The sequence below is a fragment of the Anomaloglossus baeobatrachus genome, chromosome 11, assembly GCF_048569485.1.
Source record: "Anomaloglossus baeobatrachus isolate aAnoBae1 chromosome 11, aAnoBae1.hap1, whole genome shotgun sequence".
Lineage (NCBI taxonomy): Eukaryota > Metazoa > Chordata > Amphibia > Anura > Aromobatidae > Anomaloglossus > Anomaloglossus baeobatrachus.
This window is the reverse complement of record NC_134363.1, coordinates 68,023,708-68,167,886: the sequence shown is the minus strand read 5'-3', so window position 1 is coordinate 68,167,886 and position 144,179 is coordinate 68,023,708.

Below are 144,179 nucleotides of genomic sequence, written 5' to 3'. Positions count from 1 at the left end.
TGAGAATATTACTGAATATAGAGCCATTTATTCCACTGCACTTTACAGGCATCATCATTGGGGCTCACAATCTAGATTCCCTATGATTATGTCTCCAGAAAACCCATGCAAATTCCTTTCAGACGTCCTTGGGGGGAACCCAGGACCCTGTGCTCTATACGGCCCATGTACAGGCCTAACACATAGGTATACTAGCCGCACCACGTTTGTTGTATGTATAGGTAAAGTATATATGGCACTGAGTTGTTGCCGTACTACAATATTCCAATTTGTATTTAAGAATAGCAGTAAAAAGAATATAGGGAATACAAATTAAATTAATCCTTTATTATAAAACTACTATATTGAAAAATCATTTGCTTCAAAGAAGCACATGAATAGACTGAAGCAGGTGACAGAGCATTCAGCTCATCTGTAAAATTTAAAATAGATAAAACACTCTTACATTCAGAAATCAATCTGCTGGAAAAAGGAAATGTATGTGATATACAGTATGTGCCGAGGCTCTTCTAGCAATATATCTTAGGGCAGGTGGCTTAGACCTCATAAGCATATATGAAAAAAGCTCACAAAGGGGCAACATTACCCCTGAAAGTTCCATTTCTGTGCCAAGTCCACAGGTAGGTTCCCAGATTTAGGTGGAGGTCAAACGATTTCACTATATACTGAATAATCAGAATGCTAAAATTGCCATTTTTTGGTTGCTACATTTGCCCCCCAAAAGTGTAATATTCAAAAAGTGATAACAATAATATATATATATATATATATTATATATATATATATATATATATATATGTAGATCCCAGGGTTGCCCAGGTTAGTAACTGTCTCTCTGTTTCGCTTGCAGTCTCTGTCTGTCTCTCTCTACATTTGTGTCTCTCTCTCTATCTCTTTCTCTGTCTGTCTCTTTCCCTGTCTGTCTCTTTCTCTATTTCTTTCCCTGTCTGTCTCTTTTTCTGTCTGTCTGTCTCTTTCCCTGTCTCTCTGTCTCTTTCCTTGTCTGTGTCTGTCTCTTTCCTTGGCTGCCTTGTGACACACAAACATTTTCATTCACTGTATTGGAGTGCCTGGTTCATATTACACAAGTATGGCGTTGGACCCTACCAGAGCACCCATCTCTCAACAACAGAAGTGCCGTGTCATTTCAAACATTCCATTTAAGGGCGTGGCTGCACATTCTTCTGAAGTTCTGGCTGCACTGTGGCTCCCAGCTCAATTGACTTTAATGGAGACAGGATTTTGGTGAATAACTGTAAAGCACAGGGTTAAAATGTCCCCTCAAAACATAGTCTATGATGTTCTCTGAGTCAAATGCAGTGTCTGTGCAAACTTTCATGATTGTACATGCGACGGTGCGAATTCCTTTAGCGGACATATATACATACATACATAAATACATACATAGACTCAGCTTTTTATATTTTATATATATATACACACACACAATATAATTAAAAATATCAGCTCATTGTGCAGAATACAAGCACATGTTGATGGAAAAATATAAATATTCTAGTTCTTAGAAAATGGCGATACAAGCAAAACTTTTAATTTTTCAATTTTCAGAGTTAAAAATAGTAAAATAATTAAAAAACTGGACAAGTCTGGTATCGCTGTGATTGTACCAACCTGGAGAGTCACATTACCAGTTTATTTTTACCACACAATGAATGCTGCAAACACATGTAAGACCTGTTAACATTTACATATATAGGTTAGAAGACTGTTTGTGGACTTTTCCTTGTGCTATGCTGCCACCTGCTGTCAAAACAGAGAACAGCGGGCACAAAGCCCCTGCTGCTCCGACTGACTTGGTACAGTCCTGGAGCAGGATGTGACAAAAGGAAGAGGAGGAGCGTGTCTACGTGGTGGCTGTTTGCAGAAAGGAGGGTGCTCGGCTGTGCTGTAAAATAGAAGGCCGCAGTCTGCCCTGCTTAACGAGGTCCAAGTACCTGAGAGTGTTGCGTGGCGTCTCCCCAAGACACAGATCCAAAGAGGCTGGATGTGGAGCGAGGAGCCAGGCAGCACGGGCAAGTTACAGATCCGGGACAAAGACTGAACTTTAGAGGGACTGCCAGCGGAATACGGGCCCCAACGGTGACGAGGTATCCCATGCTAAAACCGGCAGTTAAGTGTGCACACTACTTTTAGTTAGGGACAGATAGGAAAAAACTCTGCACTGTGTTATACGAGTAAAGTAACAAGGACTCTGCGTTTTTGCTTAATAAGGATTTTTGTGTTTTGCTTTTGGAGGACAATCTGAGGCTTCGCACCTTTGACAAACTAGTCAAAGTAGTTGTATGTATATTACATTATATTTACTGCTGTGCACCTTCCCACTTCTCTCCCCCTCCTTTCCTGCACTTTTCCCCCACTTGTGTTGTGCAATACGTTATTAAATTTGCATTGGTTAATCCCCGTGGTTCCGTGCAGTCCTTGCGTATCCCGTCACCTGCTGGTTATTACATACATAACCCATAACACTATGGTAATTTATTTATTTATTTATTTGCAATTTCCTTGCAGGAGGATTTTTTTTCTGTTTATAATACATTTTATGATAAATGAATGGTGTCTTTCAAAATTACAACTTGCCTTGCAAAAACAAACCCTCATATGGCTATGTTGTTAGAAAATAAACAAAGAAAGGGAGGTAAAAATAAAAGCACAAAATCTTAGGGGGAGAGAGATAAATAAATAGAAAAACAAAAAAATGAAGCAGCACAAGCAAAAGTCTAAGTATAGGTGCCAGACCGTTGATTGCAACCCACCAGCCTGTGGTGTATGAAAAAGTGAGGTGGGCTGCACTCAATAGCAAATCCCATGAAAATAAATGGGCCACAATGCAAAATTTGAATCCAAGTCTCCAGCAGCATGTTGGTCAGGTGTATGGGCAACTGTAATAATGTGTTCTGCACTGATCCCTAGCCTGTAATAATATTCCCATCTTGGACTCTTCTTGCAATAATGTCCCCCGTCCTAGTCCATTCCTGTTCTAATGTCCTCTTCCCTGGGCCCTATCCTGTAATAATGTCTCCCATCATGGTCCCTTCCTGTAATAATGTGCCCCATCCTGGGCCTCTTGTAATAATATCCCCTTCCCTGGGCTCTATCCTGTAATAATGTCCCCCATCCTGGCCCCTTCCTGTAATAATGTCCTCTGTTTTGCAACTGACTCGCCCACCCCAGGGCTATGGGACACCCGGTGCCGGGCCGGACTAGTCCGGTGGTAGTCAGTGGCGGCTGGGCCTGGCTCCGTGGCCCTGGTGGGTGTCAGTAGAATATGTGGCTTGATGAATAAAGTTTGTGTTCGTGACGCCACCTGTGGTCTGCGGCTATTAAGCCGCCGCTGCTGTGGGAGGCCTCCGGGGTGATGTTATAGAAGCAATGGTGGTACTGCTCCCCACAGGTGGAGCGGAGCCCCGGGGACACTGTTAGTGCTCGTGAAAGTCTATGGGGTTGTGTGGCTAACACGGTGCAGGGCCGACAGGCAATGAAAGAACCAGGCACAAACAACAGTCTCTTTACCTTTTCCTCTTTTACTTTGAAAACAGTCCAGTCCTGGGAGACCGTTACAGGTGGTGATGAGGATCCGGTCGGCCTGGAAGTACTTGGGGTGATCTTTCTGGCCAGCTGAGTATGAGGCCTACTCCTGTACTTTTCTTTGTTATGATAGGACCCTGCTTCTCTGAATCCAGCAATGGCCCTCTTTGCTGCTGGGACTGATGGTACGTCCCTTCCCCTCTGTAGCAGGCTGTGCAGGCCCTCTCTCTGGTGCTTCTCTGCTGGAGTCCACACCGGCCCTTGATGCTGCAGCTGTACCTTTGGGATGTTTTTGGGCCAGGTGCTTGCAGCTCTCCTGCCCTTCGGATTCGGCTACCAGGGAATATGTTTAAGCCCTGGTGGCCACAGACTCCGATGTCCGAGTCTCTCTGCTGCCTCTCAGCTACTCCTGCTTCTCTGGGCCAAGCTACTCTAGCTCTAGGCCCCAGATCCACAGGACAGCTCACTCTGCGTCTGTTCACTTCTACTGCTCTCTACAGACTGAACACTACTTCCTCCCTCAGATCAGACTTAAGGGATGCTCCCTGGAATCCCAGGTTCAGAGCTCCCCCCTGAGGGAGAACTGCGTTGGATGTTAAACTTGCTGGCCAATGGACCTCCCAATTACCTCCAGGCTCAGCATTAACCCTTTGGGAGGGCAATGCTGTTGTGGCGACCAGGCCCTGGGGCGCCACACAACAATCTACAAAATTTACTATTGTAATTTTGATTATTTGTGCAAAAACATGAACAGTGACAAAAAATGGAATATGGTTAACCTAAAATTATGAGATAATTATGATTTCTACCTAAACATCACAAAAAAAGGATTATAAATGTCTTAAATAGGCGTGAAAGAAATACATTTATATTGCAACCATTTTTAACTTGCATAAAAAGTCGCATTTACACAAAATTTTACAAGCATGAAACATTTGATAAATTGTTCACCACCAGCTCTTTTTTTTTTAAACCTTGGGAAAGCATTTACCATGCTAAAAGATTAACCATAGTTTTATTTATTTTTCAGAAAGCAAAAGTACAGAAAATAAGAAACTTTATAGTATATGCTATCAGAGAAATCTTCTCCTCCTGGACTGATGATTCATATTCAGTGAATACAGATTTTCGCATTACTGAGATAACATATGACAGTTAGCGCTCATAAAGTTCTATGGAGAACTGTAAGGGGTACTTTGTATGTTGCGACATCGCTACTGCGATATCGTCGGGGTCAAATCGAAAGTGACGCACAGCCGGCGCCGGTAACGACGTCGCAATGTGTAAAGCCTAGGAGAGAAGATGAACGAGCGTGAAACAGTCAAAAATCGCTGATCTGTGTCACGGCGTTCATTTTCATAATGTCGGTGCGTCCGCATGTACGATGTTGTTTGTCGTTCCTGCAGCTCCACACATCGCTGTGTGTGAAGCCTCAGGACCGACAAACATCTCCTTACCTGCGCCCGCCGTCCACCGGCAATTCCGAAGGGAGAAGGTGGGTGGGATGTTTACATCCCGCTCATCTCCGCCCCTCCACTTCTATTGGCCGCCTGCCGTGTGACGTCGCTGTGATGCCGCACGTCTGTCATGCTGTGTTCGGCTTTGCACTTGCTGGGTGTCATGGTGTCATCGGACTCTGTTCACACTACAGACTCTGTCAAGCAGCCTGAGGCCTCTTAGTTGTTAAGCCTGATTCAGGCGTTGGCTGTCTTTAGTTTCACTGCTATTCAGTCCAGCAGGAGTTAATTCCTGCTGACTTGTGAACTGCTGCTAGTGTGGCGCCCCTGACCCGGTCAGGCACCACTGAGTACTGCACCCATACAGCGACAGTACTTCCAGGTAATCCTAAAGGCCAGCATGAGGTGTGTACGCACAAACACATAGCAACCAGGTCTCCCACACCATTAGATGGGACCCTTTGGCAATCCCTGGAGGGGTCTGGCCTTCAATTCTTGTCAAGGGGTATAGTGGAGGGGCTGGGAGCTAAAGTGCAGAGGTTGAAAGGAAAGGAGTGGAGCGAGCCAGTCTGGTAGTGGAGCGCGGCAGTTGCTAAGGGATACGCGCTCAGCCACTAGTCAGACACTGTGCGGTGTAGTGACAGTTGGCGGGGGAGAACGGTCACGTGGTCAGTCAGTCAGAAAGACAGAGAGAGTCAGTTGAGTACGGGGATTGCCGGTGACTAGGCATGTATTTGGAACAGGTCCCTAGAGCAGACCCCGTTTTAACGATCTGCTAAACCTGCCGGTGAGGGAAACTACAAGTACCTCACCAACTACACAGAGTCCGAGCCTCAGCAGCAACGCAAAGGACCCATAAGGGGACAGAGCTTGAAGCCGTCTCACCTGGTCCACGCTGCTGGCAAATGGTCCAAAAAGGGAGAAAAGGCAGTAGCAACTCCCTGGATAGACCCCCATGTACTTCAGGTCAGGGGGTTATCCGAAAACAGAAGTGCTAGGAAGGCAAGCTAAGTGTCACACTCAGACTGGATTGAAGGATGCCTGGTTTCACCTGGTTTATTGAAGCATCGCCTGGGTCAGCTCACAGAAACATCTAGAAGTGAGTAAAAAGCAGTTGAAAGACTCCCTGGACTGAGACTGAATTATTCTGAGACCCGCTACCTTACACACCCGAGCCCCTGGGGCCAGCCTCACTCATGGAAGGCCACACCATCCAACTGCAGACCCCATCAGCCTCAAATGCTCGTTAAATTTGCAGTGGCGGTCACCCATATCCCTGACGGCAAGCCGTGAATGGCGTCCCGACACATATTTACAAAACCAACATGCCTGTTTGCCATATACAGAAGAAGACTCTGTGGCATCCCTGAAGAGGCTCAGCATACTGTTTTCCCTCACTGTAGATCTCACATTTTATGACGGACCACAGGTTGTCTATGGGGTTCAGATCAGGTGAACAAGGAGGCCAGGTCATTATTTTTTCATCTTTTAGACCTTTACTGGCTAGCCATGCTGTGGAGTAGTTGGATGCATGTTATGGAGCATTGTCCTGCATGAAAATCATGTTTTTCCTGAACGATACCGACTTCTTCCTGTACCACTGCTTGAAGAAGCTGTCTTCCAGAAACTGGCAGTAGGTCTGGGAGTTGAGCTTCACTCCATCCTCAACCCGAAAAGGTCCCACAAGTTCATCTTTGATGATACCAGCCCATACCAGTACCCCACCTCCACCTTGCTGGCATCTGAGTCGGAGTGGAGCTCTCTGTCCTTTACTGATCCAGCCTCTGGCCCATCCATCTGGCCCATCAAGAGACAATCTCATTTCATAAGTCCATAAAACCTTTGAAAAATCAGTCTTAAGATATTTCTTGGCCCAGTCTTGACGTTTTATCTTATGTTTCTTCTTCAAAGGTGGTTGTTTTTCAATCTTCCTTACCTTGGCCATGTCCCTGAGTATGGCACACCTTGTGCTTTTTGATACTCCAGTAACGTTGCAGCTCTGAAATATGGCCAAACTGGTGGCAAATGGCATCTTGGCAGCTTCACGCTTGATTTTCCTCAATTCATGGGCAGTTATTTTGCGCCTTTTTTGCCCAACACGCTTCTTGCGACCCTGTTGGCTATTTGCCATGAAACGCTTGATTGTTTGGTGATCACGCTTCAAAAGTTTGGCAATTTCAAGACTGTTGCATCCCTCTGCAAGACATCTCACAATTTTGGACTTTTCAGAGCCCGTCAAATCTCTTTTCTGACCCATTTTGCGAAAGGAAAGGAAGTTGCCTAATAAGTATGCACCCTTTATATAGGGTGTTGATGTCATTATGTACCGCCCCGGGGCTCGGCCGGCTGCTGAGCCGCTCGTATCCAGGCTACCTGTGACTACCTGGCTAGTCCAGGGCGTCACATTCCACCTTGGTTTAATGCAGACTATCCGCGGGCTGCCCGTCCACCACCGGTTTATTTTGTTGCTTTAAACTGAAAAAGATAAAACATATTTACATTTATAATACTTTTTGTACATTAAAGCATATTTTTGGATCTTCCCTTGTGGGAGGCACATTCTTTAACTGTTGCAAATATATATATATAAAAAAAAACCATTTTTATTATTAACGTTAACGGGACCGGGTCCTTCCGCTTGCCCACCCAAGCAACCTAAACCTTGATGCTGCCCCTAAGAAACGGACAGCACCCCTCTTCCCCAGTCCAGGAACGAGCCAAGGTTTTGCTTTACGGGACGGGACTGGTACGGAGTTCCACACCTGGCTATCTCTCAGGGGCCCCACGTCCAGGGTACCCCTGGACCCGGAGGATCGCCACTGGTTGCAGTGGTGGCCGGTCCTCGGCCATCATTTTCCCGCATGCCCATCCTCCAACCTGCCTCTCCGGAGACTGTGAAACGGGGCAGGCCGGTCCAGAATTATTTACAAGCCCAAAAGTTTTTGGGTGGCTTGCAAGTTCTCAGCCATGTTCGTGGTTTTAAAGCGGGGAAATCAAGAAAGTCCCAACGGGGACGGGCAGTATGGTCCCAACGAGGACTTTTCAACTTGGTAGCCGGGATCCGCTACCCTCTACTTATCATCTTCTTCCGTTCTGGGGCGAGGGGTTTCATCCTCTGAGGCAGACTCTACCTCGCCCTCGAACAGTTCCAGCACACAACAGGCGCGGCGGGAAAGGGCCATCCGGTACCCGTTCCTGCCACACCGCGGGATGTACGTGGCCTCCATGTCGACAACACCGGGGGCCTCATCTTCCGAGACCGGCTCCGTGTCGGCCTCTCAGCCACTACCATCTGACTCCACGCGGCTGGCGGCAGGATCTCGTGGACCGGATTCTATCTCCGTCTTGGACGAGCGGGTGGCCGGGGCCAACACCCTTTCTGTGGCAGGCGGGTTGCCGCCGGCTGTCGCATGGGGGGTTGCCACCAGCGCCTCCAAGTCTGCTGCTCCTTCAGCCCACGCGGGAACTGCAACTTCCTGCTGACCGGCGGTCTCTCCCGTAGCTGAGTCCTCATGGGGCAGTGCTGCGGACTCTACTACTGGTACTGGTGGCAGCGGGCTCAGCAGGGAAGCAGTGGCAGCCGGCACGGGCGACGGGGGAGGCCATATAGGGGCCGGGGGTAGGCCGGGTCCCCCAGCCGCAGCGGCCGGTCCTTCAGAGACACAGGGGCGTGGGTCACCTACCAGCTCCTCTAAGATGGTCTCCACTTCGTGCGTCCGTGCGACCGGAGCCAGCTCCTCCATTTCAGTTGTCCATTATTCCATCAGGAGACACACTTGGGCTCGGTTGCGGCAGCACAGCAGTGTCATCTGAGCCTCTGGGAATTATGGCTTGTCGGACGGGGCGGACATGGTGCACTGTCGGGGTCCAGTAACCAGACGGGTGGCAGAGTCCTGGAGTCTCTACCCTTTATCCACTTGATCACATGGAACAGGGTCTTCACTCGCCCCCCTTGGTCTTTTCGGGGCACTCCGCTTTCTTTCTGCACCGCTCTGTTCTCTGGGGGCAGGGCCTCACTCTCCTGCTCTTTTCTTGGAGAAGACGGCTGTGGCAGGAAACTTCGCGCCCAAAGATGGCGGATTCTGCAATTTTTCAACAGGACACCACTGACTGTAACTTCAAGGCGCACTTCCACTGGTAAGTGGATGGGTTCAATCCTGTGCGGGGACGCCAGAAGAGGTCGATGTGTACCGCCCCGGGGCTCGGCCGGCTGCCGAGACGCTCGGATCCGGGCTCGTCGGTGGGTGGCTTGAGCTCCTCCCGGACCCAGGGGGTCACGTCGCTCTGAAGGGATGCTGGCGCTACGTGAGGGGTGGTGTTCGGTGGGAGGTCCACGGCCGAGGCCGCGGTTGTTTTTGGGGGATAAGTTCGTGACGCCACCCATGGGTTGTGGTGAATGGATGGACACCACCGCTGCCGTTGACTGGGCTCCCGGAGATGGTGTTGCGCAGCTTGGTGTTGATCCCTTCCGTGGGTAGGGGGTGATGGTCCCGGGGGCCCGAGGGAGGTGCTAAGGTGGGGAATGGATGCGTGCTGGCGTGTCGGTGCGGCGCGGCGCAGTGCGTGGCCCGAGGGCACTGTTGTACTCATTATTATAGACACACTGGAGTCTCTGGTAAACCAAACAAGATGGTGGACTTTTCCCGCAGCCGGCTGCGCTTTTCCTATTTTTCAGGTTGGTGGTTTCCGCCTTTCTCCTGAACTTCGCTTTTAGTAGAATGGTGACTCATATGCCTGAGCAACGGTAGTCCGCTCCCCAGCTTTATGTGTGCCGGTAGAGCCCTTTTGCCTGCAGACGCTGGCCCGTGGGATCTCAATGCCTGGGCGGTGGCCTTCCATCCCTAAGGTTGGGCTGTTGTCTTCAGTCGGGTCTTGGGTGGAAAAGGACCCAAAGTCCAGACCCCAATCAGTGAATTTGACTCGGTCCAGTGGCTTCTGGGCATCGCACTGGGCCTGAGCACCCCTCCTGGTGCTCCGGTCTCCAATCGGCTCCCCGGTTCGGCACCGGCTGGCTACCACCTGGTCCTGGTCCCCCACGGCTCCACCGGCCGCAATCCGAGCTCACGCAGGCGGCCACCACCGTCTGCCTTCTTGCCACAGGGTCCGGGCTCTGACCCAGATCCCTGACAGACGTCTCCTCTTTGCTACCACTCTCCTCCACTCCTGTCACTGAACTCTCTGTTTTTCCCGCCTCAGGCTCTCCGAACTCCTTGGTGGGCATGGCCAACCGCCTGGCTCCACTCCCCAGGTGTGGACGTCAGAACCTGAGAGGGGTGACTCAGGGTTTTAAGGTTGGCTGCTGGTACCTTTTTAGGGGAAGGTGTTTGTGCAAGGGCCTACCTGTGACTACCTGGCTAGTCCAGGGCATCACAGTTACACCAAACCCCTCCTCATTACAGAGATTCACATCACCTGATTTACTTAATTGGTAGTTTGCTCTCAAGCCTATACAGCTTGGAGTAGGACAACATGTATAAAAAGTATCATGTGATCAAAATACTCATTTGCATAATGAGTCTGCACACAGTGTGATCTACTTGTACACCTTTGAAATTAAAAGTGTGAAAAGACATTTTATTAAAAAACGCTATGGGGCAGATTTATTAAAACAGTTTGATTTTATACTATGTAAACTGAAGGCACATGTATACTTGCTGACCGAACACAACAACCCGATCAGCAGTAATTTAACCCTTTCACGACCGGCCGATTTTTCGCTTTCCGTTTTTTTTTTTCGCCATTCTTTTTCTGAGAGACGTAACTTTTTTATTTTTCAGTCAATATGGTCATGTGAGGGCTCATTTTTTGCGGAACGAGCTGTACTTTTAAATGAAACCATCAGTTTTACCATATTATGTACTAGAAAATGGCAAAAAAATTCCAAATGCTGAAAAATTGCAAAAAAAGTGCGATAGCACTATGGTTTTTGAGATATTTTATTCACTGTGTTCACTATATGGTAAAACTGATGTGTGGGTGTGATGCCTCAGGTCAGTGCGAGTTCGTAGACACCAAACATGTATAGGTTTACTTTTATATAAGGGGTTAAAAAAAAATCGGAAGTTTGTCCGAAAAAAGTGGCGCACATTTTACGCCATATTCCGTGACCCGTAGCGTTCTCATTTTTCGGGATCTTAGGCTCAATGACGGCTTATTTTTTCCGTCTCGAGCTGACGTTTTTAACGGTACCATTTTTGCGCAGATGCTACGTTTTGATCGCCTCTTATTGCATTTTGCGCAAAAGTTGTGGCGACAAAAAAACGTCGTTTTGGCGTTTGGATTTTTTTTGCCGCTACGCCGTTTACTGATCAGATTAATTGATTTTATATTTTGATAGATCGGGCGTTTCTGAACGCGGCGATACCAAATGTGTGTATATTTTTTATTTTTTTAACCCTTTAATTTTTAATGGGGCGAATGGGGGGTGATTTGAACTTTTAGGTTTTTTTGTTTTTTTTTAATTTTTTAAAACTTATTTTTTTACTTTTTTTTTTTATTTTACTAGTCCCCCTAGGGGGCTATTGCGATCAGCATTCCGATCGCTCTGCAGTATCTGCTGATCACAGCTGGAAGGCTGTAAACAGCAGATACGCTGTCTTTCTCTTTTGCTGTGCTCCGGGCACAGCGAAAGTGAAACCAATTCATGTGTAGTACAGGAGTCATCACATGACCCTGTACTACCATGGCAACTATCGGGAGTCACGTGATCGCGTCACGTGACTTCCGGTTTCGGCGGTAAGTAAAACTTTACCGCGATTGCGCTTATAATGGCGCTGTCATGTATTGACAGCGCCATTATAAGGGGTTAATCGGCACGAGCAGATAACGATTCTGCTCGTGCCTAGCAGGCACACATCTCAGCTGTGAAAATCAGCTGAGATGTGTGCCGATCGCGGCATGCTGCCGCCGGAGGACCGCGGGCAGTAAGATTATGTCATTTAGGACGTAATTTTACGGCCCGCGGTCGTTAAGGGGTTAAGGGTCCGTTTGGACTAATTGACCAGAATCCTTGATGAAGTAGTTCTTACTCCAATTAAAAGTTTCTGAGATTCATTCTATGGCGCCAGTGAGAATGAAAGAAATACACAGGCATATGATTTCCAAAGCTCTCCAAATGATTTTAATGAGAATCAGATGTTTTATAGGCCTCAGAAATATAGGAGTACCATGCATAACTTTAGATAATAGCAAATAGTAGGATACATAACCATCTTAGCTACATCCCCTAAACAAGTCTTTGCTCCCAAAGTGAAATCTCATTTGGTATGAACTTTTTTGCAGGTCTGAAGACATTAACTGTTTCCTTACTTTAACAGTTCTGGAGAATATTTTGGGGGCATAGAATACACTGCTAATCAATTTTGCTGACTACAACATAACGTGCTTGTCACGCTAGGTACAGGGAAGTACCAAGTGCATGGCGAAAAGAAAGGGAGAGTGAAGATGGTGACCCTTGACCAAACCTACTGCTGGTCCCTGGGGTCCCTAACCACCCTAGATAGGTTCCGCACCTATGCGCCGAGCTGGATACCTGACCCTATGTATCCCTAATGCTGGGCCCTAAATAGGGAATGGATAAGATGAGCTCTTCGTCAACCCCACCAAACAACTATAGAAGATACAAGGGGGACACACAGGGGGAAAGGCAGAACTACTTATCATTAGATGACTCAGGAAGGAGTTTAGCAATGTTACCACAGAGGAGTACAAACCTCTGGCTTGCAGGAATTAAAAATATCACCAGCATAAGTCCAAGGAAGGAAGGAAGGGGTATTTAAACACCAAGGGAATACTGATGATCAACAGCTGGGTGGAAGGCGAGCTCCTGCTGGGTCCAAAAGGGGAAGAGACTAATCCAGCAGGCCTATACCAATGAATACTGACAGCAGGAACAATGGAAAGTCAGGGAGCATTCTGCGCAGCCAAACGCTGTGACCTTCTATGGCCAGAAACCACATGACTTTATGTATCACGTAACACACCCGTGACAGTGCTCTTCATGAATTTTGCTGTGCTGAATCCAAAAATCACATCAACTTCCTCCAGTCACATCCATTTTTTTTTTAGCAAAACTCTGTTTGCTAAGGAACTTTTACAGTAACGTACCTTTATATATAATTATAATCAGGGCCAGCCTTCAACTGAATAATGACCTGTGCAAAGTTGCCCTTTGGTGCCATCACTCCATTTTTTTTTCCAAAGAATACATGCTTGGGCAGGAAAATAGCTTTTACATCCTAATAATATTGATTTATGCTTTCTTCCTTTTATGATTTTTTTCCCCCCATAAAATAGCATTTACTAAAAGAGCACAGTGATTTTATTTTGCGGTAATTTGTATGCAGAGAGTGTATTGTGATATTTACCATTCTCTCTCTGTCTTCTACCATTTCCAGCCCTGTCCTGGTCTGCTCCGGTGTCACGTGACGCCATTTGTGACCTGCTGGATCACATGGCGTCTTCCTTGTGGAGCGAGCGGAGGTCACTTTCTCTATATAAGGGTTTGCTCACACTAGTGTATAAATGGGACGAGTGCAATCAGATTAAAAATCGCATTGCACTCAGATGTATGTAATTCAATGAGGAGTGCTGATGTGCGATTTTATTTTCCATGAAGATAAAAATCACAGCATGCCGAGTATAGTCACGTAAATCGGACAAGCCTGTCCTTTTCAAGTCTATGGGTGCGAGGAAAAAAACACGGACAGCACACTGAGAATACAAGTGGCATCCGTTTTTATGCATGCATTACCATCCTTTAGCATACAGCACCATAAATGGTCCTGTGAAAAAAAAAGCATTGCATAGGCATGTCAATTGGACGGCTTACACATGTTATACGGATGCTAGTCAAGAAAAAAAATTGTGCACTCGCATGACATAGGGAAAATCAAACAGATTTCACTCATCAGCTTTTCTGGAAGAAAATTGGGCAGATTTTTTATACACCAGTGTAAGAGAACCCTAAGGCTGCTGGTTTATAGCATCTGATGTGAGAGCATCGGATGCAATATGCTAAGGACACTCAGCTCAAACTGTTGCGTGCGTGATCTGAGCGTTGTTCACTGTGATCAGATTATCTCGCATATGAGAATCGGAGCACAAGTGCAGAGAAGATGGAGAGATTAATTTCTATATCTTCTCCATTGCCTGTCTCTGCATATATCGCACTGCACTCGGATGGTTCACTTGCACCCATAGACTTGTATGAGAGTGTGGCGCCCCAAGACCTGGTCGCCACAACAGCATTGCCCCTCCAAAGGGTTAATGCTGAGCCTGGAGGTAATTGGGGGAATCATTGGCCAGTAAGTTCAACATCCAACGCAGTTTCTCCGTCAGGCCAGCAGGGGGAGCTCTGAACCTGGAGTTCCAGGGAGCATTCCTCAAGTCTGACCTGAGGGAGGAGTTAGTGTTCAGTCTGTGTAGAGAGAGCAGAAAGTGCAGATGCAGAGTTAGTGCTGTCTTGTGGACTGGGGCCTGGAGCTAGAATAGCTTGGCCCAGTGAAGCAGGATTTGCAGAGAGGCACAGAAGAGACTTAGACATCGGAGTCTGTGGTTGCCAGGGTGTAAAATCCTTCCCTGGTAGCCGAATCCGGAGGGCAGGAGAGCTGCAAGCCCCCTGGCCCATAAGCAATCTGAAGGTACAGCTGCATCCCAAGGGCCCGGTGTGGACTCTAGCAGAGAAGCACCCGAGAGGGCCTGCGCAGCCTACCACACAGAAAACGGGACGAACCACCGGTCCCAGCAGCAAGAGGGCCATTGCTAAATTCAGAGTGCAGGGTCCTGTAGAAGAAAAGAAAGAGCAGGGAGTAGGCCTCATACTCAACTGGCCAAAGAGATCACCCCCAGGCACTTCCAGGCCGGCCGGATCATCTTTACCACCTGTGACGGTCTCCCAGGACTAAACTGTTGCCAAGTAAAAGAGGAGAAGGTAAAGAGACTACTGTTTGTGTCTGTTTTTTTCACTGCCCTGTCAGCCCTGCACCCTGCACACATCACCATAGAGTTCCATCACACCATAGACTCTTACGAGCACCAACTGTTGCCCTGGGGCACCGCTCCACCTGTGGGGAGCAGGACCATCCAAGCTGCCATTTCACCAGCCCCGGAGTCCTCATACAGCAGCGGCGGCTTAATAGCCGCACACCACAGGTGGCGTCACGGATATAAACTTTAAATCACCCCCAATACTGAAGCCATATTAATTGAACCCACCAGGGTACGGAGTCAGGCCCCACCACCACTGACGTCTCCCGGACTAGTCCGGCCTGGCACCGGGTGTCCCATAGCCCTGGGGTGGGCGAGTCAAGTGCGTGTGATCCGATATATGCTGACAATCTAAATTATTTTCCACAGCTCCGTCTGTTTAGAGCTGTGGAAAAACTCACAGATCTGACCTGCAACATTGTCTAACCTTGGTGCAATGTGAGATTTGCTTACATTGCACTCGTCCGATTTAAACGCTAATGTGAGTGTACCTGTAAGAGGGTGTAAGGCTCGGCCACGCAAGACGTGCAAATCCGATATGTGTAAAATGTAGTTATGTGTTATATACAGTTTAAGTTAATATAATGGTGTAATGTGTTCATGTGGCCAGTAGATGGCCATAATGTGTAAAACTGCTTCCCTGGTACTCTCGGGGATAGGTAGAGCTAATGTGGGGAGGAGTTTAGTTAGTAAAAAGCACGGGAAGACAGGACGTGACAGGAGAGTCCCTATGGGAGAGGAACAAGCCACATCTGTGAGTGGTGTGAGGAAAGAAAGACCCCAATAACTAATTTGGTTGACCCTTAGGGTCAAATCCCGGTGCTGGACACATTGGGCCCTAGTGTGGAGAGGGCTGTTTTAACTACGTTCAAAAGTGTGGGTGAAGTCCGTGCGGCTTGGATGGTGGCCAGTCCTTGGCGTATACCCAACTAACCTCCTCAGTTGACGGAAACCGATCATCAATAGCTTCCAGCTAAAAGCCTGTGGGTGGGACGAGGGGTGTCCGGAAGGACATTTTGATTCTGCTGTGGAAATGAAGCTGAGTGAGGGGATGAGGGGTTCAGGAGCTCTACCAGAAGCCCCAGTGCCAGGGAAGCGGTTGCCCGGCAAAATATAAATACATTCTGCTGCTAATGGTAACGCCGTTGGGAAACAAGTGTGTGCCCGCCTGGGGCGTGATGAAAGAATGTACTGGAAGATTGCAAGTGTCAAGGTTTGTTTAAGATATGCACACCAGTGACTATGGAAGGGGAATATGTGGCGCCCCTGACCTGGTCAGGCACCACTGAGTACTGCACCCATGCTGGGGACAGTACAATACAGGTAATCCAGAAGGCTGACCGAGGTGTGACTACACAGGCGCATAGTGATCAGGCCTCACACATGTACCTTTGAGAGGACCCCTGGGGATCCCAGGAGGGGGAAAAGCCTTCACCTCCACTGGAATAGTGGAGGGGGCCAAAAGCCTCCATCTCCTCTCAAGGGGTGTGGTAAGAGAGTCTGGTTGCTAGGTGGCGTAGGCAAGAACAGGAGAGGAGGAGCAGTGAGCCAGTTCAGTGCAGAGTCCAGGGAGCTCGAGAGAGGAGCAGATCCCGTGGGCTGCTGTAGTCTGACAGCGTCCGCGCAGTGGCTACCGACGGGGGAGAACGGTCAACTAGGAGTGCTACCCGAAACCCATCTCAGCTAGAGAGAGAGCACGGAGTGGGAAGTAAGGAGACTGCTAGGGAGTACCAGGCCCAAACGGGCGGCAGATCCCGAAGCGGAGATAGATCCAGCTTTCTTTTGCTAAACCTGCCGGTGTGGGGCTCTCAAAGCCCACGCCACAACACCACAAAAGCCGCAGCCACGTAGCCACAGATAGGGCCCATAGGTCACAGGAGGCAAGTAGCTGGAGTGGCCTGGTCCAGGCGACAAGCAAACGGCAAACGAAGGGGAGAGAGGCTGCAGCATCTTCCCTGGGTGACCCCCATAGGGACTAAAAGTCGGGGTTACCCCAAACCAAAAAGGGCTAAGGAAGGCGAGTTGGTAGTCACCATCAGAAGTCAGCCTGAAGGATACCTGGTTCCAGTCTGGTTAATCCCAGCTACGCCCGGGTTACTCACCCTATCAACTGTGAGTAAAAACCCTGAAAGACACTCTGCCTGTGTTGAGTCATTCTGCGCCTTGTAGTTCTACACATCTACGCAGGGCCCTGGGGCTTGCCTCACTCTCAGGAGGCTACTACAACTGGCTGCACCCACCATCAGCCCCAGGCATCCCTTAACCTGCAGTGGCGGTCCCCACTGACCGCAAATCTGAGAGTGGCGTCACGACAAACTACAAAGAAGGTTTCCTACCTGTGACCAGACAGATCCATCTACGTGGAGTCCCTGAAGGTAATGCACCGACACAGCGTTTGCGGGGCTCCACATCTGGCGTCACGAACAGGATAAGGACTAGACCTGTTCAGACAGGTGACTATGTGCCTGGGCGGTCCGCTTGAAAAATTGGAAGCGCCGCCATATTGCCACCATGAAAAGCGCGCTGAAAAACAACAGCAGCCCGCGCTGGAAGAAGTTACCGCCCACGAAGAGGTGTGGCTACCCAGAGATCCCCTGCAGAGTTCTGACCTCGCTTGTAAAGAGAGCGGAAGCGTCCAGAGACGTCGGGACAGAAAGGGAGCCGGAAGCCTGCTGCTGGGAGAGGAGCTGCTGAAAGAGGCAGAGCGGAAACTGAACAGCTTGCTACTAGAGGCAACGACGAGTCCACTGCTGGGAAATCGTGCAGAAGAGGGCGCAGAAGAAATGGCGTCTGACCGCAGAAACCCAGAACCGGGCTCCGCTGCCTGGTGGTATCGGGAGCTGGCCCAGTTCTGCGACCGACTGGAGACCCGGGTCGTGGAGCAGATCAGAGAAGAACGCATGGAACTTCTGGAGATGGCTGCCGCGGTTCAGGCCTATGAAGGGAGAGCCGCGCGCCGAGCGCCAGACCGAGTGGCAACGACTCAGACCCCGATGCTGCCACCGATGGGTGAGTCCAGTATTACCCCTGCCGGCCCGGATGCCCCGACCCCTGCTGCCACGCCCGCGGTCCCTGAAGAGGCGCCCGGCGCGGCGACGCTGAGCCAGGCCGCAGCCACGCCAGGTGCGGCCCGCCAAGCCCAGGCCGCCGCAGCGATGCCCTGCTCGGCCCACCAAGACCCGGTCCCTGCAGCGATGCCCTGCTCGGCCCACCAAGACCTGGTCCCTGCAGCGATGCCCTGCCCGGCCCGCAAAGAACCGGCTGCCACCGCGACCCTCATCCGCGCCGCAGGCGTAACGCTGACCCAGGCCGCCGCCCTGCTAGGCCCGGCCCGCCAAGACCCCACCGCCGCAGCAACGCTCGTCCGTGCCGCAAGTGAGGTGCTGAACCAGGCCGCAGCCACGCCAGGCGCGGCCCGCCAAGCCCAGACTGCTGCAGCGACGGCCAGCTCAGCCTGCACAGAGCCCACTGCAACAGCGACGCCGACCCAGGCCGCCGCCATGCAGGGCGCGGCCCGCCAAGACCAGGCCGCCGCCATGCCAGGCGCGGCCCGCCAAGATAAGATTGCATCATCATTAACCCCGGCCTGCAAGGCCAGAGCAGACACCGCTCCCCAGTCCAAAGAGGTCCCTGCTGGAAAGCCCACGCTGGGGGAGGACCCCGCATACTGGCAGCTGAAGGCTGACATGGAGGCCAAGTTTCCACAATGGTTGGTGGACCAGTATATACTCCCTCCGCACACCCCCAAGAGGATTCCGGCAACCCCTGCAGCAATCACGCCAAAGAGTCCCCCGCCTGGGCCTGCTGAAGGAAGTCCATCCCCAGCACCGCCACCAAAGGAGTGCCAAGAAGAACTAAGGGGGAGAGGAGGCCAGGAAGTTGAGGAGTTGACTCAGGAGCCACCAGCTGTGGATCCATGCCCAGAGCCGGAGATGTTGCCATATTCCCGCTGGGATGAAGAAGACCTGATACCGTCTGCTGAAGAAGATCTGCCCAAAAGCCTCACCTGGGGGCCTGCAGGCATTGAAGTAACAGCCCAGCAGAATCAAGCCCGCAAGACACGGCGCCGTAGCAGAACCCAGTTGTCTCCTGCACCGCCATCCCCAGAGCAGAAAGATGAAATAACGGCCAGAGACTTGAAGGAGAAACGGTTCCTGAGAAGAGCCAAAGCACAGGTCAGAGGACCCCTTTGTAGAGGAATTGTGGAAGACTTTAGCCTGAAGTCAGGATACGGGTTCATCGTTGCACCTGGTATCAAAGAAGGCATTTTTGTCAATAGGAGAGACGTCAGAGCTAATTTGCCCAGAGGACATCCTGGAAGGAACCTGCGTACAGGAGACTCCGTACAGTTTACCATGCATCAAGGAGAAAGAGGGTGGTATGCGCTAGACGTAACACCATGTCCTACAGAAAAAGAAACAGATACAGAGAAAGAAACAGATACAGAAGATACAGAGGAAAGAAAAGAAAAGGAACCCATTGATGACCAAGATGGAGAAACCAACAGGTGCCGCAGCCCTACAGGCCCAAGCCCTGGTGAGGAGGAATCTGCCTAAAGTAAGAAGTACAGCAGTTGAAAAGTTAAAGTTTTGACCAGTTTGAAGTTTGCAACGTTTACAAGTTTAAGAGATGTGCCCACATAAACTATTGTGAGAAACCCATAAACCTTAAGGCTATGAACTGGCTATAGCCACAAACTCTCGCAGTGTAAATAGTTACACCAGAGGCACCACCACCAGAGCCAGCCTGTTTAGGGGCTTGGCTCGTCTGCAACCAGGGAGCACGTCCGTATATAGGGCCTTGGCTCACCTGCAACCAGAGAGCATGCCTGTTTATGGGGCCTGGCTCTCCACCACAAAGAGGGTACCTGGTCAGCACCAACTGTGGAGGCCGCCTCTACATCCTGCCAGAAGAGGCTGAAGGCGCGGCTCTACCAGGCCAGGTATGCCCTGAAGACCACTAGACCACAAAAGCCGCCTCTACATCCTGCCAGAAGTGGCTGAAGGCGCGGCCGACGGGAGAGGAAGATTGGAGGAAAGGTCTGGGGAAGTGGATGGCCCAGACCTGGTTACCAAAAGAAACCGGTGACCTGCCTCCTGAAAGGGTTTGGGTGGGTTAACGGACTTGTGGGTGGAGGGTGGTGATGTATGGTACCTGGTGGGTTTAAAAATGTTTTACCATGTTTTAATGTTTTATGCATTTTAAAATGTTGTCTTGCAGCCCGAGGACGTGCTGGTGATAACTAAGGGGGAATGTGGCGCCCCTGACCTGGTCAGGCACCACTGAGTACTGCACCCATGCTGGGGACAGTACAATACAGGTAATCCAGAAGGCTGACCGAGGTGTGACTACACAGGCGCATAGTGATCAGGCCTCACACATGTACCTTTGAGAGGACCCCTGGGGATCCCAGGAGGGGGAAAAGCCTTCACCTCCACTGGAATAGTGGAGGGGGCCAAAAGCCTCCATCTCCTCTCAAGGGGTGTGGTAAGAGAGTCTGGTTGCTAGGTGGCGTAGGCAAGAACAGGAGAGGAGGAGCAGTGAGCCAGTTCAGTGCAGAGTCCAGGGAGCTCGAGAGAGGAGCAGATCCCGTGGGCTGCTGTAGTCTGACAGCGTCCGCGCAGTGGCTACCGACGGGGGAGAACGGTCAACTAGGAGTGCTACCCGAAACCCATCTCAGCTAGAGAGAGAGCACGGAGTGGGAAGTAAGGAGACTGCTAGGGAGTACCAGGCCCAAACGGGCGGCAGATCCCGAAGCGGAGATAGATCCAGCTTTCTTTTGCTAAACCTGCCGGTGTGGGGCTCTCAAAGCCCACGCCACAACACCACAAAAGCCGCAGCCACGTAGCCACAGATAGGGCCCATAGGTCACAGGAGGCAAGTAGCTGGAGTGGCCTGGTCCAGGCGACAAGCAAACGGCAAACGAAGGGGAGAGAGGCTGCAGCATCTTCCCTGGGTGACCCCCATAGGGACTAAAAGTCGGGGTTACCCCAAACCAAAAAGGGCTAAGGAAGGCGAGTTGGTAGTCACCATCAGAAGTCAGCCTGAAGGATACCTGGTTCCAGTCTGGTTAATCCCAGCTACGCCCGGGTTACTCACCCTATCAACTGTGAGTAAAAACCCTGAAAGACACTCTGCCTGTGTTGAGTCATTCTGCGCCTTGTAGTTCTACACATCTACGCAGGGCCCTGGGGCTTGCCTCACTCTCAGGAGGCTACTACAACTGGCTGCACCCACCATCAGCCCCAGGCATCCCTTAACCTGCAGTGGCGGTCCCCACTGACCGCAAATCTGAGAGTGGCGTCACGACAAACTACAAAGAAGGTTTCCTACCTGTGACCAGACAGATCCATCTACGTGGAGTCCCTGAAGGTAATGCACCGACACAGCGTTTGCGGGGCTCCACATCTACATGGAATAGCAGAAACTGCTGTGTGAATACTGACATGAAAAATTCAATAGCTATTTGTAAGAATTAAATGTGAAAAATGGAACCTGCATTACTGCCATGAATATATGAATAAAGAGAAATTTAGCTACTGAATTGATCAATGCAGAAGAGCCCCAACACTACGCCAAAGTATTTCTCTACGTTGGGGTCCCTAGCTTGTGTGTGTCCTCTCATGCAGTTAAAAAACTTACCGTGTATGGGACGCTGAGACCCAGGCTATATATGCGTATAATGTGGATTGGCAATAGGTGTGGTTGGGGAGGGTTCCCAAACGAAAAAATACTAACAATAAGGATCTCCCCATAGTGATGTTTTTTAGGTTTTTTGCACCCAGTTCAGACATAGAATGGAGTTCCAATGTCTGAACTGGGTGCAAAAAACCTAAAAAACATCACTATGGGGAGATCCTTATTGTTAGTATTTTTTCGTTTGGGAACCCTCCCCAACCACACCTATTGCCAATCCACATTATACGCATATATAGCCTGGGTCTCAGCGTCCCATACACGGTAAGTTTTTTAACTGCATGAGAGGACACACACAAGCTAGGGACCCCAACGTAGAGAAATACTTTGGCGTAGTGTTGGGGCTCTTCTGCATTGATCAATTCAGTAGCTAAATTTCTCTTTATTCATATATTCATGGCAGTAATGCAGGTTCCATTTTTCACATTTCATTCTTACAAATAGCTATTGAATTTTTCATGTCAGTATTCACACAGCAGTTTCTGCTATTCCATGTATTCCCCTTCCATAGTCACTGGTGTGCATACCTTATCTCCCCATAGTGATGTTTTTTAGGTTTTTTGCACCCAGTTCAGACATAGAATGGAGTTCCAAACGTTATTCCTTAAGGTTTGTTTAAGAGACCTGTGACCGTGTCAGTCTTGGTGTTGTATGAAGAGAAAGTATGCATATTGCTGTGTTGCACTAAAGAGGTGATTGAGGTGCAGAATAATACCACAGGACCGCACTGCGGCTGAAAAGCAGTCTCTGCTTCGATTACTATGGCACCCAACCATCCCTTTAACATACCCATAAGGCTGCTTTACACGCTGCGATATCGTGACCGATACCGCTAGCGTGGGTACCCGCCCCCATCGGTTGTGCAACATTGGCAAATCGCTGCCCGTGGCGCACAACATCGTCCAGACCCGTCACACTACTTACCTGCCCTGCAACGTCGCTGTGACCGGCGAAACGCCTCCTTTCTAAGGGGGTGGTTCGTTCAGCGTCACAGCGACATCACAGCTGCATCACTGAACCGCCGCCCAATAGAAGCAGAGGAACGGAGATGAGCGGGACGAACATCCCGCCCACCTTCTTCCTTCCACATTGCGGGCGGGAGGCAGGTAAGGAGAGGTTCCTCGTTCCTGCGGTGTCATACGTACCAATGTGTGCTGCTACAGGAACGAGGAACAACTTCGTTACTGCTGCAGCAACGATATTTGAGAATGGACCCCCATGTCACCGATGAGCGATTTTGCACGTTTTTGCAATGATGCAAAATCGCTCATAGGTGTCACACACAACGAGATTGCTACAGCGACCGGATGTGCGTCACAAAATCCGTTACCCCAACGAGATCGCTGTAGCGATGTCGTAGCGTGTAAAGCCCGCTTTAGTCTATAAGATTCAGAACAAGGCTGGAGGGTCTATGATCGACTTCACATGTCCGTATTACCAGTACATGTAGTGTCCTTTTTCACATACACTGGAGACATGTTCACGTCCATAGTCATTAAAATAGGTGTCTTCACACCTCCATATATTCACATAGACCGTATGTCCATGTGATTCACACAGATACATTTCCATGTGTCCATACCTCTGGTGTCAGCTGCCGAAAACCCCTGGCACTGCCCCTGGTGGAAACCTACCTGCGCAAGTCTATCCCCGCCACCTGTGGCTTAGTGAAGTCTCAATAGCCGTGCAGTTATACTCCTTCAAGTCAGAGATCGGTGCATTGGTCCAGTGGCTCAACTCCTAGCTCACACCCAAGAGTGTTACATACAGTATTGTTTGAAATCACCTCAGGGATTGGGAGCATCTTTTCATTTATGGAGCACAGATTTTCCTAAAATAGTTTGCAGACACCATTTGCAGAGCCCCTAAATGGAAAAACAGCAGAAACCCACTTAAGTGACCACATTTTGGAAAGTTCATCCCTCTGGGAATTTAACTCTAGCTGTAGTGACAAATTAGTCTTTGGAAAACACCCATGGTGTCAAATGCAATGAATGTTGCATGGTAGCGCTCTTAGATTGTGACCAGCTGGTGCTTCTGGCAGGGCTGTGGAGTCAGAGTCGGAGTCGTGGAGTCGGAGTCGGAGCTCATTTTGGTGGAGTCGGAGTCGGTATAAAATGCACTCCGACTCCTAAAATATATAATAAATTGGGGACAGTAGTGCAATGCAGAATGTGCTGAATATTTTTTCATAGGAATTTGGGAAAGTTATGAAATGTCCTATAAATGTCTGTTCTATTCCTGATCTAAGGCTACATTCACACACAGCGTTTTTGCTGCGTTTTTTGAGGATACATTTTCCAGCTGCAAAAGCAGATCAGCTTTTCAAAAAAACACATCACCTGAAAGGTTTTTGAGCTCATAAATAATGCTTTCAATAGCAAAAGCAGATTAGAAAACCGCCACAAACTGACATGCTCATTCTGTGTGAGGATCCTCACAAAACGCTGTGCCTGAATGTCCTATCTTTTCACCCATTGCCTTTGCTGGGATCCCAGAGTCACTGCATTTCACTGCATTATTTTGCCATCAATGTTCGATATGTTTGTAACAAAAAAGAAATTGTTAGCAAGTCCCTGGCAGTAAAAGATAGTAAAGCTCATCACAGCAGCCAGTTTCTCCAGGCCTTAATGGAAAAAGTTCTGCAAGATTACGAACTCAAAAAAGAACAGGTTCTTGCTATTGTAACGGACAATGCTTCAAACTTGATAAGTACAATTAGACTGATGAATGAGAGTAATGAACAACAGCTAGAAGACAATTTAGGATTTAGTATGTGTGAGATGGAGCCACAGTGCTGCTCATGTAACTGAGGAACAAACAGATATTACAACAGAAGAACAGCAAAATGATACTTTAGGATTAGATGATCTTGTTGAGGCTGCTTCAAAACATATTCATCACATGCGCTGTGTTGTGCACACGCTGCAGCTAGCAATAAGAGATAGTCTGCAAGAGGGACCCCGGTTTCACACATCTGACTTTTCGCCGGTTTGGCGGATGTGGCGCACTCCAGTACAATGTATACAGTACAGTGGCAGCGCGACAAACGCCGGTCACATGCTGTCATGTGACCGGAGCATGTGACCCGGAAGTTGCGGCGGTGCCACTGTTCTGTATCATACTGTACTGGCGTGCGCCACATCCGCCAAACCGGTGAAAAGCTGGATGTGTGAAACTGGGCAGACATGCTGGAAATCTAACTGGAAAAGTGAGGAAGTTGGTTATTGCCAGCAGAACCCCTAAAATTGATTCCATCCTGAAGAGAGGTGCTGGGAAAGGGGCAATTGTTGATCAAGCCACTCGGTGAGGCAGCACTTATTTAATGACTTAGCGATTGCTTGAACTAAAATCGTTTCTTATAGATATGGTGAACCCTCAAGTAACATTAAATGAAAGTCAATTGCTTAATCACCCATTTACCGTGACTAAAAAATTACAAGCTGAGGATTTAACTCCTGGCATTTTCATAAGGGAGTGGAAGAACTTGCTATTTTGCCTGTCCCAAAGAGGAGGTTTAATCGCAGATGGCATTTCTGCTTCAATTAAATGGAGAGAGACACAGCTATAGGAAAATTAAATTTTTCTGGCAGCTGTTTATGTGGACCCAAGTCATCGTATACTGCTTGATGATCAACAGCTTACTAAAGGAAAAGAAGCTTTGAGTGAGGTAGCAGTTAGGATGAGCAGCTACAGGACTGCCAGGCGCACGAGGACTTGGGGCCTGACAGTGCTACAGCTGCCATATCTTCATCCTCATCAGATGAGGAGTTTAAATTTGACAAGTATTTGGATGACATGGAGCATGCAAAGCATTGCCGCAAGGAAAAAGATTTCACTCCATCTCCTATAGCAGCAGATTGACCAGATTTCAGTAAAAATGTTTCACTTGCTCTCAAAGAAATAGAAAAATTCAACCGTTCATCAAAACTGACTGTGCATGAGGCAATTCCTTTATACCCGGAAATTGTTAGAGATGTTGCCCATGTGGTTACGGCTTTGCCTCCAACCCAAGTTGTCGAGAGGTTGTTCTCTAGCCTTAAAATTATTAGGTCAGATTTGAGGTAATCTATGAAGGAGGATGTGATGGAGGCAATTCTATTTCTTACAACAATTCATAGACTGCACAAATGTTATTTAGTATGTTTTTGTTGAAAACTGTATATATATATATATATATATATATATATATATATATATATATATATATATATATATATATAACACTATGTAATACACTATGTAAGTGGCAAAAACAGTTTTCAACAAAAACATACTAAATAATAACATTTAGTATAATGCTTATATTTAAGTGAAAAATGTATTGTAGTACAATGTGAACATCAGACATTTAATAATTTTTATGATACAATAATCAAGATATTTAGATAGAACATTAAATATATTTATTGGAATACAACTTTAGAACACAAAAAGTAATAAATTGTAAATATGTAATACAATATGTAATTTTATATATATATATATATATATATATATATATATGTATATATATATATATATAAATATATATATATATATATACATACATACACACACACAAGATATATATGTAATCTACTGTATATTACATAGTGTATAACATATTTACAATTTATTACAGTTTTTTGTGTTCTAAAGTTGTATTTCAATAAATATATTTTATGTTCTATCCAAATATCTTGATTATTGTATCATAAAAAATATTAAATGTCTGATGTTCACATACACATGTTCATGTACTACAATACATTTTTCACCTAACTTTAAGCAATATATGTAGGAGTTGGAGTCGTGGAGTCGGAGTCGGTGCAAGGAAAATTGAGGAGTCGGAGTCGAAGGTTTGGCTTACCGACTCCACAACCCTGCCTTCTGGAGACACATCCTATAAATTAAGCGGAAATCCTCGCTACAAAAATGCCAAATATATGGAAGTAAAGTATGGTTTAGGCACACTGTGGGGCTCAGAAGGGAGGGGGTATTTGCATGTGGAAGCACAGATTTTGCTGGTTTTCTTTTAGAAGGTGTCATACTATTTTTTTTAGAGCCTTTGTGCTACCAGTAACGTGGAAACCCCCTATATTTCCGTTAACAGATGACGGACCTGAGTGGGGACTTGTGTTTTTGTGAGTAGAGTTGAATGCTATATGGTGGCAATTATTGGTACAGAACATTTTGGATCAGTTCACATTTATTCTGTCCTCTAAACTGAGCACATACATCAGGGATTCCATCTACATGTCCGAAATACGTGATTCAGATGAAGCCCCCGACGGATCCATTTACTAATAAGGCAGCAGAGTTATTTTGGACTCTGCTTACCCTTAGTTCAGCGGTGTCTATCTTTTCAAAGATGAACAAAAATTGTTGTTGACCGCACATTTTTGCACGTTTAAAAAGACATGTAAAAAGATGGACACTGTCGGACCACAAGCCAGAAGGAAGGTCAAAGCGACTCCCTCTGCATATAACAGTGAACTTTCCATTGGGAATTTTGTCTGAATCATGTTTTTCACACGTAATCCCTGGTGTAAGTGCTCAGCATAGAGTGCAGGATAAATTTAAGCAGCACCATACTGTGATCTTTGGGAGGCAGAATGAACAAATGAAGAGCAGTCAACAGTCAAAGAATTGGCTTCATTACTATTTTTTACACCATTCACTTTGTGGTATAAGTGATTAGGCAACTTTATACCTATGGCCAGTACGATTACAGCCATACCAGATTTATATAGTTTTTATTTAGGTTTGGCTACTATCACATTTGAAATGCTTTTTTGAAAAATAAAGGTTTTTTGCATCACCAAATTTAGAAGGCTATAGTTTTTTCTGCTAACAGAGTCATGTAATTACTGTTTATTCTCGTGGGATGAGTTGGAGTTTTTATTGGTTCCATTTTGGCCCAGAATTTGTTTGATCTCATTCTATTCCACTTTTTGTGAGGCAGAATCAAGAAGAAACAGCAATTCAGGAATTGTTTTTTTTACCCCATTCTTCATGTCGGAAAAGTGATAAAACAGATTCATTGTTTGGGTCACTACGATTACAGCAATACCATGTTTGTGGACAATGAAGAAGAGGAGTACCGCTGGCCCACCCTTGTCCAGTCAGCCGCTGAAGAGAGTCAGCGACAGGCTCGACTGGCAGAGGTGGAAAGGAGAAACTTGGCGAACAAGGAGCGCCTCCAACGGGTCCATCAACCCGTGTGGAGCTCCACAAAGGTACTGTGACCAAGTTTGACCTGAATAAGGGGTGGGGGTTGATCGCATCCTGGGATTGGGTAGGGAAGTGTTTGTGTTCCGGCAGGATGTGGAAGCCCAGCAAAAAGGAGAGCGAGGCTGATATGCCCTGGATGTGGGTCTGTCTCGCCCGGAAGCAGCAGCTGCAGCATCAGCACCCACCCCAGTTGCAAATCCAAAGCCAGTACCTGTTGTTCCCCAAGAGCCCTGCAAAAAGGGGTATAGCCACAAGTCTCCCCGAACCCCTAGGGAGAATTGCCTGAGTTTTCCTGTTGATATTATGGACAACCGAGCCCTTGGACATTGTGTGATCGGAACTGTACCTGTAAATAATTGCACCTGTTGTGCTCCCATTCAGAATTATTGCCACCTTTTTGGGCCTTCAGGACATCTACTCAAGTGGTGCACCAACCGGTGGCACACTGGACTCCAATGTCATCCGTAAATGACCGGTTTTCTTTAATGAAGGTGTGATAATGCTCTGTTGAAAGATGTAAATAATGGTGAACCCGTGTACAGACTCTAAATAGCGTGTAATTATGCTCTGCAAACAACTGTAAATAATGCCATGTTGATATCATGTACAGAATGTTTATACCGTGTGTGAATGTGACAATGATGCTAGCCAAAAATAACGTACGGAGTTAACTGTTAGAAATATTTAATGTGCTGTGCCTCTCATAAAGGGAAGAAATAATGTTTGGTTTAATGCATAACAAAATGTGGTAATCACTGTAAAATGTTGCAGTCCCAGAGTTCTGCCTTTTGCTAATGGGGAATGTGGTGCCCCTGAGGCTTTAGGCGCCACAGGGTACTGCACCTCGATTAGGGTGTAGTACTTATCCCGGTCCAGGGAAGGTCGGTACCGGTGTCTCCAACATACACACACAGTTACAGTGTGTTGCCCTCCCCAATGGGGACTGGGCCAGGGTCGGATCACAGTAGGGGGTCATTACAGAGGTTGGGTTTACAGGACGCCACCGCACCAGGGGCTCGCCGGATCCACTGGAGCTGGGATCCAGGGTCAGGGAGAAGCAATCACCAGGGGGAGTCAGGAGCACGCAGCGGGAAGAGCAGGTTGACCTAGTGAGAGTAGTGAACCAGCCGGTGGCAGCGGCTGGGGGCAACAGCTTGGAACGCACAACACAACTACAACAGGGAGAACAGCTTCAGACACAGAGCAGAGCGGACATGCTGCATGCAGCTCTGTGGGCCAAGGCATTCAGCATAGTCGCTGGGGAGAAGCAGGCGGCTGCTTCCACAGGACTGGCGCTGTCGGGGTACAGAACCCTGGGGCAGGTATACTTCATCTTGTCTACCAACTCTGCAAGGGTCGCGGGAATGGCTAGAAAAGTCACCGGACCTTTCCCACCGAGTCTGCAGCTAAATAGCATATAGGATCCGGGGCTGAGGTCTTCGGCCAGCCCCACATCGGAACCGCGCTATCAGCATACAGAATGGGACACTTTACTGACACCGGGATTCCCAAGTGCTTCATGCCACGGGGATCCGATACTTAGCGCAACAAAGAAGGAAGGGCTCACAAGCATACACACACACCGGAGCTGACCTTTCATGGATTCGGAATCAGCTGGAGCCCATCGTGATGGAGAACGCTACTCTGGGGCAGTGCCTGAACTACCTGTGAGTAACCTGGAACCACAGCCCCTGTCTCTGCCTCTCCGTTACCAGCGCTGGCGCCCAGTGCTGTGGTGCCATCGGGGACCCTCTGTCCATCCTAAAGGCTGCTTTACACGCAGCCACCCCCGTCGTTTGTGCGTCACGGGCAAATCGCTGCCCGTGGCGGACAAAATCGCTAGTACCCGTCACACATACCTTCTTAACGACGTCGCTGTGGCCGATGAACAGCCTCTTTCTAAGGGGGCGGTTTATGCGGCGTCACAGCGATGTCACACGGCAGGCGTCCAATAGAAGTGGAGGGGTGGAGAGCAGCCGCATGAAAGTCACGCCCACCTCGTTGCCGGAGGACGCTGGTACGGTGTTGTTCGGCGTTCCTGGGATGTCACACGTAGCGATGTGTGCTGCCTCAGGAACGACGAACAACATTTGGGAAATGGATGACGTGTTAACAATCAACGATTTGGTGAGTATTTTGCATCGTTAGCGGTATGTGTCACACACAACGACGTCGCTAACGAGGCCGGATGTGCATCACGAATTCCGTGACCCCAAGGACATCTCGTTAGCGATGTTGTTGCGTGTAAAACCCCCTTCAGTCATCCTCCCTGGGGTAACCCTGCTCCACCTGTGGGGAGCGACACCATCCCGGCTGCGACCTTCACCACCAGCCCCAGAGAGCAGCAACTGCAGCGGCGGCCCATCCCTGGCCACATACCACAGGTGGCGTCACAATCTCTAAAAAAAGACTTTCCTAAACCGTCACTACTATCCCCCCACCCTGTGTCCTTCATCCCGTCCACAGCCGTCCTTCCCTTCCTGTACGTCTCAGAGTCATGAAACCGAGCAAAGCCAGCCTGTGACTACGCAGAGGATCTGCACCCCCGGCCCAGCAACGTATCAGGTGAAAACCCCCTCGACCTCGGGGTGTTACATCGGCACACTCACCAGCTGCTCTATTGTGTTTCCTGTCCACGCTGAGCTTCTTGTCCCAGGGGCCTGTGCATGCCGCATAGGTCTCTCGGGAGCTCAATTAGGGAGTGCATGTGCTCTCTCACCTCTACTTGAAGGGGTAACACGCCTAATTTGGAAGTACTTCGGCTTATGGTACTGAGTAGTGTGCCGCCCCCGTGGAAGCAGCTGGGCTGCTCGGATCCAGATCCGCGGTGGCTCGAGGGGTCTCCGGACCCGGGGGTCGTGCGGCCACTCGAGGGAAGGGGGTATTTAGAGGGGATTTTTATAGTTCGTGATGCCACCCGTGGTCTGTGGTAATATGGGAGTACCACCGCTGCCGCTGGGAGTACCCGGGGATGATGGAAGGGGGCAGCCAGGTATTGGAACCCTCCACGGGTAGGGGAGAATGCCCCGGGACTCGGGTTTTGGAGTTTGGGGAGTGCCGTGGGGAGTGAAGGGGGTCACTTTCGTACTCACTCAGTCCATAAAGCTGACACCGACAACTGGATAAACCAAAGTTCTGTACACCACTGCCGCTGAGGGGAGCTAGTTTGGGTCCCGCTCCCACTGGTGTTGCCTGGTGATCTGTAACCTTCCTCCTGGCACCTAGTTTACTTCTCTGTTGGTCCCGATAGCTTGAAACTAGTCGGGTCCCGCTCCCCAGTATGGCTAACTGTGGGAGCTTCCTCTCAGGGTTCACACTTCGGATTTTCTGGACCATTTTGTAGAAAGTCATATCCCCCTCGTTGCGCTAGTACCCCAATTCTGGAGAGGGTGGAGAGCGGATCTTGAAGGCTCCGTTCTCGTCGGGGTAATTATCATGTTGCCTGAAGCTACTCCCTTACCTAGGGTCAATGTACCCCTTCGTGCCTTGGTCTCAGCCCGGTGATAGTACAAGGCCGCCGGCTATCCTCCTCGACAGTACCGTGCCCCTTGTCACGATCCCCTGCGACCGGGGGTCCACTCATACTAGGCCCAGACCACCGTCTGCTGCCTAGTTACTTCCAAGGAGCCCGGCTCCTGAGCTGCTCTCTCTGAGACCTACCACTGTTCTCTCCTCGGGAGCGCCTTCTCCCCAGCTCCTCTCTAATCGGGAGCTACTTCTGTTCTCCTCTGACACTCCTGACCTCCCCTTAACCAACCCCCCCAGGTGGGCGACCCTATTCCACTCAGGCAGTCCACTGGTGTGTCTGTGGTGCTAGGACATTAGAGAGTGCAGGGCAGATTGCACAATACCCTGTGACGACCTGATAGTCCAGGGCGTCACAAGTGGTCAAGGCATTCTCCCCCTTAGGAAGGTCCTCCAGCAACATGTCTTGTCAGTTAGTCTGTACATTAGCTAGTTGTCAGGTTCCTTGAACTTGTACTAGTACTGTATTCCTGAATCTGAGTTCCAGAGTCTATTCCAGTGCTATATTCCTGTACCCACGTTTCTGAGTCCGTTCCTATCCTGCATACTCGTACCTGTCTACCAGTCTATTAGTACCTGCCATCCAGTGTCTACCAGTTGTCCTGCCTGAACCCTAGTCCGTAAGTGCATTCCTAACCCCTGGGGTCAGCTTCCACATAACCGGGGACATCCCTGGAGTGGTAACTGGCGGCTACCTACCAGCACAAGCCTAGCCTCGCCATCAGAGGCTCTAGTGAAAACAAGGTAGTCGCTTAATCATGCCCTTCCAGGTTAAGACCAGACCCGGATCCAACAGCGTGATAATTAGCTTATTCTCAAGATGTGGGTCATGACCCTGAATGCTATTCAACTAAAACTCCAAAGCAGCATGTCTGCTGTCTTGGGGTAATGTTTGACACAGAACTTTCTTTTATTCCCTATATCCAATCACTCACTCATGTCACCTGCATCTTACAAACATCTCTAGAATCTTACCTTTTTTCACTACACCACAGCCACTACATTGATACCTCCACTTCTTGCCAGTCATTGCATTGGTTACCCATATGCTACAGAATAATATATAAATGTAAGTCTCACACCCTCAAAGCTATTCACACTTCTGTACCACCATATATCTGCTCCCTCATGTCTGTCAATCACCCTAATCATGCTCTCTTCTGTAACTGATGTAAGACTAATATCCTCTATAATCTCTAATTTCCCAATTATGTCTCCAAGATTTATCTTGCGCTGCACCAGTTTTCTGGAAAGTACTACCACAGATGATCCAATTAATACTGAACCGTACTTCACTAATCTAACTCTTCGTTTCCATTTCTAAAGTTTCCTCAGAATCTGGTCCCTCCTATTCATCTGTCTCCACATCCTTCATGCACCCAATATCATTTGGTAACTGCACATTCACAGATACAGACTGATGATTGGATACTGCAGCTTATTGAAAACCCCTATTTATTATTCCTGGACAACCAAGGCCTGTTGTGTCTCCCCCCTGGAGACTCTATATTCTTCCCTATTTATTATAATCATGCCTGCACCATAACTACTGAGCACTTTTTAACTATTGTGTCCCCCCTGTTTTCTTATAGATTGGAATCTTGCGAGCAGGGTCCTTACTCTTCCTATAACTGTTGTATGTGTTACTTTTCATTGTCTTTATTTTCTGTGTTTATCCCCGCTTAATTGTAAAGTGCTGCAGAATCTGTTGGTACTATATAACTAAAATTATTATATCATTAACCTTAAACTGCTGCTTAATTGTGTTCTAAAGCTGACTGGCTGCCTCACTGAAAACCCGACTACTGGAAGAAATTAACTTTATTCTTCTCTAAAGCACCCGGCTTTCAGTCAAAAAAGTGTGCTGTCGCATCTTCAGTCGACACTCAGTGCATAGCGAGAGGTGGCTGAAAGCACGCCCTGACATATTGACTGACAGCTTTCTCTGCATTGATACATACATGTTAGACACTGCTAACTGCATACCGAGCGTTGACTTAAGCCGCATGACTCTATAATTGAAAGTCAGAGGCTGCAGGGAGGAATAGATTAATTTCCTCCTGGAAGTTAGGCTTTCAGAATGTTAGGCAGCTATAGAATCTGTCACGCTCCCCGGGTCCCCTGCTCTGTTCCCCGGCTCACCTGCCACGCTCCCCGGCTTCCCTGCGTCGCTCCCCGGTTCTTCTGTCCGGTCTCCGCCGCTCCCCGGTCTCCAGCCTCCATTGCTTGCGGTTCCCAGGCGTCCTGGTCCCCGCTCCCGGCGCCCGTCGGCTTCTCAGCCCCAGCCCGGCTCTGCTGCTTCCTCCTCACCGCTCCCTGCCCTGGCTTCTGGCACCCGGGCCTCGCGCATGCGCATTAGGGCGCGCGCGCGGTCATTGACCCTTTCTTAAAGGGCCAGCACCCACTAACAGGAAATTGGGCACACAGATACAGGGTATAAAGGGGTTAAGTGTCCAAGTGGGCGGGGCCTGTTCTTCGTGTTTCCCAAGCTAGGAGTCAGGTCTCCTTGTGTTCCTGTGAGATACTCACCTCTCTCTCTTCTAGAGCCGATCCTGCTTCGCCATCCGGTCCTGCCGAATCCCGAACCTCGAACGCTGCCTATCTGCCATCCTGACAGTCCGTTCCATCTCTGATCCCTGCGGTGACCCGTCTGCTCGCCCCATCGGTTCCGGACTCCGCCTGACAACATCTTGGCCTCCGAACCTGAGCTCCGTCACCCGGACTACCATCAGTGACTCCGTGGTCCCAGGGACTTCTGCATTCTCCTCTTGTACACGGACTGTTCTGCTACCTGTAGTGCTCCAGCTACCGGACCCCTTACCATCATCAAGGAGTTCGGCCCAGTGGATCCACCTCCTGGGTCTGCCCGTCCACCTGGCCCTAACAGTAAGAACAGGCCATGGATCCCGCTGAAGCACTAGCAGCCCTGCAGGAGGAACTCACACGCCAGCGTGAGACTCAGACCCGCATGCTGCAATCCATGTCTTCTGTGGACGCCCGCCTGAACACGCTACAAGCGTCGGTTACATCTTCAGCATCTCGGGCTTCCACTAGACAATCCACGGCTCCAGCCCCCGTGGCAGCCTCTTCGGATGCTTCCAGACTTCGTTTGGCCTCACCACCCCGGTACGCCGGAGATCCCAAGACCTGCAGGGGATTCATAAACCAATGCTCCCTCCATTTCACGCAGCTGCCGCATTTGTTTGCCTCCGACCAAGCCAAGGTCGTGTTCATCATGTCCCATCTAGAGCGTGAGGCACTGGCGTGGATGAACCCCTTGTGGGAAAAGGAGGATCCTGTGACCACGAACATCCAGGAGTTCCTGCAGGCATTTCGTGGCACCTTTGACAAGCCCGGACGCGCCTCCGCGTCTGCCTCATCTCTTCTCCGGTTACGTCAGGGGACTCTGACGGTGGGTCAATACGCCATACGTTTTCGCACCTTGGCTTCGGAACTCGGGTGGAACAACGAGGCTCTAACCGCCGCCTTCTGGGAAGGACTCTCGGGTCGAATTAAAGATGAGCTGGCTGGTCGTGACGTACCGTCCACCCTGGATGCCCTGATTACCCTAGTGACTCGAGTGGACATTCGCTTTCAGGAGCGATCCAAAGAGGTGTCCCGTGAGAGACGTCCGGTACGGCATTCCTCTCCTCCGCAGAAGCCCGCCGTACTTCAGTCAACGGCATCTGGTGTCTCCGTCCACGAGCCCATGCAGATCGACCGTGTGCGGCAGTCTGAACAACGCCGAGCAGAGCGGCTCGCCAAGGGCCTCTGCTTCTACTGCGGAGAGGGCACACACCTGCTACGCTCCTGTCCAGAAAGGCCGGGAAACTCCAAAGCCTAGGGTTGGTAGGAGAGGCCACCCTAGGTGCTGGGACTCTCTCAGACCCGGTTACCTGGACTGTGCAAGTGACAACTGGAGAGACGCGGTTCACGGCTGAGGCGTACCTCGATTCTGGGGCAGCAGGCAATTTCATCCAGCAGGCCACGGTGGAGAAGTACCAGGTGCCTGTTACTCCACTCGACAAACCCCTCGTGATTGCCTCTGTGGATGGGAGACCCCTCTCTGACACCATCTCGTGGATCACCAGGCCGGTCGAACTGCGTATCGGTGCCCTGCACACCGAGAACATCGCTCTCTACGTCCTTCCACACATGTCCCATCAAATCCTGCTGGGACTTCCCTGGTTACGGACACACGAACCATCAGTCAGCTGGGGTACTGGTGAAATCACCCGATGGGGCTCCTCTTGCCACGAGAAGTGTCTGAAGACCATACAACCCATCCGACGACCTCCGGTTCCAGAGTCCCTACCGGGACTGCCCTCGGCCTATTGGTCCTTCGCGGATGTCTTCGACAAAAAGGAATCAGAGGTACTTCCGCCACATCGTCCTTACGATTGTGCCATCGACCTGCTCCCGGGAACTACACCACCTCGAGGACGGATATATCCGCTGTCTCCAGCCGAAACAAGGGCCATGTCTACTTACATCACAGAGAGCCTGGCAAGGGGATTCATTCGGAGATCCTCCTCTCCTGCTGGAGCAGGCTTCTTCTTCGTTAAGAAGAAAGAAGGTGACCTACGTCCATGCATAGACTACCGGGGATTAAACCAAATCACCGTGAAAAACAAGTACCCTCTGCCGCTCATCCCCGAATTGTTTGATCGGCTTAGAGGAGCTCGTGTGTTCACCAAGTTGGATCTTCGGGGTGCCTACAACCTGGTCCGCATCCGCTCGGGGGACGAATGGAAGACCGCGTTCAATACTCGCGATGGGCACTATGAATACTGTGTGATGCCCTTCGGCCTGTGTAACGCACCAGCAGTCTTTCAGGAATTGGTGAACAACGTGTTCCGGGACCTTCTTTACATCTGTGTGGTGGTGTATCTCGATGACATCCTGGTCTTTTCTCCGGACCTCCAGACCCACAGAGAGAACGTGCAGCTGGTACTGCGACGACTGAGGGAGAATCGTCTGTACGCCAAGTACGAGAAGTGTGTCTTCGAGCAGTCTTCTCTTCCCTTCCTGGGTTACGTCATCTCCGATACCGGACTGCAGATGGATCCGAAGAAGGTCTCTTCCATTCTCAACTGGCCCCCTCCTTCTGGACTGAAGGCAATCCAACGCTTTCTGGGATTCGCCAACTATTACCGCCAGTTCATCCCTCACTTCTCTGCTCTGACTGCTCCTCTCTCCGCCTTGACCAAGAAGGGGGCTAATCCAAAGGACTGGTCACCTGCGGCCGACGCCGCATTCGGCTCTCTGAAGCGGGCATTTGCCTCCTCTCCTGTGCTCCACCGTCCGGAGTTAAACCGACAGTTCACCTTGGAGGTGGATGCCTCCTCCTCGGGAGCTGGAGCAGTGCTCATGCAGAAGTCCTCCTCCGGGAAGATGGTGACTTGCGGTTTCTTCTCCAAGAGCTTCTCAGCGCCTGAACGCAACTACACCATCGGTGACCGAGAACTATTGGCAGTCAAACTGGCTCTGGAGGAATGGCGCTACCTTCTGGAGGGAGCAGTGTACCCCGTTATTATTTACACGGACCACAAGAACCTGGAATACCTGCGGTCTGCTCAGCGACTGAACCCACGGCAAGCCAGGTGGTCCTTGTTCTTTGCCAGATTTGATTTCCAGCTCCATTTCCGACCCGCGGACAAGAATGTACACGCAGATGCCTTGTCCAGGTCTTTCATGCCCATGGAGCAGGAGGAGGAGACATCCCAGCCCATCATCTGCCCTAGTAAGATCATTCCGGTGACTCCTGTCACTCTGGCCCAAATACCACCCGGGAAGACCTATGTCTCTGAGACTGACAGGCAAAAAGTGTTACACTGGGGCCATGCCTCGAAAATAGCCGGTCATGCTGGTCAGAAGAGAACATGGAGTACGATTGTACGTCATTACTGGTGGCCATCCCTTCGCACGGACGTCGCTTCTTTTGTCTCAGCCTGCTCCTCTTGTGCCAGGAATAAGACGCCCAAACATCTGCCATATGGCCGTCTTCTGCCTCTGCCTATACCCTCAGTACCGTGGCAACACATTGCGATGGACTTTATTACGGACTTGCCATTGTCCTCCGGACACACAGTTATATGGGTCGTGGTGGATCGGTTCTCTAAAATGGCTCATTTCGTCCCTATGGCTGGACTGCCCTCTGCCCAGGAACTCGCTGACGCCTATGTACTACACATCTTCCGCTTGCATGGCTTTCCATCACACATTGTGTCCGACAGAGGAACTCAGTTCACCTCCCGCTTCTGGAGGGCTCTCTGCAAACATATGGGAGTGACTCTGGACTTTTCTTCAGCCTACCATCCTCAGTCGAACGGCCAAGTGGAACGGGTCAATCAGATCTTGACCTCCTTCTTACGTCACTACGTCAACGCCCATCATGACGACTGGTCCACGCTTCTTCCTTGGGCTGAATTCTCCCATAACCACCACGTCAGTGAGTCCTCCTCCAGCTCTCCCTTCCATGTCGTTTACGGACTTCAGCCTTCCGTCCCATTACCTGTATCCTCTTCCTCGGATGTCCCTGCTGCTGATGCTGTAGCCCGTGACTTTGCAACCATTTGGGACTCTGTTAAGGCGTCCCTTGGACGTGCTTCCCTGTGGATGAAAAGACACGCAGACAAGAGGCGTCTGGACCCTCCGTGTTTCTCTCCAGGAGATCTCGTCTGGCTTGCTTCCAAGTACGTCCGATTGAAGCTACCATCCTACAAGCTGGGACCTCGCTACATCGGGCCGTTTAAAGTCCTCGGCAAGATCAATGAGGTCTCCTACAAGCTGCAGCTCCCGGCCACGATGAAGATACCCAACTCCTTCCACGTCTCCCTGCTCAAGCCGGTTGTCCTTGGTCCCTTCTCCGCTGCTGCCAGTTCGGCTCCCCCTCCTATTGCCGATGACGACATCTATGCGGTAAGGGATATCGTGGCCATGAAAACTGTACGGGGCCGACAGTTCTTCCTGGTGGACTGGGCAGGGTATGGTCCTGAGGATAGGTCCTGGGAACCCCGGGAGAATGTGGGTACTCCTTTGATCCGTGCCTTCCTGTCCCGGTTGCGGGGAGGGGGGCGTGGGGGGGGGAACTGTCACGCTCCCCGGGTCCCCTGCTCACCTGCCACGCTCCCCGGCTTCCCTGCGTCGCTCCCCGGTTCTTCTGTCCGGTCTCTGCCGCTCCCCGGTCTCCAGCCTCCATTGCTTGCGGTTCCCAGGCGTCCTTGTCCCCGCTCCCGGCGCCCGTCGGCTTCTCAGCCCCAGCCCGGCTCTGCTGCTTCCTCCTCACCGCTCCCTGCCCTGGCTTCTGGCACCCGGGCCTCGCGCATGCGCATTAGGGCGCGCGCGCGGTCATTGACCCTTTCTTAAAGGGCCAGCACCCACTAACAGGAAATTGGGCACACAGATACAGGGTATAAAGGGGTTAAGTGTCCAAGTGGGCGGGGCCAGTTCTTCGTGTTTCCCAAGCTAGGAGTCAGGTCTCCTTGTGTTCACCTCTCTCTCTTCTAGAGCCGATCCTGCTTCGCCATCCGGTCCTGCCGAATCCCGAACCTCGAACGCTGCCTATCTGCCATCCTGACAGTCCGTTCCATCTCTGATCCCTGCGGTGACCCGTCTGCTCGCCCCATCGGTTCCGGACTCCGCCTGACAACATCTTGGCCTCCGAACCTGAGCTCCGTCACCCGGACTACCATCAGTGACTCCGTGGTCCCAGGGACTTCTGCATTCTCCTCTTGTACACGGACTGTTCTGCTACCTGTAGTGCTCCAGCTACCGGACCCCTTACCATCATCAAGGAGTTCGGCCCAGTGGATCCACCTCCTGGGTCTGCCCGTCCACCTGGCCCTAACAGAATCCTATTAACCTACAGATTAATCCAATATCTCCAGTGTTGAAGCTGTTTTATAGCAAGGAATAGGCTAAAATTCCTTCAAGCCGAAGTACAGGACTATTCAAGAATTAACAGAAACATTTAGATGCAGTTATTGATGCATAAGAAAGTCCCACAAGATAATGAAAGCAAAAATTAACATACTTTTTCTACTCAGAGACATGTAAAATTAAAACATTTTTCTCCCAAAAATTATAACCAAATAATCTTGGGTTTGACGAAGAGCTCATGCCATCCGTTCTCTATTTAGGGCCGAGCACTGGGGATCCCTAGGGTCAGGTATCCGGCTAGGTGCATAGGTGGGATACCTAGGGTCAGGTATCCAGCTCGTCGCATAGGTGCAGTACCTATCTAGGGTGGCGAGGGACCCCAGGGACCAGCAGTAGGCTTGGTCAGGGGACACCATCTTCCCTTTCCCTAGACACTGGGTATCCCTTCCCAACATAAGTGTTGAAGCTGTTTTATAGCAAGGAATAGGCTAAAATTCCTCCAAGCCGAAGTACAGGACTAATCAACAATTACCGGAAACATTTAGATGCAGTTATTGATGCATAAGAAAGTCACACCAGATACAGAAAGCTCAAGTTCACATACTATTGCCTCTCACAGACATGTAACATTGGAACATTTTTCTCCCCAAAAATTATATAATTAAATAATCTAGATTTATTTGTTTGATTTGATTCTCTTTATCTACTTTCAGGTCTTTTTAGACCAAATATACAAAGAAAAATAAAAGTAAAATATGTAAAATTCTGAAGGATTCACAAAATTTCAAGCACCACTGTATATTTGAAGCGCTAAGGATTATGGAGTGTTAACCCACAAGGAGCGTGGCATCCGCATAATAATCCAATCAGCATCCAACAGCGCACCAAGAGGTAAACAGTAAGAAGCTTTCCTCGGGATTATCCAACTCAGGACGAGCCATCTTCCTAAAATCCAGAGATCAGTGGATGATCGGACTTGTAAAACTGTATAAACTTCACAACCAATGTTTATTTATTTCTCCACATCAAATCTACTCAGTGTATTTTGGCAGAGAGTAAATCTCCTTCCAAAACGGGTTGTGTCAAAAAAAGAAGCTGTGAGGATTTTAAATTTCAGATGTTGTCTCTGCCTTGTTCCTATTTGTATACTGTATATATACTGGGCCAGAGGAGCAGCATTTGCCTTATATCAATTATATAGCTAGAGCTGAAAGCTAAGACAACATTTTTATTGTTCCTCAGTATTTTAATTTGCTTGATATCATGGAAAGACAAACTGAATTAGTGTAAAATACATGTGCAAAAAAAAAATATTTGTGATCCCTTCTCTCTGCTTATATTTTTATTATTTTCTACATTCCATGGGCGGCACAGTGGCTCAGTGGTTAGCACGGCAGTCTTGCAGTGTGGTGTCCTGGGTTCAAGTCCCACCAAGGACACCATCTGCAAGGAGTTTGTATGTTCTCCCCGTGTTTGCGTGGGTTTCCTCCCACACTCCAAAGACATACAGATAGGGAATTTAGATTGTGAGCCCCAATGGGGACAGTGTTGCTAATGTATGTAAAGCGCTGTGGAATTAATAGTGCTATATAAATGAATAAAATTATTATTACTATTATTATTCTATTTTACAAGGAAACAATTATGATCTGTGACATTTTCTTCAATAGAGATACTATAGGAAGTCCTTTGTAGGCTTAAATTTACCGTAAAGTTTAGATACTGTGTTTCCCCGAAAATAAGACCTATCCCAAAAATAAGCCCTAGTTGTGGTTCAATAATGAAGTGCTCATGCAGCTAAAAAAGTTAAAGAATACAGCAGGACAGTTCGTTATAGAAAGCAGCCACCCCCAAAAAAGAGAAGAAAGAAGAGAGAAGACTCTGCGGTCATACTCACCAGATGCCAAACAGGAGGACCTGTAGTAGAACGCAACAAGGACCTGCGGTGGAACGTACACCCAGACACAACAGAACGCACACCAACACACATCAGATCACACACCCACACACAATAGGTTGTACACCCACACACGAGATCGCACACCCACACACATCAGATCACACACCCACACACATCAGTTCGGACACCCACACACATCAGATCACATACACAGACATCAGAACCCACACACTCCCACATCAGATCACACACCCCCACACATAAGATCACACACACACACACACACACACACACACACACACATCAGATCACACACATCAGATCACACACACACACACACATCAGATCACACACACTCCCACATCAGATGACACACCCACACACATCATATCACATACCCACACACTTCAGATCACACACCCACATACATCAGATCGCATACCCACACACATCAGATCACATACCGACACACATCAGTTCGCACACCCCCACCCATCAGATCACACACATCAGATCACACACATACATCAAATCGCACACACAATCACACATCAGATCTGGAATGCATGGAGGACCCAGCAATAGAACACATCAATGCGTTCCACCGCAGGTCTTCTATTCGTTCCACATCGCAGGACCTCGCACTCCACTGCACTGTGTCCCAGTATTCTCTGACAGCTGGAAGCAATTGGTATCGCCGGATGTGTGTGTGCAATTGTGTGTGTGATCTTGTGTGTGTGTGCATGAGTGTATGTGCGTGATCTGATGTATTTGAGTGTAAGCCAGAAGTAGTAGAGCGCCCGCCAAAGATTGCAGGAGGACCTGGGAGCAATACAGATGCTAGATCTGGTAAGTATGATTCTCCTGGGGGATCTGCATATTTTTGGGGGTAAACTTTGCCCCAACCGTGTTTCCCCGAGAATATGCCTCTCATGGGGTCCTTCTCCAGTATCACACAATCAACAGAGGAAGAGATGGGCGAACAATCCAAAGACCATTTATTTCAAGCAAATCAGAAAGTCCATGAAATAATCCACAGAGGGTAAAATCATCCAGAAATATGGATATAGTCCAGTAAGCGATAAATGTCCAGGTCTCTCTGGGGAGCCTCAGCTTCTCCCCCAGAGGATGAATCTTCCTGCTTCTTTCTTGTAGTTTCGGGACAGTCTGAAATAATCCCACAGGTAAACAGAGAGGTTGGGTTGATTCTTGGCCTCCCCTCCCCTAAACTTAGGGATAAAAGCCATGCAGGGAGTGATTAACCTGCAAACAGGACAATGCACACACAAGGCAAGCATATGGTAACTGACTGAGCTAATTAACCTGCAGATAAGACAAGGAATACACAGAAGGAATGGAGCAAGGCTCTTAAAATACGAACCTACACAAAATAATACACAACCCACAATATCACACCATCACAAAACCCTACTCTGAAAACAAGCACTAGCGCATTTTTTGGGGCAAAAAATATATATAAGATAGTGTTTTATTTTCGGGGAAACATGGTAGTTGCACTATAGCATATTAGCAGAAAAAAAGACATGGACTGCACATTCAAAATGTATACATTGCTAAGCAAAAATGGACAAAACTGAACACAATGTTTTTAGCTAAAAGGGTTATGGAAGATTATTATTATTATTATTATTATTATTATATTATACTACAGGCCTAAGAACTAACAGGCAGGTAGTTGCTAACTATCTACCTATTCTGCCCGGCACCTATCTATGCCGGCACAAAGTGATCACAGACCGCTCTTGCCAGTGATGCAGTAGCCTATGCTGATGTCATGTCGACAGCGGCTTCTTATCCATTTTGCATGGTGGATGGGGTGTAACTGCTGATATCATGCTGATTGACAGCTGTCTCCTTGCTGCCTAACTGTGGGGAGCTGGCTTTCAATCAGCATGATGTCAGCAGTCATGCCCCGTCAACAGCGCAGTTCAGAAAAGAAAGAGCTGCTTTGTTGCATGTAGCAGCTGAATCGTTAACAGGAGCGGTCAGCAACTAGTACCAAGTAGAACAAGCAAATAGTTTGCAACTACTTGCTTGTTACTTTTTAGGCTCATAGTAAAGAAAGCAAAAAAATAGTCCTGGATAACCCCTTTAACATTTTGATTAGACAGTATAAATCCTACGGCTACAATACGGTGAACCTCTTATTGGGTCCTCTTAAAGACAAAACCCCCATGGCTCCAGGTCACACTTCCCCACAGGCGCAGCATTTTAATATAGCTCTACCACCATGCTCATGCATAAAAAATCCAGAACCGGTCATTCAAAGTACTTCTTATATGCCTCTCCCAACTTCTATAAGACTATAAATGGTACTTTGCACACTACAACATCGCAAGCCGATTGCAGCGATGTCGAGCGCGATAGTCCCCGCCCCCGTCGCAGATGCGATATCTTGTGATAGCTGCCGTAGCGAACATTATTGCTACGGCAGCTTCACATGAACTTACCTGCCCTGTGACATTGCTCTGGCCTGTGATCCGCCTCCTTCCTAAGGGGGCGGGTCGTGCGGCGTCACAGCGATGTCACACGGCAGGCGGCCAATAGAAGCAGAGGGGCGGAGATGAGCGGGACGTAAACATCCCGCCCACCTCCTTCATTCCTCATTGCAGCCGGGACGCAGGTAAGGAGTTGTTCCTCGTTCCTGCGGCTTCATACACAGCGATATGTGCTGCCACAGGAATGAGGAACAACATCGTACCTGTCGCTGCAGCGACATTATGGAAATGACTGACACTACACCGATCATACAATTTCGACACTTTTGCGCTCGTTAATCGTAGTAAAAACAATTCACATACTCCAATGTCGACAACGACGCCGGATGTGCGTCACTTTCGATTTGACCCCACCGGCATCGCAGCTGCGATGTCGTAGTGTGCAAAATACCCCTAAGAGTTTATTAAAAGAGGTGGATAAATTCTGAAATGCATTGCTTTTACACCTTTAATAAAGAAAATATTCCCAATTATTATATCTGACATCATCTTGATTAGCTTAGGTATCAACCATCATTTCTCATTTTATTCTCTACTAGAAAAGTCTACGGAATTTCTGACAGGCAATCGGTGGGTAAAGTTCTGGCAGCCATCCAACCACTTGACAGGTCCTCCTGGATGTTATCCTTCTAGCATAAACACATACCATTGGGGTTTTTGTATTCCCATTTTACTACTGATTTCCACTCAGAGGTAGCCTATGAAGCAGGCTCTGTCTTTTTTTTCATTCTACATATTCAGTGGGTGAATAAGTATTGAACACATTGTCAATTTTCTAGGTAAATATATTTCTAAGGCTATGTGCGCACTGGGAAATGGAATTTTCTTGAGAAAATTCCGCATGCTCTCAAAGATTACCGCACCCGCGGTAAAAAACCGCGGGAAACCGCACCCGAAAACCGCATGCGGTTTGCTGCGGTTTTACCGCGGTATTATTCGCGGTATTGCCGCGGTTTTGCCGCGTGCGGGTTGGGATGTGCTTTATTGCATTCAATGCAATAAAGCACATTGAAAAAAAAAAAAAAAGTCATTTAATTCTGAGATAGTAGATAGATAGACAGAAGAATAGATAGATAGATAGATAGATAGATAGACAGACAGATAGAGGGATAGATAGAGGACAGATCACTGCATTTCCCACGGTCGGCAGTGAGTTCACATTACCGGCCGTGGGAAATGACCGGTAATTACCTCTGCTGTCTGCTGCATTCATTCAGCGCTGTGTCTGTGACACATCGCGGCTGGATTTCAGCAGCGCAGGACCCTGTGGATTATGCCGGAGCTGTGTGGATTACGCCGGAGCTTTGGTGCGGGAGGGGTTAATAAAAGGGTTAACGAGGCTTGTTGGTTTTATTTAAAATAAAGGATTTTTCGGTGTCTGTGTTTTTTTCACTTTACTTATGGGTTGATCATGTCAGCTGTCACATAGACGCTGCCCTGATCAAGCCTGGAGTTAATGGCGGTGGTCCCCCATCATTAACCCCTTATTACCCTGACCGCCACTGCTACACGGCGGCAGGAAGAGCCGAGGACACTCCCGGTGCTGCCGCATAATGCATGCGTCAGTCCCGGGGCAGCTGCGGCTGATATTCTCGGCTGCAGGAGGGGGAGTGAGGCGGGGGACATTAACCCTGCCCCTCTCCCTCCCCAGCCGGAGAATACCGGGCCGCCGCTGTGTGCTTACCTCGGCTGGAAGGTAAATATACAGCGGAGCCCACGTTCTTTGTTTTCTATATTTCCGTTTTCTTTCTATGTGTGTTCTATGTGTCTGTGTCTATGTGATCTATGTCTGTGATGTGTGTGTGTTTACTCTGCACGACTTCCTCTTCCTGTAATGACATCACTTCCCTGCAAAACCGCAAGCAAGTGATGTACATTACCGGAGGTAAACCGCGAAATACCGCAGGGAATAACGCAGGAAAACGCAGTGAACCGCACAGAATTTGCTGCCTGCGTTATTCCCTGCGGGATTTCATGATTAACATTGGAGTCAATGGAGTGAAATCCCGCAGCGATGTGCGGAAAAGAAGTGACATGCAATTGTTTTTGCTGCGGGAATCCTGCAGCAAAATATGCAGCTGTCAAATTCCGCCTAGTGCGCACAGGATTTTTTTTCTCCATAGGATTTGCTGGTGATTCACTGCAGAGATGTTATGAACATTTTCTGCAGCGAAACATGCAGCAAATCCGCGAAAAATCCGCGTCAAAATCCGGTAAGTGCGCACATGGCCTAAAGGTGCTATTTGACAGAAATTTCTCACCAGATGTCAGCAACAACCCATCCAATCCACAGAGGCAATTAAATCAAACCATAAATGTCCAAAAATGTAGTGATGTGTAAAATTGGGAAATGACACAGGGAAAATGTATTGAACACGTTTACTTTGTACAAAAGTCTTTGTTGTTGATGAAGCTTCAAGATGCCTCTTGTATGGAGAAACTAGCCACATTTATTACTCAGGTGGGATTTTGGTCCATTCTTCCACACAAACACTCTTCAAATCATGTTGTGTGGGCTCTTTCTAAGTTCCGTAAATGTAGAGTGTATTAGTTATTGCTTTCTTTTAAATAAGTGTACCTGCTGATTCCAGGTCTTTTTGTAGCTCTCCACAGGTGATCCTTGGCTCTTGGACAACTCTTCTGATAATTCTTTTCACTCCTTCGTCTGCAATCTTTCTGGTAGCAGTTGTTTGTGGCCGGTTTGTGGTGAAATGCTGCTCTTTCCACTTGAGATGTTTCTTGTGTGGCACTTGGTTATTAGACACCTTTTTATAGGCCATTAGTTGAATCAGCTGATGTTATTTTTCACTGAGCGGCAGGATTGTTTTCCAATTATTGATAGATTTCAGCTGCTGTCATGACTTTCCATGGATTTTTGCATTTCTCTTTCTTCATGTGTCCAATGCTTTTTTTCTGTGTCATTTCTCATTATTACAGATAACTTAGTTTACGGACATCTATGGTTTGATTTCTTTGCCTGCGTGGATTGGATGGGTTGTTACCAACATCTGGTGAGAAATTCATGTCAATAGCACCTTAGAAAATTGTTGACGTGTTTAATACTTATTTCACTAGCAGGATACATCCCAGAAAAAGGACTGATATTTTTTTCAAGTGTTGTCCTAGTCACATCTATTTTCTTCCCATCCATTTTTTTTTTACTGAAGCAGGTATAGATTGCCTGAGCTATTTTTTTTTTCATTGACTCTTTGCAATAGACCAATTAAAAACAGATGAAACTTGTATGGAACTTTGAAGTACACAGTATGTACAGTATGTACATTTCATCTGTTTTATACAGATCCCCATAGACTTTAATGGTTGAGTCTGATCTGCAAAACCGATGAGAATAAGATACGCTCTGAGTCTCACGGACCGGAGTCACTGACCCGTTTTTAAAGCTGATTTGTGTTTGAATCAATGAAACTCTTCGGGTCATTGTGCTGTGGAAGACAAAAATGTACATCACTGGGTGAATGTATCCTAATGGTGATATTGGACCAGGAGCCAATGGCACCTCCAAGAGCAATTACACCAGGCAGTAAAGCAGAGATCACAAGCTTATGATAGTCCACAGTGGGAAACAACTGTTACAACTTATCAATTATTTGTATATTTTATGGAAAAATACAGTAAACTTTATTAGAGATAGGCTTAGTGTTAAGTTTATAAAAGAACGCACGTGGTAAAAAATGAAAAATAATGTTTTAGTTACACTACTGCACCTATCCCGGCTGGCTCTTGTACAGATTAAAGGTCTCAACTGCGCAGTTGATAAAAGGTTCCTTCGCAGACTGAGACAACCATAACTGGGTGACTCAGATGACCACTTGGACCAATAGCTCTCTAAGCGGTCATTAAGAGTTCCATGCACCTCCTTAAGAAACCAGGGGAAGGTGAAGAGTAAAAGAAAGCAAACCGAAAACACCAATAAGTAAGAAGAACCACCAAACCAGCAGGCTGTAAGGTTTCAAGCAGGGTCCACTTTAAAAATATCACCAGCTGGGAATGCAAGCCTAGGGAGGCTTTAAATAGTTACACCCACCGGGTGATAGGGCAAACCAAATAACGTAATAGAAAACACTTGGCAGAAAGGCAATGAAAACAAAATGTGTAAAAACAGAGACAAATTTTTCAGAACCCAGACAGTAACCAAACCTGAGTGTAGTCCAGTGGAGAGGGAAACAAACCACAGCACAGAAGGCTGCAGCATCAAATCTAAGGCATGGCACTTCTGATCATCGCTAACAATGTTGTAGAATGTCCATAAGTAGTATATACTGTATGTGGCATTTTGTTTTAAAGGGAACCTGTCAATATGATTTTATACCCCAAACTAATCACATGTATATAAAGTTGCTTTAATGCTGAGTAAAGTCTTGCCTTGCTGGTAAAAAAATGTTTTTCTGTTATAGAGAAATCTATACTTGAATTTGTATGTTAATGATTTGTAGGTGCAGTGGGCGGGGCCTGCACTTCCCGCTCTCCAACCTATTCCCCGCCCACTGATACCTCCTGTGTCTGACTTACAGGTCACTGAAACATGAGCAACATAGAGACAGGAGGCCGTCAGTTGGCGGGGAATATAGAACCCATCTCGAGTGATACACAATATAAATAATTATAGATAAATACTAGGGAATCACAAAGGAATAAAGGACCAAAAAGGGTAAGTAGTAAAAGACACCAAATATTTATTAATTCAAGAGGTGAACAAAGTGCACAGTGGTGGCAAAATAGAAAAACAACAACTATCTTGCCCAGAAACGCACAATAACTATATAGACCTGAAGATGGCAGTGCAGTCTTCTGTATAAAGCACCAAGCAATCAATATAGTAAAGGCTGAAGGAGAGGGGGTGATGTATAAATCACACAGCAAAAGCTTAAAACACCCCAAAGTGCTTCCTCAATAAACAACCTGCCTTAACTACAATAGACAATACCGACATTGTTACACAGCAGGGAAGAGTCAGGCTACCAGGTGCAGGGCAGGACAACCTTCACGTACGTTTCACTAGGATGTGGCTTTGTCAGGAGGTGGGGAATAGGCAGAGGAGCAGGAGAAACATAAGTGCAGGGCCTGCCCACTGCACTTGCAACAAAATTCGTATACAATTTCAGCTATGGATTTCTCTAAAAAAGCAAAATGGATTTTTACAAGAAAGGTGAGGATTTACTCAGCATTAAAGCAACTTTACCTACGTGTCATTAGTTGGGGATGTAAAATCCGGATGACAGGTTCTCTTTAAATATAGAAGGTTTTGAGTTATGTCTATGCAGACTATAATACATTGATGTCTATATGCTCTGGTAAATGGGGCCGAATAACTACAGTATACAAACATATCTTGTTAACGGCCCTAACACAATCTCTATCTCCATAGAAGCTCAGTATAATTATATACTTTGTTATCAGCAGAAAGTTTTATATGAAAAGAATGAGCGGTCTGGCAGCCGTCAGGACATGTTCCTTTATTCCCACACTATGCAATATCTTTTTCATAAACATTTTGAATAAAGGCGAGTGAAATATAATGAAATCCTCGGACACATTGTAAGCTGTCGGCATTATCCAATAACTGTATAAACAAGCACAGACTTGTCTGATCATACACATCTCCCGTAAAAAAAAGTACAGAAACAAACTAATAACTTTCCAACTCTGGCGAAACTGACATCAAGGTTTCCATTTTGACAAGATCCATAATGGATGTAAATGTAATGGATCTGATGATGTTCAATATTTAGTATCAGATCCTGAGAGATCCGTTTGACTGATCTGTTACACTCATTATTTTGTTTACTGCATAGAATAGTGCAACATTCGGCTTTATTTTGTATGTCAAAAAGTGACAAGAACCAGGCTAAAGAGATATTTTGGAGAAACCCGAATGAAGAGATTTTTTTGTAGATGCGAACAGTGGTTGCTTTTTTCTCTATTGACTAATACAGTGTATCCCCGAAAATAAGAGAGGGTCTTATATTATTTTTGCTCCAAAAGATATTTTCAGGGGATGTCTTAAATTTTTATATTTTTAGTCTTGGACAAAAAAAAATTAATCAACATTTATTCAAATCTAATCATGTCATCATATTGTGGAACATCAACATTTATGTTACTCCTATTACTGGTTCAGATGCACATTTTCTTATCTGATCTGCTATTCTCATGGTGCAGAACCCATCCTATAGTAGTGGGTACATACCAAATTTACAAAGGTTTAAATTACCTGCTTACATTTTTTATTCTCTATGTACTGTTAAGTTTACCCCCCAAAAAAGCAGACACCCCCTAAAAGAATCACACTAACCAGACCACAAACAATTAGAGTTGGCAAGTAAATGGACTCTCACATACAAATCTGCATCACTGTCAGGTCCCTCTGCGTTTTACAGCGATCGGCTCCCCCTGGTGACTAGAAGCAGTATCACTCATGCAGCAGGATACTGGTATCTGATCTGTTTGTGAGAGCTGCAGTGAATGCAGCTGGAATGGCAAGGGACCTGACAGTGACACAAATCTCTGTGTGAGAGTCCGTCCACCATCAGCAATTGCAAATTGTAATTGTTTGAGGTCTGGTGAGAGCAATTTTTTCAGGGGGGTTGGTTTCTTTTGCCAGCGTCTGCTTTCTTTGATGAGGAATACTGCAGTATTCTTTAACTTTTTTAGCTGCTTGGACACTTCCCTATGAAACTGCAACTAGGACTTAAATTTTAAGCATACTTTAAGAAGCCCTCAAAATCCTACTAGGGCTTATTTTTGGGGTAGGTCTTATTTTTGGGGAAACAGGGTACTAGTGGTTCAGTCAATAGCACTCTTGCTATGTGAGTCCCACTGGAGATGAATGAAGGAAATAAAAGGTGAACTATAAATGTATTCACACCTTCCTATAATAAAAATATTCAACATATTGAATATTTATTTTAAAGATGGCATCCAGTTTATGATCCAAATTGCCATGAAGTGGAGGAGGTAGGTAGGAAAAACTGTAATCTCTCTGTAACTGTTAGGCTATGTGCAGATGGAGTTTTGGAAACAAATCCACTCCAGAAAATGCCACAAAAATCACCTAAAAGTTCTTGAAAGTCTTTTGAGTGTTATTCCACTTTGCTGTTCATATGTAGAGGTTTTGTTTTGCATTTTTTTGCTGCTTCAGGTTTTGAAAAACACCTAGTGGAATAAAGAAAACGCTTCTAATTCTTTAAACGGAACCGGTCATGTCACCAAATGCTATTAACCTGCAGATATGGGATTAAGCTTCAGCCTAATAACATTCTAAAGCTGCCCGAATGCGGCTTTGAAAGCCCGGCTACTGTTAGGAAATTAACATACGCAAAATGGAGAATAGACCGCTAACAGTCAACATCTTATCTTCTGTAGAAACAAAGGATAGGGCATGTTGAAAAGCATTATGGCCAATTCTTTTTTCTGTGTATGGGGGTGTCCATGTACAGTTAGGTCCAGAAATATTTGGACAGTGACACAATTTTCGCGAGTTGGGCTCTGCATGCCATCACATTGGATTTGAAATGAAACCTCTACAACAGAATTCAAGTGCAGATTGGAACGTTTAATTTAAAGGTTTGAACAAAAATATCTGATAGAAATTGTAGGAATTGTACACATTTCTTTACAAACACTCCACATTTTAGGAGGTCAAAAGTAATTGGACAAATAAACCAAACCCAAACAAAATATTTTTATTTTCAATATTTTGTTGCGAATCCTTTGGAGGCAATCACTGCCTTAAGTCTGGAACCCATGGACATCACCAAACGCTGGGTTTCCTCCTTCTTAATGCTTTGCCAGGCCTTTATAGCCGCAGCCTTCAGGTCTTGCTTGTTTGTGGGTCTTTCCGTCTTAAGTCTGGATTTGAGCAAGTGAAATGCATGCTCAATTGGGTTAAGATCTGGTGATTGACTTGGCCATTGCAGAATGTTCCACTTTTTTGCACTCATGAACTCCTGGGTAGCTTTGGCTGTATGCTTGGGGTCATTGTCCATCTGTACTATGAAGCGCCGTCCGATCAACTTTGCGGCATTTGGCTGAATCTGGGCTGAAAGTATATTCCGGTACACTTCAGAATTCATCTGGCTACTCTTGTCTGCTGTTATGTCATCAATAAACACAAGTGACTCAGTGCCATTGAAAGCCATGCATGCCCATGCCATCATGTTGCCTCCACCATGTTTTACAGAGGATGTTGTGTGCCTTGGATCATGTGCCGTTCCCTTTCTTCTCCAAACTTTTTTCTTCCCATCATTCTGGTACAGGTTGATCTTTGTCTCATCTGTCCATAGAATACTTTTCCAGAACTGAGCTGGCTTCATGAGGTGTTTTTCAGCAAATTTAACTCTGGCCTGTCTATTTTTGGAATTGATGAATGGTTTGCATCTAGATGTGAACCCTTTGTATTTACTTTCATGGAGTCTTCTCTTTACTGTTGACTTAGAGACAGATACACCTACTTCACTGAGAGTGTTCTGGACTTCAGTTGATGTTGTGAACGGGTTCTTCTTCACCAAAGAAAGTATGCGGCGATCATCCACCACTGTTGTCATCCGTGGACGCCCAGGCCTTTTTGAGTTCCCAAGCTCACCAGTCAATTCCTTTTTTCTCAGAATGTACCCGACTGTTGATTTTGCTACTCCAAGCATGTCTGCTATCTCTCTGATGGATTTTTTCTTTTTTTTTCAGCCTCAGGATGTTCTGCTTCACCTCAATTGAGAGTTCCTTAGACCGCATGTTGTCTGGTCACAGCAACAGCTTCCAAATGCAAAACCACACACCTGTAATCAACCCCAGACCTTTTAACTACTTCATTGATTACAGGTTAACGAGGGAGACACCTTCAGAGTTAATTGCAGCCCTTAGAGTCCCTTGTCCAATTTCTTTTGGTCCCTTGAAAAAGAGGAGGCTATGTATTAGAGAGCTATGATTCCTAAACCCTTTCTCCGATTTGGATGTGAAAACTCTCATATTGCAGCTGGGAGTGTGCACTTTCAGCCCATATTATATATAGAATTGTATTTCTGAACATGTTTTTGTAAACAGCTAAAATAACAAAACTTGTGTCACTGTCCAAATATTTCTGGCCCTGACTGTACGTCATGTTGGCCAATGTAAGATGGTTGGCCAGCTGTAGATTTTGATAATTTTTCTCCTTGTTTAGCCATTTTACAAATTACCTATTAGATTTTATTGGCCACCTTTGCTAGGGTGTGTGATTATAACATCAGTTTAGTAAGTCAATTTTATTGAAACACATTTTGTCTCAGCAATGTACCCATTTGTTTAATTGTATTTTACTATTTTTACTTTGATTATTGGGAATGTAAAGTATTATGGATGCAGAGTCTTGTATTATGACATCTGTGCAGGTCTCCATTATTTCTGCTTTGGTCGGGCAATGCAGGACGACTATATGGCAGCCCTTCTTTATTACTGTGACTTTGGGTTCTGGCCAGCCCTGAAGCTTAGGGATTAATTCCCAGCTAGTTACTATTGCTAGGTGAGGCTAGTCCCTGCTTAAACTTCTAAGAGATAGCTCCTAGAGCCAGATATACTGACTACAACTTCTGGTTAACCAGCTTATTTTGATCTTATTCATCTTCTGTTATTGCTGTCCTGACGTTGGCCCATTTCCTCACCTTTCTTCTCTTTTCCAATTTTGTACCTTGTATGGCCTCCTGGTTCTGACCCAGCAGCCTGGCTCATTTATGCCTGCCTGCACCAACAGCCAGACACTATTCCGAGGACTCACCCCAAGGCCCCTGTCTGTGTAAGGTCACATCCCTGTACAGAGATGAAAGCATAAAGCTTAGGTTTTCCGTGGAACTTGATAGTCAGAGTAGTCATCACATTGCGTGCCAGTAGTCACTGCCACTGCCTGCCTGCCATCACACTGGCTGCCAGTTTTAGCCATACCCTCATAACATATATATTTTAGACACCATCATTCTGAATTCCAGACCAGTGACATTATGTCGCATTGTGTATGCTAAATCTGTTAGATAATTATTTTCCTGACAAACATGGAGGATTTCGGTAAGGGGTTAATAAGAAAATAACCATACTTCTCATTGTAAATGACCGCCTGTCAGGCACAGTAGCTTTGATGGTTTCCTTTAGTCTGAGTTTGCTCATCTTGCTGTGATGACTTGCTGTCCGTGACTGAGTTTACTCATCTTGCCGTAAAGACATGCCGTCTGTGACTGAGTTTACTCATCTTGCCGTAAAGACATGCCGTCTGTGACTGAGTTTACTCATCTTGCCATAAAGACATGCCATCTGTGACTGAGTTTACTCATCTTGCCGTAAAGACATGCCGTCTGTGACTGAGTTTATTCATCTTGCCATAAAGACATGCCGTCTGTGACTGAGTTTACTCATCTTGCCGTAAAGACATGCCGTCTGTGACTGAGTTTACTCATCTTGCCGTGATGACATGCCGTCCATGCCTGAGTTTACTTATCATCCCGTGATGACATGCTGTCCATGACTTAGTTTACTCATCTTCCCATGATGACATGCCATCCGAAACTGAGTTTACTCATCTTGCCGTGATGACATGCCATCCGTGACTGAGTTTACTTATCTTGCCATGATGACATGCCATCTATGAAATGCCAGCTGGTGTAGGTGAAGGCATCACTGCCAAGATTGGCTGCAGTGGTTATTTGTGTACTAGAAGGTGGCCCAATTCTACGCATCGGGTATTCTAGAATTTACGTATTGTGTAGTTAATGTATGATTTTTGTTATATATATATAGATGTTGTTGTGTGTAGTTACCAAGTGTTTGTGTAGGCGCTGTACATGTTCTGGGTGTTGCCTGAGTGTGGCGGGGGGTGAGAGCGGTGTTGTATGTGTGTTGCGTGTGTTGCGTTGTTTGTGGTGCGCTGTGTGTCTGTAGCGTTGTGTGTGTGTGTGTTGCGCGGTTTGTGTGGGTGTGGTGTGTTTTGGGGGGAGGTATGTTTTGTGCAATGTGTGTGTGTTGCGCGGTATGTGCGTATATTTGTGTATGCCGCGGTGTTTGTGTGTTGGGTGTTGTGTGTGTGCAGCGTTGTCTGTGTGTGTGGGTGTCTGTGTAGGGCGGTGTTTGTGGTTGCCAGTGTGTGTGTGGTGTGTTGTGTGTGTGTGTGTGTTGGGGGGAGGTGTGCACCTCCCATCGTGCTCCATCCGCCATGCTGCGCACCCCCCATCGTGCTCCATCCGCCATGCTGCGCACTCCCAAACGTGCTCCATCCGCCATGCTGCGCAGTCCCAAACGTGGTCCATCCGCCATGCTGCGCACTCCCAAACGTGCTCCATCCGCCATGCTGCGCACTCCCAAACATGCTCCATCCGTCATGCTGCGCAGTCCCAAACGTGGTCCATCCGCCATGCTGCGCAGTCCCAAACGTGCTCCATCCGCCATGCTGCACACTCCCAAACGTGCTCCATCCCCCATGCTGCGCACCCCCATCATGCTCCATCCCCCATGCTGCACCAGCATCAGCCTCTCTACCCGCAGCATCAGCCTCTCTCCTCCCAGCATCAGCCTCTTTCCTCCCAGCATCAGCCTCTCTCCTCCCAGCATCAGCCTCTCTGTCCCCAGCATCAGCCTCTCTCCTCCCAGCCTCAGCCTCCCCCAGCATCAGCCTCTCTTCTCTCAGCCTCCCCCCTCCCAGCCTCCCTCCTCCCAGCCTCCCCCAGCATCAGCCTCTCTCCTCCCAGCCTCCTCCTCCCAGCCTCCCCCAGCATCAGCCTCCCCCAGCATCAGCCTCTCTCCTTCCAGCCTCCCCCAGCATCAGCCTCCCCCAGCATCAGCCTCTCTCCTCCCAGCCTCCCTCCTCCCAGCCTTCACCAGGATCAGCCTCTCTCCTCCCAGCCACCCTCTTCCCAGCCTTCCCCAGCATCAGCATCCACCTCCCAGCCTCCCTCAGCATCAGCCTCCCCCAGCATCAGCCTCTCTCCTTCCAGCCTCCCCCAGCATCAGCCTCCCCCAGCATCAGCCTCTCTCCTTCCAGCATCAGCCTCCCCCAGCATCAGCCTCTCTCCTCCCAGCCTCCCTCCTCCCAGCCTCCCCCAGCATCAGCCTCCCCCTCCCAGCCTCCCCCAGCATCAGCCTCCCCCAGCATCAGCCTCTCTCCTTCCAGCCTCCCCCAGCATCAGCCTCCCCCAGCATCAGCCTCCGCCTCCCAGCCTCCCCCAGCATCAGCCTCTCTCCTCCCAGCCTCCCCCAGCATCAGCCTCTCTCCTCCCAGCCTCCTCTAGCATCAGCCTCTCTCCTCCCAGCCTTCCCTAGCATCAGCCTCCCCCTCCCAGCCTCCCCCAGCATCAGCCTCCCCCAGCATCAGCCTCTCTCCTTCCTGCCTCCCCCAGCATCAGCCTCCCCCAGCATCAGCCTCTCTCCTCCCAGCCTCTCCCAGCATAAGCCTCCCCCTCCCAGCCTCCCCCAGCATCAGCCTCCCCCAGCATCAGCCTCTCTCCTTCCAGCCTCCCCCAGCATCAGCCTCTCTCATCCCAGCCACCCCCAGCATCAGCCTCCCCCAGCATCAGCCTCTCTCCTCCCAGCCTCCCCCAGCATCAACCTCCCCCAGCATCAGCCTACACCCTCCCAGCCTCCCCCAACATCAGCCTCCCCAGCATCAGCCTCTCTCCTTCCAGCCGCCCCCAGCATAAGCCTCCCCCAGCATCAGCCTCTCTCATCCCAGCCACCCCCAGCATCAGCCTCCCCCAGCATCAGCCTCTCTCCTCCCAGCCTTCCCCAGCATCAGCCTCCCCCAGCATCAGCCTACACCCTCCCAGCCTCCCCCAACATCAGCCTCCCCCAGCATCAGCCTCCCCCAGCATCAGCCTCTCTCATCCCAGCCACCCCCAGCATCAGCCTCCCCCAGCATCAGCCTCTCTCCTCCCAGCCTCCCCCAGCATCAGCCTCCCCCAGCATCAGCCTACACCCTCCCAGCCTCCCCCAACATCAGCCTCCCCCAGCATCAGCCCCCCCCTCCCAGCCTTCCCCAGGATCAGCCTCTCTCCTCCCAGCCTCCTCCAGCACGCCGTGCTCCTCTGCCGACACTCACAGATCCGATCGTATACACTCATACACACACACCCACCCGATCGCATACACTCACACCCACCCGATCGCATACTCACACACACCCGATCGCATACACTCACACACACCCGATCACATACATTCACACACACCCAATCGCATACACTCACACACACCCGATCGCATACACTCACACACACCCGATCGCATACACTCACACACATCCGATCGCATACACTCACACACACACACACTGACGATATTGCACATACGCGCTCACACTCACAACATCCGGAGATACCACATGCTTCTGGCCATGTGATCCTCCGGCAGGTCCTGGAAGCTCACAGCACAGTATCGCCGCCGAGAAGCAAGCGATATCTCCGGATGCTGTGAGTGTGTGGATGCGATCTGATGTGTGTGTGAGGTGTGTGTGAGAGTGAGTGTGATCTGATGTGTGTGTGTGTGTGTCTGTTGTTATGTGTGTGCGTGTGGATTTTCCGCCGCTGCAGGACCTTGATGCGCTGGTAACTATGCTACCATGGTTACCAGCGCATCCCGTCCCCCACTTGCCCGGGAGCCCACACCAGCATACGGCGGCAAACCCCAGCAATGCAAGGGTATGTGTCGGCTGGTTTGGCGGCGTATGCTGGTGTGGGCTCCCGGGGGTACAGTACTCACCTGGGAGTCGTGTCTCCGTGTCAGTTTGGGGGATGCGTGCGGGGGGCGGGGCCAGAGCGAGCGTGCATTGCGTGAGGGGGGCGGGGCGTGGCCGAGTTGCCAATACGTGCAGGGTGCCGGGGCGAGAGGCCAATCCGTGTGGGGGGCGGAGCCTGTGCGAGCGGCCGGCCAATCCGTGTGGGGGGGAGCCAGGGCGAGCGACCAATCCGTGCGGGGGGGCGGGGCTATGGCGAGGCCAGCGGGCAATCCGCTTTGTGTCACCTTAAGGACACAATTTTGGAGCAAGACAGACAGACAGACAGACAGACAGACAGAATAAGGCAATTATATATATAGATGCAGTAGATGCCACCAAAGCTCTGGCACTAACCCAATAAGATTTACAAGTTGAGTTTTTGGTACATTTTTCATTTTATTATTTTATTGCAACTCCTGAAATATCTGTGATAACCACATTAAGTACAGGTATTCTCCCCTAAATGCACTGTTCCGCCGGAACCTCAATGGTCTCGTGAAAATTCAGGCTGCAAAACTATAATAAAGAACTTCCCCTTGTAGCCAAGTCGTAACAATTATAATTGGCAAATATGTTGGAAAAAAAAGCTTCAATTAGATTAGAATGACTCCAAAAGATTAAAAGTACAAAAAACTCATAATTGCATAAAAGGGAAACAAGCGCACAGTGTACATCAAATATTCCAAGAGGTTTCCGCTCATTTCAAGTGAACGTTAGAAACGCTAAACAGGAAGCCTATTCTTTATAGATAAAATTTACTAATTAGGACGTTGGTTGTGTCATAATAAAGTGTATTGTGAAGCTGTTTACTCTGAAGTGAGTGCATTAGTCAGTTTCATTTATTCCGGGATACATATTTAATAGAAGCTAATGAGTATGCTTGACATTTTTTTCTATTCAATAAGCAAGGCCATTTAAATCATTCCCGAAAATGGATGCTAAGTACGATCACTGTTTGGAAATTGTACTGTGCATTTACCCAATATTCACATGCATAAGTGGGTTTTCCACTTATATTCAACCAGAAATGAAAAATATAACGTCCAGTGAGGAAAAATATTAGCTGTAAGAACATCTTCTGAATATGCTGGAAGACAAAGATGACTCAAAGGCCTCGGATGATCTTGCTGCCAGTCCTGGCTCCAGCGATGGGCTCTCCATCCTCCCCAATGGCTTTCTCTATAACCATTTCCATGATAACCTGATGTGCACCTTTAATGTAATGCTACATTTTCAGTATCAAAGTACTTGGGCCTTTAGGCCATATTCACACATTGAGTTTTTGGTGAGTTTTTTACCTCAGTATTTGTAGGCAAAACCAGAACTGGACCATTCGGACGAAAAGTATACAGTCCCTGACAAAAGTTCTGTCGCTTATCCATGTTATGTAAATAAAAGCTTATAACCTGACTTTAAATTCATCCATTGGTTTCATAAATTACTCTTTTGAAAGCTGAAACCCTCCCAAATTTGGTTTAGGTTATGAAAATAAAGTTGCTGCAAAGCTGAAATATTGATCATTTAATGAGCACAGAAAGGTCAGATTTTGGCATGACAAAAGTTTTGTCGCCCACAGAAAGTAATGGGAAATTCAAACAAGCAATTAACTTCTAATACAAAGATATGTTGCATAACATTGGTGAATGGCGGATTTGGAGGACCGGAATAGAAGGAATAATTTTAAGATCAGAGGGATTCCAGAGAGTGTTAAACAAGAGGATCTGATGACCTATATTAAAAAAATCCTTCAGGCTACCTTACCCACAATTACAGATGCAGAGTTAACAATTGACAGGGCACACAGACTACCAAAACCGAAATTCTTATCAACAGAGGTACCAAGAGACACAATCTTAAGAGTCCACTTCTTCCACGTGAAAGAAGGTCTATTCAACTATTTAAAAGTCAATAAAACCTTACCTTCTCCCTACGAAAGACTGAGGTTATTTGCTGACCTTTCAAAGGAGACTTTAATTCAGAGGAAAAAATTTTCAGCAGTTACCCAGGCACTGAGAGAACTTAAAGTCCAATACAGATGGGGATTTCCAACAAAAGTGCTAATTTTTCATCAAAACAAGAATATCCCCATCAGTTCAGTAGAAGATGGATTAAATTTCATAAAGGAATTGAAGAAAAACCCGACTTAGTGATAGACTACTTTACGACTCGATGTTCAACAAAGAGGATCTTAATAGTCAGGAAGTTGCAGTTGACTTTCCCCCATAGGAGTAGCCTCTTGCAAGGGCATTGCAGCTATAAGTCCCCTTACCTGGCAGCCAGACTGGCTTGCAAAGTCTCCTTAAGGAGAATAGTGTTCCCCCGTGGTCCCCACATAGCTTTCTCATGAGCCAGATCAGACACCCCCATACTTTGCACTGACGAGGGGCAAGCACCCCGAAACACCGTGTCTGCAAATTGGGATTCTGATCTGGCTTATATATCCTGAGTCATATTGCAAAGGATTGTCGAAAATCCACTTGTGACTTTTAGGATCGCTACTTCCAATAGGTGGCGCTGTGCTAGAGTTTGTCTCCTTTACTGGAGAGACAATTTGAATATTTCCCAGAGGGGCATTGCAGCTATAAGTCCCCTTACCTGGCAGCCAGACTGGCTTGCAAAGTCTCCTTAAGGAGAATAGTGTTCCCCCGTGGAATTTTAGGGGCATTGCAGCTATAAGTCCCCTTACCTGGCAGCCAGACTGGCTTGCAAAGTCTCCTTAAGGAGAATAGTGTTCCCCCGTGGTCCCCACATAGCTTTCTCATGAGCCAGATCAGACACCCCCATACTTTGCACTGACGAGGGGCAAGCACCCCGAAACACCGTGTCTGCAAATTGGGATTCTGATCTGGCTTATATATCCTGAGTCATATTGCAAAGGATTGTCGAAAATCCACTTGTGACTTTTAGGATCGCTACTTCCAATAGGTGGCGCTGTGCTAGAGTTTGTCTCCTTTACTGGAGAGACAATTTGAATATTTCCCAGAGGGGCATTGCAGCTATAAGTCCCCTTACCTGGCAGCCAGACTGGCTTGCAAAGTCTCCTTAAGGAGAATAGTGTTCCCCCGTGGAATTTTAGGGGCATTGCAGCTATAAGTCCCCTTACCTGGCAGCCAGACTGGCTTGCAAAGTCTCCTTAAGGAGAATAGTGTTCCCCCGTGGTCCCCACATAGCTTTCTCATGAGCCAGATCAGACACCCCCATACTTTGCACTGACGAGGGGCAAGCACCCCGAAACACCGTGTCTGCAAATTGGGATTCTGATCTGGCTTATATATCCTGAGTCATATTGCAAAGGATTGTCGAAAATCCACTTGTGACTTTTAGGATCGCTACTTCCAATAGGTGGCGCTGTGCTAGAGTTTGTCTCCTTTACTGGAGAGACAATTTGAATATTTCCCAGAGGGGCATTGCAGCTATAAGTCCCCTTACCTGGCAGCCAGACTGGCTTGCAAAGTCTCCTTAAGGAGAATAGTGTTCCCCCGTGGAATTTTAGGGGCATTGCAGCTATAAGTCCCCTTACCTGGCAGCCAGACTGGCTTGCAAAGTCTCCTTAAGGAGAATAGTGTTCCCCCGTGGTCCCCACATAGCTTTCTCATGAGCCAGATCAGACACCCCCATACTTTGCACTGACGAGGGGCAAGCACCCCGAAACACCGTGTCTGCAAATTGGGATTCTGATCTGGCTTATATATCCTGAGTCATATTGCAAAGGATTGTCGAAAATCCACTTGTGACTTTTAGGATCGCTACTTCCAATAGGTGGCGCTGTGCTAGAGTTTGTCTCCTTTACTGGAGAGACAATTTGAATATTTCCCAGAGGGGCATTGCAGCTATAAGTCCCCTTACCTGGCAGCCAGACTGGCTTGCAAAGTCTCCTTAAGGAGAATAGTGTTCCCCCGTGGAATTTTAGGGGCATTGCAGCTATAAGTCCCCTTACCTGGCAGCCAGACTGGCTTGCAAAGTCTCCTTAAGGAGAATAGTGTTCCCCCGTGGTCCCCACATAGCTTTCTCATGAGCCAGATCAGACACCCCCATACTTTGCACTGACGAGGGGCAAGCACCCCGAAACACCGTGTCTGCAAATTGGGATTCTGATCTGGCTTATATATCCTGAGTCATATTGCAAAGGATTGTCGAAAATCCACTTGTGACTTTTAGGATCGCTACTTCCAATAGGTGGCGCTGTGCTAGAGTTTGTCTCCTTTACTGGAGAGACAATTTGAATATTTCCCAGAGGGGCATTGCAGCTATAAGTCCCCTTACCTGGCAGCCAGACTGGCTTGCAAAGTCTCCTTAAGGAGAATAGTGTTCCCCCGTGGAATTTTAGGGGCATTGCAGCTATAAGTCCCCTTACCTGGCAGCCAGACTGGCTTGCAAAGTCTCCTTAAGGAGAATAGTGTTCCCCCGTGGTCCCCACATAGCTTTCTCATGAGCCAGATCAGACACCCCCATACTTTGCACTGACGAGGGGCAAGCACCCCGAAACACCGTGTCTGCAAATTGGGATTCTGATCTGGCTTATATATCCTGAGTCATATTGCAAAGGATTGTCGAAAATCCACTTGTGACTTTTAGGATCGCTACTTCCAATAGGTGGCGCTGTGCTAGAGTTTGTCTCCTTTACTGGAGAGACAATTTGAATATTTCCCAGAGGGGCATTGCAGCTATAAGTCCCCTTACCTGGCAGCCAGACTGGCTTGCAAAGTCTCCTTAAGGAGAATAGTGTTCCCCCGTGGAATTTTAGGGGCATTGCAGCTATAAGTCCCCTTACCTGGCAGCCAGACTGGCTTGCAAAGTCTCCTTAAGGAGAATAGTGTTCCCCCGTGGTCCCCACATAGCTTTCTCATGAGCCAGATCAGACACCCCCATACTTTGCACTGACGAGGGGCAAGCACCCCGAAACACCGTGTCTGCAAATTGGGATTCTGATCTGGCTTATATATCCTGAGTCATATTGCAAAGGATTGTCGAAAATCCACTTGTGACTTTTAGGATCGCTACTTCCAATAGGTGGCGCTGTGCTAGAGTTTGTCTCCTTTACTGGAGAGACAATTTGAATATTTCCCAGAGGGGCATTGCAGCTATAAGTCCCCTTACCTGGCAGCCAGACTGGCTTGCAAAGTCTCCTTAAGGAGAATAGTGTTCCCCCGTGGAATTTTAGGGGCATTGCAGCTATAAGTCCCCTTACCTGGCAGCCAGACTGGCTTGCAAAGTCTCCTTAAGGAGAATAGTGTTCCCCCGTGGTCCCCACATAGCTTTCTCATGAGCCAGATCAGACACCCCCATACTTTGCACTGACGAGGGGCAAGCACCCCGAAACACCGTGTCTGCAAATTGGGATTCTGATCTGGCTTATATATCCTGAGTCATATTGCAAAGGATTGTCGAAAATCCACTTGTGACTTTTAGGATCGCTACTTCCAATAGGTGGCGCTGTGCTAGAGTTTGTCTCCTTTACTGGAGAGACAATTTGAATATTTCCCAGAGGGGCATTGCAGCTATAAGTCCCCTTACCTGGCAGCCAGACTGGCTTGCAAAGTCTCCTTAAGGAGAATAGTGTTCCCCCGTGGAATTTTAGGGGCATTGCAGCTATAAGTCCCCTTACCTGGCAGCCAGACTGGCTTGCAAAGTCTCCTTAAGGAGAATAGTGTTCCCCCGTGGTCCCCACATAGCTTTCTCATGAGCCAGATCAGACACCCCCATACTTTGCACTGACGAGGGGCAAGCACCCCGAAACACCGTGTCTGCAAATTGGGATTCTGATCTGGCTTATATATCCTGAGTCATATTGCAAAGGATTGTCGAAAATCCACTTGTGACTTTTAGGATCGCTACTTCCAATAGGTGGCGCTGTGCTAGAGTTTGTCTCCTTTACTGGAGAGACAATTTGAATATTTCCCAGAGGGGCATTGCAGCTATAAGTCCCCTTACCTGGCAGCCAGACTGGCTTGCAAAGTCTCCTTAAGGAGAATAGTGTTCCCCCGTGGAATTTTAGGGGCATTGCAGCTATAAGTCCCCTTACCTGGCAGCCAGACTGGCTTGCAAAGTCTCCTTAAGGAGAATAGTGTTCCCCCGTGGTCCCCACATAGCTTTCTCATGAGCCAGATCAGACACCCCCATACTTTGCACTGACGAGGGGCAAGCACCCCGAAACACCGTGTCTGCAAATTGGGATTCTGATCTGGCTTATATATCCTGAGTCATATTGCAAAGGATTGTCGAAAATCCACTTGTGACTTTTAGGATCGCTACTTCCAATAGGTGGCGCTGTGCTAGAGTTTGTCTCCTTTACTGGAGAGACAATTTGAATATTTCCCAGAGGGGCATTGCAGCTATAAGTCCCCTTACCTGGCAGCCAGACTGGCTTGCAAAGTCTCCTTAAGGAGAATAGTGTTCCCCCGTGGAATTTTAGGGGCATTGCAGCTATAAGTCCCCTTACCTGGCAGCCAGACTGGCTTGCAAAGTCTCCTTAAGGAGAATAGTGTTCCCCCGTGGTCCCCACATAGCTTTCTCATGAGCCAGATCAGACACCCCCATACTTTGCACTGACGAGGGGCAAGCACCCCGAAACACCGTGTCTGCAAATTGGGATTCTGATCTGGCTTATATATCCTGAGTCATATTGCAAAGGATTGTCGAAAATCCACTTGTGACTTTTAGGATCGCTACTTCCAATAGGTGGCGCTGTGCTAGAGTTTGTCTCCTTTACTGGAGAGACAATTTGAATATTTCCCAGAGGGGCATTGCAGCTATAAGTCCCCTTACCTGGCAGCCAGACTGGCTTGCAAAGTCTCCTTAAGGAGAATAGTGTTCCCCCGTGGAATTTTAGGGGCATTGCAGCTATAAGTCCCCTTACCTGGCAGCCAGACTGGCTTGCAAAGTCTCCTTAAGGAGAATAGTGTTCCCCCGTGGTCCCCACATAGCTTTCTCATGAGCCAGATCAGACACCCCCATACTTTGCACTGACGAGGGGCAAGCACCCCGAAACACCGTGTCTGCAAATTGGGATTCTGATCTGGCTTATATATCCTGAGTCATATTGCAAAGGATTGTCGAAAATCCACTTGTGACTTTTAGGATCGCTACTTCCAATAGGTGGCGCTGTGCTAGAGTTTGTCTCCTTTACTGGAGAGACAATTTGAATATTTCCCAGAGGGGCATTGCAGCTATAAGTCCCCTTACCTGGCAGCCAGACTGGCTTGCAAAGTCTCCTTAAGGAGAATAGTGTTCCCCCGTGGAATTTTAGGGGCATTGCAGCTATAAGTCCCCTTACCTGGCAGCCAGACTGGCTTGCAAAGTCTCCTTAAGGAGAATAGTGTTCCCCCGTGGTCCCCACATAGCTTTCTCATGAGCCAGATCAGACACCCCCATACTTTGCACTGACGAGGGGCAAGCACCCCGAAACACCGTGTCTGCAAATTGGGATTCTGATCTGGCTTATATATCCTGAGTCATATTGCAAAGGATTGTCGAAAATCCACTTGTGACTTTTAGGATCGCTACTTCCAATAGGTGGCGCTGTGCTAGAGTTTGTCTCCTTTACTGGAGAGACAATTTGAATATTTCCCAGAGGGGCATTGCAGCTATAAGTCCCCTTACCTGGCAGCCAGACTGGCTTGCAAAGTCTCCTTAAGGAGAATAGTGTTCCCCCGTGGAATTTTAGGGGCATTGCAGCTATAAGTCCCCTTACCTGGCAGCCAGACTGGCTTGCAAAGTCTCCTTAAGGAGAATAGTGTTCCCCCGTGGTCCCCACATAGCTTTCTCATGAGCCAGATCAGACACCCCCATACTTTGCACTGACGAGGGGCAAGCACCCCGAAACACCGTGTCTGCAAATTGGGATTCTGATCTGGCTTATATATCCTGAGTCATATTGCAAAGGATTGTCGAAAATCCACTTGTGACTTTTAGGATCGCTACTTCCAATAGGTGGCGCTGTGCTAGAGTTTGTCTCCTTTACTGGAGAGACAATTTGAATATTTCCCAGAGGGGCATTGCAGCTATAAGTCCCCTTACCTGGCAGCCAGACTGGCTTGCAAAGTCTCCTTAAGGAGAATAGTGTTCCCCCGTGGAATTTTAGGGGCATTGCAGCTATAAGTCCCCTTACCTGGCAGCCAGACTGGCTTGCAAAGTCTCCTTAAGGAGAATAGTGTTCCCCCGTGGTCCCCACATAGCTTTCTCATGAGCCAGATCAGACACCCCCATACTTTGCACTGACGAGGGGCAAGCACCCCGAAACACCGTGTCTGCAAATTGGGATTCTGATCTGGCTTATATATCCTGAGTCATATTGCAAAGGATTGTCGAAAATCCACTTGTGACTTTTAGGATCGCTACTTCCAATAGGTGGCGCTGTGCTAGAGTTTGTCTCCTTTACTGGAGAGACAATTTGAATATTTCCCAGAGGGGCATTGCAGCTATAAGTCCCCTTACCTGGCAGCCAGACTGGCTTGCAAAGTCTCCTTAAGGAGAATAGTGTTCCCCCGTGGAATTTTAGGGGCATTGCAGCTATAAGTCCCCTTACCTGGCAGCCAGACTGGCTTGCAAAGTCTCCTTAAGGAGAATAGTGTTCCCCCGTGGTCCCCACATAGCTTTCTCATGAGCCAGATCAGACACCCCCATACTTTGCACTGACGAGGGGCAAGCACCCCGAAACACCGTGTCTGCAAATTGGGATTCTGATCTGGCTTATATATCCTGAGTCATATTGCAAAGGATTGTCGAAAATCCACTTGTGACTTTTAGGATCGCTACTTCCAATAGGTGGCGCTGTGCTAGAGTTTGTCTCCTTTACTGGAGAGACAATTTGAATATTTCCCAGAGGGGCATTGCAGCTATAAGTCCCCTTACCTGGCAGCCAGACTGGCTTGCAAAGTCTCCTTAAGGAGAATAGTGTTCCCCCGTGGAATTTTAGGGGCATTGCAGCTATAAGTCCCCTTACCTGGCAGCCAGACTGGCTTGCAAAGTCTCCTTAAGGAGAATAGTGTTCCCCCGTGGTCCCCACATAGCTTTCTCATGAGCCAGATCAGACACCCCCATACTTTGCACTGACGAGGGGCAAGCACCCCGAAACACCGTGTCTGCAAATTGGGATTCTGATCTGGCTTATATATCCTGAGTCATATTGCAAAGGATTGTCGAAAATCCACTTGTGACTTTTAGGATCGCTACTTCCAATAGGTGGCGCTGTGCTAGAGTTTGTCTCCTTTACTGGAGAGACAATTTGAATATTTCCCAGAGGGGCATTGCAGCTATAAGTCCCCTTACCTGGCAGCCAGACTGGCTTGCAAAGTCTCCTTAAGGAGAATAGTGTTCCCCCGTGGAATTTTAGGGGCATTGCAGCTATAAGTCCCCTTACCTGGCAGCCAGACTGGCTTGCAAAGTCTCCTTAAGGAGAATAGTGTTCCCCCGTGGTCCCCACATAGCTTTCTCATGAGCCAGATCAGACACCCCCATACTTTGCACTGACGAGGGGCAAGCACCCCGAAACACCGTGTCTGCAAATTGGGATTCTGATCTGGCTTATATATCCTGAGTCATATTGCAAAGGATTGTCGAAAATCCACTTGTGACTTTTAGGATCGCTACTTCCAATAGGTGGCGCTGTGCTAGAGTTTGTCTCCTTTACTGGAGAGACAATTTGAATATTTCCCAGAGGGGCATTGCAGCTATAAGTCCCCTTACCTGGCAGCCAGACTGGCTTGCAAAGTCTCCTTAAGGAGAATAGTGTTCCCCCGTGGAATTTTAGGGGCATTGCAGCTATAAGTCCCCTTACCTGGCAGCCAGACTGGCTTGCAAAGTCTCCTTAAGGAGAATAGTGTTCCCCCGTGGTCCCCACATAGCTTTCTCATGAGCCAGATCAGACACCCCCATACTTTGCACTGACGAGGGGCAAGCACCCCGAAACACCGTGTCTGCAAATTGGGATTCTGATCTGGCTTATATATCCTGAGTCATATTGCAAAGGATTGTCGAAAATCCACTTGTGACTTTTAGGATCGCTACTTCCAATAGGTGGCGCTGTGCTAGAGTTTGTCTCCTTTACTGGAGAGACAATTTGAATATTTCCCAGAGGGGCATTGCAGCTATAAGTCCCCTTACCTGGCAGCCAGACTGGCTTGCAAAGTCTCCTTAAGGAGAATAGTGTTCCCCCGTGGAATTTTAGGGGCATTGCAGCTATAAGTCCCCTTACCTGGCAGCCAGACTGGCTTGCAAAGTCTCCTTAAGGAGAATAGTGTTCCCCCGTGGTCCCCACATAGCTTTCTCATGAGCCAGATCAGACACCCCCATACTTTGCACTGACGAGGGGCAAGCACCCCGAAACACCGTGTCTGCAAATTGGGATTCTGATCTGGCTTATATATCCTGAGTCATATTGCAAAGGATTGTCGAAAATCCACTTGTGACTTTTAGGATCGCTACTTCCAATAGGTGGCGCTGTGCTAGAGTTTGTCTCCTTTACTGGAGAGACAATTTGAATATTTCCCAGAGGGGCATTGCAGCTATAAGTCCCCTTACCTGGCAGCCAGACTGGCTTGCAAAGTCTCCTTAAGGAGAATAGTGTTCCCCCGTGGAATTTTAGGGGCATTGCAGCTATAAGTCCCCTTACCTGGCAGCCAGACTGGCTTGCAAAGTCTCCTTAAGGAGAATAGTGTTCCCCCGTGGTCCCCACATAGCTTTCTCATGAGCCAGATCAGACACCCCCATACTTTGCACTGACGAGGGGCAAGCACCCCGAAACACCGTGTCTGCAAATTGGGATTCTGATCTGGCTTATATATCCTGAGTCATATTGCAAAGGATTGTCGAAAATCCACTTGTGACTTTTAGGATCGCTACTTCCAATAGGTGGCGCTGTGCTAGAGTTTGTCTCCTTTACTGGAGAGACAATTTGAATATTTCCCAGAGGGGCATTGCAGCTATAAGTCCCCTTACCTGGCAGCCAGACTGGCTTGCAAAGTCTCCTTAAGGAGAATAGTGTTCCCCCGTGGAATTTTAGGGGCATTGCAGCTATAAGTCCCCTTACCTGGCAGCCAGACTGGCTTGCAAAGTCTCCTTAAGGAGAATAGTGTTCCCCCGTGGTCCCCACATAGCTTTCTCATGAGCCAGATCAGACACCCCCATACTTTGCACTGACGAGGGGCAAGCACCCCGAAACACCGTGTCTGCAAATTGGGATTCTGATCTGGCTTATATATCCTGAGTCATATTGCAAAGGATTGTCGAAAATCCACTTGTGACTTTTAGGATCGCTACTTCCAATAGGTGGCGCTGTGCTAGAGTTTGTCTCCTTTACTGGAGAGACAATTTGAATATTTCCCAGAGGGGCATTGCAGCTATAAGTCCCCTTACCTGGCAGCCAGACTGGCTTGCAAAGTCTCCTTAAGGAGAATAGTGTTCCCCCGTGGAATTTTAGGGGCATTGCAGCTATAAGTCCCCTTACCTGGCAGCCAGACTGGCTTGCAAAGTCTCCTTAAGGAGAATAGTGTTCCCCCGTGGTCCCCACATAGCTTTCTCATGAGCCAGATCAGACACCCCCATACTTTGCACTGACGAGGGGCAAGCACCCCGAAACACCGTGTCTGCAAATTGGGATTCTGATCTGGCTTATATATCCTGAGTCATATTGCAAAGGATTGTCGAAAATCCACTTGTGACTTTTAGGATCGCTACTTCCAATAGGTGGCGCTGTGCTAGAGTTTGTCTCCTTTACTGGAGAGACAATTTGAATATTTCCCAGAGGGGCATTGCAGCTATAAGTCCCCTTACCTGGCAGCCAGACTGGCTTGCAAAGTCTCCTTAAGGAGAATAGTGTTCCCCCGTGGAATTTTAGGGGCATTGCAGCTATAAGTCCCCTTACCTGGCAGCCAGACTGGCTTGCAAAGTCTCCTTAAGGAGAATAGTGTTCCCCCGTGGTCCCCACATAGCTTTCTCATGAGCCAGATCAGACACCCCCATACTTTGCACTGACGAGGGGCAAGCACCCCGAAACACCGTGTCTGCAAATTGGGATTCTGATCTGGCTTATATATCCTGAGTCATATTGCAAAGGATTGTCGAAAATCCACTTGTGACTTTTAGGATCGCTACTTCCAATAGGTGGCGCTGTGCTAGAGTTTGTCTCCTTTACTGGAGAGACAATTTGAATATTTCCCAGAGGGGCATTGCAGCTATAAGTCCCCTTACCTGGCAGCCAGACTGGCTTGCAAAGTCTCCTTAAGGAGAATAGTGTTCCCCCGTGGAATTTTAGGGGCATTGCAGCTATAAGTCCCCTTACCTGGCAGCCAGACTGGCTTGCAAAGTCTCCTTAAGGAGAATAGTGTTCCCCCGTGGTCCCCACATAGCTTTCTCATGAGCCAGATCAGACACCCCCATACTTTGCACTGACGAGGGGCAAGCACCCCGAAACACCGTGTCTGCAAATTGGGATTCTGATCTGGCTTATATATCCTGAGTCATATTGCAAAGGATTGTCGAAAATCCACTTGTGACTTTTAGGATCGCTACTTCCAATAGGTGGCGCTGTGCTAGAGTTTGTCTCCTTTACTGGAGAGACAATTTGAATATTTCCCAGAGGGGCATTGCAGCTATAAGTCCCCTTACCTGGCAGCCAGACTGGCTTGCAAAGTCTCCTTAAGGAGAATAGTGTTCCCCCGTGGAATTTTAGGGGCATTGCAGCTATAAGTCCCCTTACCTGGCAGCCAGACTGGCTTGCAAAGTCTCCTTAAGGAGAATAGTGTTCCCCCGTGGTCCCCACATAGCTTTCTCATGAGCCAGATCAGACACCCCCATACTTTGCACTGACGAGGGGCAAGCACCCCGAAACACCGTGTCTGCAAATTGGGATTCTGATCTGGCTTATATATCCTGAGTCATATTGCAAAGGATTGTCGAAAATCCACTTGTGACTTTTAGGATCGCTACTTCCAATAGGTGGCGCTGTGCTAGAGTTTGTCTCCTTTACTGGAGAGACAATTTGAATATTTCCCAGAGGGGCATTGCAGCTATAAGTCCCCTTACCTGGCAGCCAGACTGGCTTGCAAAGTCTCCTTAAGGAGAATAGTGTTCCCCCGTGGAATTTTAGGGGCATTGCAGCTATAAGTCCCCTTACCTGGCAGCCAGACTGGCTTGCAAAGTCTCCTTAAGGAGAATAGTGTTCCCCCGTGGTCCCCACATAGCTTTCTCATGAGCCAGATCAGACACCCCCATACTTTGCACTGACGAGGGGCAAGCACCCCGAAACACCGTGTCTGCAAATTGGGATTCTGATCTGGCTTATATATCCTGAGTCATATTGCAAAGGATTGTCGAAAATCCACTTGTGACTTTTAGGATCGCTACTTCCAATAGGTGGCGCTGTGCTAGAGTTTGTCTCCTTTACTGGAGAGACAATTTGAATATTTCCCAGAGGGGCATTGCAGCTATAAGTCCCCTTACCTGGCAGCCAGACTGGCTTGCAAAGTCTCCTTAAGGAGAATAGTGTTCCCCCGTGGAATTTTAGGGGCATTGCAGCTATAAGTCCCCTTACCTGGCAGCCAGACTGGCTTGCAAAGTCTCCTTAAGGAGAATAGTGTTCCCCCGTGGTCCCCACATAGCTTTCTCATGAGCCAGATCAGACACCCCCATACTTTGCACTGACGAGGGGCAAGCACCCCGAAACACCGTGTCTGCAAATTGGGATTCTGATCTGGCTTATATATCCTGAGTCATATTGCAAAGGATTGTCGAAAATCCACTTGTGACTTTTAGGATCGCTACTTCCAATAGGTGGCGCTGTGCTAGAGTTTGTCTCCTTTACTGGAGAGACAATTTGAATACACTCCTTTAGTAATTTACTGTTCAAGAATACTTTGAATCCTACTGTTATTTTTTAGCGTTTAAGTTATTGGTTATGTACAACGATACCCATGACATTTTTATTTTTAACTCCTTTTTTCTCCCTACAGGAACATATGATTACAAAAAAGTTGGCTGTAAAATAATCAGATTGCAAGCCGTGTCTAAATGCATGTACGGAGTTTATACCCCAGCTTTTCATCTTATTAATGACACTTAAATTTGTTACTTACAATGTTAAGGGATTGAACTCACCCCAAAGGAGATTCTGGCTATGGAAATTCATTCAGGAAAACAATGTGGACGTAGTAGGCGTACAAGAAACAAAATTTGCCAAAGAGAATATTCCCAAACTTAATTTTAAAAACTATCCGCATTTATTTTTGTCTAGCAATGATAGGAAAAAAGCTGGCGTGTTAATTCTTATTAGAAACAGTGTCTCTTTTGAACTAATAGAACAAATTACAGGGAAGGATGGGAGATACATTATTTTAATTTGCAAGATTAATGATGTGACCTACACTCTTGTAAATTTGTACGCTCCAAACAAAAATCAGTTTCCTTTTTTAGACAAATTGTCTGTTGTGATAAGAGAAAAGCAACAAGGAGAACTATTGGTGTTTGGAGACTTTAATATGATTCCTAATGGTGTATTAGATACAACATCTAAGACTAGAATACTCCAGCCAACATTAGATAAATGGTTAGATAAAGAAGAACTAATGGACATCTTCAGGTGTATCAACACTTCTTCCAAGGAATTCACTTTCTACTCACATTCACATAAAACATACTCTAGAATAGACTTGATTTTATCCACTCTACATACTCTTAAAAAATTTACATCGATAGAAATTGGCGTTAGATCTTGGTCAGATCACGCACCAGTTTTCTTTGAGATTACTGAAAAATTCCCTTTTAACAACAACAGAATTTGGAGATGTAATTCTCACATATTTAGAAATCTTGAGTATAAGAAAGAGATAGAATCATCCTTAAAGCATTTTTTCTTAGATAACAATACCAATGATATTTCCACAAATACCTTGTGGACTGCTCACAAAGCATTTATTAGAGGTATTCTAATACAAATAAGCAAAAGAGAACGAAAGAAAAATTTAGAAAAGTTAAAAAATCTAACTGAAGAAATAAAACATCTTGAGCAAAGACAAATAAGAAAACCTAACACCATCTTGGAATCTAAACTCTTAGAATTGAGGATTAAGCTTAAATCCTGTTTAATTGAGGATTATAACAGAGTTATAAACTTCAGTAAAACTAATATGTATCATTCAAACAATAAGCCAACTAAATTTATGATGTCAAGGATAAAACAGCAAAGAGTTAGAAACAGAATTATAGCTGTAAACAATAAGCATGGTCAGCTATGCAAACATCCAAAAGATATTGCAGAGGCATTCGCTGACTACTACCATGACTTATATAATCTAAAAGACTGTACTTTACAAACGCAACCTTCGCAATCGTTAATTAATTCTTTTCTAGATAAAGTTAATTTACCTAAAATTGAAGAAAATGATTTAGAGGTTCTGAACAGGCCCATCACAAATAAAGAAATAGAGACCATTATTAAAAATTTAAAAAATGAAAAATCTCCTGGCCCCGATGGCCTAAATAATGAATATTACACAACATTTCAAAACATTTTAATACCCCACCTAACCAATCTTAATAATTATATATTATCATCAAATGATATTCCCGAGGAAATGTTAGGGGCAAATATAATTATGCTGTTGAAATCAAAGAAAGATCCTATGGACGTTTCGAACTATAGGCCAATTTCGCTTATAAATACGGACACGAAAATTATTTCAAAATTAATTGCAAATAGAATCCAAACTATAATCCCAGAAATAATTAATATGGACCAAGTTGGGTTTATCAAAAAGAGACAGGCTTCGGATGCTACTAGAAAACTGATCAATCTAATTGACCATATTAACAAAGAAAAAGTTCCTTCTCTGTTTCTTGCATTAGATGCAGAGAAGGCATTTGATAGAATCCATTGGGGCTACTTGGATGCAACTTTGGAAAAATTTGGATTCATAGGGCAAATTAAAAATCTCATATCCCTTCTTTACTCCAAACCCTCAGCTCAAATTTACGTTAATAATTATATTTCGAGAAAATTTCCTATTACTAATGGTACAAGACAGGGCTGCCCACTATCGCCACTTCTGTTCGCCTTACTTATGGAGCCTCTAGCAGAGTATATTAGAATGGAAAATAGAATTAAGGGAATTAATACTAATTGGAAACAGTATAAACTGACCCTTTATGCGGATGATATTATTTTATCAATCACAGATCCGTTAGAATCTCTAAGAAATATTGAAAAGGCCTTACAGGAATTTAATAATATCTCCTACTACAAAATTAATAAACTTAAGTCACAAATTCTTAGTTTCAATTTAGATGACAGCCTAAAAGATGCTATCAATAAAGAATTTAACTATTCCTGGGGGGAAGGTAGTGTACCTTATTTAGGTATATTGCTTTCTGATAATTTAAATAAAATTATACCCTCTAACATGAAACACCTTCTTGCTGCTCTGGACAATGTCCTGAAAGCTTTAAAAATAGAAAAGACCTCATGGTTTGGGAAAATATCATCATACAAAAGTATTATTTTGCCAAAAATTCTATATACCTTTAGATGTTTACCCCTTAATATCCCCAATAAGTGGTTAGGAAAAATTCAATCTCAATTACAAAAGTTTGTCTGGCAAAGCAAAAAGCCTAGAACCTCTAAAACCATACTATTTAAACACAAACTGAAAGGTGGCCTGGGTGTGCCTAATATACAATCCTATTACCTAAGCAACCTAGTAAAACAAACTCAGTTTACACTATTAGAGAACCTTGACAACAGTTGGATGTCTCTTGAAAAATCCACCACCTGGAATAAAAATAAAAAAGACTTACTCTTAGCTTATCTGCTTAGAACAAATAAAAAATTGCCAAGAAACCCAACTAATAATGCAGAGATAAAAGCTTGGAGAACTCTGCTAAACTGTTTATTAGCACAAAAGGTCTCGATGACAAGTTTAAAAAACATCTCGATAGATACTGTGGAACTGATGATACCAAGAATTAAATTATTAAATTGGAAAAGATGTGGTATACTTTTCCTTGACGATATTGTAAGTAATAAAGATATTATTCCTTTTGACATATTACTTATAAAATACAATCTACCAATATCAGAGAAATATAAATGGACTCGTATATGGGAGTTTCTGCAAGAAACACATCTTTTATCAAAAAAATTACCCACCATTATCATAGACTTACTAAACAACCCATTAAACATAGGTTTATGGAATACCAGAAACATATATTCAATTTTTAATGATGACTATACATTTAAGAAATTGAAATATATGGAATCTTGGGAAAAACAATTGAATACAACATTTCAATCTAACAAATGGAAATCTGCATTAACCTATACATACTCGATGTCTACCTGTATATCCATACAAGAATCTTATTATAAGATTCTGGTTGAGTGGTATTATACCCCACAAAAACTACATAGATTCTCCTCTCAAAATTCTGATTTGTGTTGGAGAGAATGTGGAGAGAGAGGTACTACCAGTCATATTTTTTGGAGTTGTCCAAAACTAAAGGAATTGTGGAGAGATACAGAAATTCTCCTCCATAATGTAACCTCATCTGAAATTAGTCTCTCTGCGGAATTAGTTCTGCTATCAATCGGGATAGATGAACTTAACTTAAATTATAGACATATTACCTGTCATATCATACAAGTGATTAAAAATCTCCTCGCTGCCAACTGGAGAAATACTAATATTCCATCTATACATGAAGTAATAGAAAGAATTTCCTCTCACAATCTTTACGAATTTAAGTTTGCTTTGAAAGATAGATTATATGATAAGTACTCGGTGAGATGGAATCTTTGGTCAAAGAAGTTCAATCCCAATCTTATTATATTAAATCCTTGAGTTAGTGTAGCTACTAGCTGTAAAAATGATTTAATTATATTCTCCGTCTTTTTATTCTAATAGTTACGTTTAGCAATTTATGTGTTAAGAGATTCAGTTTAAATTTTCAGCCAAAACTCTACTATAACTCTAGTTTACTTTTTTTTTTTTTTTTTTTTTTTTTTTTTTTTTTTTTTTTTTTTTTTTTTTTTTCTTTAATCATATAACCTTTCACTTTCCCCCCCCCCTCTTTTTTTTTTTGTTTTCCCCCTTTCCCGTGCTCCACTTTTTCTATTTCAAAAATTGAATGTTAATTTAACTTTAGATTGTAATTTGACTAATTGTTGTTAAGTTTTACTGTGTGAACAATTTGTTTTGTTTGAACCAAAATTTTTTTAAAATAAAAAATATGTAAACAAAGATATGTTGCATAACATTAGTGAATGAAGTTGTGGTGCTATTAGAGCCATATTTAATATTTTGTGTGACTTCCATGAGCTTGAAGGACTGCATCCATGCGGCTCAACAATGATTCATACAATTTATTGATGAAGTCATCAGTAATAGCAAAGAATGCAGTCTTACATGCCTCCCAGAGTTCATCTAGATTCTTTGATTTTGTCTTCCAAGCTTCCTCTTTCATCCTACCCCAAACATACTCACTGATGTTCATGTCTGGTGACTGGGCTGGCCAGTCCTTGAGCACCTTGATCTTCTTTGCCAGGAGGAACTTTGTTGTAGAGATGGATGTAGGAGATGGAGCACCATCCTGCTGCAGAATTTGACCCCTTTTATGATTGGGAATGTAAGAGGTAGCTAATGCTTCTTGATATTTTAGGATATTGATATTGCCTTCCACCTTACAAATGTTTCACACACCCCATACTGAATGTAACCCTAGACCATGATCTTTCCACCACCAAACTTAACTGTTTTCTGGCTCCAGTAGGTCTCCTGCAGTATTTGTGGCGGCTGTGGTGTAATTCAACTGAAGATGCATCAGAGAAATCCACCTTCTGCCACTTCCAGCGTCCATCTGTTTAGCAGGCTGTGGGACTTGGCAAATGCCACACGGTTTTTTAATGGCCTTTTGTTTAGTGCTGGTTTCTGAGCACTGATTCGACTATGGAGGCCATTTCGAGACAGAATCCTACAAACTGTTCTAGTTGGCACAGGGAATTGAGGTGATCAGGCCTTTTGGAGCTCTGCTGCAGTGGAAGAGGGACTGGCTTTGGATTTTCTAACCAACAAACGTTCCTCCTGAGCAGTTGTCTTGCGGGGTCTGCTGGACCTGGGCTTGTCAAAAACATCTCCAGTCTCTTCAAATCTTTTTTTAATTCTTTGTGCTTGATGCTAAGACACATTAAAGGTGCCAGCCACCTCTGCAGTGGATCTGGTCTTCAGCCTCTTGATAATCAAGGCTTTGGTCACAGGGTGGATTTTTTGCATGTTGTCAGAGGTCAAGTTGCAGTTCAACTGAAGGTCTGGGGTGCTGGGTTTCTTTTTATACGCACCCACTAATTAAGGGATCATTTAGTGACCACAGGTGATTATGTAAACTAGGATTGGGTGCATTATATGACAAGGCGATAAAACTTTTGTCGTTCCAAAATCTGACCTTTCTTTGTTCATTAAATGATCAATATTTCAGCTTTGCAGCAACTTTATTTTCATAACCTAAACCAAATTTGGGAGGGTTTCAGTTTTCAAAAGAGTAATTTATGCAACCAATGGATAAATTTAAAGTCAGGTTATAAGCTTTTATTTACATAACATGGATAAGCGACAGAACTTTTGTCAGGGACTGTAATAGAGACATGGGCACGGCTTGTGCGTTTTTTGCTCATCCTGGTTTTGACTTGCATATACCAAGGTAAATAATTCCCCAAATACTCAAGGTGTGCACAAGGCCTTGTGCTGTTAATTTATCACTGGGCTCTGTTTCCATAAACCAAGCTTGTCTCCTAAAAAATCCAGCTCTGATGTTCTGGTGGGCGCTGCTACCCCATCCATATGTGTCTGCTGACAAGCTGAGCTCTAGTGTTCCTCAGGGCTGTGCTTTTCCATCCAAATTAGTCTCTTGAAAAACCTATAGTAGCTCTGCTGTTCCACAACCAACATTTGCAGCTGTTTTTTTCATACTACTAAAGGTCCAATCCAGTATTTCCTGTTCTCTTGAATTAAACTGCTCCAGTTGCTATCCAACATTTCCATCTCTGCTGTTCCATGTTGCTCTATGTGTTGTCCTGCTCTGCTATTTAATGCTGCTCTAGGTGCCATCCAGCATTTCTAGCTGTGTTGCTTGGTACATGATGGTTCAGGGGTTATCCAGCATTTCTTGCTCCGCTGCTCCATCCTGGTCTACATGCCATCCAGCGTCTCCAGCTTTGCTGTTGCATGCTTTTACAGCTGCTGTCCAACATTTTCATCTTTGCTGTTCCATGGTGCTCTGTGTGCTGTCCAGCTCTGCTGTTCCATGCCGCTCTAGGTGCCATTCAGCATTTATAGCTGTGTTGTTACATGATGGTTCAGGTGCTGTCCAGCATTTTTAGCTCTACTGTTCCAGGCTGCACCATGTACTTTCCAGAATTTCCAGCTCTGCTGTTCCATGGTGCTCTATATGCTGTTCAGCAATTCAATCTCTGTTGTTCCACATTGCTCTATGTGTTGTCCAGCTCTGCTGTTCCATGTGGCTCTATGTGCCATCTTGCATTTCTAGCTGTGTTGTTACATGGTGGTTCAGGTGCTGTCCAGCATCTTTAGCTCTACCGTTCCATGCTGTGCCATGTACTGTCCAGAATTTTCAGCTCTCCTGTTCTATGGCTCTCTATATTCTGTTCAGCATTTCTAACTCTGCTGTTCCATGTTGCTAGAGGTGCTGTCCAGCTCTGCTGTTCCATGGTGCTCCATATTCTGTTCAGCATTTCTAACTCTGCTGTTCCATGTTGCTAGATGTGATGTCCAGCTCTGCTATTCCATGGCGCTCTATATTCTGTTCAGCACTTAAAACTCTACTGTTCCATGTTGCTAGATGTGCTGTCCAGCTCTGCCGTTCCATGGTGCTCTATATGCTGTTCAGCATTTTCAGCTTTGCTGTTCCATGGTGTTCTATGTGCTGTCCAGCTCTGCTGTTCTATGGTGCTCTAGATGTTGTTCAGCATTTCCGTCTCTGCTGTTCCATGTTGCTCTTAGTGCCATACAGCTCTGCTGTTCCATGCTGCTCTAAGTGCCATCCAGCATTTCTAACTGTGTTGTTATGTAGCGCCCCGGAGACCATCAGGGTGCTACAAGGTTCTGCATCCCCAAAAGGATGCAGGGTCTACCCCCTTAGGGACCCAGAACCCCAGTGCCAGTACCAAAAAAACCCAGGTAATCCCAGTTTTCCCCAACAATCCCCCATACAATGGTACCCAGCTAGGGTGGGACCAATGGATGGCCACCTAGAGGTGGAGCCAATCCAGTCCACTAGTTGACCAGGTGGGAGGGCCAGACAGTGGACAGAGAGAACAAAGGAAGTCAGTAGTCAGAGCAGCAGTAGTGACTGTGGAGAGTAGAAGGAACTGAAGTGACTGTAGGAGTGTGAAGGTGGAAGCAAAGTGACACCCTGACTCGGGTTAACGGTGACCTGGTACCCAGGAGAAGTGGTTGCCGGTGGAGTACGGTGGAGTGCTCCTGGATCTACGCACCGACGGAGTACAGGACCCTAGGACAGGAAAGAGCTTCAAGCCGACCTGTTAACACCTGCACAGCAAAGGGAATCATCAAGGACCCTACTGACCCTAACGAATCCGAAGACTCAGTAGCAAAGAGAGAATCGGGACAGGACCAGAGACTCCAACCCCACAGGGTTCACGCTACTGTCAGGCGGACAGAAGTGGACAAACCACCGAACGGGGACCACCAGTGTTCTATACCATGGGGACCCACTTACCAGAGACAGGTGCAGGGGAAGAAGGTACCAGAGAACCAGACTGTCAGGTTTCCGGGTTTTCCAGTTCTCTGTTGAAAAAGCTTGCCCTCAGTTAACATGGAGTTTACTGTTCTGTTGCCCTACTTCCTGTCCAGCTGCTTAAAAGGCCGCCTCTAAACCTAGTCCAGTGCCTGAGTATACTGCTTGCTGTGTGCTCCTGCTTTGCTGCTGCTAATCCTGTTAGCCTTTGGATCCTCCTAAAGACTACCGACCGACCGACTCTGGACCTTACCCGGTTTCTCAAGTTGTGCCCGGATTCCGTCTGCCATCTTCGGTTAGCACTCTGCCCGGTTCTCTCTGGTTCGTAACCACTCTGGACATTCATCCCGTACGGACACTTCTGGACTTTTACCTTTTGCCCCTTGTGTCCCGGCTGCTGCGCATTTAGGCCTTCCGGGGTGATTGCCGGACAGTCCCTGTATAGGGGTTCGCTCTGGTGGTCTCCCTGGGGGAGTCCGGTGCGTGGCCCCGGGAATTCCCTTCGCTCCGTTTTGGGAAAGTATTGTGTGTATTTGTACTGCTGTGTTTTCCGTTGTGTATCCGTGGTTACATATTATAAAATATCTTGTACCAAGAACTCGTCTCTGATTGTCATTGCCCTACGCTATCGAAATCCTCAGAACATATATAAGTATTACATTATACTCAGGCCACTGAGAGGATTTCGCTGGGGCAATGACTGAGACACGAGTAGATCAGCTGTTTTCTATGATTAACTCCTTGCAGCAGGAGATGGAGGCGGTGCAGACTAAACTTAGAGATGTGGAGGCACAGCTGGGCCATGATCACCAGGTACTGGGTCCGGCTATACAGGATTTGCAAGTCAGAGTGGAGGCTCAGGAAGCCGTTCCCACTACGTCCGTATCAACTGCCGGTATGCCTAGGTTACCCCCATTCCGTTTCAATGGTGATCGTAGTCAGTTCCGTGGATTTGTTAATCAATGTATACTGTTTTTCGATGTACATTCTGATTATTACCGTTCTGACCGGTCAAAAGTGTTATGTATCATCATGTTATTAACCTCACGAGCACTGGCTTGGGCTAATCCCATGATAGAGAATCGGGACATCCGTTTGAATCACCTGGATGACTTTCTGAATGCAATGGCACAAATGTTTGATGATCCGAATCGCCGTGCTACCGCTGAATCGGCTCTCCTTTCCTTACGTCAGGGAAAGCGGTCTGTCATTGAATACGCCACTGAGTTCAAGAGGTTAGTGGTAGACACCGATTGGGGAAACAATGCCTTATTGTCTGTTTTCAGAAAAGGTTTGTCCGGTACCATCAAGGACGAGTTAGCCCGTTCCGAATCTCCAGGGGATTTTGAACTGTTTCTCCAGCACTGTGTGCGCATTGATACCCGTTTGACGGAACGTAGACAGGAAAAATGGGCAGCTGTAAACCGTGTAAACAATATTGCGTTTCCTTCCAGAGAACCCGCTCTCAGGACGCCACGGGAGGCTGAGGACGTACCTATGCAAGTGGACTCTCTGCAAAAACGAGAGACCAACGAACGTCGTGAACACCGGCTCCGTGAGCGTTTGTGTTTCTATTGCGGTCAATCGGACCATTTCTTGATCGACTGCCCGAAACGTCCAAATCGCCCAAATAAGGTATTGGCAGCCATGGCAGAGTGTGACAACACGGACGCAGAGTCCGATATCTCTGAGGCAAGTGGACACTTGGATGCGGTGTTTCCCTTGACGGTAATGTCTACCTCACCGAAGGACTCAGAGGGGAAATATACCCATTGCTCACTCCCCATTCAGATCCGTTGGGAGGGACAGCTAATTCCTACCTCTGCAATGATAGACTCTGGGGCAGGGGGAAATTTCATGGACTCTTCCTTTGCCAGGAAACACGGTATCCGGACTCAGCAAAGATCCTCACCGGTTACCATGGAGACGGTAGACGGATCTCCGTTAATCTCTGGACCAGTGGATCGGGAAACCGTACCGCTCGAATGCGTGATGAAGCCAGGTCAGCAGGGGACCCTTGTTTTCATGATAATTTCTTCTCCTCATTTTCCGATTATTTTAGGTATTCCGTGGCTACGGTCTACAAATCCCGTCATCGATTGGGAGACCAAAGAAATATCCTTCCCACCGCAGAGTGGTCCGACCATTTGTCCAACTGTTCCGGTTCCAGTAACATCAAATACGGAGGGCACTGTACAGGTACCTGTTTTACCCCCGGTTTACCGTGACTTCGCTGATATATGCGACAAAAGAAAAGCTGATCGGCTTCCCCCGCATAGACCGTATGATTGCCCCATAGACTTACTCCCAGGGGCGGAGATTCCGTTTGGTCATGTCTACCCGTTGGCGGCACCTGAGCTAGAAGCACTAAAAGAGTATATTGATGAAAGCCTAGCCAAGGGATTTATTCGTCCGTCTACCTCACCCGCAGGGGCACCCATCTTTTTCGTGAAAAAGAAGGAGGGGACTCTGAGACCCTGTATTGACTATCGGGAACTGAATAAGATAACCATCCGGAACCGGTATCCGTTACCGTTGATTCCTGAGCTATTGGAGAGGGTCCAACAGGCAAAAATATTCACCAAATTAGACCTCCGTGGGGCATATAATCTGCTTCGTATACGTCCCGGAGACGAGTGGAAGACCGCGTTCCGATGTCGGTACGGACATTTTGAGTACCTAGTGATGCCTTTTGGACTTTGTAACGCTCCCGCGGCATTTCAACATCTAGTTAACGATATTTTTAGGGATATCATGGACCAATTCATGGTGATCTATCTGGACGATATCCTAATCTTTTCTGATTCTTTACAGGAACACCAGGAGCACGTTAAGACCGTACTTACCCGTCTGAGGGAAAACCATCTGTACATTAAACTGGAGAAATGCGAGTTCCACTGCTCACAAATACAATTCTTAGGTTATGTCATCTCTCCTCAGGGACTGAACATGGAATCTAGCAAGATACAAGCCATTCTCGACTGGCCGGAACCGGGAAACATCAAAGAGGTACAACGCTTTGTCGGTTTTGCCAACTTTTACCGACGCTTTATCCGTAACTTTTCAGAGATTGTTCGTCCCATCACTCTGTTAACCAAAAAAGGACAGAAGTTTGTGTGGTCCGCCCAGGCCCAGGAAGCATTCCATCGTCTCAAGGTATGTTTTACCTCAGCGCCAATATTGGTACATCCGAATCCCGCACTTCCCTTTATCGTGGAGGTTGACGCTTCCGACTATGCATTAGGGGCCATTCTGTCTCAAAGGACCGGGGACAAGAGTCTCTTGCATCCGTGTGCCTTCTTTTCCCGCCGGTTGTCCCCTGCAGAAAGGAACTATGACATTGCGGACAAGGAATTATTGGCGATTATTTCCGCTTTCAAGGAGTGGAGACACCACTTACAGGGAGCCGCACAGCAAGTGATAGTACTCACGGATCATCGTAATCTGGAATTTCTTAAGTCTGCCAGGTGCCTGTCTCCACGGCAAGCCCGTTGGAGCCTATTTCTTAACCAATTCAATTTTATCGTTACATACCGTCCAGGTTCACGTAATGGGAAAGCCGATGCCTTGTCCCGAATCCACGCCGTGGACTCCGTGCCTGGAACCCCGTCTCAGACCGTGTTATCGGATGCCAATTTCGTTGGAGTAATCCAGGACCAGGACTTGTGGAAGGACATCAAGCTGGCCTATGATGGTGACGTATTTCTTGCCGCCCCCCCGAATGATGTAACTCTTGTTCTTCGGAATGGTGTGTGGTTGAGAGAGCGACGCATTTATGTCCCGGAGGCCGTAAGACTTCGGGTTCTCAAGTTGGTTCATGACTCCGTGTTGGCCGGTCATAGGGGGGTACAGAAGACGCAGGAATTTCTGAGCCGGTTTTTCTGGTGGCCTACCTGTTTAAAGGACGTGAAGGACTATGTCCACTCATGTGTGGTTTGTGCCCGGTGCAAGGTCCCTCGTGTGGCTCCTACGGGACTCCTCCAACCGTTACCCGTGCCATCTCGCCCTTGGGGGTCTATCTCCATGGATTTTATTGTGGAGTTGCCAGTCTCAGGCGGGCATAATACCATTTTAGTGGTGGTGGATCGATTGACTAAAGCTGCTCACTTCATTCCGTGTACCGGTCTTCCCTCAGCCGCAGAGACAGTGGATTTGGTTATCCAGAACGTATTCCGATTGCATGGGGTACCAGACGAGATCATCTCCGATCGGGGCGTGCAGTTCACGTCTAGATTCTGGAAGGGGTTTTGTACGGCACTCCAGATTGATGTCTGTTTGTCTTCTGCATACCATCCTCAGACAAATGGGCAAACCGAGCGGACAAATCAAACCCTGGAACAATACCTTCGCTGTTATGTCAGCCATCTCCAAGACGATTGGTTGAAGATGCTTCCGTTGGCGGAGTTCTCCTACAACAACACTCAGAGCAGCTCCACTAAGGTAACGCCCTTTTTCGCTAACCTGGGTTACCATCCGACTATTTTGCCTAGGTCACCGGTTGCGGTTTCGGTGCCAGCGGTGGAGGACAGATTGACAGAAATACGACAAAATCTGGAGGTTCTAAAGGACACCGTGGCTACGGCCCAGGAGCGTTACAAGAGGTCGGCAGACACTCACCGGAAACCGGCACCCATGTACAAGGTAGGGGACTCTGTATGGTTATCCACCAAAAACCTGAGATTGGGTGTTCCTTCGCAGAAGCTGGGACAAAAATTCATCGGTCCGTTTAAGATCACCGGGATCGTGAGCCCTGTGGCCTGTCGGCTACGGTTACCGCACCATCTAAAGGTACACCCGGTCTTTCATGTGTCTCTCCTCAAACCCGTTTCCCCTAATACGTTTCATGGTCGTGTTGTGCCTCCTCCTCCGCCTGTGATGGTCGACGGCGAGGAGCAGTTCGTGGTTGAGGACATTATTGACTCCCGGCTCCATCGTCGTCGGCTTCAGTATCTGGTACGTTGGCAGGGGTACGCCCCCGAGGACGATTCCTGGGAACCGGTGGGTAACATTCGGGCACCCCGGAAGATTGCTCAGTTTCATCGACGTTTCCCGGACAAGCCAGGTCCTGATCCGTCCTGAGGCCGTCTCTGGGGGGGGAGTAATGTCAGGTTTCCGGGTTTTCCAGTTCTCTGTTGAAAAAGCTTGCCCTCAGTTAACATGGAGTTTACTGTTCTGTTGCCCTACTTCCTGTCCAGCTGCTTAAAAGGCCGCCTCTAAACCTAGTCCAGTGCCTGAGTATACTGCTTGCTGTGTGCTCCTGCTTTGCTGCTGCTAATCCTGTTAGCCTTTGGATCCTCCTAAAGACTACCGACCGACCGACTCTGGACCTTACCCGGTTTCTCAAGTTGTGCCCGGATTCCGTCTGCCATCTTCGGTTAGCACTCTGCCCGGTTCTCTCTGGTTCGTAACCACTCTGGACATTCATCCCGTACGGACACTCCTGGACTTTTACCGTTTGCCCCTTGTGTCCCGGCTGCTGCGCATTTAGGCCTTCCGGGGTGATTGCCGGACAGTCCCTGTATAGGGGTTCGCTCTGGTGGTCTCCCTGGGGGAGTCCGGTGCGTGGCCCCGGGAATTCCCTTCGCTCCGTTTTGGGAAAGTATTGTGTGTATTTGTACTGCTGTGTTTTCCGTTGTGTATCCGTGGTTACATATTATAAAATATCTTGTACCAAGAACTCGTCTCTGATTGTCATTGCCCTACGCTATCGAAATCCTCAGAACATATATAAGTATTACACAGACTGGCACTGGGACGAATGGGACCTGGAGGTGAAACCAGCCAGCCTCGGGCAACCAGTTAACATCTTCAGCAGTGAGTAAAGCAGTTGCACTGAATACTTGTGTGTACTACCTTCTTCCGACGCCCACCGTACCATACACCCTCTGGGGCAAAACCCTACTTGTGGAGGGTCTACCATTCTAGCTGCCAATACCACAAGCCCCAGTAGAAATATTTTACAGCGGTGGCTCCCTACACTTGGCCGCAACATCGCTAGTGGTGTCACAAATAAACTTTTTCTCAACATCCCCTGTAAAAAAAAAACCATTACAAAAAGGGCTCAGGACACGGAACCGGGTAACAGCCACCACCGTGACATCCCCAATAGAGACTCTGCCCGGAACCAAGTACCCCATATCTCTGGGTGCTACAGTTACATGATGGTTCAGGTGCTGTCCAGGATTTTTAGCTCTCCTGTTGCATGCTGTTCCATCCTGTGCCATGTACTGTCCAGCATTTCCAGGTCTGTTGTTCCATGGTGCTGTATGGAGTTACATACAGTCAAAAGCTAGCAAGATGGATGGATGGATGCATGGATATTATGTCCCCCTCCCCAGCATTTTGTAGTCTTGCGTTTAGTGCCTTTCATGTGGCACTAAATGATGGGGTCCCCCCTAGTTTTTGTAGCCAGCTAAGGTGAAGCAGATAGCTGCAGCCTGCAGACCACAGCTGGCAGCTTCACCTTGTCTGGTAATCCAAAAAAGAGGGAATGCCAGACTGTTATTTTAAATTAAATAAATAATTTAAAACAGCAAACGTGGGCTCCCCCCCAAATTGAATCACCAGCCAAGGTAAAGTGGACAGCTGTGGTCTGGTATTCTCATACTAGGGAAGTCCACGATTAATCAACCCTCCCAGCCTAAAAATATCAGGCATCAGCCGCCCCAGAAGTGACACATCCATTTGATGCGCCAATCCTGGTGCTTCACCCTGGCTCATTCCATTGCCCTGGTGCAGTGGCAAATGGGGTACTATATGGGGTTGATACCAGCTGTGTGATGTCACCTGGCATCAAACCCTGGCATTTGTGATGTCACAGTGTCTATCAGATACCCGACATCACTAACCCAGTCAGTAATAAAAAAAAAAATAGAAGACAAAAAATGTTTTATTTGAAAAAACACTCCCCAAAACATTCCTTCTTTCACCAATTTATGGAAAAGAAAAAACAAATTCGGGTCCAGTGTAATCCAATCAGGGGGTCCCCCGACGATCTATACTCACTGTCCCCGTCAATGAAGAACAGAATGTTGCCCATTGGCTGGGAAAGCTGTTCAGTGACCTGAGCTAACATCATTAGGTCAGGTTACCGCAGGGGATGAAGAGCGCCGACATCATGAGGTTAGCTCAATTCATTATCTGCGGTGATAAACTTGTGACGTCAACGCTCGTCATTGAGTTCTATGGCTGCTGCGTTTTCACGTGAAGTATCGTGGGAGCTCGTGATGTCACCGCTAGTCACAGTCTTTGGCCGCCCGCGAGACTTGAGGTGAGATCACAGCAGGCATGGAATACAGTGACGAGCGCTGACATCACGAGTTCAACGGAGATAATCACTTCAGGTAATGAACTTAGCTAACCTAGTCACAGCAGCACTCGTCATCCCTGTAGCTGCTTGCACACTGCTGTGTGACTCACTGCAGGGCTGGCCACGGCAGTGCTACGTAGACTACAGGGGCACCGATAGATGGAAGCCACACGGAAGTGCCTCCATCTGGCTTCCGGCGATTTTGCTGACCCATTGACTTGTATTGTGTCCCATTACGCATTTTGCGAAACAGAATAGGACATGTTCCATAATAATGGAACGGGGATACGGGCGCCAATGGCACACAGAAGCACTTTCGTGTGACATCCGATCCCACACAAAACACAATGAAAACATGGTCTTGTCAGTAGGTCCACAAAAAAAGGAACTAGAAGCCTCAACACAATTTGATCAGAGATTTAAAACAATTAAGCGGGCTTTACACGCAACGACATCGCTAACGAGATGTCGTTGGGGTCATGGAATTCGTGACGCACATCCGGCCTCGTTAGCGACGCTAGTGTGAAACGCACGAATGACCATTAACGATCAAAATTATTCCCCTAATCGTTGCTCGTTGACACGTCCTTCTAATCTCAATTATCGCTGCTGTTGCAGGACGCAGGTTGTTCGACGTTCCTGCGGCGGCACACATCGCTACGTGTGACACTCCAGGAATGACGAACAACACGTTACCTGCGTCCTCCGGCAACGAAGTGGGCATGACTTTCATGCTTTTGCTCTCCGCCCCTCTGCTTCAATTGTACGCCTTCCGTGTGGCATCACTGTGACGCCGCACAAACCGCCCCTTTAGAAAAGAGGCCATTCGACGGTCAGCGAACAGCTTCTTTTCTTAGGGGGTGGTTCGTGCGGCGTCACAGCGATGTCGCTAGGAAGGTAAGTATGTAAGGTAAGTACAAGGAACATCACCGTACCTGCGGTCGCCCGCAATGAGGAAGGAAGGAGGCGGGCGGGATGTTCCGCCCGCTCATCTCCGCCCCTCCCCTTCTATTGGGCGACCGCTTAGTGATGCCGCTGGGACGCCGAACAAACCGCCCCCTTAGAAAGGAGGCGGTTCTCCGGCCACAGCGACGTCGCTAGGCAGGTAAGTACATGTGACAGGTGTTAGCGATGTTGTGCGCCACAGGCAGCGATTTGCCCATGACACACAACCGATGGGGGCGGGTGCTATCGCTCAAGACATTGCTAGCGATGTCGCAGCGTGTAAAGCCCGCTTTACTGTTAGTCACCGATCCAAGTCCGACTGCTTCTTAATATCATGATAATACAAGAAGAGGTTTAACAAAATGTTACAACATGGGAGATAAGACTGGTAGATTTTAAAGCCACAGGAAACATAACTTAAATATAAATATATTAATTCAAACAAAGTCTACATTTTTGAAGTGATGCCATTCTTGATCTGAAAAAATAGTTGACAATTTTCTCAGATTGTTATGCAAAATTATGCAATATCGGCAGTGGTGTTGATTTGCTGCATTCTTCACTTAATGATATCAATGGTTTCCTGCACTCAGTTTGTGAGATGATGGGAAATATACTGCACCATTTATGTTAACAATCTATTTACAGCTGCTGTTATGTTTCATACAATGTACATGGCATTGTTTTGCTTGGTCATTGAGAACATTGTGGCCTACATCACTAACCACTGGCCACAAAAGGTCACTGTTTTCCGACTCTTGTTTGAAACTTATGAATAGGAGAGACAAAAACTAATACGTTGTTGACAGAAGGTAGAGCCCATGCAGGGGGTGGTGCCGGCACCTAGGAGTAAGTGCCTGATAGGAAGTGTGTGGACAGCCATATTGGGAGAGGAGAGTGAGAGCTGCAAGGGAGAAGAGATTTGATTCTTCATTCAGCGCCATCCATGGGGGCCGTGTAACCTGGTGAGACGAAAACCACTCCAGTTAACAGGGACACTATCCTGATCCAGTTATTCTAGCAAAAGAGAAGGTTGTCTTGGTTATGTTTAAAAAGCCCGGAGTCGGTACAGTGACACGTTTGTTGGATCCTCCTGCAAGTCGGCAATGGTACCAAGCATCAGTTGGTGAATCTCTACTTTCCTCTCAGCTGTGCAGCTGTGGGTCGAGTGGGCATAATTTTGCATCATTACATCAACCAGACCCAGGTCAGTAAGTTCTGAGCTCAGGCCCACCACAGTGCTCACGGTGGGAGCATGCACGCAAATGTAGTTAGTTTGGCACCAAAAGGGAAATACAGGTACCAGATAGTAACAGTGCCCAGCAGACTCAGCTCTCCAAGCTAACAGTATCTAAAAGGGTCCACAGCTGTAGAAAAGTGTACACAATGCCATATCAAACATTTCCTAGGTGAATTTTGTTAAGTTTGTGAGCTGAAGTGCTGCACCACCAATAGGCCTTAATTGACATCCACTTGATTACTCCTTTATAATAAGTAAACTTGTCGGTTATCACATGGCAAGTGCACTATTAGGCACATTATAGTAACGTTGTGTCTACATCTGGGCCTACTGAGTTGTGCAGCACAGTGGTCCTGGTCAGCGTTGACTGGATATATGTGAATCTATTTGGGATCTTTCTTTTGCTATTGGAAAAGCGTTTTTATCCAAGTTCTTTAGTAAAGAGTTCCTCTTGCTCACCCTGGTACACAGTCTACGACTTGAGTCTACAATTTGCATTAGATTACAAAACACTATTAAATGAGAAAATTACAACTGCCTGGTTTTACCCACCAAAAAAATGTTTTTGAAATCATACTTGCCAAGTCCCCTAGAGGGTAGAACACAGATAAAAAACCTAAGGTTTATGGCATTCCACACAAAATCTTTATGCCTTGTCCATTTATATAGAAAATGGCCCAAATATACCGCATGTAAACTCAAATAGTATATATGACTATTAGAGCACTCCGAGTAGAACAGACCCATAAATGAATAGATACCCAATAGTAAATAACATACAGATTTTTCTAGACCCCCTAAAAAAAAATACAAATCAGAACCCCTAAGTAAACCCTTAAGTAGATACTAACTACACACTACATCTGAAGTGTTATAGATGATGCCACCAAAGAAAAATCAGATTTTAAAAAACTTGTAATAGTAATAGTAATTAGCCTGTTTTCTCATCCAGAGGATGTCTCCTGAGTCCTCAGTGTACAGTATGATGCCCCTACACCTGCCCTTTAAACAATATGATGGGCCCACATCTCCCCTATACTCAGTATGGTAGGCTCACAGCTCCCCTATACACAATATAATGGGTCTATAGTTCCCCTATACACAAAAACTGTGTTTTGCTGCGTTTTGCTGCATTTTTGCTCACTGCGTTTTTATGCGTTTTTTTATCAGTGAACAATGCCATATTTTTGTATGCTAGCCAGGTACAGTAGGCAGATACGTGCTGCCCCCAACCCCCAGCTGCCTATTTGTTCCCGGCTGGGAACCAAAAATATAAGGAAACCCTTTTTTTTTTAATTATTTCATGAATTTCATGAAATAATTAAGACAAAAATGACGTGGGCTTCGCCGAATTATGGAGTCCAGCCAGGTACAACTAGGCAGCTGTGGATTGGAATCCGCAGTGCAGGGTGCCCATGCTTTCTGGGCACCCCCGCTGCGAATTGCAGTCCGCAGCCACCCCAGAAAATGGCGCTTTAATAGAAGCGCCATCTTCTGGCGCTGTATCCAATTCTTCCAGCTGCCCTGGTGACGGGTGGCTTGCTGGATAATAATGGGGTTAGGGCTAGCTGTATATTATCAGCTAGCCCTAAGCCCGAAATTCATGGTGTTACGCTAATATTAGACATGGCCACCGTAAAGATAAAAAAAATACACAGAAAAATATTTTTATTAGAAATAAAACACAACACAATTAGTGACTCCATCTTTATTGAAATAAAGAACCCCCCTCCGCAGTAATCCTGGGTCAAGGGTCCCGCGCTGTCCAAACCTGATCCAATATCATCAGATCGGTTTGCTGGAAGGCATACCAATCAGATGATGTGTCAGGTTCTAGGATGTGAATCACATCACACATTAGCTGATTGTATAAAAGCCGTTTATACAATCAGCTGATGTATCAGTGCAAAAAAAAAAAAAAATACTCACTTATGTGCTGATTACTGGCAGCTCCTGGAGCGGAGTCTGATCCCGTCCGATCGCTGCAGGAGCTGCCGGTAATCAGTGATGAAGTCATCTAACGGCATCAGCCAATAGGTGAAGCCGGCCGGGCGCTGGTGTCACCGCGAGACTTACGATCAGCTGAAGCGTCAGGTGACCGCATCAGGTGATCCATCGCCAGGTCCTGCAGCCATTGGACGTACCCGGGGAGACTGCCCACAGTCGGAGCGGAGGTACCGGGAGAGGAGCTGGGAGCAGACATGCTACCGGGAGTCTGCAGACATGTGAGTATGAAATTTTTTTTTTTCTACTGTTTACTTTTGATTTCACAGCTGCCTCCACCTCCCGCCCGGCCATGGCGCCGCATGGGAGCTGACATGCACAGGACTGGAGGTGGACGCAGCGGTGACGGTACCGGGAGGATTCACGCTTCTGTGTTTACCAACAGAAGGAATCCTCTTCCTGTACATGTCACTTTACTACCCACTAGCTGCGTTTTTAGTCATAGAAACGCACTAAAACGCAGCTATATTTGCAACTTACGTTTTTCATTGCATTTTTTAACATCTCATTGAACTCAATGGGTGGAAAACGCAGTGAAAAACGCAAAAATAATTGACATGCTGCATTTTTGTGTGCAGCACAAAAACGCAGCTAAAAAAAAACGCTGTGTGCAGACAGCAAAAATGAAAACTCATAGACTTTGCTGAAGAAGCAATGTCACAGCGTTTTCTGAGCAAAAACGCACCCGAAAAATGCGCAAAAATGCCGCGAAAAATGCACTGTACTTAGCCTAACTGAACCCAATAGAATCTAATAGCCAAGGTTGATCCACAAAGTGAATGAGAATAGGACATGCCTGGAGTATCACTAATCGGTAACACATACAGTGGGGAAAATAAGTATTTGACACACTGCTGATTTTGCAAGTTTTCCCACCTACAAAGAATGGAGAGGTCTGTAATATGTATCATAGGTACAGTTCAACTGTGACAGACAGAATAAAAAAATCCTGAAAATCCAAGTGTATGATTTTTAAAAAATCAATTTGCATTTTATTACATGAAATAAGTGTTTGATACAATAGAAAAACAGAACTTAATATTTGGTTCAGAAACCTTTATTTGCAATTACAGAGGTTAGACGTTTCTTGTAGTTGTTTGTACACACTGCAGCAAGGATTTTGGCCCACTCCTCCCGCGTGGCCCATTTTCTTCAAATCTTTCAGGTTTCGGGATTGTCGCTGGGCAACATTGAGTTTCAGCTCCTCCAAAGATTTTCTATTGAGTTCATGTCTTGAGACTGGCTAGGCCACTCCAAGACCTTGAAATACTTCTTACCGAGCCACTCCTTAGTTATCCTGGCTGTTTGCTTCAGGTCATTGTCATGCTGGAAGACCCAACTACGACCCATCTTTAATGCTCTTACTAAAGGAAGGAGGTTGTTGGCCAAAATCTTGCACTACATGATCCCATCCATCCTCTGTTCAATATAGTGGAATCATCCTGTCCCCTTTTCAGAAAAGCCCCCAAAGTATGATGCTTCCACCCCCATACTTCACGGTTTGGACAGTGTTCTTTGGGTTGTACTCATCTTAATGGTGAATGGAATTGATACCAAAAAGTTCTATTTTGATCTCATCTGACCACATATCCTTCTCCCATGCTTCCTCTTTACAATCCAGATGGTCATTGGCGAACTTCAAATGGGCCTGGACATGTGCTGGTGTGAGCACTGAGACCTTGTGTGCCCTGCAGGATTTTAATTCATGAAGGCATAGTGTTACTAATGGCAATCTTTGAGACTGTGGTCCCACCTTTCTTCAAGTCATTGTCCAAGTCCTCCCGTGTAGTTCTGGGCTGATTCCTGACCTTTCTCAGAATCATCCTTACCTTAAAAGACGAGATCTTGCATAGAGCCCCAGACCTAGTAAGATTGACTGCCATCTTGTGTTTCTTCCATTTTCTAATAATTGCGCCAACAGTTGTTGCCTTCTCACCAAGCTGCTTGCCTATTGTCCTGTATCCCATCCCAGCCTTGTTCAGGTCTACAATTTTGTCGCTGGTGTCCTTAGACAGCTCTTTTGTCTTGTCCATAGTGGAGAGGTTGGAGTGTAATTGATTGAGTGTGTGGACAGCTGTCTTTTATACAGGTAAAAGGGTGCTTTACACGCTGCGACATCTCTAGCGATCGCTAGCGATGTCATGCGCGATAGCACCCTCCCCCGTCGCTCATGCAACATTTGGTGATCGCTGCCATAGCGAACGTTATCGCTACGGCAGCATCACACGCACATACCTTGTCAGCAACGTTGCTGTGACCGCTAAACAATCCCTCCTTCAAGGGGGAGGTGCGTTCGGCGTCATAGCGACGTCACTGCGGCATCACTAAGCGGCCGGCCAATAGCAGAGGAGGGGCGGAGATGAGCGGCCGGAAGATCCCGCCCACCCCTTCCTTCCTCATTGCCGGTGGATGCAGGTAAGGAGATGTTCTTCTTTCCTGCGGTGTCACACATAGCGACGTGTGCTACCGCAGGAGTGACAAACAACATCGTGCCTGTGGCAGCAACAATATTAAGGAAATGAACGACGTGTCAACGAGCAACGATTTTTCACATTTTTGCGCTCGTTGATCGTCGCTCCTAGGTGTCACACGCTGCGATGTCGCTAACGGCCCAGATATGCATCACTAACGACGTGACTTTGACGATATATCGTTAGCGATGTCGCAGCGTGTAAAGTACCCTAAAGAGTTCAAACAGGTGCATTTAATACAGGTAATGAGTAGAGATGAGCGAACCGGTCCCGGTTCGGCTCGAGGTCGGCTCGCCGAACGGGGGGTCCCGTTCGAGTTCGGTTCGTCGAACGTTCGACGAACCGAACTCGAACGTATAGGCTAGAATGGGAGGCAATCACAAACACATAAAAATGCATGATAAATGTACACAAACAGTTAATAAACATTGCCATAACACTTACCGGTCCTCGCGATCCCTTCTGCACTCTGTCTCCTGCCGCTATTCTATCCGATGATCGCTGAATCCTCCCGTGACCGGCACTGCCAGCAGAGATGCAGGACCTGTCGTGACGTCAGAATAGCCATGTGACCAGTCACGTGGCTATTATCTCATTGGCTACAGACTGGTCACATGACTATGACACGTCATGTAGGACCTGCGAGTGCATCTCTCCGGTACACGGTGCACATATGTGTATCGCCGTGTACCGGCGACATGCTCTAGCACACGGTCGACTCCCCGTTCCGTTAGGGACCGGCTGTCACAGCCGGTCATTAACGGAGATCACCGTTGCCATAGCAACGCAGTTAGCGGTGATGTCACCGCTAACCGCGGCTCCGAGAGCACCGTTGCTATGGTAACGCGTCTGTCAGCGTTACCGCTGTTACCGCTGACAGCCAGCACTGATCACTCACGGAGTGAAGGCTGCACGATTGTAGTGAGCATTGTAGTAAGGATGGAGGTTCCCCAGCCCCAAGTGATGAGCTGGTGAACCTTATCCTCACTACAATCGTCACTACTACTACACTAGTGAGGATTGTAGTGAGCATTGTAGTGAGGATGGAGGTTCCCCAGCCCCAAGTGATGAGCTGGTGAATCTCATCCTCACTACAATCGTCACTACTACTACACTAGTGAGGATTGTAGTGAGCATTGTAGTGAGGATGGAGGTTCCCCAGCCCCAAGTGATGAGCTGGTGAATCTCATCCTCACTACAATCGTCACTACTACTACACTAGAAAGAAAGAAGACAGAAGAGCAGGATCGTGGAGGGCTGACAGGGGGTAATAAAGATGGAGTCTCTAATGTGTCTGTGTATTTATTTCTATTAAAGTATTTTTTCTCTGTGTGGTGTTTTTTTTAACCCTTTATTGGAGATTCTTATTGGCCGGGTCAAACGTGCCTGACATTAAGAATCTCTGGCTTAATACTGGCTAGTAAAACAAAGCCAGTATTAACTCATGATTACCCAACAAGCCACCCGGCTCCAGGGCTGTTGGAAGAGTTGGATACAGCGCCAGATGATGGCGCTTCTATGAGAGCGCCATTTTCTGGGGCGGCTGCAGACTGAAATCCGCAGTAGAGGGGCCCAGAAACCTCTGGCTAACCTGTGCTGCGGATTCCAATCCCCAGCTGCCTAGTTGTACCCGGCTGGACACAAAAATGGGGCGAAGCCCACGTCATTTGTTTTTTAATTATTTCATGAAATAAGTGAAATAATTAAAAAAAAAACGGGCTTCCCTATATTTTTGGTTCCCAGCCGGGTAGAAATAGGCAACTGGGGGTTGGAGGCAGCCCGTGGCTGCCTGCTGTGCCTGGCTAGCATACAAAAATATGGCGAAGCTCACGTCCTTTTTTTTGTAGTTTTTTGGCAAAAAAAATAAAAAATGCTTCCCTGGATTTTCCATTGCCAGTGAAGGTAACACCAAGCAGTGGGGGTTAGCAGCCAGTAGCTGCTTGGATTACCCTTAGCTAGCAATACAAAAAATGCAGCGGGAGCCCATATATATTTTTTTTAATTATTTATTTAAATAACTAAAAATAAAATGGGCTTCCCTGTATTTTGATTGCTAGACATCACAGTGCTGTAAAAATAAATCTTTAAAAAAATGACGTAGCGCTCCGCGGTATTTTTGATTCTCAGCGCAGATAAAGCAGACAGCTATGGGTTGCCACCCCCATCTGCCTGCCGTTACCTTGGTTGGCAATCAAAATACAGGGAAGCCCATTAATTTTTTCTATTTAAAAAATGGTTAAAAAAAAAAAATGACGTTGGGTCCCCCCATTTTTGATAGCCAGCTAGGGTAAAGCAGACGGCTGTAGCCTGAAAACCACAGCTGGCAGCTTTACCGTGGTTGGGGATCCAATGTGGAGGTCCCCTCAGGCTATTTTTTATAATTATTTTATAAATATTAATAATTACACAATAAAAGTAGGGTCCCCCCCAAATTGGATCACCAGCCAAGGTAAAGCGGACAGCTGTGGTCTGGTATTCTCAGGGTGGGAAGGTCCATAGTTATTGGGCCTTCACAGCCTAAAAATAGCAGGCCGCAGGCACCCCAGACGTGGCGCATCCACTAGATGCGCCAATCCTGGCGCTTCACCCCAGCTCATCCCGTGCCCTGGTGCAGTGGCAAACGGGGTAATAAATCGGGTTGATACTAGCTGTAAAGTCACCTGAGATCAAGCCCAGCAGTTTGTGATGTCATGGCATCTATTAGATACCCAACATCATAAACTGTCAGTACTAACAAAAAAAAAAAAATCGACAAAAGAAATTTATTTGAAAAAACAGTCCCCAAAACATTTCCTCTTTCGCCAATTTATTGTAAGAAAAAAAATAAAGGGGTCCCACGACGACTCTGGACCGTCTAGAATATGGGGGGGAGACACTCAGGGAACGTATCCCCCATTTTCTAGGAGTGCGGACCCTTCATGTGAGGAGTGTGGGTGCAATGAATCTGCACTCACTCTCCCCGGGTCCACAGCAGCAGAGTCCATGTCGTAATGGTTGCTACCAAAGCTGCAATGCCCTGCTCATGAGGTAAGGGCATGCCTAATCAGGAGAACTACTGTAGAGGAAGCTCTGCTCACTGGTATATAGGTGCTCAGAGGTAATAATAGATACAATTAGTGAGTAACCTCGGCACTCTAAATCTCCCAGACTAAGTCAGTAAGTCACAACGGATAGTAATGCAAAATCACTCTTTATTGGTCCGTATTAAGAAAAAATTTTTTTTCATAAGCATATATGTTTTTGTCCAAAACAAGTTACAAATGACGTTTCAGCCTGAGCCTTCGTCAGATTGGACTTATCTGCATGTAATCATGAAAAATGACAATAATCAGTATCACATAAGAGTGAGAGAACAATAACATAAACTCGAACAATGTAGAGGTACAATTGGGATGCAGCAAAAAAATTGCAACACAGCAAGAAATGAAACACATGATACAAATGTCATAATACAGTACAAGGACAATATAGTAATGACAAATATGGGGTCAGAGTAGGCTTAGACAGCTCTGGTACGAAAGAGATGTCAATCATAAAGTAACATGTGCAGTAGGTGTAGAGCTACAGTATGCATGGCAGAGCTAATGGGTTAGACCGACCATAGAAAAAGAACGGAGAAAAAGTGGAGAAAAAGTGGAGAAAAAAATGGAGAAAAAGTGGAGAAAAAAATGGAGAAAAAGTGGAGAAAAAGTGGAGAATAAGTGGAGAAAAAGTGGAGAATAAGTGGAGAATAAGTGGAGAATAAGTGGAGAAAAAGTGGAGAAAAAGTGGAGAAAAAGTGGAGAAAAAGTGGAGAAAAAGTGGAGAAAAAAAGGAGAAAAAGTGGAGAAAAAGTGGAGAAAAAGTGGAGAAAAAGTGGAGAAAAAGTGGAGAAAAAAATGGAGAAAAAGTGGAGAAAAAGTGGAGTAAAAATGGAGTAAAAATGGAGAAAAAGTGGAGAAAAAGTGGAGAAAAAAATGTAGAAAAAGTGGAGAAAAAAATGGGGAAAAAGTGGAGAAAAAGTGGAGAAAAAATGGAGAAAAAGTGGAGAAAAAGTGGAGAAAAAGTGGAGAAAAAGTGGAGAAAAAATGGAGAAAAAGTGGAGAAAAAGTGGAGAAAAAGTAGAGAAAAAGTAGAGAAAAAAATGGAGAAAAAGTGGAGAAAAAAATGGAGAAAAAGTGGAGAAAAAGTGGAGTAAAAATGGAGAAAAAGTGGAGAAAAAATGGAGAAAAAAATGTAGAAAAAGTGGAGAAAAAAATGGAGAAAAAGTGGAGAAAAAGTGGAGAAAAAATGGAGAAAAAGTGGAGAAAAAGTAGAGAAAAAAATGGATAAAAAGTGGAGAAAAAGTGGAGTAAAAGTGGAGTAAAAGTGGAGTAAAAGTGGAGAAAAAATGGAGAAAAAAATGGAGAAAAAGTGGAGAAAAAGTGGAGAAAAAGTGGAGAAAAAATGGATAAAAAGTGGAGAAAAGTGGGGAATAAGTGGAGAAAAAGTGGAGAAAAAAATGGAGAAAAAGTGGAGAAAAAGTGGAGAAAAAGTGGAGAAAAAGTGGAGAAAAAAATGGAGAAAAAGTGGAGAAAAAGTGGAGAAAATGTGGAGAAAAAAATGGAGAAAAAGTGGAGAAAAAGTGGAGAAAAAATGGAGAAAAAGTGGAGAAAAAGTAGAGAAAAAAATGGAGAAAAAGTGGAGAAAAAGTGGAGAAAAAGTGGAGTAAAAATGGAGAAAAAGTGGAGAAAAAATGGAGAAAAAAATGGATAAAAAGTGGAGAAAAAGTGGAGAAAAAGTGGATAAAAAGTGGAGAAAAAGTGGAGAAAAAATGGAGAAAAAATGGAGAAAAAAAATGTAGAAAAAGTGGAGAAAAAAATGGAGAAAAAGTGGAGCACCCTTTGGTGCCTTTCATGTGGCACTAAGGGGTGCTTAGCTTTGTATTTAGCCAAAAAAATGAAAAAAAAAATGACATAGGGTTCCCCCTAGTTTTGTAGCCAGCTAGGGTAAAGCAGACGGCTGCAGCCTGCAGACCACAGCTGGCAACCTCACCTTGGCTGGTAATCCAAAACTGAGGGCACCCCACGCTGTTATTTTAAATTAAATAAATAATTAAAAAAAAAAACACGTAGGGGTCCCCCAAAATTGGATCACCAGCCAAGGTAAAGCAGACAGCTGGGGCCTGATATTCTCAGACTAGGGAGGTCCATGGTTATTGGACTCTCCCCAGCCTAAAAATAGCAGGCCGCAGCCGCCCCAGAAGTGGCGCATCCATTAGATGCGCCAATCCTGGTGCTTCGCCCCAGCACATCCCGCGCCCTGGTGCGGTGGCAAACGGGGTAATATATGGGGTTAATACCAGGTGTGTAATGTCACCTGGCATCAAGCCCTGGGGTTGGTGAGGTCAGGCGTCTATCAGATACCCGACATCACCAACCCAGTCAGTAATAAAAAAAATAGACGACAAACACATTTTTATTTGAAAAAACACTCCCCAATACATTCCCTCTTTAACCAATTTATTAGAATGAAAAACAAATCCAGGTCTGGTGTAATCCAAGGGGTTGCCATGACGATCCACACTGTCCCAGTCAATGAAGAGCAGGATGTTCCCCATTGGCTGGGAGAGCAGTGCAGTGACCTGAGCTAACATCAATGGGTCAGCCCAGGTCACTGCAGGGGATGACAAGTGCTGCTGTCAGCGAGGTACATTACCTGCGCTGATCTCCTGCACTGCCGACAGCACCTGTCACTGAGTTCAATGACCGCCGCCTTCACAGCCAAGAATCGCGAGAGGCCCGTGACGTCACCGCTAGTCAGTCTCGGGTCGGAAGCGAGAGAAGGTGATGTGACAAGCGGCGACCTTGGAGGACAGTGACAGCGCTGAGGTCGGGAAGGCGGGACTTCATCACCGCAGGCAGGGCCGGCTCCAGGTTTTTGTGGGCCCCGGGCGGAAGAGTCTCAGTGGGTCCCATACACACGCAGACACACACACATACACAGATACATACACGTACATATACATATTTAAAGACAAACTCACAAAAATACATATAAACAGACAAATCTATACAGTCATATATACTGACATACATAGATACACATCATACATGCATACATACAGAGACACACACTGCTATGCTGCATACATACATACAGACACACACATACTGCTCTGCATGCATACATACATATAGACAGACACACACATACTGCTCTGCTGCATACATACATACAGACAGACACGCATACTGCTCTGCTGCATACATACATACACACACACACACTACTCTGCTGCATACATACATACAGACACGCATACTGCTCTGCTGCATATATACATACATACAGACACGCATACTGCTCTGCTGCATATATACATACATACAGACACGCATACTGCTCTGCTGCATATATACATACATACAGACACGCATACTGCTCTGCTGCATATATACATACATACAGACACGCATACTGCTCTGCTGCATATATACATACATACAGACACGCATACTGCTCTGCTGCATATATACATACATACAGACACGCATACTGCTCTGCTGCATATATACATACATACAGACACGCATACTGCTCTGCTGCATATATACATACATACATACAGACACGCATACTGCTCTGCTGCATACATACATACATATAGACACGCATACTGCTCTGCTGCATATATACATACATACATACAGACACGCATACTGCTCTGCTGCATATATACATACATACATACAGACACGTATACTGCTCTGCTGCATACATACATGCATACATACAGACAGACACGCATATTGCTCTGCTGCATATATATATACAGACAGACACGCATACTACTCTGCTACATATATACATACATACAGACACGTATACTGCTCTGCTGCATACATACATACATATAGACACGCATATTGCTCTGCTGCATATATATATACATACATACAGACATGCATACTACTTTGCTACATATATACATACATACATACAGACACGCATACTGCTCTGCTGCATATATACATACATACAGACACGCATACTGCTCTGCTGCATATATACATACATACAGACACGCATACTGCTCTGCTGCATATATACATACATACAGACACGCATACTGCTCTGCTGCATATATACATACATACAGACACGGATACTGCTCTGCTGCATATATACATACATACAGACACGCATACTGCTCTGCTGCATATATACATACATACAGACACGCATACTGCTCTGCTGCATATATACATACATACAGACACGTATACTGCTCTGCTGCATACATACATACATATAGACACGCATATTGCTCTGCTGCATATATATATACATACATACAGACATGCATACTACTTTGCTACATATATACATACATACATACATACAGACACGCATACTGCTCTGCTGCATATATACATACATACAGACACGCATACTGCTCTGCTGCATATATACATACATACAGACACGCATACTGCTCTGCTGCATATATACATACATACAGACACGCATACTGCTCTGCTGCATATATACATACATACAGACACGCATACTGCTCTGCTGCATATATACATACATACAGACACGCATACTGCTCTGCTGCATATATACATACATACATACAGACACGCATACTGCTCTGCTGCATATATACATACATACATACTGACACGCATACTGCTCTGCTGCATACATACATACATATAAACACGCATACTGCTCTGCTGCATATATACATACATACATACAGACACGCATACTGCTCTGCTGCATATATACATACATACATACAGACACGTATACTGCTCTGCTGCATACATACATGCATACATACAGACAGACACGCATATTGCTCTGCTGCATATATATATACAGACAGACACGCATACTACTCTGCTACATATATACATACATACAGACACGTATACTGCTCTGCTGCATACATACATGCATACATACAGACACGTATACTGCTCTGCTGCATACATACATACATATAGACACGCATATTGCTCTGCTGCATATATATATACATACATACAGACATGCATACTACTTTGCTACATATATACATACATACATACAGACACGCATACTGCTCTGCTGCATATATACATACATACAGACACGCATACTGCTCTGCTGCATATATACATACATACAGACACGCATACTGCTCTGCTGCATATATACATACATACAGACACGCATACTGCTCTGCTGCATATATACATACATACAGACACGCATACTGCTCTGCTGCATATATACATACATACAGACACGCATACTGCTCTGCTGCATATATACATACATACAGACACGCATACTGCTCTGCTGCATATATACATACATACAGACACGCATACTGCTCTGCTGCATATATACATACATACAGACACGCATACTGCTCTGCTGCATATATACATACATACATACAGACACGCATACTGCTCTGCTGCATACATACATACATATAGACACGCATACTGCTCTGCTGCATATATACATACATACATACAGACACGCATACTGCTCTTCTGCATATATACATACATACATACAGACACGTATACTGCTCTGCTGCATACATACATGCATACATACAGACAGACACGCATATTGCTCTGCTGCATATATATATACAGACAGACACGCATACTACTCTGCTACATATATACATACATACAGACACGTATACTGCTCTGCTGCATACATACATGCATACATACATACAGACACGCATATTGCTCTGCTGCATATATATATACATACATACAGACACGCATACTGCTCTGCTGCATACATACATGCATACATACAGACATGCATACTACTTTGCTACATATATACATACATACATAGACACGCATACTGCTCTGCTGCATATATACATACATACAGACACGCATACTGCTCTGCTGCATACATACATACATACAGACAGACACGCATACTGCTCTGCTGCATATATACATACATACATACACGCATACTGCTCTGCTGCATACATACATACATACATACAGACAGACACGCATACTGCTCTGCTGCATATATACATACATACAGACACGCATGCTACTCTGCTGCATATATACATACATACAGACACGCATACTGCTCTGCTGCATATATACATACATACAGACACGCATACTGCTCTGCTGCATATATACATACATACAGACACGCATACTGCTCTGCTGCATATATACATACATACATACAGACACGCATACTGCTCTGCTGCATACATACATACATATAGACACGCATATTGCTCTGCTGCATATATATATACATACATACAGACACGTATACTGCTCTGCTGCATATATACATACATACAGACACGCATACTGCTCTGCTGCATATATACATACATACAGACACGCATACTGCTCTGCTGCATATATACATACATACAGACACGCATACTGCTCTGCTGCATATATACATACATACAGACACGCATACTGCTCTGCTGCATATATACATACATACATACAGACACGCATACTGCTCTGCTGCATATATACATACATACATACAGACACGCATACTGCTCTGCTGCATACATACATACATATAGACACGCATACTGCTCTGCTGCATATATACATACATACATACAGACACGCATACTGCTCTGCTGCATATATACATACATACATACAGACACGTATACTGCTCTGCTGCATACATACATGCATACATACAGACAGACACGCATATTGCTCTGCTGCATATATATATACAGACAGACACGCATACTACTCTGCTACATATATACATACATACAGACACGTATACTGCTCTGCTGCATACATACATACATATAGACACGCATATTGCTCTGCTGCATTTATATATACATACATACAGACATGCATACTACTTTGCTACATATATACATACATACATACAGACACGCATACTGCTCTGCTGCATATATACATACATACAGACACGCATACTGCTCTGCTGCATATATACATACATACAGACACGCATACTGCTCTGCTGCATATATACATACATACAGACACGCATACTGCTCTGCTGCATATATACATACATACAGACACGCATACTGCTCTGCTGCATATATACATACATACAGACACGCATACTGCTCTGCTGCATATATACATACATACATACAGACACGCATACTGCTCTGCTGCATATATACATACATGCAGACACGCATACTGCTCTGCTGCATACATACATACATATAGACACGCATACTGCTCTGCTGCATATATACATACATACATACAGACACGCATACTGCTCTGCTGCATATATACATGCATACATACAGACACGTATACTGCTCTGCTGCATACATACATACAGACACACACACACACTGCTCTGCTGCATATATACATACATACATACAGACACGTATACTGCTCTGCTGCATATATACATACATACAGACACGTATACTGCTCTGCTGCATACATACATACATATAGACACGCATATTGCTCTGCTGCATATATATATACATACATACAGACATGCATACTACTTTGCTACATATATACATACATACATACAGACACGCATACTGCTCTGCTGCATATATACATACATACAGACACGCATACTGCTCTGCTGCATATATACATACATACAGACACGCATACTGCTCTGCTGCATATATACATACATACAGACACGTATACTGCTCTGCTGCATATATACATACATACAGACACGCATACTGCTCTGCTGCATATATACATACATACAGACACGCATACTGCTCTGCTGCATATATACATACATACAGACACGCATACTGCTCTGCTGCATATATACATACATACAGACACGCATACTGCTCTGCTGCATATATACATACATACAGACACGCATACTGCTCTGCTGCATATATACATACATACATACAGACACGCATACTGCTCTGCTGCATATATACATACATACATACAGACACGCATACTGCTCTGCTGCATACATACATACATATAGACACGCATACTGCTCTGCTGCATATATACATACATACATACAGACACGCATACTGCTCTGCTGCATATATACATACATACATACAGACACGTATACTGCTCTGCTGCATACATACATGCATACATACATACAGACACGCATATTGCTCTGCTGCATATATATATACATACATACATACAGACACGCATACTGCTCTGCTGCATACATACATGCATACATACAGACATGCATACTACTTTGCTACATATATACATACATACATAGACACGCATACTGCTCTGCTGCATATATACATACATACAGACACGCATACTGCTCTGCTGCATATATACATACATACAGACACGCATACTGCTCTGCTGCATATATACATACATACAGACACGCATGCTACTCTGCTGCATATATACATACATACAGACACGCATACTGCTCTGCTGCATATATACATACATACAGACACGCATACTGCTCTGCTGCATATATACATACATAGAGACACGCATACTGCTCTGCTGCATATATACATACATACAGACACGCATGCTACTCTGCTGCATATATACATACATACAGACACGCATACTGCTCTGCTGCATATATACATACATACAGACACGCATGCTACTCTGCTGCATATATACATACATACAGACACGCATACTGCTCTGCTGCATATATACATACATACAGACACGCATACTGCTCTGCTGCATATATACATACATACAGACACGCATGCTACTCTGCTGCATATATACATACATACAGACACGCATACTGCTCTGCTGCATATATACATACATACAGACACGCATGCTACTCTGCTGCATATATACATACATACAGACACGCATACTGCTCTGCTGCATATATACATACATACAGACACGCATACTGCTCTGCTGCATATATGCATACATACAGACACGCATACTGCTCTGCTGCATATATACATACATACAGACACGCATGCTACTCTGCTGCATATATACATACATACAGACACGCATACTGCTCTGCTGCATATATACATACATACAGACACGCATACTGCTCTGCTGCATATACACATACATACATACAGACACGCATACTGCTCTGCTGCATACATACATACATACAGACACGCATACTGCTCTGCTGCATACATACATACATATAGACACGCATACTGCTCTGCTGCATATATACATACATACATACAGACACGCATACTGCTCTGCTGCATATATACATACATACATACAGACACGCATACTGCTCTGCTGCATACATACATACATATAGACACGCATACTGCTCTGCTGCATATATACATACATACACGCATACTGCTCTGCTGTATATATACATACATATAGACACGCATACTGCTCTGCTGCATACATACATACATACAGACACGCATACTGCTCTGCTGCATACATACATACATATAGACACGCATACTGCTCTGCTGCATACATACATACATATAGACACGCATACTGCTCTGCTGCATACATACATACATACAGACACGCATACTGCTCTGCTGCATATATATATACATACATACAGACATGCATACTGCTCTGCTGCATACATACATACATACAGACACGCATACTGCTCTGCTGCATATATATATACATACATACAGACACGCATACTGCTCTGCTGCATATATACATACATATAGACACGCATACTGCTCTGCTGCATGCATACATACAAACACACACCTTGCTGTGCGGGGCCCACACACGCGGCTCCGGGGGTCACACACACGGCTCTGCGGGGCCCACACACGCGGCTCCGGGGGTCACACACACGGCTCTGCGGGGCCCACACACGCACGGGGGGACAGGGAGGGGCGGGGAGGGAGTGATGTCCCACATACTGATCAGGTCACGGTGCAGATGGGGCCCACACAGCGCCGGAGGGAAGCGATTTGCTGGGGGTCGCTGGCTGGCACTGTGACTCCTTCATCTGTGCGACCGAGCAGGACGCCGGGCGGTAGCTCCGCCCACAGATGATGCTCAATGCAGGAGAACACAGTGGCCTTAAAGGGCCAGCAGTAGAGATGAGCGAACCGGTCGCGGTTCGGCTCGAGGTCGGTTCACCGAACGGGGGTCCCGTTCGAGTTCGGTTCGTCGAACGTTCGACGAACCGAACTCGAACGTATAGGCTATAATGGGAGGTAATCACAAACACATAAAAATGCATGATAAATGTACACAAACAGTTAATAAACATTGCCATAACACTTACCGGTCCTCGCGATCCCTTCTGCACTCTGTCTCCTGCCGCTATTCCATCCGATGATCGCTGAATCCTCCCGGTGACCTGCACTGCCAGCAGAGAAGCAGGACCTATCGTGACGTCAAAATAGCCATGTGACCAGTCACGTGGCTATTATCTCATTGGCTACAGACTGGTCACATGACTATGACACGTCATGTAGGACCTGCGAGTGCATCTCTCCGGTACACGGTGCACATATGTGTATCGCCGTGTACCGGCGACATGCTCTAGCACACGGTCGACTCCCCGTTCCGTTAGGGACCGGCTGACACAGCCGGTCATTAACGGAGATCACCGTTGCCATAGCAACGCAGTTAGCGGTGACGTCACCGCTAACCGCGGCTCCGAGAGCACCGTTGCTATGGTAACGCGTCTGTCAGCGTTACCGCTAGCAGCCAGCACTGATCACTCACAGAGTGAAGGCTGCACGATTGTAGTGAGCATTGTAGTGAGGATGGAGGTTCCCCAGCCCCAAGTGATGCCCCTCACTACAATCGTCACTACTACTACACTAGAAAGAAAGCAGACAGAAGAGCAGGATCGTGGAGGGCTGACAGGGGTAATAAAGATGGAGTCCTTAATGTGTCTGTGTATTTATTTCTATTAAAGTATTTTTTCTCTGTGTGGTGTCTTTTTTTTAACCCTTTATTGGAGATTCTTAATGGCCGGGTCAAACGTGCCTGACATTAAGAATCTCTGGCTTAATACTGGCTGGTAAAACAAAGCCAGTATTAACTCATGATTACCCAACAAGCCACCCGGCTCCAGGGCTGTTGGAAGAGTTGGATACAGCGCCAGATGATGGCGCTTCTATGAGAGCGCCATTTTCTGGGACGGCTGCGGACTGAAATCCGCAGCAGAGGCGCCCACAACCCTCGGGCTAACCTGTGCTGCGGATTCCAATCCCCAGCTGCCTAGTTGTACCCGGCTGGACACAAAAATAGGGCGAAGCCCACGTCATTTGTTTTTTAATTATTTCATGAAATAAGTGAAATAATTAAAAAAAACGGGCTTCCCTATATTTTTGGTTCCCAGCCGGGTACAAATAGGCAACTGGGGGTTGGAGGCAGCCCGTGGCTGCCTGCTGTACCTGGCTAGCATACAAAAATATGGCGAAGCCCACGTCATTTTTTTGGTGGGCAAAAAACTTCTGCATACAGTCCTGGATGGAGTATGCTGAGCCTTGTAGTTCTACAGCTGCTGTCTGCTCTTCTCCATACAGACAGACAGCAGCTGCAGAACTACAAGGCTCAGCATACTCCATCCAGGACTGTATGCAGAAGTTTTTTGCCCCCTGAAAAAATTATGTGGGCTTCGCCATATTTTTGTATGCTAGCCAGGTACAGCAGGCAGGTACGGCTGCCCCCAACCCCCAGTTGCCTATTTGTACCCGGCTGGGAACCAAAAATAAAGGGAAGCCCTTTTTATATTATTTCATGAATTTCATGAAATAATTAGAAAACAAATGACGTAGGCTTTGCCCCATTTTTGTGTCCAGCCAGGTGCAACTAGGCAGCTGGGGATTGGAATCCGCACCACCGGTTGGCCTGAGCTTTCTGGTCCCCACTGCTGCGAATTGCAGTCTGCAGCCACCTCAGAAAATGGCATTTTCATAGAAGCGCCATCTTCTGGCGCTGTATCCAACTCTTCCAGCACCTGCCTGCTATACCTGGCTAGCATACAAAAATATGGCGAAGCTCACGTCCTTTTTTTGTAGTTTTTTGGCAAAAAAAATAAAAAATGCTTCCCTGGATTTTCCATTGCCAGTGAAGGTAACACCAAGCAGTGGGGGTTAGCAGCCAGTAGCTGCTTGGATTACCCTTAGCTAGCAATACAAAAAATGCAGCGGGAGCCCATATATATTTTTTTTAATTATTTATTTAAATAACTAAAAATAAAATGGGCTTCCCTGTATTTTGATTGCTGGACATCACAGTGCTGTAAAAATAAATCTTTAAAAAAATGACGTAGCGCTCCGCGGTATTTTTGATTCTCAGCGCAGATAAAGCAGACAGCTATGGGTTGCCACCCCCATCTGCCTGCCGTTACCTTGGTTGGCAATCAAAATACAGGGAAGCCCATTAATTTTTTCTATTTAAAAAATAGTTAAAAAAAAAAAATTACGTTGGGTCCCCCCATTTTTGATAGCCAGCTAGGGTAAAGCAGACGGCTGTAGCCTGAAAACCACAGCTGGCAGCTTTACCGTGGTTGGGGATCCAATGTGGAGGTCCCCTCAGGCTCTTTTTTATAATTATTTTATAAATATTAATAATTACACAATAAAAGTAGGGTCCCCCCCAAATTGGATCACCAGCCAAGGTAAAGCGGACAGCTGTGGTCTGGTATTCTCAGGGTGGGAAGGTCCATAGTTATTGGGCCTTCACAGCCTAAAAATAGCAGGCCGCAGGCACCCCAGACGTGGCGCATCCACTAGATGCGCCAATCCTGGCGCTTCACCCCAGCTCATCCCGTGCCCTGGTGCAGTGGCAAACGGGGTAATAAATCGGGTTGATACTAGCTGTAAAGTCACCTGAGATCAAGCCCAGCAGTTTGTGATGTCATGGCGTCTATTAGATACCCAACATCATAAACTGTCAGTACTAACAAAAACAAAAAATCGACAAAAGAAATTTATTTGAAAAAACAGTCCCCAAAACATTTCCTCTTTCACCAATTTATTGTAAGAAAAAAAATAAAGGGGTCCCACGACGACTCTGGACCGTCTAGAATATGGGGGGGAGACACTCAGGGAACGTATCCCCCATTTTCTAGGAGTGCGGACCCTTCATGTGAGGAGTGTGGGTGCAATGAATCTGCACTCACTCTCCCCGGGTCCACAGCAGCAGAGTCCATGTCGTAATGGTTGCTACCAAAGCTGCAATGCCCTGCTCATGAGGTAAGGGCATGCCTAATCAGGAGAACTACTGTAGCGGAAGCTCTGCTCACTGGTATATAGGTGCTCAGAGGTAATAATAGATAAAATTAGTGAGTAACCTCGGCACTCTATATCTCCCAGACTAAGTCAGTAAGTCACAATGGATAGTAATGCAAAATCACTCTTTATTGGTCCGTATTAAGAAATTTTTTTTTTCATAAGCATATATGTTTTTGTCCAAAACAAGTTACAAATGACGTTTCGGCCTGAGCCTTCGTCAGATTGGACTTATCTGCATGTAATCATGAAAAATGACAATAATCAGTATCACAGAGTGAGAGAACAATAACATAAACTCGAACAATGTAGACGTACAATTGGGATGCAGCAAAAAAATTGCAACACAGCAAGAAATGAAACACATGATACAAATGTCATAATACAGTACAAGGACAATATAGTAATGACAAATATGGGGTCAGAGTAGGCTTAGACAGCTCTGGTACGAAAGAGATGTCAATCATAAAGTAACATGTGCAGTAGGTGTAGAGCTACAGTATGCATGGCAGAGCTAATGGGTAGACTGACCATAGAAAAAGAACGGAGAAAAAGTGGAGAAAAAGTGGAGCATAAGAGGAGAAAAAGTGGACAAAAAGTGGAGAAAAAAGTGGAGAAAAAAGTGGAGAAAAAGTGGAGAAAAAGTGGAGAAAAAGTGGAGCATAAGAGGAGAAAAAGTGGAGAAAAAAGTGGAGAAAAAAGTGGAGAAAAAGTGGAGAAAAAGTGGAGAAAAAGTGGAGCATAAGAGGAGAAAAAGTGGAGAAAAAAGTGGAGAAAAAGTGGAGAAAAAGTGGAGAAAAAGTGGAGAAAAAGTGGAGCATAAGAGGAGAAAAAGTGGAGAAAAAGTGGAGAAAAAAGTGGAGAAAAAAGTGGAGAAAAAGTGGAGAAAAAGTGGAGAAAAAGTGGAGCATAAGAGGAGAAAAAGTGGAGAAAAAAGTGGAGAAAAAGTGGAGAAAAAGTGGAGAAAAAGTGGAGAAAAAGTGGAGCATAAGAGGAGAAAAAGTGGAGAAAAAGTGGAGAAAAAAGTGGAGAAAAAGTGGAGCATAAGAGGAGAAAAAGTGGAGAAAAAAGTGGAGAAAAAGTGGAGAAAAAGTGGAGAAAAAAGTGGAGAAAAAGTGGAGAAAAAGTGGAGAAAAAGTGGAGCATAAGAGGAGAAAAAGTGGAGAAAAAGTGGAGAAAAAAGTGGAGAAAAAAGTGGAGAAAAAGTGGAGAAAAAGTGGAGAAAAAGTGGAGCATAAGAGGAGAAAAAGTGGAGAAAAAAGTGGAGAAAAAGTGGAGAAAAAGTGGAGAAAAAGTGGAGAAAAAGTGGAGCATAAGAGGAGAAAAAGTGGAGATTAAGAGGAGAAAAAGTAGAGAAAAAGTGGAGAAAAAAGTGGAGAAAAAGTGGAGCATAAGAGGAGAAAAAGTGGAGAAAAAGTGGAGAAAAAGTGGAGAAAAAGTGGAGCATAAGAGGAGAAAAAGTGGAGATTAAGAGGAGAAAAAGTGGAGCATAAGAGGAGAAAAAGTGGAGCATAAGAGGAGAAAAAGTGGAGAAAAAAGTGGAGAAAAAAGTGGAGAAAAAGTGGAGAAAAAGTGGAGCATAAGAGGAGAAAAAGTGGAGAAAAAGTGGAGAAAAAAGTGGAGAAAAAAGTGGAGAAAAAGTGGAGAAAAAGTGGAGAAAAAGTGGAGCATAAGAGGAGAAAAAGTGGAGAAAAAAGTGGAGAAAAAGTGGAGAAAAAGTGGAGCATAAGAGGAGAAAAAGTGGAGATTAAGAGGAGAAAAAGTGGAGAAAAAGTGGAGCATAAGAGGAGAAAAAGTGGAGCATAAGAGGAGAAAAAGTGGAGAAAAAGTGGAGAAAAAAGTGTAGAAAAAGTGGAGCATAAGAGGAGAAAAAGTGGAGAAAAAGTGGAGAAAAAGTGGAGAAAAAGTGGAGAAAAAGTGGAGCATAAGAGGAGAAAAAGTGGAGATTAAGAGGAGAAAAAGTGGAGAAAAAGTGGAGCATAAGAGGAGAAAAAGTGGAGCATAAGAGGAGAAAAAGTGGAGAAAAAAGTGGAGAAAAAGTGGAGAAAAAGTGGAGAAGAAGTGGAGAAAAAGTGGAGCATAAGAGGAGAAAAAGTGGAGAAAAAGTGGAGAAAAAAGTGGAGAAAAAGTGGAGAAAAAGTGGAGCATAAGAGGAGAAAAAGTGGAGAAAAGGTGGAGCATAAGAGGAGAAAAAGTGGAGAAAAAGTGGAGAAAAAGTGGAGAAAAAGTGGAGAAAAAGTGGAGCATAAGAGGAGAAAAAGTGGAGAAAAAAGTGGAGAAAAAGTGGAGCATAAGAGGAGAAAAAGTGGAGAAAAATGTGGAGAAAAAGTGGAGCATAAGAGGAGAAAAAGTGGAGAAAAAGTGGAGCATAAGAGGAGAAAAAGTGGAGAAAAAAGTGGAGAAAAAGTGGAGAAAAAGTGGAGAAAAAGTGGAGAAAAAGTGGAGCATAAGAGGAGAAAAAGTGGAGAAAAAGTGGAGAAAAAAGTGGAGAAAAAAGTGGAGAAAAAGTGGAGAAAAAGTGGAGAAAAAGTGGAGCATAAGAGGAGAAAAAGTGGAGAAAAAAGTGGAGAAAAAGTGGAGAAAAAGTGGAGAAAAAGTGGAGAAAAAGTGGAGCATAAGAGGAGAAAAAGTGGAGAAAAAGTGGAGAAAAAAGTGGAGAAAAAGTGGAGCATAAGAGGAGAAAAAGTGGAGAAAAAAGTGGAGAAAAAGTGGAGAAAAAGTGGAGAAAAAAGTGGAGAAAAAGTGGAGAAAAAGTGGAGAAAAAGTGGAGCATAAGAGGAGAAAAAGTGGAGAAAAAGTGGAGAAAAAAGTGGAGAAAAAAGTGGAGAAAAAGTGGAGAAAAAGTGGAGAAAAAGTGGAGCATAAGAGGAGAAAAAGTGGAGAAAAAAGTGGAGAAAAAGTGGAGAAAAAGTGGAGAAAAAGTGGAGAAAAAGTGGAGCATAAGAGGAGAAAAAGTGGAGATTAAGAGGAGAAAAAGTAGAGAAAAAGTGGAGAAAAAAGTGGAGAAAAAGTGGAGCATAAGAGGAGAAAAAGTGGAGAAAAAGTGGAGAAAAAGTGGAGAAAAAGTGGAGCATAAGAGGAGAAAAAGTGGAGATTAAGAGGAGAAAAAGTGGAGCATAAGAGGAGAAAAAGTGGAGCATAAGAGGAGAAAAAGTGGAGAAAAAAGTGGAGAAAAAAGTGGAGAAAAAGTGGAGAAAAAGTGGAGAAAAAGTGGAGCATAAGAGGAGAAAAAGTGGAGAAAAAGTGGAGAAAAAAGTGGAGAAAAAAGTGGAGAAAAAGTGGAGAAAAAGTGGAGAAAAAGTGGAGCATAAGAGGAGAAAAAGTGGAGAAAAAAGTGGAGAAAAAGTGGAGAAAAAGTGGAGAAAAAGTGGAGAAAAAGTGGAGCATAAGAGGAGAAAAAGTGGAGATTAAGAGGAGAAAAAGTGGAGAAAAAGTGGAGCATAAGAGGAGAAAAAGTGGAGCATAAGAGGAGAAAAAGTGTAGAAAAAGTGGAGAAAAAAGTGTAGAAAAAGTGGAGCATAAGAGGAGAAAAAGTGGAGAAAAAGTGGAGAAAAAGTGGAGAAAAAGTGGAGAAAAAGTGGAGCATAAGAGGAGAAAAAGTGGAGATTAAGAGGAGAAAAAGTGGAGAAAAAGTGGAGCATAAGAGGAGAAAAAGTGGAGCATAAGAGGAGAAAAAGTGGAGAAAAAAGTGGAGAAAAAGTGGAGAAAAAGTGGAGAAAAAGTGGAGAAAAAGTGGAGCATAAGAGGAGAAAAAGTGGAGAAAAAGGAGAAAAAAGTGGAGAAAAAGTGGAGAAAAAGTGGAGCATAAGAGGAGAAAAAGTGGAGAAAAGGTGGAGCATAAGAGGAGAAAAAGTGGAGAAAAAGTGGAGAAAAAGTGGAGAAAAAGTGGAGCATAAGAGGAGAAAAAGTGGAGAAAAAAGTGGAGAAAAAGTGGAGCATAAGAGGAGAAAAAGTGGAGAAAAATGTGGAGCATAAGAGGAGAAAAAGTGGAGAAAAAAGTGGAGAAAAAGTGGAGCATAAGAGGAGAAAAAGTGGAGAAAAATGTGGAGAAAAAGTGGAGCATAAGAGGAGAAAAAGTGGAGAAAAAGTGGAGAAAAAGTGGAGCATAAGAGGAGAAAAAGTGGAGAAAAAGTGGAGAAAAAAGTGGAGAAAAAGTGGAGCATAAGAGGAGAAAAAGTGGAGAAAAAAGTGGCGAAAAAGTGGAGAAAAAGTGGAGAAAAAAGTGGAGAAAAAGTGGAGAAAAAGTGGAGAAAAAGTGGAGCATAAGAGGAGAAAAAGTGGAGAAAAAGTGGAGAAAAAAGTGGAGAAAAAAGTGGAGAAAAAGTGGAGAAAAAGTGGAGAAAAAGTGGAGCATAAGAGGAGAAAAAGTGGAGAAAAAAGTGGAGAAAAAGTGGAGAAAAAGTGGAGAAAAAGTGGAGAAAAAGTGGAGCATAAGAGGAGAAAAAGTGGAGATTAAGAGGAGAAAAAGTAGAGAAAAAGTGGAGAAAAAAGTGGAGAAAAAGTGGAGCATAAGAGGAGAAAAAGTGGAGAAAAAGTGGAGAAAAAGTGGAGAAAAAGTGGAGCATAAGAGGAGAAAAAGTGGAGATTAAGAGGAGAAAAAGTGGAGCATAAGAGGAGAAAAAGTGGAGCATAAGAGGAGAAAAAGTGGAGAAAAAAGTGGAGAAAAAAGTGGAGAAAAAGTGGAGAAAAAGTGGAGAAAAAGTGGAGCATAAGAGGAGAAAAAGTGGAGAAAAAGTGGAGAAAAAAGTGGAGAAAAAAGTGGAGAAAAAGTGGAGAAAAAGTGGAGCATAAGAGGAGAAAAAGTGGAGAAAAAAGTGGAGAAAAAGTGGAGAAAAAGTGGAGAAAAAGTGGAGAAAAAGTGGAGCATAAGAGGAGAAAAAGTGGAGATTAAGAGGAGAAAAAGTGGAGAAAAAGTGGAGCATAAGAGGAGAAAAAGTGGAGCATAAGAGGAGAAAAAGTGTAGAAAAAGTGGAGAAAAAAGTGTAGAAAAAGTGGAGCATAAGAGGAGAAAAAGTGGAGAAAAAGTGGAGAAAAAGTGGAGAAAAAGTGGAGAAAAAGTGGAGCATAAGAGGAGAAAAAGTGGAGATTAAGAGGAGAAAAAGTGGAGAAAAAGTGGAGCATAAGAGGAGAAAAAGTGGAGCATAAGAGGAGAAAAAGTGGAGAAAAAAGTGGAGAAAAAGTGGAGAAAAAGTGGAGAAAAAGTGGAGAAAAAGTGGAGCATAAGAGGAGAAAAAGTGGAGAAAAAGTGGAGAAAAAAGTGGAGAAAAAGTGGAGAAAAAGTGGAGCATAAGAGGAGAAAAAGTGGAGAAAAGGTGGAGCATAAGAGGAGAAAAAGTGGAGAAAAAGTGGAGAAAAAGTGGAGAAAAAGTGGAGAAAAAGTGGAGCATAAGAGGAGAAAAAGTGGAGAAAAAAGTGGAGAAAAAGTGGAGCATAAGAGGAGAAAAAGTGGAGAAAAATGTGGAGCATAAGAGGAGAAAAAGTGGAGAAAAAAGTGGAGAAAAAGTGGAGCATAAGAGGAGAAAAAGTGGAGAAAAATGTGGAGAAAAAGTGGAGCATAAGAGGAGAAAAAGTGGAGAAAAAGTGGAGCATAAGAGGAGAAAAAGTGGAGAAAAAGTGGAGAAAAAGTGGAGAAAAAGTGGAGAAAAAGTGGAGATTAAGAGGAGAAAAAGTGGAGAAAAAGTGGAGCATAAGAGGAGAAAAAGTGGAGAAAAAGTGGAGCATAAGAGGAGAAAAAGTGGAGAAAAAGTGGAGAAAAAGTGGAGCATAAGAGGAGAAAAAGTGGAGAAAAAAGTGGAGAAAAAGTGGAGAAAAAGTGGAGCATAAGAGGAGAAAAAGTGGAGAAAAAGTGGAGAAAAAGTGGAGAAAAAGTGGAGAATAAGAGGAGAAAAAGTGGAGAAAAAGTGGAGAAGAAGAGGAGAAAAAGTGGAGAATAAGTGGAGAAAAAAATGGAGAAAAAGTGGAGAAAAAGTGGAGAAAAAAATGGAGAAAAAGTGGAACACCCTTTGGTACCTTTCATGTGGCACTAAGGGGTGCTTAGCTTTGTATTTAGCCAAAAAAATGAAAAAAAAATGACGTAGGGTTCCCCCTAGTTTTGTAGCCAGCTAGGGTAAAGCAGACGGCTGCAGCCTGCAGACCACAGCTGGCAACCTCACCTTGGCTGGTAATCCAAAACTGAGGGCACCCCACGCTGTTATTTTAAATTAAATAAATAATTAAAAAAAAAAACACGTAGGGGTCCCCCAAAATTGGATCACCAGCCAAGGTAAAGCAGACAGCTGGGGCCTGATATTCTCAGACTAGGGAGGTCCATGGTTATTGGAATCTCCCCAGCCTAAAAATAGCAGGCCGCAGCCGCCCCAGAAGTGGCGCATCCATTAGATGCGCCAATCCTGGTGCTTCGCCCCAGCTCATCCCGCGCCCTGGTGCGGTGGCAAACGGGGTAATATATGGGGTTAATACCAGATGTGTAATGTCACCTGGCATCAAGCCCTGGGGTTGGTGAGGTCAGGCGTCTATCAGATACCCGACATCACCAACCCAGTTAGTAATAAAAAAAAATAGACGACAAACACATTTTTATTTGAAAAAACACTCCCCAAAACATTCCCTCTTTAACCAATTTATTAGATTGAAAAACAAATCCAGGTCTGGTGTAATCCAAGGGGTTGCCATGACGATCCACACTGTCCCAGTCAATGAAGAGCAGAATGTTCCCCATTGGCTGGGAGAGCAGTGCAGTGACCTGAGCTAACATCAATGGGTCAGCCCAGGTCACTGCAGGGCATGACAAGTGCTGCTGTCAGCGAGGTACATTACCTGCGCTGATCTCCAGCACACTGACAGCCCCTGTCACTGAGGTCAATGACCGGCGCCTTCACAGCAAGTATCGCGAGAGGTCCGTGACGTCACCGCTAGTCAGTCTCGGGTCGGAAGCGAGAGGTGATGTGACAAGCGGCGGCCATGGAGGACAGTGACAGCGCTGAGGTCGGGATGGCGGGACTTCATCACCGCAGGTAAGCCGAGCGGGGGGGGGGGGATGTGTGTGTGTGTGTGTGTGTGTGTGTGTGTGTATGTATGTGTACATGCCGCAGGCAGGAGGGGGCGGAGTGAGCTTGAGCTGAGCGGGGAAGTGTGGGCTTCCTGCACGTAACTAAGATAAACATCGGGTTACTAACCAAAGCGCTTTGCTTGGATACCCGATGTTTATCTTGGTTACCAGCTTGTGGCAGGCTGCCAGCGATGGCTCCTGCACACTGTAGCTGTAAAAAGCCCTGCTTTTTGCTGCTAGAACTGTTCTCGAACATATCTAGAACTATCGAGCTTTTAGCAAAAAGCTCGAGTTCTAGTTCGATCTCGAACAGCCCAAAAATCACTCGAGCCTAGAACTGGAGAACCACGAACCACGAACCGCGCTCAACTCTAGCCAGCAGCCACAGTTTCCAGTGCCAAGGACTGCTGCCCCCGGGCCGACCGCAGGTAAGCCGAGCGGGACCGTCTGTGTGTGTGTGTGTGTGTGTGTGTGTGTGTGTGTGTGTATGTGTATGTATGTGTACATGCCGCGGGCAGGAGGGGGCGGAGCGAGCTGAGCGGGAAAGTGTGGGCTTCCTGCACGTAACTAAGATAAACATGGGGTTACTAACCAAAGCGTTTTGCTTGGATACCCGATGTTTATCTTGGTTACCAGGTTCTGGCAGGCTGCCAGCGATGGCTCCTGCACACTCTAGCTGTAAAAAGCCCTGCTTTTTGCTGCTAGAACCGTTCTCGAACGTATCTAGAACTATCGAGCTTTTGCAAAAAGCTCGAGTTCTAGTTCGATCTCGAACAGCCCCCAAAATCACTCGAGCCCCGAACTGGAGAACCTCGAACCACGAACCGCGCTCAACTCTAGTAATGAGTGCAGAGTAGGAGGCTTCTTAAAGAAAAAATAACAGGTCTGTGAAAGCAATAATTCTTGCTGGTTGGTAGGTGATCAAATACTTATTTCATGCAATAAAATGCAGAATAATTATTTTTTAAAAAAAACATACAATGTGATTTTCTGGATTTTTGGGGGATTCTGTATGTCACTGTTGAAGTTACCTATGATAAAAATAACAGATCTCTCCTATCTTTGTAGATGGGAAAACCTGCAAAATTGGCAGTGTATCAAATATTTATTTTCCCCACTGTATCTTTTTTAAAATTGTTGTGTGTACATTGATCAATAAAACTCAAGGGGCTATGCCTTTCCATTTACCAACCAGATAGCACATAGCTGTGTACAACAGATGTGTGAATTCAGCCTTATACTCAAGCCCAAAATATGTACCAAAGCTGCTGAGCTCAGGATCATTATTACCCAGACAGGAGACTCATCAGTCAGCATTAGTGCAAACAAAAAACTGAATGAATTCAATAATCAGGGATTTCCTGAGATGGTGATACCTTCTTACATACATTCAGATACTCAACTTTTTCCATTCTTTGGTTTCCTTTGCTCAAGGGCATCACAAGGGATAAAATTCTGATTCTTCTTGATGGCAGGACATTGCCTACGTTGTTACAAAGTGCAGGAAAAAATAGAAGTCAGAATATGTGCCATTCAACAAATCTGATGGCCCCACTGTGAGTCTGTGACATATTTCCAATACATGGTTGTCTCTCAATCCTGTTAGCATAGTTGCCAGAATATGTGGCACCTGGCAAATGTTATGGCCCTTCTGGGAACTCGAAGATATTCTCAATATAGTGTTGTCTCTCAGAAACAATAAAATCGTTGCCAGAATATGTGGCACCTGACAAATTTGATGGCCCTCTCAGCAGTCTCGAACATATTCCAGGTATACGGTTGTCTCTCAGACTCTAACATTGTTACCAGAAAATATGGCACCAGTCAAATTTGATGGCTTTACCAGGTGCCTCTCAGACATTTTAGCATAGTTGCCAGAATATATGGCACTCAACAAATTTTGTGGCCCTACCGGAATTCTAGGAAATATTCATGGTATATGATTGTCTCTCAAACATTGCAGGATGGTTTCCAGAATATGTCGCACCCAGCAAATTTGATGGCACTATCTGAAGTCTGGGAAATGTTCATGGTATACGATTGTCTCTCATACACCATAGGATAGGAGCCAGCATATATAGCACCTGGCAAATTTGATGGCGATGCTGGGAGTCTGTGAGGTATTCCTGGTACTCGGTTGTCTCTCAGACACCATAGGATTGTTGCCAGTATATGTGGCATTAGGAAAATTTGATGTCTTTGCCGGGTGCCTTCAGAAATTGTGGCATAGTTTGCCGAATATATGGCACCCAACAAAATTCATGGGCCTACCGGGAGTCTCGGAAATATTCCCGATATATGATTTTCTCTCAGACATTGAAGGATGGTTGCCAGAATATATTGCACCCTGCAAATTTAGTGGCCCTACCTGGAGTCTGGGAAATGTTTATTGTATACAATTGTCTCTCAGACACCATAGGGTAGTTGCCAGTATATGTGGCATCTGACAAATTTTATGTCACTACTGAGAGTCTGTGAGATATTTCTCTTACTCAATTGTCTCTCAGACACCGTAGGATTGTTTCCATAATATGTAGCACCAGGCAAATTCGATGGCTTTCCTGGGTGTCTCTCAGAAACTGTAGCATAGTTGCCAGAATATATGGCACACAACAAATTTCATGGCCCTACCGGGACTCTGGGAAATATTCCTGATATAGAAATGTCTCTCAGACATTATAGGATGGTTGCCAGAATATGTTGCACCCAGCAAATTTGATGGCAATACTGGGAGTCTGTGAGATATTTCTGGTACTCGGCTGTCTCTCAAACACCGTAGGATATAAGGCACCCAACAAACTTCATGGCCCTACCGGGAGTCTAGGAAATATTCCCTGTATACCATTGTCTCAAACATTGTAGGATGGTTACCAGAATATGTCACACTCAGCAAACTTGATGGCCCTATCAGGAGTCTAGAAATGGAGGCCAGATCTTATTCTGATTGAATATTACATAGAAATTTTGGATGCATTACTCCATATTGTGTCTGGCAAGAGGAACCATTTTCAAGCATTGCTTCTTGAGGAGAATCTCATAAACGTAGGATACACAATACAGCAACTAGTATTTAGTATGGTGAAAAAAAACAAACCAAATGTTGTAGTCACAATATAGACAGTAAAATGCAGGCACATTAGTATAACAAGTGAATATTCTGCTGTTTCCAGGAAAGCATGTCTACACCAATATAATCACAATGAGCACTCTGGCAAGCGTTGGCACACAGTCCTAAATATCTATTGTGCTCATGATATAACTCTGCATCGCTCTCTAATTAGGCAGATTTACCATTAAGAAATCTTGACAAGTCGTCTGATAATTCCGAGGCTGAATAGACTTCTAACCTCTTGACAGTAGAGTATATCTCAAGGACTCTACCGATGATTTTATGATTTTAATGGTAAATGTATGCTATTTGAATAATACCTGCGGGGCCAATTACACGATTATTAAATGTAACCTTTCAAGATTTTGCCTGTTATGATGGATAATGGCCCATGGTAACTTATCTTATACCCATCAACATATTCATTCATGCACCTGATCTTGCAATTAACATTTTTTCACTTAATTTACGAAAGTGCAAAGATTCATCCTAACAACACATTGTCACTTTGTAAGCAGCCGTCAACTGAGCGCGAGTCATTTATAGAGTAGTTAGCGAACTAGTCTCTTTCCACTGTATGATATTGGTAACAAGGGTTTACGGAAGGTGTCATTGTGCTTAGCGGCACTTTATATAGAGGAGTTCAATTAAATGAAAGCTGTCAGCATTTAATCCATTCCCGTGGCCACGTGCCAACCAGCATTGTGAATTTCTAAAGGACTTTTTTTTCTGCCATTTATGATTACTGGGAATACTCTAGTGAGAAACTGGATGGCATTTTAACTTTCATACTAATTGGATAGACTACAGCCCATGATGTTATTATGCTCCGCTTTACTATCCGGCATATTATTGTAGTTATTCCCAGTCTGTAGACTTCGGGGACATTGAGTAGCCGAAGCTTTAAAGTGAATTAATTAGTCAACAACAACAAAATTCTGTTCCGTAAAATGCGGCACACCGCTGGCAGGGCCGGAGAATTATTAGAAAGGTTAATAGGATTTACAATAACCATTCCCTAAAGTCCCTGGCGACATGTAGTAGGGAGGGCCGGGATTTACTTAGGAAACTTACAGTAAAAGAAATCCCGCTCTAACAAACTAGATGTTTTCTGGTTCATTGCAGTTTAATGGAAATAAATATTTCATTACTCGCTAAGGGCTTTTATTGTATTGTGGAAACAGCTGTTTGCTGCGATTCTGATAAAGTTTTGCCCCATTTTACACAATACATGTGACTCTCCTTTTATCTGGCGGAGAAATTCCATGTACCGTTTGCAGACTTCTGTGTTCCTTCAGGTTTGGCCTCCCTCTAGACCAAAAGACCAAATGTATCTCAAAGAATCCGAAGACTTAAGCCTGCTTTACACGATGCAATTTAGCATACGATAGCGTATGCGGTTTGCAGCGCCCCCATCGTATGTGTGGCACGTTCAATTGTTGAACGTGCCGCACAAACGATTAACCCCAGTCACACGTACTTACCCGTCCATACGACCTCGATGTGGGCGGCGAACGTCCACTTCCTGGAGTGGGAGGGACGTTCGGCGTCACATCGACGTCACGCGGCAGCCGGCCAATAGAAGCGGAGGGGCGGGGCTGAGCGGGACGTAAACATCTCGCCCACCTCCTTCCTTCCGCATTGTGGGCCAGGAGCCGCAGGACGCTGGTAAGATCTGTGCATTGTTCCCGGGGTGTCACACACTGCAATGTGTGCTACCCCGGGTACGGTGCAATTCTAGAGACAGGTATGATGTGTATGCGATGAACGTTTTACCGTTCAATCGCAATCGCACGTACCTGTCACACACTGCAATGTACCTTACAATGCCGGATGTGCGTCACTTACGACGAGACCCCGCCAACACATTGTAAGATACATTGCAGCATGTAAAACAGGCTTTAGAATGTCTCACTTCTTGCAATAAGCTTTTATTCCAGCCTTAAAAAATACACAGCAACAATAATAAAAGCCAACTAAAGATGAGTGGATCGATCAAACCGCAGAAGACTGAGTTTCACGCAAATTCAAACATTTTGAGATTCATGACTCAAAAAAAGAAAACTTGCCTGGCACCATTTCCAACCCTGCTGAAGCACCAGAGACCCGGCTAACATAATTTTATAATACCTGACAGGGCTTTCCCACAATACCCTGCAGCTATGACATCTTGCAAATAGTTACCCCTTGTACAGTGGTGATCAGTACCTGGGTCATCACAGATCAGCAGATCCCAGCAGAGTCATTTTCCATCACCAGAGTCACCGTATAAGTATATCTCTTCTGTAGAGTGTAAGCCCTTATGTTCAACAGGGTTTTCTCTCCCTCTCCTAAGCTCTTATGGTTAGCGGGGTCCTCTCTCTCCTGTAGAGTGTAAGCTCTTATGATCAGAAGGGTCCTCTCTCACCTGTAGAGTGTAAGCTCTTATGGTGAGCGAGGTCTTCTTTCTTTCTCCTGCACAGTGTAAGCTCTTATGGTCAGCAGGATCCTCTCTCTCTCTCTCTCTCTTTCTCTCCTGTAGAGTATAAGCTCTAATGGTCAACAGGGTGTTCTCTCCCTCTCCTGTTGAGTGTAAGCTCTTATGATTAATAGGGTTCTCTCTCTCTCCTGTAGAGTGTAAGCTCTTATGGTCAGTAAGGTCCTCTCTCCTGTAAAGTGTAAGCTCTTATAATTAGCAGGGTCCTCTCACTCTGTCTTGCAGCGTGTAAGCTCTTCTAGTCAGCGAGGTACTCTCTCCTGTAGAGTGTAAGCTCTTATGGTCAGTGGAGTTCCTGTTTCTTTCTCCTGTAGAATGTAAGCTCTTATTGTCAGTAGAGTCCTCTTTCTCTCCTGGAAAATGTAAGCTCTTATAGTTACCAGGGTCTTCTCTCCCTCTCTAGTGGAGTGTAAGCTCTTATGGTCAGCAAGGTCCTCATTCTCTATCCCCTGTAGTGTGTGTAAGTGTGACGCCCTGGCCTATCAGGTCGTCACAAGGGGGCCGCGCAATCTGCCCTTCTGCATGGTACTCGCTCCTCCTTGGTTACGGGTCCTGTCCCTTTGGTGTTGCTAACAACAGGTATACACAAATCCTGAGGAACACTCTGCACCACACCCACCAGACACCCTTTGGGTGGCCTGAGGAGAATAGGGCCGCCCAGATGGAGGGATGGTAGAAGGAGGGTCAGAAGTGTCAGGAGTAGTCAGAGAGTAGTCAGTGAGCCGTGACAGGAAAAGGTCACGCTGTGGAGCTGGGCTCCTGTACCCGTCCCAGGTGCCAGACGTTGGCCTGGCCTGGAAGGAGCTGGAACCCCGGTCGCAGGGGGTAGTGACAGGGGGCACGGTACTGCCATGGAGGGCAGTTCGGCGGCCTTGTGCTACAACCAGGCAGGGGCCAGGGCACGACGGGGTACGCAGACCCTAGGCTGAGAAGTCGCTTTATCCAGTCCAGTAATTCACCCGACGAGGACGGAGTCTTCACGAGCCGTTCTCCACCCGCTCCAAAATCGGGGTACTAGCACAACGAGGGGGATATGACTTCCCAAAACCGTCCAGAAAATCCCAAGCGTGAACCCTGAGAACAAGCTCACTCCGCTAGCCATGCGGGGGAGCGGGACCCGAGTAGTTTCAGGCAAAAGGGATCCACAAAGCGTAAACACAGTGCCAAGGGACAAGGCTTCAGAACAACCAGCAAAGCCAAAGGGGCACGGACCCAGCGTGTTCAGACAAAGGCTGCAGGGCATTCAGGACTTTGGTTTACCCGTTGTCGGTGTCATCGTCTCTGGACTGTGTGAGTACGTTGTGCCCCTTTAATCCCGACGGGTCCCCAGGCTTCCAACACCGAGCCCTGAAACACCTTCCCCCTGCCCACGGAGGGGTTAACATCACAGGTTGCCATCCCATCGCTCTCGGGCGCTCTCTCCCAGACGCAGCAGCGGTGGTATCCAACTTTTACCACGACCCGTGGGTGGCGTCACGAACATTACTCACTTTTTCCACCCCTTTTGTAAATATTGTTTCCCCCTTTTTCACTTCGAGCGGGCCGCGCGACCCCGCCTCGGGTCCGGAGACCCCTCAAACCAATCCGGATCCGGATCCGAGCAACCCGTTGGCTGTCGCGGGGGTGGCACACCTCAAAAATCTTGGCATCACAAACAGGATGCGAGCAGGACCCACTTACCTGGGTGACGTGCGCCTTGAAAAGTGAAGTCCGGGAGTCCAAGTCCTTTTTTCCCGCGACGTCCGCAATTTTTCCCCTGTTTTCGCGCCAAAAACGCCATTTTCCTTGGAAAGCAAGCAAAGCTGAAGCCCCGCCCTTTGTCCTCAGCCTGAAACAGGAACCGGAAGTTCCCAGAGGGCAACAGCGCGAAAGAGTGCTGGGAGAAAACCAAGGGGGCATGCCTGAATGTAGCGGAAGAGAAGCAGGGACAGCAGGACTGTGCCATACTGTTCCTGGACAACGCAGAGGCAAGATGGAAGAGCGGAGCTGGTCACCGGAACATGCTGTTCACAGGACCGTGACTTGGATTGAAGAGGAGACCGAGCAGCTGTGCAGGAGAATGCGGACGCAGTTCCTGTTCATACTGAATCACTGGAGAGAAGAGATGAGGAGCCTGGCGGTGGCGGTGCGAGCCCGTGAGATCGAAATCCCACGTGAAGAAAGGGTAAGCGGTTACCCAGTCCCTGTTGATTACCCTTATCCGGCCATGGCGGCTGAGGGATCTGGTCCGTCCTCGCTTGCAGCAACCACTCCACCGTCACCTACCCCGTCCTCGGCGGACGCCGAGCTGCCATTACCAATCCCGGCAGCGGAACCTGCAGTATTTTCATGTGAAGCTCCAGCAGCAGCCCCGATGTCTACTGTCAACCCAGTCAGGTCAGTGGTCACCTGAACCCTGGCCAGACCAGACACGGCCGCATCATCCGGCCCGTCCTCAGAGGCGGAGCACCCGGACCCTGCAACACCGGCTGCGGAGCAGTCGGTTTTTCCACCTACAGCAGCGGGAGTGGGACTCTCCAGTCCACCGGTTCCACTACCGCGCGGCATCCCGACGGCTGTTGGGGCCGCACAAGTCCAGTTCAAGCCAGAGCCAGTCAGGGAGCTGAGGCCGGACGCCGACGCCCGCTGCTGGGAACGACCACAACAACAGCTGATATTGGCAACGATCCTGGCTGATCAACGGCAGCAGGAAATTATTGCTCGTACTCAAAAGGAGAAAGATCATCTAAGGAAATCCACATTCCATGTCCGAGGCCCACCGAGAAGGGGCATGGTGCACCATTTTGACCCTGAGAAAGGGTGGGGTTTCCTGTCGGAGGCTTGTCTCGCTGAGGAGGTGTTCGTTGCAAGAAGAGATGTCGAGCAACACCTCCCAAGAGATCACCCGGGCCGCAACCTGGAGCCTGGGGAGGTGGTCAGCTACACCCGGCACTGGAGCGAGTGGGGCTGGTATGCCCTAGATGTGAAATGGCTCGCTATGGTGGATGAGCGGGTTGTGCCAGCTGCCACTGTTGGTTACCAGTCTCCCCGGGAGCAGTACCAGTAAAGTAAAAATGTTATTACTGCAAAGTTAACAATGCCATAGAATTGTTAGGTATCGGTGCTTTCGTTTATCATTTTTCACAGTTTGTTGTTTTTCATACAGAAACTGCTAGAAAATGAATGCTTTAATGAAACAGTTTTAAATTGAACGGAAAAGTAACCTGATTTTCCTCCAGATTTGCTACAAGTGTACAGCCAGTACAAGGACTTCATTGTTTTAATATTTAAGTAAAAATGGACTATGGTCACAGGACTGCCGTGACCAACACAAACTTGTGTCTTGTACATAATTGCACCTCCTGTGCCCACAAGAGTCGTCTGACACATCCCGGGACCTTAACCCGGTCAAGGACCCATCTTAGGTTTCCAGGGGGAACAGGTTGTTTGGGTGGGGGGGTTATTGGGATCTGGGACGTTGGGACTGGACTGTCGCAGGAAGGGATTGCAACGGAGCAGGTTGAGTCCTCACTGCAATTAAAACCGGTGGTGTCCCCCTGTTGGCAGATGAACTCAAAAAAAATTTGTAACGTTCAAGTAAAAGAGCCTCCCTAATGTGGGATGAACATGTTATTAAATGTTATTAATGTTAACCTTTTTCCCTTTTACAAGTTTAATAAATGCTTGGTGTCCTGTAGCTCGTGGACGAGCTACGTTTAACCAAGGGGGAATGTGATGCCCTGGCCTATCAGGTCATCACAAGGGTGCCGTACAATCTGCCCTTCTGCATGGTACCAGCTCCTCCTTGGTTATGGGTCCTGTCCCTTGGGTGTTGCTAATAACAGCTATACACAAATCCTGAGGAACACTCTGCACCACACCCTCCAGACACCCATTGAGCGGCCTGAGGGGAATAGGGCCGCCCAGATGGAGGGATGGTAGAAGGAGGGTCAGAAGTATCAGGAGTAGTCAGAGAGTAGTCAGTGAGCCGTGACAGGAAAAGGTCACGCTGCGGAGCTGGGCTCCTGTACCCGTCCCAGGTGCCAGACGTTGGCCTGGCCTGGAAGGAGCTGGAACCCCGGTCGCAGGGGGTAGTGACAGGGGGCACGGTACTGCCACGGAGGGCAGTTCGGCGGCCTTGTGCTACGACCAGGCAGGGGCCAGGGCACGACGGGGAACACGGACCCTAGGCTTAGAAGTAGCTTTATGCAGCCCAGTAATTCACCCAATGAGGACGGAGTCTTCACAAGCCGTTCTCCACCCGCTCCACAATCGGGGTACTAGTGCAACGAGGGGAATATGACTTCCCAAAACCGGACAGAAAATCCCAAGCATGAACCCTGAGAGCAAGCTCATTCTGCTAGCAACGCGGGTGAGCGGGACCCGAGTAGTTTCAGGCAAAAGGGATCCACAAAGAGTAAACACAGTGCCAAGGGACAAGGCTTCAGACCAACCAGCAACACCAAAGGGGCACGGACCCAGCGTGTTCAGACAAAGGCTGCAGGGCATTCAGGACTTTGGTTTACCCGTTGTCGGTGTCAGCATCTCTGGACTGTGTGAGTACGTTGTGCCCCTTTAATCCCGACGGGTCCCCAGCCTTCCAACACCGAGCCCCGGGACACCTTACCCCTGCCCACGGAGGGGTCAACATCACAGGCTGCCATCCCATTGCTCCCGGGCGCTCTCTCCCAGATGCAGCAGCGGTGGTATCCCACTTTTACCATGACCCGTGGGTGGCGTAACGAACATTACTCAATTTTTCCACCCCTTTTGTAAATATCTTTTCCCCCTTTTTCACTTTGAGCGGCCGCGCGACCCCGCCTCGGGTCCGGAGACCCCTCGAGCCACTGCGGATCCGGATCCGAGCAGCCCGTTGGCTGTCGCAGAGGCGGCACATGAGCTCTTATGGTCAGTGGGATAATCTCTTTCTCCAGTAGAGTGTAAGTTATTATGGTCAGTGGGGTCATCTCTTTCTCCTGTAGTGTGTAAGCTCTTATGGTCAGCAGGGTCCTCTCTCTCTCCAGCACAGTGTAAATGCTTATGGTCAGCGGGGTCCTCTCTCCCTCTCCTGTGGAGTGTAAGCTCTTATGGTAAGCAGGGTTCTCTCTCTCCTTTCTCTCACATATATTTTCCAAGCATTTACATGTTTTCCAGAATTACAGCAAAAAACAAAAGGAATAGAATATGCACAAAATAGGGGCTCACTAAATAGAAATATACAAAAGAGTTTTTTCTTAAATGCTACAACAACAAAAAGACCTAAACATAACAATTAAAAACCATGATGGTTAGAGAGTAACAATTACGTTCAAATATTATAATAAACATTGAGCCCCCACCCTAACTGAGAGCCCATAAGGTGACTGGCAAGATAATAAATTAGCACCAAGCATTAGACAATAAATTTGAGACCAGCTGCCTATAATAATAAAGCAATATAGTAATGCAGCAAGGCACAAATGAATAAAAATAGATACGAATAATTGGTACCCTCCTTTCAGGCCTTCCAGAATTGAGATTCACATGAACTTATTCTCCATACATCGAAATGTTTGATAAAATTCGACAAAGCTGGCAAATTCGAAATTCACAAGATCAGCTCATCTCTAAAAGGAACGTTTTGGACGATTGCACCCTTTGCCAAGCCATAGATTAAGAGATTAAATACTATCCTAGATGTGTCCGTTACTGGTCATGCCCTTATGTAAAAACATTCTCATCATTCAGCTGATTACATCTTTACCGCTGGCATAAATATAAGTACCCATTATAAGATTCTATATAAACTCCAATGGCAGTCAAATAATAATAATTCCTTCTTATACCATATTTTCCGAATTACAAGACTCACTTTTTTCCCCCGAAACTGGGGGTAACATGGTGGTCTGTCTTATAATCGGGATATGGCTTACCGGGGTGGTGGTGGTGGTGGTGGTGTAGGGTGAGCGATACTGAGGGCTTGGAGGAGGGGGGTGTCACTGTATTGGAGCAGCTCAGGAGGGTCACAGGACTGAGGGTCAGTGATACTGCGGGCTCGGTAGTGTTGCGGCGTCGGGCGCCATTGATCTGCCTGTGGGCTGCATTGAATCGTCGGCAGTGACGCAATGGACTTCAAGGAAATGACCTCGGCAGCCAATCTGCACACGCGCCGCCCCCGCAGCCACTTTCCTAAAGTCCATTTGGGGTGCGTCTTATAATCCAGTGCGTCTTATAAAACAAAAAATATGGTAATTTATTATCCACACATTTTTTATTTGTATTAATCTGCAAAAATCTCAAATACGCAAAGGAATTAAAAACATATCCTATTAAAAACTAATTGGACAGTGGGGATAATTATTGCAGAACATCATTTTCCAAGTATAATCACTATCAATGTATCAATATTCTGCCTGGAAGGTAACAAGTAAAGGACAATGACCATCAGTTACCCCCCTGAAAAGTCTAAAATGCTAAAAGACTTATTATTATTATTATTTATTTATAGAGCACCATTGATTACATGGTGCTGTACATGAGAAGGGGGCTACATGCAGAATACATATACAAGTTTCAATAGACAGACTAGTACAGAGGGAAGAGGGCCCTGCCCTTGTGGGCTTACATTCTAAAGGATTTTGGGGAGGAGACAGTAGGTGGGGTGTAGGTTGGGCGGCAGCTCCGCACGGTGGTTGGGCGGCAGCTCCGCACGGTGGTGTGGCGGCAGCTCTGCATGGTGGTGGGGCGGCAGCTCCGCACGGTGGTGGGGGCGGCAGCTCCGCACGGTGGTGGGGCAGTGGGGTCATTGAAGGTTATAGGCATTTCTGAACAGGTGAGTTTTCAGGTTCCGTTTGAAGTTTGCAAGTGTAGTAGATAATCTGATGTGTTGAGGCAGCGAGTTCCAGGAGACTGGGGATGCTCGGGAGAAGTCTTGGAGTCGGTTATGTGAGGAGCGAATGAGAGAGGAGGAGAGAAGGAGATCTTGGGAGGACCGTATATACTCGAGTATAAGCCGGCCCAAGTATAAGCCGAGGCCCCTAATTTTACCACAACAAACTGGGAAAACTTATTGACTCCAGTATAAGCCTAGGGTGGGAAATGCAGCAGCTTCTGCAAAATTAATGAAATAATAATAGATACTAATAAAATGTAATGTCCTCATACTTGCTTGCCCCTTGTAGCAATGTGCCCCATCCTTGCTTGCCCCTTGTAGCAATGTGCCCCATCCTTGCTTGGCCCCTTGTAGCAATGTGCCCGATCCTTGCGTGGCCCCTTGTAGCAATGTGCCTCATCCTTGCTTGGCCCCTTGTAGCAATGTGCCTCATCCTTGCTTAGCCCCTTGTAGCAATGTGCCCCATCCTTTCTTGGCCCCTTGTAGCAATGTGCCCGATCCTTGCTTGTCCCCTTGTAGCAATGTGCCCCATCCTTGCTTGACCCCTTGTAGCAATGTGCCCCATCCTTGCTTGGCTCTTTGTAGCAATGTGCCCAATTCTTGCTTGGCCCCTTGTAGTAATGTGCCCTGTAGAAATGAGCCCTCTAGTATTGTACCCCATCCTTTAGTAATGTCCTCATTCAGGTCCCCTTCTTGTCCTCTATGCATATTATGCTGTTCACATACACAAAAAAAAATATATATATTCTCACCTGTCCTCTATTCCTCTTAGGCCGTGGTCACATTTGCGGTGACTCTTACATCACCTGGAATGGCGCACACTCTCCTGACAGGTCGGCTGCATGTATTTCTGCATGGCCTTACCTGTTCTTGCTGATCGCTGGCACACAGATGCCCTCCATGATGGCTGCGGGTGCACGAAACCGTTGCTGGCGTCTGACGTCATCGCTTTGCTGCAGTTGAATGCTTTGCGGCCGCAAAGGAGAGGTGAGACTTGTGTGGTGTGTTTTTTTTTTTTTACCTCACTCGAGTATAAGCCGAGGGGAGGCGTTTTCAGCATAAAAAAATGAGCTGAAAAACTCAGCTTATACTCGAGTATATACAGTACTTGTTTTTAGTCTTTATGTGCCTCCTTTGCTAAAGTTTGGTTTTGGTTCGAATGGACTCAAATGGGGGAATTTTTCTTGTGATTCCTGTGGAGCTTCCTCTCTTACGGAAAGAACATTTCATTTCATGATTCCTTTGGACAAAACTCTTTTAAGATAACACATTATATAAACTGCTGATCCGCAGCGGTAGTTTACTAGGCTATTTGCCCATGTAGACTTATACATGTTGGATTGATAATATGAGAATTACCAGTGAGGATTTTGGAACATGTTCGAGACATTAAACATACAAACAATGTCAATTAACGAGTAGGAACAGATTTGTAAACTAAAACCTATTCCTAAACATTTCAAAGAGCATCATGATGGGAATTGGATATTATTGGAGTTCAGGGGCATTCATAGGATTCATGTAGGAGCAATGGGAGGTGACGTAAAGAAATGCCTTGCACAAAAAGGATTCGAGTGGAATATATGAGGTTAGACATCATTAAACCAAAGCGCCCGAATGAAACGTTTAGTTTTCTGCCTTCCTTTGTGAATTGTGACTGTGGCGTGTTGGGATATTCGGATTCTACATAAGTATTATTTTTATTGTTGGTTCAACATAACTATATTTATGTCTTTTTTTTTGGTGGTTTTTTAGGTTCCTAGTGTGGGATGATCTTTGATTGACATTTGAAGATATAATGGAGGGATCCTCATATTTTGTAGTGTTCAACCTGTTTTTGGTATTACTTGTATTAAAGTAGATGGTGCAAGAAATAGGAAATGGAACAGGTTTCTTTTTGCTTTTATTCGCACATGCACATTGGTGTCAGCAACAGTGGCACACATCGTTCATTCTGTCTCATTCATTTCAGTGGACTGACTTTTATTATTAGGGATGATCGAATACCTCAAATATTCGGCTACGTTCATATTCGACGAATAGGTCGCCGCTATTCAACTATTTGCGAATATTCGATGCACAATGTAAGTCTATGGGAAACCCGAATAATTGCCGAATAGCAACTATTCGGGTTTCCCATAGACTTACATTGCACATAGTGGCGACCTATTTGTCGGATATTCGCGAAGCCGAATATTGCCGAATATTTGTGATATTCGATCGTCCCTATTTATTATGTTTTTGTTTTGTTTATTATTTTACAGTACACAAATAATTTAATTAATGCATATGCATTTTGCAATAATAGTACAAATTCCTTTTTTAATTGAGCATTCACAATTAATTACTTTTTATATTAATTACCCTATTTTTCGGTGTATAAGACACACCAGATGATAAGATGAGCCCCAAATTTAGAGAAAAAAAAAATGGGTCCGTCTTACAATCACTTAAAAGGGGGATGGCAGCGGTGGTGGAGTGGGGTCACAGGAGGCAGGGGCAGTGGTTGAGCAGGTCGATACTGTGGGTGGTGCGGGCGTCGGGCATCCCAGATGCTGTGAAGCGGTGTGGACTTCAAAGAAATATAGATAGAAGACAGGGTGACTGCACATATGCCCAAAATGTACTCATAAATTCAATGAGGTTTGGTGCTACAACTATGAGGGAATACGACCAATATAGGAGAAGAAAGACCTCAATAGAAACATGTGCACACCAACATGTACAAAGATATACATTTTATTTTGTCCAATAACACATACAAAACACACAGTGATAATAAAATCATTTAAAAACAGAGCAGCCCATGTCCCAAATAATTTCAAAAAATGTCATATGCTTCACAATAGATATATAGATGCAGCCAAGCACTAGTGTAAAATTGTGGTAACAATTAAAATATAACCTTTATTGGTTAATGGTTAAAAATATCAAACCACACAACAAATACGGTTGTAAAAGACAACCAAGCAAAATGGAGCAGATGTAAAGCTCCTAGTATCACCATGGAAGGACGAACCTCACACGGGGGGGGGGGGGGGGGGTGGAAAAACCTCCCACCACGGTGATAGAGAAACAGACAACCCTAACCAGGTTGTCAAATACAAAAACTGAGTTATATACATAAGACAGTATAGTCATATAGACAAAACTCGAAAGATATATGAAGAAAACTTTAGTTGTCCAATATATAGAGGGGGGGGCAAATATAACAGCCTCACAGTACCCCTCAATTGGCAACCATCTGACCTGATGTGCTCTTAGACCTCCTAACGCGTTTCATAATATGCTTATTCCCCTCAGGGGACTATGGTCAAAAGAGAGCTTCAGTAAAGCAGACCTCCAGCATGTTGTGTCTGGGCCTTGGCACACAGTTAGGATTGTCTGTTTCTCTATCACCGTGGTGGGAGGTTTTTCCACCCCCCCCCGTGTGAGGTTTGTCCTTCCATGGTGATACTAGGAGCTTTACATCTGCTCCATTTTGCTTGGTTGTCTTTTACAACCGTGTTTGTTGTGTGGTTTGATATTTTTAACCATTAACCAATAAAGGTTATATTTTAATTGTTACCACAATTTTACACTAGTGCTTGGCTGCATCTACATGTCCCAAATAACACAAATAATCCTCTGGTATGTTCATGCTGTAGCAAATATCCGGTCCCTTGCAGCACATAAGTATCCAAACAAAGATATATAATCTCCAGGCATATACACAATGGCTTAAATGGAGAAGCAATATAATAAGAAGGGTCAGTTATTGTGGCAAAAAGTCGCAATGGGGACAATAAAGTGTATTGATGGAGGTAAAAAACTCCTTGGTGTCTGGTGTAGGAGATAACCGCTATAAGGTAGCATAGTAAATAGTCCAGCAAAAACCATTACCAAAATAACCCATCACATGAATTGTCATAAATATGAAGCGATAATTAAACTGAACCTAAAGCACAATTTACCAAATAGTTCCTAAGGGGAGGCAATAGATAAAAAAAGGAGAGAGACCCCAGTACTCTCTTTTGTAAGAGAGGACAGATATGTCTATCTTCTTGGATCTCTTGTAGTGTATAGCGATAATTTTATGAGAACACATGCTTGTTGTAAGCTTCTATTAAACTATATTCACTGCCCATAATAACGTCACTGGGTGTGAATATTATTCATATTCCTTATATAGCCAATGATTCATAATGCATATATATACATGATTCTTGATCTCTATGAATCATCAGTCGAGATTTACTTTAGGTTGGTGGCCACCAATGCGCATGCGTATGTTCTCCTTCGTATACAACTATAACAGGGCTTAAAATTGTATATTGAGATGACCATACTCGTTAGTACACCCGTCTTCTGTTTCTGCCTCTTCACTACACAGGTGACGTCGTGCCTAAAGATGGCTTTACACGCTACAAGATCGCTAAAGCGATCTCGTTGGCGTCACGGAATTTGTGACGCACATCCGGCCGCTTTAGCGATGTCGTTGTGTGTGACTCCTATGAGCGATTTTGAATCATTGCAAAAACGTTCAAAATCGCTCATCGGTGACATGCCCCCCTCTTCCCAATTATCGTTACTGCTGCAGTAACAATGTTATTTGTCGTTCCTGCGGCAGCACACATCGCTATGTGTGACGCCGCTGGAACGACAAACATCTCCTTACCTGCGTCCACCGGAAAAGGAGTAAGGAAGGAGGTGGGCGGCATGTTCTGGCCGCTCATCTCCTCCCCTTTTTTTTTTATTGGGCGGCGGTTTAGTGACGCTGCTGTGACGTCGCTCAGAAAGGATGTGGTTCGCCGGTCACAGCGACATCGCTGCACAGGTATGTGCGTGTGACGCTGCCGTAGCGATAATGTTCGCTATGGCAGCGATCACCACATATCGGCCGTACGATGGGGGTGGGTGCTATCGCGCTCGACATCGCTAGCATCGGCTAGTGATGTCGCAGCATGTAAAGCCCGCTTTAAGTATTATTTGACGGATGGTTACCAATACACATATATGGGTCCCTCATATATATGTGTATATATGTATGTATGTGTATATATACAGTACAGACCAAATGTTTGGACACACCTTCTAATTCAAAGAGTTTTCTTTATTTTTATGACTATGAAAATTGTAGATTCAGATTGAAGGCATCAAAACTATGAATTAACACATGTGGAATGAAATACTTAACAAAAAAGTGTGAAACAACTAAAAAAATGTCTTATATTCTAGGTTCTTCAAAGTAGCCACCTTTTGCTTTGATTACTGCTTTGCACACTCTTGGCATTCTCTTAATGAGCTTCAAGAGGTAGTCACCGGAAATGGCCTTCCAACAGTCTTGAAGGAGTTCCCAGAGATGCTTAGCACTTGTTGGCCCTTTTGCCTTCACTCTGCGGTCCAGCTCACCCCAAACCATCTCGATTGGGTTCAGGTCTGGTGACTGTGGAGGCCAGGTCATCTGGCGTAGCACCCCATCACTCTCCTTCTTAGTCAAATAGCCTTTACACAGCCTGGAGGTGTGTTTGGGGTCATTGTCCTGTTGAAAAATAAATGATGGTCCAACTAAACGCAAACCGGATGGAATAGCATGCCGCTGCAAGATGCTATGGCAGCCATGCTGGTTCAGTATGCCTTCAATTTTGAATAAATCCCCAACAGTGTCACCAGAAAAGCACACCCCACATCATCACACCTCCTCCTCCATGCTTCACGGTGGGAACCAGGCATGTAGAGTCCATCCGTTCATCTTTTCTCCATCGAGAGCTCGTCCGGGTCCCGTCCCCTGCAGTGCTGCCTGGTGATCCGTGACCTGCCTCCTGGCTAAAAGTTTAAAGTTCCTGTAGTGGCCCAGTAGTCTGGAACTTGCTGGGCCCCGCTCCCCACTGTGGCTAAGTGTGGGGACCTGCTCTCAGGGCTCACGCATGGGATTTTAGTGGGCTGCTTGTATGGAAAGCCCTATCCCCCTCGTTGCGCTAGTGCCCCGTTTCTGGAGTGAGTGGGAACAGTCCATAAAGGCTCTGTTCTCCACAGGCTAATTGCCGGGTTGCCTGAAGCTTCTCCTCGACCTAGAGTCCGTGTACCCCGCCGTGCCTTCGGTCCCGGACTGGTGATAGGACCAGGCTGCTGACCGTTCTCTTTAACAGGTCCAGGTACCTTGCCTCAATCCCCTGCGACCAGGAGTCTGACTCCTCTAGGTCCAGACCACCGTCTGCAACCTAGATTGCTTCTCCTGGGAGCCACCACTCCCAACCTCCTCCACTCGACTTCACTACTCCTCTCCACAATTCCTACTCCTCTCAACTCTTCTCTACACTTCTTACCTCCCCTTTTCCTGACCCCTAGGTGGGCGACCCTATTCTGCTGAAGCCACCCACTGGTGTGACTGGTGGGTGTGGTGCAGGGTGTATCTAGGATTTGATTTGCTGTTGGAGGCAGCACCGTAAGATGGGGACCCAGAACCATGAGGAATTTGAATACTGCACTAAAAGGAAGGAGCGTGCAGTACCCTGTGACGACCTGATAGTCCAGGGGCGTCACACATGCACAGATTGAGCTATAATGACATGACGAGATGCGCACAAGCCACCTCCAGGCGTCATTTTCCTTAAGTCCGCTGCTGGAAGATCATTGGGCCGGAGGCGGTGTGTGCGCAGATGAGCCCCATCGGTGCCTTTATTTGAACGCTGCACCTTCGACATTTTCAGAATGCCCCTGCCGCACAACCCGCCTCCATAAGCAAGGATGGTTGACCTTTGGGAGATCAACATAACAGCCCGCCTCTGCACAGCCCACTGCCGCACTAGCCCCAGCACAGCCTGCAACCGTCCCCAGCACTGCCCGTTACTGCACAGGCCCCAGCACAGCCTACTGCCGACACACAGGCCCCAGCACAACTTGTCGCCACTGCAGAGGCCCCAGAACAGCCTGCTACCGCCACACAGGTCTCAGCACAGACTGCCACCGCCGCACAGGACCCAGCACAGTCCGCCCATGCCACAAATGCCCCAGCACAGGCCATTGCTGCACAGGCCCCATCACAGCCCGACATCGCACTTGCCCCAGCACAGCCTGCCACCGCACAGACTCCAGCACAGCGATTGTTTCCTGGACCCCTCTCCATCACCTACCGGTACGATGTATTCGGATTTTAAGACTCACTCTCATTTTCTTCCGACTTTTTGGGGAAGAAAAATGTGTCTTATAATCTTAAAAATACAGTATATTTATTGCAGTATATAATGCATTTGGTATACACAAATCAAAGGGTTTTTTTTCCACTTTTCACAGTGATTTATATTTATAATGGATTCTAACCATCTGTTTTCTTTTTAACTATTCTAATTGGGAGCATTTTTTCCCACACATAATATGGCACATAAAGACATGGCCAGATTGGTCAGTGTGCATTATTCAGACCAGTATCTATGTTCCAATGCCAGTGACGAAGCAGCATGCGAAACGTGCGTCTGTGTACAGGACGGTATAGTGTTTGACAGACATAGCTCATGGTTGGCATAGGTTTTCATCATCCTTTGTGTGAGGGTACTGTGGGCACCATAATGTGTGTGGGAGGGCATTGGGGTCATCATCCTGTGTAAATGTCGGTACCGTGGGCATTGTACTGTGTGTGTTTGTGGCACCGTGGTCTTCATACTGTGTGTGTAGTGCACTGTTGGCATCATACTGTGTGTGGTACTGAGGGCATCATAATGTTTGTGTGGGCACTGTGGACATTATATTGTGTGTGGGGGCAACACTGTGAGCATCATACTGCATGAGTGGGGCACTATGCACATCATACTGTGTGTGCATCATACTGCATGTGGGGTCACTGTCGGCATGATGTTGTGTGTGTGTGGGGTACTATGGGCATCAAACTGTGTGTGGGGGCACTGTGTGCATCATACTGTATGTGGGATCACTGTTGGCATGATGCTGTGGGTGTGGGGCACTGTGGGCATCATACTGTATGTGGGATCACTGTTTGCATGATTATGTGTGTGTGTGGGAACTGTGGGCATCATACTGCATGAATGGGGCACTGTGGGCATAATACTGTGCTGAGGGGCACTGTGGGGGCGAGGTCATGATTGGGGCTTTGTACCTACAGTAGCTCTCCCTTCTTCCTATCTTTCATAGTTGGAGGGTATGTGTCCTTACTACACAAGATGGACATGGGGTGTACACTCTTGTTATAGGCTGAACAGGTATCCTCCTCAGTGTATGATAGATGCAGCCTAGCAGGCACAGAATTATTGGACACTGAACCACCATTGCCTCTAACATCAGCCACCAGAACTTGCTTAATTTGTGGCTATGAGCACAATAGTGCACACATGGTAAATAATGTAAAATAAGGTGTTACTTAGACTGCTATACCTGATCTGCCCGCTTCTTGTACAGACTAGAAGTCCCGACTGCGCCGTCTCTAAAGTTCCTGTGCAGACTGAAGCAACCCTAACCAGAAAACTAGATAACTATGAGGACCAAGTGCTCCCTAAGTGGCCATCGAGGGATTCACGCACCTCCTTAAGAAACTTGAGAAGGTGCAGAGTAAAATTAGGTAAACGAAAAGTACATAATAAACCAGGAGAAAAACAAATCCAACACGCTGTAGCTCCACGCAGGGTCATCTATAGAAATATCACCAGTGGGGAATGGAAGCTTGGGGAGACTTTATATAGTTACACATGCCGGGTGATAGGGCAACTGAATTACAGCATAGGAAACACTTCTTGGACGAAAGGCAATAAATACCAAACGTGTAAAAAACAGAGACTAAAGCCCGCTTTACACACAGCGACATCGCTAGCGCACTACCCCCGTTGGTTGTGCGTCACAGGCAAATCGCTGCCCGTGGCACACATCGCTTACACCCGTCACACTACTTACCTGCCTAGCGACGTCGCTGTGGCCGGTGAACCACCTCCTTTCTAAGGGGGTGGTTCGTGCAGCGCCACAGCGGCATCACTAAGCGGCCGCCCAATAGAAATGGAGGGGCGGAGATGAGCGGGTTGAACATCCCGCCCTCCTCCTTCCTTCCTCATTGCGTTCGGCCGCAGGTACGATGTTGTTCCTTGTTCCTGCGGTGTCACACGTAGCGATGTGTGCTGCCGCAGGAATGATGAGCAACATCGTACCTGTGGCAGCAGCGATATTAAGGAAAGGAGAGACGTGTCATCGATCACGGTTTTTTAACGATTTTGCGATCGTTGATCGTCGCTCCTTGGTATAATTGGGATAGGAGCAACTGGACAACGATCAACGCTATGGTGAGTATTTTTGATCGTTAATGGTCGTTCCTGCGGTGTCACATGCAACGACGTCGCTAACGAGGCCGGATATGCGTCATGAATTCTGTGAACCCCAACGACATCTCAATACCGATGTCGTTGCGTGTAAAGCCCGCTTAATAGTTTAGGAACCGGCCAATGACTGTGGTCCAGTGGAGAGAGAAATAGAGCACAGGAGGCAGTCGGATTAAATCTGAGACATGACAGTGGCAGTTTAACCCATTTCCCACCTGATGATTTTCGATTTTTGTTTTTTCCTCCCTTTCTTTCAAGAGTCATAACATTTTATTTTTCAAGCCATGTGAGGGATTTTTTTTGGGGGAGGGGGGGGATGAGTTGTTTTTTTAAAAGAAACCATTAATTCTGCCCCATATTGTGCTAAAAAAAGGAAAACAAATTTCAAGTATGATGAAATTGCAAAAAAAAAGTGCAATTGCACAATTTTTTTTTCTTTATATATCTTTATATATCATGTTCACTATATGGTAGAACTGACCAGGCGTTATGATTCCTCAGGTCGGTACGAATTCGTAGATACCAAACATGTAAAGTTTTAATTTTATCCAAGTGATGAAAAATAATTCAGAAATTTGTCAAAAAAAGAGTTGCGCTTTTGTCATCATTTTCCAAGACCCGTAGCGTTCTCATTTTTTGGTATCTGGGTCTCAGTGACTGCTTATTTTCTGCGTCTTGAGCTTATTTTTTTAATTATACTATTTTTGTGTAGATACGATGTTTTGATCACCTGTTACTGCATTTTAATGCAATATTGCAGCGACAAACATATTTTCTTGATTGTACTAGTTCCTTATGGGACTTTGTGATTGCACTGTATGATGTCTTCTGCTGATCAGAGCGATCGGACAGTGCAGATCATGTGTGGGGAATAATGCGGGCTTGTATAAGTACATCCTAGGTCGTAAAGGGTTTAACCTACTAAAATGCTCTTATCAATCACTGGCAGCAGCATTTATCACGTGCAATCTGGGGTGGGAATAAACGCCCCAAAAAGAACCCCCCCAAAGACAATGGTGGAATTGTGCTTATTTCACCCCAGTATTGTTTCCAGTACATTATATCGTAAAATAAAGGGTGTCTCTCAAAAATCCATCCTGCGCACAAAAGCCCTTGTACAGCCATTGGGATAGAAAAGGAAACATAGTTATGGCTCTTGGAAAAGGAGAAGAAAACAAAACTGTTTTTAAATTGTTATTTTGCATCTGTTTTCTCTGAAAAAGTAAAATCAACTGATCTTCACTGGTTTGTAGGATTAGAAGAATACAGGCCATCAATAAACAAAGAGATAGTGAGGGAATACTTAGCTAACATTAATGAATTCAAGTCCCCAGGTCCAGATGAATTACACCCCAGAGTACTGAAGGAGTTAGCAGAGGAAATATTAGAACCACTCTTCATAATTTTTGAAAATTCTTGGAGAACAGGAGAAGTTCCAGAAGACTGGAAAAGAGCAAATGTTGTCCCTATCTTCAAAAAGGGGAAGAAGGTGGACCCAGGGAACTACAGGCCTGTAAGCCTGACTTCCATACCAGGAAAGATCTTTGAACATATTATTAAACAACATTTATGCAAGTACCTGGATGAGAATGAAGTGATTAACCAGGGCCAGCATGGGTTTGTAACTAATAAGTCATGTCAGACTAACTTAATTTCCTTCTATGACAAAATCACTGACTGGGTGGATCAGGGAAATGCAGTAGATATAGTATATCTTGACTTCAGTAAAGCATTTGACAAAGTATCTCATACAATCCTTATTGAAAAAATGACCAAGTGTGGAATGGACAAGGCAACTCTTAGATGGGTTTGTAACTGGCTTAGTGATCGGAGTCAAAGAGTGGTCATAAATGGCTGCACATCCAGTTGGAAGACTGTTTCAAGTGGGGTACCACAGGGCTCTGTCCTGGGCCCCGTGTTGTTCAACATCTTTATCAATGATTTAGATGAAGGTATTAAGGGTAAACTGATTAAATTTGCTGATGACACAAAGTTAGGAGGAATAGCTAATAATAGAGAAGAGAGAGAGTGGATTCAACAAGATCTAAACAAGCTGGAACAATGGGCAGTAACTAATAGAATGTTTTTTAACAGGGAGAAATGCAAAGTCATACATCTTGGCAAGAATAATGAAAAGAGCATATACAGCATGGGAGGAATAGAGCTATCCAAAAGCATGTGTGCAAAAGACTTAGGTATACTAATAGATCACAGACCGAACATGAGTCAGCAGTGTGACGCAGCAGCAAAAAAGGCAAACACCATTCTAGGATGTATTAACAGAAGCATACAGTCTAGATCACGTGAAGTCATTATCCCCCTTTACGCCTCTTTGGTCAGACCTCATCTGGAATACTGTGTCCATTTCTGGGCACCACATTTTAAAAAAGACATCAACAAACTGGAGCAAGTTCAGAGAAGAGTGACCAGAATGGTGACTGGTCTGCAAACCATGTCCTATGAGGAACGGTTACAGGATTTAGGATTGTTTAGCTTGCAAAAGAGAAGACTGAGAGGAGACCTAATAGCTGTCTACAAATATCTTAAAGGCTGTCACACTGTAGAGGGATCAGTTTTATTCTCATTTTCACAAGGAAAGACTAGAAGCAATGGGATGAAACTGATGGGGAGGAAACACAGATTAGATCTTAGAAAAAACTTTTTGACAGTGAGGGTGATCAATGAGTGGAACAGGCTGCTACGAGAGGTTGTGAGGTCTCCTTCAATGGAAGTATTTAAAAAGAGGTTGGACGGACATCTGTCTGGGATGATTTAGTGAATCCTGCTTTGAGCAGGGGGTTGGACTAGATGACCCAGGAGGTCCATTCTAACTCTAATATTCTATGATTCTATGATTCTATGAAAACCACAAAAATGGAGGCTCTCTCTGTCATGAACAGGTTAATTAGCTCTGGTAAAATGAAGATTGAAGATGATTGGTTGTTATGAGCAATAATGGGAGATTTTGGGTGTGAGAGGTGACACAGGGAGGACAGTAACTGCAGACAGGACTGTAGGGTAAGAAACCAGAGCAGAGGAAAAACATTCTTAAGATCTTAATCCAGCGGCCATGTTGGTTGCCAGGTTCCCAGGCCAAGGGTCCTGCGAGCCTCATCCTACCTGTCGGCATCCCCGGTGCCTTTTCTCATTACTATGCGCCATGTTGTCATTGTGGGGTGACGCCCGTGACATTGCCCCAGACCGACTCTAAAGGGTGCTTTACACGCTGCGTCATCGCTAGCGATTGCTAGCGATGTCGAGCGCGATAGCACTTGCCCCCGTCGCTCGTGCGACATTTTGTGCTCGCTGCCGTAGTGAACATTATCGCTACGGCAGCGTCACACGCACATACCTTGTCAGCGACGTCACTGTGACCGCCGAACAATCCCTCCCTCAAGGGGGAGGTGCGTTCGGCGTCATAGCGACGTCACTGCGGCGTCACTAAGCGGCCGGGCAATAGAAGCGGAAGTGCGGAGATGAGCGGGATGTAACATCCCGCCCACCTCCTTCCTTCCGCATTGCCGGTGGACGCAGGTAAGGAGATGTTCGTCATTCCTGCAATGTCACACGTAGCGATGTGTGCTGCCGCAGGAACGACGAACAACATCGTACCTGTGGCAGCAGCGATATTAAGGAAAGGAGAGACGTGTCAACGATCACTGTTTTTTAACGATTTTGCAATCGTTGATCGTCGCTCCCTGGTATCACATGCTGCGATGTCACTACCTGCGCCTGATGTGCGTCACTAACGACTTGACCCCGACCCTTAAGATTCCTTTACACCCAGTGCTGGGCACAGACAAGAATGATATCTATAACATAATATTACACGCTGTGTGCGGCTCCATGTCTCCTCTCTGGCCCCTGTGGCCCCCAGCAGAGCAGAACAGATGGAGGATCAGCTACTGTTATCTGGGGCTGAGCAGGAGTTGGGGAAGAAGCAGGAGGTTGTGAGAAATGTAGTTTATCACAATCACATGGGCAGCACTGAGCACAATTTGGCCGCCATCACCACTCCTGTCACTCAGCTTTCCCAGACTCCGGAATATGGAATCTACTTAACTTACCCGGTAATGTGAGGGGGACGTGTCATTACACCATGTGCTCACTTGCTCATGCACATGCTCAGTGATGCTCCCTGTAACAGAGGTGATGGCGGCCATATTGATTGTCATCCTGCATTCCCAGAAACAGATCAGTAGGAAATGACACAATAACTGCTCCGGTCACGTTTCTTGCTGTGGACGCCGCTCTACAGGGGATTCTCCTTCTTCATGAATGTTCTCTGGAGGATCTGATAACAGGAGCATCCATGATATGGGGGTCCTGACTGCAGGGGCAGCATTGTAGCAGATCCCATACCTCTCAACCGTCCCGGATACAGTGGGACTGTACCGGATTTCAGCGGGTGTCCCGGTGTCACGATCGTGAGGCTTTTGTCCCGTGGCTCCGCCCACCTGCTCTCTCCCCGTCTGACTTTCTCCCCCTCCTAAAGGAACATGAGCAGAGCCGAGCGCTGCTTCACTGCCCTGGCTCTGTGCTGCCGCTGTTATGGGTGGGCGGCAGCAGCACTCTGGCTGCCGGCACTTTAAATCGGCACCTGCAGCTCAGCGTGCACTCACTGCTCATGTTTGTGTACGGAAGTGCATCTGTGGGCGGAGCTACCGCGCAACATGCTGAGCTCTGTCCACAGATAAAGAGACTGCAGGAAGAGCAGCTGAACACCTAGGAACGCTGTATGTGACCCCCCCCACCTACCCAAAGCTGTATGCCCCAACCCCCTCCTCCCCTGAGCTATATGCCTCCAGTCACCCCCCCCACCACATCTGTATGGCCCCCTCACCAAATTTGTATGCCCCCCCACCAGATCTATATACCCCCCAGCACCCCTCAGCTCTGTATGCCTCCAGCCCCCTCCCACCAGATATGTATCCCCCAGCCACCCCTCACCAGATCTGTATGCCCCAGCAGCCCTCTCCTCACCAGAGCTATATGCCTCCAGCCACCCCCTCACCAGATTTGTATGCCCCCGAGCCCCCACACCAGATTTGTATACCCCCAGCCACCCCACCAGATCTATATGCCCCCCAGCTCTGTATGCCTCCAGCCCCCTCTCACCAGATCTGTATCCCCCAGCCCCCTCTCACCAGATCTGTATGCCCCAGCCCTCTCCTCACCAGAGCTATATGCCTCCAGCCACCCCTCCTCACCAGATCTGTATGCCCCCCAACCCCCACACCAGATTTGTATACCCCCAGCCCCCACACCAGATTTGTATGCCCCTTAGCCCCCACACCAGAGATTTGTATGCCCCCCAGCCCCCCCACCAGATCTATATGCCCCCCAGCACCCCCCAGCTCCGTATGCCTCCAGCCCCCTCCCACCAGATGTATCCCAGCCCCCCGTCTCCAGATCTGTATGCCCCAGCCCTCTCCTCACAAGAGCTATATGCCTCCAGTCCCCCCCACCAGATCTGTGTACTCCCAGCCCTGCCATCAGAGCTGTATGTGCCCCCAGAGCTGTATAAGCCCCAACACCAGGGCTATATGCCCCTTAGTAATATCTATGCTACCAGTTATTTATATGCCCCACAGTAAAGTGTATTTCCCCCAGTAATGTGTATACCCCTTAGAAACATGTATGCCCCTCAGTGAAAAACACAGACGTTCTTCACTGACATGTTAAACACGCATATGTCCCTTCATACTCCGTAATTCCCGGCACACAGTGGTTGTCCATGTGCAATCCGTGATACGTGATCCGTACTCTGTGATTGCACATGGACATATACTCACCTGCCCCCGCTCCTGCTCTCCGTGGTGCTGAAGCGTCCCGTGATTCAGCATCCAGCCACCGCTCTCTCACCTCTGCAGCTACTTCCGGGTCGGCTCTGGCTGCATAAATGAATATGCGTGCCATAATGAGCCGGGCAGGAAGAAGCAGAGAGCAGCTGCCGAACTCAGCATCGCTGGAGAAGGTGAGTTGAAAAAG